Below are 122,504 nucleotides of genomic sequence, written 5' to 3'. Positions count from 1 at the left end.
TGGGAACCAACATTTAGTAGGAAATTAACAGTTGTTTTTGTCTTTCATATCCAAAAGCTTTATAAAGCTGTTATAGATACTTTAATCTCTTTTATCAACCACATGTATAATTGTATAAGTTGAAGCTCCATGACATTTCCCTTGAACATGAAGCTATTGATTGATGATAAAAAAGTGATTTGATTATTGTCACATATATTACTATACAGTGAAAAATATTGGTTCTTGTGCGCTATGCATAGAGAAGAACACCATACATAGAGAAGAAAAGGAGAGGGTGCAGAATGTAGCGTTACAGGGTGTCCAAATCTGTAAACGATTGAATTAGAGCATTGCTAGAAAGTTTATAAGAATTAGAGTAGAGTCTTAAAAGCATAGAACAAGAGTAAAAGATAGAATTAGAGGGTAGGTTGGGGACAGCTTGTAAGAAGTCACCAAGTACTTTTCACTGTATACTAATACATGTGACAATAGTAAATCAAAACAAATGTATAACTGCATAAGAAATTGACGCTCCATGAAATTTCCCCTGAACATGAGCATATTGATTGATGATAAAAGGTAAAGCACCTAGATTCAGTTTTGCTGTTCACTTCTGACAAGCAGTATTTCTCATTTATGATTTCCACAGCACAGTCCTATAACATACGTAGTCTTCACACTATTATTTAACGAGGGTGTGCATTATCACCTCTGTAAAAATAGTAGGAAGAGGAATTTCAGATGAATGTACTAAATGGTCATAGTGATATGCAGTGTAATTCCAGGACTGTGGAACTGAAACTTTAAATGGTATCAGTCAAATAGATACGTAACATTTTTATCCTTGTTCTACATGGAGAACACAGTAAGCAGATTAAATGAAATGACAAAATAAACATACTTAAATTAGATTATGTCTGGCTTGCCGAGTGTTTCCTGCATTTTGTTTCATATTATTTATATTTTAGTTATAGCGATTCAAATGTTTTTTAATGAGTGCTGTTAGTGCTGCATCACAAGATTGAGTAGAATGATGGGACTGGGAGTTCCATGTTGTGTAGCTTCCATGTTGTAAATTAAACCTAGAACAACTGTTTCTGATTAATTATTTTGCAGTGAGAGTAGCATGGTTTTACACAAAATTCTGCATTGTTGGAAAATGAAAGTCTCCCACAGCTATTCACAGGAACTAACAAGACATCTGTTTATTTTAAATTTGAACTATGGATACTGTTTATCCCCATGGTGATTTCATGGATGAGTTAGCAATCATGAGTTAGCCCCTGAATCTTTAGCCAACAACCCATACGCAGAGATATGAATATATGAGAGAGAGGAAGCTCAATGCTGAGTTTTTTTTAGATGCTGCTCTTAAGATAACATTAATAGTTGTATTACTTGAGGATTTATCAGAAGTCTGCCAGCAAAACCGATTGAAGGTTTTTAGTCTTCGAAAAACACCTAGAAGGAATGCTGAGCTGACTGTTGAAAGAGGTAAGTGTACAGGCAAAATAGATTCATATACACAGATGTGTAGTAATGTTGCTTTGATGCATGCGTGGTTACTTATAATTTTAAAAAAACTAAATCTTTTGGGGATATAGTCAACCCTATTTGGCAGCTAACATGGTGACGGCACATTGAGACTTGTATTGTTCCTGAACTCATCCAAGATTAATCCATCTCGTTCTTCCAAGTTATGATGTGATTCTGTCAATTAAAATGTATCCATTTTAAATTTACCTATTAGTATATACTCATTCATTAACATTTATCTCTGTAATCTATATTGGGTCCCCATTTGCTAAATGCATCAAAAATATCAGGCAGTGTTTAAATTTTAAGTACTGAAATTGGATGAACATTCATCATTTATGAAAGAAAGACATGTGTTGTTCACCCTGGCTGTACAGGTGTGAGTTACAATGTCAAAGGAGCAAATATTTTCATGATCGTTGACTCCATTGAGGGTGAACCTGACCATATTATCTTCCTAGGTCTGCCCTAATAGACCCACTGAACCTGTTCCTGTCCCATGGAACTTATTTCTTCCTATGTCAACTTTATTTTTTTATTCCCTTGTCTAGTCTTTCCCATCTACATCCACGACTCTTCCAACACCCTCCACCAAATTAAAAGTTCCCTGGCCCTAACTCCTTACATCATAGATGTCCAATCTCTCTCCATCCCCATCCCATTCAAATGGACGCCCAACCAATCCCATCCTCTGCCTGGTTGAAATTCTTGGTTCTTACATTTAACAACTGCTCCTTTAAATTCACCCACTTCCTCCAAATAAAGGTGTTGCAGTGGGAATCCCTATGGGCCCTAGCTGTGATTGCTTTTCTTGGGATAAGATTCTTTGTTCTAATGCTACTCAGGTCCTCTCACTCACTTCTTTATCTGGTACATTGGTTACTGTGGTACTGTTTCATGCTGTCACCAAACTGGAAAATTTCATCAACTTTGCTTCCAATTTCCATCCCTCCCCCACCTTCATGTAATCCATCTCCAACTTTTCTCTGCCCTTCCTTTACTTTTCTGTCTCCACTTCAATTTAAAATCGTTATCTTGATTACACTTCATAGAATCCCTACAGTGTAGAAAGAGGCTATTCAACCCATTGAGTCTGCACTGACTTTCCAGCAGAGCATCTTACTCAGGCCCCCAACCTATCCCTGAGACCCTGATTACCCCACTAATCCCACTAACCTACATGAAGGGGCATGGCCAATGCACCTAACCTGCACACCTCTGAGGTTTGGAAGATTTGGGCCAGCATTTCTGTATTTTGTATCCTTCTCTCCTGAGAAACATAAGAAGAATCCCATCCAACTAGCTAACTTATTGGCTTCAAGTTTGCCAACCAGTTTTTTTTTAATCTTCCCTTTATCTATTATTATCTCATCCAATATCCTGACAACCTCAAAATTGCTATGGTAAAATCCTCCTCCTTGTTAAACACTGATGGGGAAAAATACTCATTCCACACCTTAGGAACCATTTAGTTGGTTCCAATTAGGAACCTAATTGGTTCCAATTAGGAACCATTTTGGTTCCTAATTGGTCCACTGCTTCGCTCACAGCCCTTTTACTATTAAAATGCCGAAAGAAAACTTTTGGACCCCTTTTTATGTTCGTTGCCAGCCTATTGTCATACTGTCAATTTGTCTTCCTTTATTCCCTTTCTCATTTCTCTGTGTGTTTCATATTCAATCCTATTCGCCTTGCATTACCATGCTGACGTCTCTCACACACCTTACTTTTACTGCTTCCTATCTATTCTCTAACTCCTTAGTCATCCAGAGACCTGCGGCTTTCTTTTCCCTCTTGTGGAAATCTGTTTTAATTATACCCTAACCATCCTGTCTTTAAAGGAAATGTAAATGGCCCCATTAGATTTTTGCCAGTAGTTAACTCCAATTTACCCAGGGCAGAACCTTCCTTAATTCACTGAAATTGGAGTGTGAATTTTCCGATCTCGTTCGCCAACGAGCAAGGAAAATTTGGCGCTCAGCCAAAACTCCATTCACTGCAGCAGGACTGGAGAATCACAGCTACAGGCAAGGTCGGAGAATTCTAGCCTATGCCTTCTCCATGTAAGTATTTTTTATTCTAGATTACTCCTCCTTCTAAGTAACTAACCTGAAGTTAATATTACTATGATTATTGTTGCTGAGGTGCTCTCCCATTGTGACAACCCACTTGAACTACTTTATTCCTCAAAAGTAGATCTAATAGTAGTTTCAAAATGTATTATAAGTTGTTTCAATTATTTCTGTAATTTGGGCCCAGTTTTCAAGAAATGCTTCAAAAAGAAGCAATTATTGATACTTCTATTATTTAAAACTATACTCTCAAAGCGCTAACTGTTACAGTAGAAGTAGTAGTAGTAGTTTAAAAAGAGAAAATAAGGAGTGTTGGGGGGGGGAAGAAGAAATGGAATATACTTTTCTATCAGAACAGCATTGAAGAGAACATTTCCTAAATGGTGAAAAATGCCCAAGTAAACCGTGCTTTTGTCTTTCTCTTTATGCGCATTAATCACCATAGTGTTCAACAAAGATGTGCCTTGCATCAGTGACCATTTTGTAGCCAAAGCACACAGAACAAAACAACTGCTATCATGTCTCTCAGGCAATATAGTCATATTTAATCTGTGGAGGCATATAACATAGCTACATCAACACCCTTCCTAATATGGTTTCCTTCTGTGTGAAACTTGTGTATTCCCAAGGTTTTGAAAATGTTGGGTAGAATGTGTTTCGTGGAGGTCTTGTCTCTAACCTTTCCTGCTCATTGAAATTCAGGATGCACTCCACTCCTCTGGCCTTAATTCACTGTTTCTTAGCTGCGGCTTTGTTCGGGACTTGAATGGATTATACCCAAAGCTAAAGTTGATGAGCAAACTTTTCAAAGGAAGCTCACTGCACTGTAAAATCTTCTGGAGCTTTTTTTTTGCATGAGTACAGTGCCTCACTGCACAATACCAAGTCTGCCGTCGCTTGCATTTTTGCTCACCATAACTAGTAGTGAGTTTTCCTCTGAAGCAAGTGTTTATTTTTTCGAGATAAACTGTCACATACCTATTGCTAATACCTTTCCTGTTTTACTGAAGAAAGGAAAATGACCAAGGAAGATAATTACAAAGAAGAATTTAGCTACGATAAGATGTCCACACTGGAGCGGGGGAAACAGCATAATGGAAATTACACCGTGGACTTTAAATCCAGTGAACTTCAGCTAGATAGAAAATTTCATACTTGTTTCCATCACAGGGGATGGATCTACAGTCTGATGATTGGGGTAAATGTACCTTTTTTTTGTAAATGTAAACAGACCTCGAAAGGTTTGCCAACCACGAAGTAATGCCTGTCTGTGTGTTTGGCATTTTATGTATACTTTGCCAAAAAAAGTTGGGAAGTGTAATTGCGGTTTATAAGAAATGTTTGAAGGCTACGTTGCTTGGAGTTAAATGAAAGAAACAGCACATTAGGCACTAAAATTTGCCGTAAAGCAACTAACTATTCTTAATTGGGGAAATGAGTCTTAATGCAATCATAAGATTCTGTTCAGCACAATCTTTAGTAATGTGAATTTTGACAAATGGTTTTTGCTTTACTTGGGATTTGAGGGCAATGAGTTACAACATGTAGCCTTTCATATATATTTCGTTGTTCGCATCTACAATCAATGTGTTTCAGAATTATATCAGTGCTGTAATAAGGAGCTATATTTTTTTAAAATTGTGTTACAGAGTTGCCTCCTGATAGTTGTTGGCTTTTCAGTTTATCTGGGAAATGTATTTCCGGATGAAATGGACTACTTGCGTTGTGCAGCAGGTTCAGTAAGGACAATTTCAATGTGATTGTTTTTAGCTTTGTTACTTTAATCCCGTGAAGTCGATAATACAACTTGTACAGATGTTACGATTTTTTAAAAACTTTACAAGCAAAATTATTAGATAGTATTTTGTGTCAATTAGCATTTTAACTACATGACCTATATAACCATTTCATTCATTTGTGTTCTTTGAAGTTATTTATTTGTTGAAATTAAAATGCATCCGGTATTTAGCATTACTATACCAAATTACTTGTTGGGCATTGATCTTATGTTATTTTATGATATTTTTATGCTTAGCAAAATGTTGAATGCTAATTCTGGGAAATTAAAATTTTTTTCAATTTTTCTTATCCAATGTTATTGAAAAATCTTCTCTGGGTATATATGGGTGAAATTCAGATTAAGTTTACTATTTTCTGTGGCACAGCATGCCTTCTCTCCACCTCCAAAAAAAATCCGTCGTGACTTTTTTACTTTTCCTGCTCCTGCCAACCTTAAGGCACCTCTGCCAATTTCTCCTACTTTTAAGATTGCGGGTGGAATTCCCCTGCACCCCCGTTAGTGGCAGCCGGGAGGGAGAGTTTTCGGAGGAGGCCCAGAAATCGGTTTGTTGCCAGCTTGAATTTACAGTTGGGTTGATCGCTGGTGTCATTGAATTGGGAATCTTACTGGAGGCCGGTGTGAAACTCATTTGCATCCTTGTAATGGAATGCCAGTGAAGGCCTGATCACCCATGCCAAGTTCTTTGTGGCACCAGGAGGAAAACACGGCAATATGAACCGCGTTTGGAGCAACGTGGCATGCAGATGCTGGGACTCACCTGAACAATGCTTGGGGTTGGAGGCACAGCAACCCTAGAACCCAGAACACCACAACTGTGGATGTGGGAAGCATCTACAGGTGGATATTCCAGATTCAGTGTCCTGAAGGGGGCCCATTTTCCAGCTGCAGAATGTTCTTGGAGTTCCATCTTCTCCTAGTGCCAGGTATCTGGGTTCAGTTCTGGCCTCGGGTCACTGTTTGTGTAGAGTTTGCACATTCTCCCTGTGTCTGCATGGGTTTCCCCTGGGTGCTTCAGTTTCCTCACTCAGTCCAAAGATGTACAGGTTGGATGGATTAGCCATGATAAATTGTCCAAAGATATGTAGGTTGGGGGAGAATTAGTGGGGTACATACGTGGGGTTACAGGGATAGGGCTTGGGTAAGATGCTCTGTCTAAGAGTTGGTGTAGATCTGATGGGCCAATGACCTCTTTCTGCACAGTAGGGATTCTATGATTCCAATACAAATAAATGATTGGATTATTTTCCAAATACAGCATTGCAACAAAATATTGACAAAATAATTATTCTGTTTGAGTTTGTTTTTGTACAGGCATTTTTTGCAAATGTATTGCTGATGGTTGAAATGTTAACTTATTTTATCTTAAAATTAGTTTTTAAATTTTTTTTTTCCTCCCAGTGTATCCCTGCAGCGGTTGTGAGTTTTGCTGTAGCTAAAAGAAGAGTTAATGCAGTAGGTACAACATTATGAATTACGTTTCATCACTTATATTTTTGTATCGCTTAATGAGTACAATTGTAGAATCTAAAAAAGATTATTTTCTTTAGATGCCACACTTCCAGCTTCTGTTTATCTCAACGTTTGCTATCACAACAACTTGCATGATCTGGTATGGGTGCAAGCTCGTTCTCAATCCAGCTGCATTAAACGTAAGCTTATCTTTTACTTCATGTTACAGCATGTATCGTCGTTCATGTAATTTTTTATTTTTAAAAACTGGGAAAATCATTGGCATGCAGCCACGATTGGACAATAGTGTCAAATCAGAAGTTAAAGGATGTTAACTAATTAAGGTTCATAACATTCATTTTATGATTTGATGTTTTATCCTGTGTGTTTGACTATCTGTAATATTTAGCATCATAGAATCCCTACAGTACAGAAAGAGGCCATTCGGCCCATCAAACCTGCACCAGCAACAATCCCACCCAGATCCTATTCCCATAACCCCATGTATTTACCATACTATCCCCCTGACGGTAAGGGGCTAAATTGCTAAATTGCATGGCGAATCAGCCTAACCCGCACAGCTTTGGACTGTGGGAGGAAAGCAGAGCACCCAGAGGAAACCCATGTAGACACAGGGAGAACATGCAAAAACCACACACAGTTACTAGAGGTTGGAATTGATCCCTGATCCCTGGCACTGAGAGACATCAGTACTAACCACCGTGCTGTCCAAATATGCTCTTTGAATGTATCACATAGAAAAATTCATTCTGCATTTGTCCATGCTTTGTATTTATAGGGATTGTCAGTGACTGCTATTTCCTTGATGATGTCCACAAGAGAAAATTGTTGCGAAAGTCTTACTGTTAAAAGTCAGCAGCTGGAATATTCTATATTGAGTATGTGTATACTTTAATATCTAGCAAAGAAATCAATGGTAAACAATTTAATAATATGAGGCAAGGAGCAAAATAATTAATCCCCTGAATGAGATTCGCCAGCCATGTAAGATGGCCTGCGGGAATCCCAATGCCCCGCTGAATGGGACATCAGCAAAATCGGGATTTCCGCCAGGTGTGAAGCCAATTTGGATTCACCTGACCTGCCCTTCTAGACCTAATTGGCTAAAAGTTATGCAAACCCGTTATTTGTAATACAATTAGACAGCCCATTCAGTCACGTCCCGCCATGCAACCTTCTCCCCAGTGGGTGGTGCACTGAGTGGGCTTTGGTGCTGATAGTGACCAATATAGACCAGGCATACTGGACCCTGAGGGGGTCAAGGAGCTGGGCACAGTGGCCCTTTGCCCCTCTGTCACTGTCAGGCTGCAGAGGGAAGGATCCCCAATGGTCACAGGGTTTGGGTTGGCTCAGGTTGAGGGCAAGGGGTTGGTCTCAGCACTGTCTCTTGCAAAGGGGTTCCCATGGCTGGATTATCCTTTCTAATGCTGTCAGACCTGATGATCAGTTCTGGCGTGGTGATTTCAAGCTGCTCTCTGTTCAACATCTTCATTCCAGCCTGTTATCTGTGAGAGCTTTGAAGCGGTCTGGTCACTTTAATCTCCATGCCTCCTAGTAAATCGCAGCAGTACTCCATTCGGCATCAGGGATTTCCCTTTCTCAAAAGCTGCAGGTATGAGCAGATGCTTTTGAAGTCCTCTGACAGAGAAGAGATGTGACTTTCACTGGCGGAGGTTTCCTTCTCCACAGCTATTCACTCAGCAACATCTTATTCACACAGTTTTTAATCCAAAGTCTCTGAGCCTTCCTAGAAAGCATAGAGTCTTTTAAATACCTTCTAACCCACTGGAAATCTTTGTTTCCATTCAATTTCAACCCAGGCCTATTAACTCTAATTTGATTGACAGATCAATGGTTTTTACTGATCATGCAGATGTTGCCCTGGTGCTTGTGTTGTGTGGGAGGAGGGTTGCTCCAGTGCTTGTGTTGAAGGGGGGTTGCAGTTGCCACAGTGTTTGTCCTGTTGCTTGTGTTGGTGGGGGCAGGATTGCCCTGGTGCTTATGTTGCAAAGGGGGTGTTGTATTTGCCCCGATGCTTATGTTGGCGGAGTGGGTTGCCTCAGTGCTTGTGTTGGCGGGGTGGGTGGATTTACACTGGTGCTTGTGTGGGGAAGAGTGGGGGGGGTGGGGGTTGCCCGGTGCTTGTGTTGGGGGGAGGGGGGTGTTGCCCCGGTGCTTGTGTTGGGGGAAGGGGGGGTTGCCCTGGTGCTTGTTTTGGGGGGGGAGGGTTTTTTTTCCCCCAGTTCTTGTGTTGGGGGAAGGGGTGTTGCCCTGTGCTAGTGTTGGGGGAGGGGGTTTGCTCTGGCACTTGTGGGGGGAAGGTGGTTGCCCAGGGGGTTGAGGAGGGGTTCCCTGTGTCTGAGAGGTTCAGGGGAGTTTTGTTTAAATGCAGATCGGGGTGCCCTTTCAAAACAGTGCTCTGATCTCTGTGGAGCCTGTGTCGCTGTTACAAACACTGTACTACACAATAAAAGATCTAATTATTCTTTTTGTGTTGTTGGAAATTCCAGTTCCCCAACTGAACCACCTAAACTTTAAATGCTGTCACTAGAAATCAAAATGGCCGTGGTTAGCAAATGAAAATCCTGTCTGTTCAAAGTCTTTTGACTTGTGCGTTGATTGTATATTGACATCTCTGTTCAGAACAGTATTTATTATATGTTTCTTTATAAAGACAATAATCCACATTATTTCTTTGTAAAAAGTGTAATACAGACGGGATTCACCAGGCAGTAGCCCCATGGGCAGAATTCTCCTATTTTCAGGCTAAGAGGTCAAGTCGTCAGGAAAACATTGCTTCTCACTCATGTTGGCGGCGTCTGTCAAGCGGGATTTACCCGCCTGAAAGGTGCTATTGAGATCATCTCAGGGAACATGCCAGCCAGTCCTGCTGTTCAGAGAGCAGGGTGCCATTTTTAAAGAATGCCCCTGATCTGCGTTCAGAGACAAGCCCCCATGCCCCCCCAAAAATGAAATGCTGACTCACCACCGCACCACCCCACCCACCGCCAAGATCAGTGGAGCACCATTAACCCCTCACCAAAGGAAAGAGTGGTTTGCAAAGGAGAAACTTAAATCACTCATTCATTTAGAAGAAGCCACTGCCAGATAAAGCTTAGAATGTTTGCAAACGTTGCAGTTAGGATCAATGGAGGTACTTGAGATGCATTTAAGCGTGAAGGGAAATGTAAATAAACACAGCTGACTGGAGTGTGAGTAGCAAACCATCAAGTTGCCAGGGGAGGTCTCTTTCAAAACAATGCATGTTGAAATTGACAGATAGCAAACGTTTCCCATAGAATAAAGGTTTCAGCTTGCTGGGAAGCCTCAGAGACTTCAAATCAAAGCTGAGTGAATACATTGGGGTTGAGCGCACAGAGTGGACCCCCTCCCCTGGGGAAACTGACATCTTCTCTCTGTCAGAGAACTTCAAAAGGCTTTGCTTACACCTGCAGCTTCTGAAAGGAAAATCCCTGTAGCAGAATGGAGTGCTGCAATGATATTAAAGGCTGCCAGGTGACCAGGAGACATGGAACCTGAGGGGAAGGGGGACCTGCATGGGTGTTCTGAGAGAGTTTATTGGGGGGGGGGGTTGGGTTACATCACCCTCATGCCTGCGTGATGTGGGGTGTTGGTGGTGGGAGGGGGGAGGAGAAGGATGCCCCTCCATTGAGGGGTTGGTTGATGTCCCATTCTGTGGGGCATCAGGATTCCTGTGGGTCACCTGCTGAGGCTGGAGTATCCTGCCCTGTATTTCAGATCAAATTTAAACCAAACATATCCCAACTGAAAAGAAAATTTGAAAAGTGAGTGAATTAGCAGGCAGCTGAAACACGCATGACAGGGGCACCCTCAGTAAAGTGTACACATGTCAAAACTTCTTGCATTGCCTTCAAAGCTGCTCTAAAAACACTGTGCAATTGAAAGCATCTATGTAGTTTATCTCCAGTTAGTATAAATAGGGCTGTTTCAATCAAGGTTCACTGCTCAAACTGCATACATATATTGTTCGAGTTTCTTCAGTTCACACACAGCTCCTTGTGCTCAAAGGATCTATTTTCAGTTTGTAGGACTATTACTGACCGAGGTAATTTGTTCTCCCTCTATCTTCATGTGCATGCACATTCTCCCACTTGAAAACACAGACGTAACAGAACCAAGCTCAGACTATACAGCAAAGTACTGACACAAAATAGACTCCACTGGCACAGGCCACAATGAAAGTCATTCATGCAAATTTGATACAAGGTTCCTAGAATTGTCTTGACAAAAAGCAAATTGTAAATGGGGAAACTTCAGGATCGAAACAATTTCTAATCACGTAGATGACCCTATTTCATAGAAAAACTACAGCACAATACAAGCCCTTCAGCCCACAGATTGCAACAGCTCGTACACAAGCAGTGGAGAAAGCTGATGTGATGTTTGGCAGGTCAGCTCACTTTCATAATCATGGGTGGCACAGTGGTTAGCGCTGCTGCCTCACAGCACCAGGGACCTGGGTTCAATTCCTGGCTTGGGTCACTGTCTGTGTCGAGTCTGCACATTCTCCCTTTGTCTGCGTGGGTTTCCTCCGGTGCTCCGATTTCCTCCCACAGTCCAAAGATGTGCTGGTTAGATGGATTGGCCGTGCTAAATTTCCCCATAGTGTCAGGGGAATTAGCTAGGATAAATGCATGGGGTTATGGAGATGGGGTCTGGGTGGGATTGCAGTTGGTGCAGACTCGATGGGCCAAATGACCTCCTTCTGCACTGTAGGATTCTATGATTCTATACACATGCAACTTAGCCTTGGTAGTAACTGTCAAAAATGGAAACAAGGAAGGACAGAAACACGATTGACTTCCTGAATGTGCTTCCCTCGAGACTTTGTGCTTAGAGGTGCTGAGGGTTCTCCGCTGTAAAGCAGGGATGAGATCTCTATTCTGGAGTCGTGTTAAAAAATACCTGTAAGAAGTCTCACAACACCAGGTTAAAGTCCAACAGGTTTATTTGGTAGCAAATGCCACTGGCTTTTGGAGTGCTGCTCCTTCGTCAGATGAATGGGGAGTTCTGATCACAAACAGAACACATAAAGACACACTCAGTTTACAGAATACTGATTAGAATGTGAGTCTTTACAGCTAATCAAGTCTTAAAGATGCAGACAATGTGAATGGAGATAGCATTAAAAATACCCGAGCAGAGATGGTCAAGTTGGTCGATGCCAGTTTTCTGACCCAAGCATTATAGGAATGTTATATGGGTGGCACAGTGTTTAGCACTGTAGCTTCACCGTGCCAAGGACCTGGATTTGATTCCCAGCGTGGGTCACTGTCTTTGTGAGTTTGCACGTTCTCCCTGTGTCTGCATCAGTTTCCTCTGGGTGCTCCGGTTTCCTCTTACAGTCCGAAGATGTATGGGTTAGATTGATTGGCCATAATGAATTGCCCCTTGATGTCAGGGTGACTAGGAGGGTAAATATGTGGGGTTATGGGGATAGGACTTGGGTGGGATTGTTGATGGGCCAAATGGCCTCCTTCTGCATTGTAGATTCTATGATTGAAATGAGGAGGAAGTGTTCTGACTCACTGGCTCCTCCAACAGTGTGAAACTCCCTCAAGACTGTACAGATGTGCCAGACTTCTGATTGACAAGCAAGAGATGTGACATTAACTTAGTTGCACTGTCTTTATATGGATTTCCATCACTGTGTTGCGCTCAGAGCACAACTGAAATAAAGTCAATCATATCCTCCATGATACCATGGGATGTATATCATTTTTTTAAAAGTTTGACATCCATTATCCCAGTCTATCCTACTCTTGAGAGATTCCAGTGCAAGTCTTTGATTAGCTAGCACGTTGACCAGTGGGAGAAAGAAATGTGGTGGGTGGCAGATTGCCTGAGGGTGCAGTTGGTCCACCACCTCCTTGTGTTGGGCCATGAGATGTCTGTAGCTGGTAGCATAGGCTATGTAGGTCTGCTGTGTTTGTGTAATTTGGGCAGTTTTTCCAGAACTGCTTTACGTATTAGTGCACTGCTTTGTGTCTTGACATTTTTATAGCTCTTATTTCCAAGGACCCTGCAGGTCAAAGTTCTGACTGTGGCCCTCTTGCCAGTCAGTGGCAGAGCATTGTGTCATGAAATAGTAATATTGGAAGATTTGACGTGAAGCAGTGACATATTACTGCGAAACATGGATAGTGAAATTAGATCTCTGCAGACGTGCCCAGGGTAGATGCAACTTAGTGTCAAGGCAGAAAAAACTATGAGCTTCTGAGCTTAAAATGTGTCTGCTAGAAGAATGGAGTGGAAGCAGTTTTCAGGCCACAACTGACCGATTCTACCACTAATCCAGGGTGTGCTGCAGCTGTTCTTGCAGCATAAGACATCAAAATACCCAGTGACCAGTTCCATGCATATCAGGCAGAAGGTATATTAAAGGTTAGAATAGAAATTTTGGTGGACAGCTCCCGGAGCAAATATGACAGTTTATCTCTCGATATTATGTAGGTATGGGCAATCAGACAATGCTGGCTGTTGTTCACCAGGCATGTCTTTTTCCATGCATTCCCAGTGAACTCTTGGCATATTGGAAATAGGAAAGCATCCAACAATAGGCTCAGTCAGGCATTCGTGGGTCTTGTTTGTGTCACCAGGTCTTTTTGGAGGCAAGTCTTTGAAATGAACCTCCTTGTGTGTTAAAACACTTCCAAAGGGAGAAATCTGTATGTCTTTCTGTAAATGTGAGGTACAGATGTGCATTTGGTAATCATCACGCATAAAGTCCATAAGACATTGTAGCAGAATTAGGCCATTATGGCCCATCGAGTTTGCTTTGCCATTTGATCATATGATATATTTGTCAACCCCATTCTCCCACCTTTTCCTCATAACCTTTGATCCCCTTACCATTCAAGAAATGTATCTGTCTCTGTCTTAAATATACTCAATGACTTAGCCTCCACAGCCTGAAATCCATATATTCACCATCTTCCAGCTAAAGAAATTCTTCTTCATCTCAGTTCTAACGGGTTGACCCTTTATTCTGAAGCTGTTCTCTCGGATCCCAGTCTCTTCTATATTCCACATCCACTCTCTACAGGCCTTTAGGTATTCTGTGAGTTTAAGTGAGGTCCCCTCTCATCCTTCTAAACTCCATTGAGTACAGACCCCGAGTCCTCAGACACTTCTCATATCTTAAGCCTTTCATTCCGGGCATCATTCTTGTGAACCCCCTCTGCCCCCTCTCCAAAGCTAGCACATCCTTCCTTAAATACAGGGCCCAAAATTGCTCACCGTATTCCAAATGGGCTGGAGCCAGGTCAGGGGAAAGGATGGTTCATGCGCCAGGCAGCACCCTAAAAAGTGGGGTCGCAGATAAGTTCTGGTAGAGAGATCAGAAGATGGAGCGACATTCAGGAGAATACTGTTGAGGATGTACATGGAGATGCTAGATTTATTGTCTAGCCTGCCAAACAGCCTCCTGTCACTGTCATGCATCGTGGTGAATTCCAGTACCAACTTGGCAAAGGACATTGTGCAAAGATTCCCTTTTCCACAGTCTCTGCTCCATCTCCATCTGATATGGTGCATCGTCTGAGATGCTGCAATTACAGCTCCCATATCTGTGGGAGCCTTTGTACGGGCAGCTCAGCAACTCCTCTATCCTCCCTCTGAACTCACAAAGACACTCACTACCTGCTAAATTCAGCAGCTCACCACAACACCTCAAAAAAAAATTTCTGTTTTCCCAGTGACCTTAAAATAACTGATGTTAGTGGAGATTAACTCACCTTCACATTGTGTGCCTGGTCCTGCAACTAATTCTATAGAAATGGACTTTTTACGAATGTTCTTTGGTTGAGTGACAAGCAAAACTTGAATTGACTGAGCGGTATAATCTTATAAATCTTGTGTCATATCGGCCAGTACAGTTGTTTGATTTCATGATTCATCCATTTGGGAAGCTTTCAACAAAGACACGGCATGCCAGAGTGAATACCCTGCCCAGCGAGGGGCATGATGCCAGATGTGGCCAGATGCACCGGGTACCCTACTCAGCACGCAGCTTCCATAGCACTTGATCCAAATTTCACATTTTAAGTGGGAACTTACACTGGCCAGCATTAGTTTTGGCTTGCAGAAATTAGTGGACTGCAGGCTCTTATTGTAGGCTGCTTGTGGGTTAATCTGAGGTTCTGGCAAGATAGTCTTAAGGACTCATTCATGGTTTTTTTTACGCAAGGTTGCTTCTCAGTTTCACTCGAGCCAAGAAACTGTTGTTCCAAATGTTATCTGATACCATGCAAGACAGGACTGGAACAATTGCTTCTCCTGTGTGGATGTTAAGTGAGCTCTACGTTATTGTAAGATATTTCTAGTGCAGAACAATTTAGGAAATCTGCCAGTTATTAATTTACTTTGGTCTGAAGACCCAAAGCAAACCAGTGATTCAGGATTTGATAACCACATAACTGACCCAGCTTTTCAGGAACTAAAATAAGGGGACAGGTTAAAGACCATTCCCTTCCGAGGTGCAGAATGGTCTATTCTTATCCTTATTGCAGCTCCCTGAACATTTCTCAGTCAGCTTCAACTTATGATCTTACAATCCCTGCAATGCAGAAGACGACCATTCGGCCCATTGGGTCTGCACTGACTGTCTGTCAGAGCATCTTACCCAGGCCCACTCCCTGCCCTATCCCTGTAACCCCAAGTATCTACCCCTCTAATCTCCCTCACCTACACATGTTGGGACACTAGGGAGCAATTTAGCAGGGCCAGTCCACTTAATCTGCACATCTTTGGACTGTGGGAGGAAATTGGAGCACTCAGATGAAACCCATGCAAACGCGGGGAGAACGTGCAAACTCCACACAGACAGTCACTCAAAGCTGGAATTGAACCCAGGTCCCTGGCGCTGTGAGGTAGCAGTGCTAACCACTGTACCACCGTACTGCCATATTGCAATGTTGCCAGATGTAATTATATTCACATTTACTGAAGGTTATTGCTGTGATCATGAAATCCAAACCAGTATCTTTGACAGATCAATTATGGCACAATGTTGACTTGTGTTACAGCATCATTCCTCCTAATGCTCATTGGTTTGTTGAAGAATGCAAAATGAAGATGAGATTTACTTTAGAATAAAAATGGAACCCACAAAAATTTCACCCATTTATTGCAGCAGGGTTATCACTTTTGGTAATGTAAAGTCGTTTGGCTGGACTAAATTTAGCTTCAGGTATAGCGTTGAAATAGGACAGAAATGTAATTTACAATCTGTGTTATTATTGTGTGTGTACATGGCATGTGGCCCAGAATCTGTCAAACTTGGTTGTATATGGAGGATGCAAATCATAGAGTCATAGAGGTTTACAGCATAGAAAAAGGCACTTCGACCCAACCTGTCCATGCTGCCCTTTTTTTAACTATTAAGCTAGTGCCAATTGCCCGTGTTTGGCCCATATTCCTCCATACCCATCTTACCCATGCAACTGTTGGCCCAAGATTTCAAATCATTTGAAAAATGAAAGCTTTAATCAGTTACATGAGGATTCGTTGCTAAGCACTTGGGCTAAAACCCAAACAAGTCAAAGTTTAACTGAGTTAATTTATTGCATATATATTTTACAATTTATTTTCTTTCACAGATAAACTTTAACCTGGTTTTACTCGTACTCCTGGAAATACTCATGGCCAGTAAAGTCATCTTATCGGCAAGATCTGACACTGACTGCTGTAAGAGAAAGAAAGTAAGTCTTCCAGTTGCCAACTTTGAGATTACTAAAGATGGAATAGTGACTTTCAATTTAAGAATTAGAGCATAGTGAATTTTTCAGATTGTCGCAGCTAACTTAAACCATGTCTGCCGTCCTTTTATTGATAATAATATGTGAAATTGAAGCCTATTTATGTGTATTAAACTCGTAATAGATTTTAAAGATATTCATTGTTATTTAGGGTGACACAGTGGTAGTGCTGCTGCCTTACAGTGCCAGGGACCCGGGTTCAATTCCCAGCTTGGATCACTGCCTGTGTGGAGTCTGCACATTCTCCCCGTGTCTGTGTGGGTTTCCTCCAGTTGCTCTGGTTTCCTCCCACAGTCCGAATGATGTGCGGGTTAGGTGCATTGGCCATGCTAAATTCTCCTCCAGTGTACCCGAACAGGCACCAGAGTGTGGCGACTAGGGGATTTTCATATTCATTGTAGTGTTAACGTAAGCCTATTTTTGACACTATTAAATAAAATACTGCATACAGTGATATGAGGGTAAAGATGCTACTTTGCACTAGAGTAACAGTAAGAATTTTCTGAGATCTCAGTGTTTTATCTTTAGATGTAATTAACTTGTGCTTTAACTTTAGGCTGGTTTACCTTTGTCAAATTAATTTATAGGTCCTGTCATATGATGAAACGGCTTTATTGTGCCACATAAAATTTCCGTCTCGAACTCTCAAGTCCTATTCAGTAAGTAACTATTGTATAAGATCTATAATGCTCCACATTGATTGCTTATATTAATTTTAAATGGAGGGAGGTGAAGTGGTGCAGTGGTAGTGCCACACTCCCTCTACGCCTGAGATTCTGAATACAAGTCCCACTGATGGCTTAATGGCTATGGAAGAGATGTGCCTAACATGGTCGAAGAAGTTGGTTGTCAACCTGTAAATCCTTCCAAAATGCCTGATGATAAGCAGTAAAGAACAGGAGGGTTTTTCTGGTCAGCTACGTAAGGCAGTGGCACACCATTGTACAAACAATCCAATGGAAGTCTGTAACTGCCAGTAACTTCTCAGAGCATGGTGCCTGAAGGAGAGTCAGTTATTTAGAAAATCTGAATTTAGGAATAATCAATGATGAGAAATCAGTCAGTGGGTTTAAAAATATGTCGCCAACATATTTTTAAAAATCTTTTGTCTCATTGGTGATATGAGTTCTTAGCAGAACTACTTGAAACATTAAGTAACAGCAAAGTGTGCTGTCATACCTGTTCTTAGAAGATGGGAAAAGAAGACAAGATAAGCAAAGATTTGAGTTTAGATCTGAAGGTTTCTAAAGGAACCATTTACTAATATACAGCTATTATTAGTTACTATCGGTCTTAACGTTCTTAAACCATTGTATTACTTAGAATCAACATCTCAGTCCAACAGGTTTATGTTGGTGTTTATATTCCACATAAGGTTTCACCTTACAATAAGGCCATAAGCAACAAGGCCAGGAGTAGGCTATTTGGTGCATCGATCCTGTTCTACCACCATTCAATAATATAATGGCTCGAGTGCCACTATCTTTCCTGAATCCCATGATCCTTGAATTCTGTCAACCAAAAATGTGTCTTACTCAGCATTGAACATATTCAATGACTCAGCCTCCATTGCTATCCGGTGGAAGAGAATTTCAAAGCCAACAACCTGCTGCGAGAAAAATAAAATCCCCCTTGCTCTGTCTTAAATGGAAGACCCTGCCCCCATCATAATTACCCACCTGCAATTAATTCCATCCATTCCCACATTTTATATACCCCTCGTGTGTTAGGATGTGGTCTACTGTGAATCACTGCAGGGAAGCAGAATTTGAAAAATCTATGTCCTTCCCATTTTTGTCATTATTGTTCCTCGATATTCACTTTTTAAAAAGTGACATTAGAACATCTTAAGAGGTAATGTGCACCTTGAGTCCAATGCCTCATATCTTCTCAAAACCGGAAACCTCTCATACCTATTGCTATCCTTTGCATACTGCTGTCTTGATCTGAGCTATTTGTAATTGGAAAGGAACTGCCCTGTTTAAGTCATGACTATAATACCTCCATAAGGAGAAGAACTTATGTTCTTATAAGAGTCTTTAACTTCTTCAATTATCCATTTACCAGATTAATATTCTTCTCATATGCTGTGGGAATGGGGCTGGTAACCTTGTAAAGAATTTACACTTCTTTCAAATTCGTCTCAGAATGAAACTCATTTGAGCTGGTTACATTTATGCTGGATGAACTCAGCACAGGCATTGTCTGTTGGAGGGACTATTTAGGTAAAAGATTAGATAATTGTTGATTTCTGATGCTAGCTGATTAATTTGCAGAAATGCTCCAAGGTGCTACACCAGTATGTGATTGACACAAAACATGATGACAAATTCAGTTGTTAACTATTAATATCTGTGCTATGCAAATGATAATATGCAGAGATTTCAGTCTTCAGCACTATTGCTTCTATTAGAGCCAGCTTGGGGGCGGCACAGTGTCACATTGGTTAGCTCTGCTGCCTCATAGTGCCAGGGACCCAGATTCGATTCTGGCTTGGGTTACTGTTTGTGCAAAGTTTGCACGTTCTCCCCATGCCTGCGTGGGTTCCCTCAGGGTGCTTCAGTTTCCTCCCACAGTCCAAAGATGTGCTGGTTAAGTGCATTGGCCATGCTAAATTCTCTCTGTGTACCCGAATAGGCAGTGACTAGGGGATTTTCACAGTAACTTCATTGCAGTGTTAATGTAAGCGTACTTGTGATACAAATAAATAAATAGAAATTGCATGGCACTCTAAATAATGCTGGAATTGCCAATGAAATCATGCATTAACTATGAAAACTATGTCACACTTTCTTTGAATGTCTGCAGGTAGTTGAAGTGATTGTGGCAATTTGTGCAGTTTTTGGTGGAATTATTGCCCTGAATATGGGTGCTTTGGTTCCTGGACCCTACCTATCTGTGACATTCTTTTGGATTTTGGCTGCAGTAAGTTCATCTAAAATTTGATAATGGTTTGCATGAATTTTGTGTTGTCATAATTAACTGAATAGTATTGTGAAATTTGGAATTGATTTTGAACAAGCAGTTTTTTATTTTAAATCCAGCTCTTAAAGCTGTAAGATTGTAACAATTGTATCAGACTTTGTTCAATCAAGCTATTTTTCTGTTGAATAAATTAACCTAGATATTTATATTTGCTTATCTTTTCATCAGCCATTACGCTATTAACTCAATTAAGAGAAAGGACATGATTCATATGTAATTGATATTATACGATAACATCTTAAAAGGGTTGACACTACTTTCAAATTGGTTAGTGTGACATTCCTTTGAAGTGGATGCAATAATACACGATCAGCTCAGTGATTTGATTTATTATTGTCACATGTATTAGTATACAGTGAAAAGTATTGTTTCTTGTGCGCTATATAGACAAAGCATAGCATTCACAGAGGAGAGTGCAGAATGTAGTGTTACAGTTGTAGCTAGGGTGCAGGGAAAGATCAGCTCAATATATGGTAGGTCCGTTCAAAAGTCTGATGGCAGCAGGGAAGAAGCTGTTCTTGCGTTGGTTGGTACGTGACCTCAGACCTTTGTATCATTTTCCCAACGGCAGAAAGTGGAAGAGAGAATGTCCGGGGTGCGTACTCTGTTCTAGGAATTGTCTGACATATGTTTTAAATTGGAGGGGATAGTTAGGTAAAATATTGGATGAATGTAAAGATCTTCATCCCTAGGTAAAATGCATTGCTTTACAGAAGTGTTGACTGAAAACTGGTGTGATCAGATTTTATATTTGTGCACAGTCTAGGGTTTCCTCTGCATTTTCATCCAGATACATTTGTAAGCTAGCCAGTTGACTACAAGGTATTGTATTGTGTTGTTCCCCACAAAGTGGGACCTGGCATAGAATGTCCAAGTCCACTTTTGTTGTAGTCATCACTTGGGCCAAAATGTGGAGGGTTCCTTTTTAGACTCTTAGACTGGTTTTTCATGTTTTCCCAAATTATTTTGGTTTCATCTTGGCCTGGCAGCTCAGGAAGATAGCTATTTCACTCCAGCAATGCTTCAAGCTCCAACAGAGACCTGCACTATTTTCATATACTCCCATTTTATGTATTGATTGGTGCAATGAAGAAGCTTCACTTGGCTTTAAAAAAATCTGTTCAGCTCCTTCACATTATATCCATTGAAAGCAACTATCATTGATTATGTTTCTTATTTCTCAAAGGAATCAAATTCCACTTGTAAAGTTTTCCTGCTTCTCATATATCTGTGATGAAGATATATTTCTTCAAATGTTCAAAGTTTATTAAAGTCTCTTCAAAGTAAAAAGAAAGCCTTTCAGAATGAGGTTTTACGTACAACATTAAAGTGGAAGATTAGTGCCATGAAGTGAATTCCATGCAGGAATGCATGGTGTCACAGTGGTTAGCACTGCTACCTCACAGCACTGGGGACCCAAGTTCATTTTCTGGCTTGGGTCACTGTCTGTGCGGAGTCTGCTTGTTCTCCCTGTGTCTGTGTGGGTTTCCTCCGTGTGTTCCAGTTTCCTCCCACAGTCCAAAAAATGTGCTGGTTAGGTGCATTGGCCATGCTTAATTCTCCCTTACGCACTGGAGTGTGGCGACGAAGGGATTTTCACAGTGACTTCACAGCAGTGTTAATATAAGCCTATTTATGACACCAACTAATAAGTAAACTTTAAAACTTTAAACCCTGTTCAACTCCCCACTTCTCTCAATCTCAAACTTCTTTGCATGAGGAGGTTCAACTTCTTTCAATAAAAATGGTCACTTTTCTTAACTGGCCAATTTTAAAATGGGATAAAGCACTTCTGAACTTCAGTTTTTTGGTGATTTCAGTTGAGATTTAATGCAAACTTCTTTATGATTGCTTCTTCCAGTGTTTTCCTGGCGCTATCGCAAGCCATGTGGCAGCTGAATATCCCAGCAAGTTCTTGGTATGTAGTTAACTAATGCACTGAATTTCTATTATTCAGCACCCTTCAGTTTTATTATGAAAACAACTTTAGGGTCAAAGCATTTTGGTGCACTGTTGTTGTATGCTACAGCAACGTAAGTTGGGAGCCAAGGTGTGGGCCTAGAAATTTGGCAGCATTCCCTGGATCTGCATGGTGAGGCACAAGCTATTTTGGATCTTGAGCCTCATTAGCATTGAGGCAGCAAATTGCAAAGAATAACAGGCAGCTGATTGGTGAAATGTGATGTAAGCTGAAGCCTTTGCATGCCAATGGCAGCCAGCAGGTTAGTTGCTAAAGAAGACGGGTGGCATGGTGGCACAGCGGTTAACACTGCTGCCTTACAGCGCCAGGGACCCAGGTTCAATTCTGGCCTTGGGTGACTGTCAGTGTGGAGTTTGCACATTCTCCCCGTGTCTGTGTGGGTTTCCTTTGGGTGCTCCGGTTTCCTCCCACAATCCAAAGATGGGCAGATTAGGTGGATTGGCCATACTAAATTGTCCATTAGTGTACCAAGATGTTTAGGTTAGTGGAATTAGCGGGTTAAATATGTGGAATTACAGGGTCAGGGTAAGATGCTTCAGAGAGTCGGTGCAGACTAGATGGGCTGAATGGCCTCGTTCTGCATTGTAGAGATCCTTTGAAGATACTTGTGGCAGTCAGTGAGTCAAGAAAGGCCCGTGTGATTGGGAGTTGTGTTTGACCTGCTTGCAGAGCATGTTGAGCAGATCAACTAGTCCCCATAGTATCTTATTCTAAGTTAACCATGCTCTGGATAATTCCAAGAAGCAATTCCTGACACTTGTATTAGTTTGGTTCTAATATTATTTTGCCACAGTAGAGAGGAAAAGGCAGCATTGCTATCTATTTGAAGTACTGCTGTGAGTGAGAGATGGATTTATTACTTAGTAAAGAAGCAATCACCTCAGATCACCCTTAACTAAGAGGGAATTAAGCATTAGTATAATGCCTTTAAAAGTCAGATAATTGAAAATAAGTATGAACAAAGAATAAAGAAAATTAAAACACAGGAACAGGTCCTTCAGCCCTCCAAGCCTGCAATGATCATACTGCCCAACTTAACTAAAGCCCCCTACCGTTCCAGGGACCATATTCCTCTATTCCCATTCTAATCATGTACTTGTCAAGACGCCCCTTAAGAGTCACTACCGTACCGCTCTCCCCCGGCAACAAGTTCCAGGCACCTACTACTCTATGTGTAAGAAATCTGCCTCGCACATCTCCTTTAAACCTTGCCCCTCGCATCTTAAATCTATGCCCCCTAGTAATTGACTCTTCCACCCTGGGAAAAAGCTTCTGACTATCCACTCTGTCCATGCCTCTCATAATCTTGTAGACTTCTATCAGTCTCTGTTCAATCTCCGTCACTCCATTGAGAACAAACCAAGTTTCTCCAACCTCACCTCATAGCTAATGCCCTCCATACCAGGCAATATCCTGGTAAATCTTTTCTGCACCCTCTGCAAAACCTCCACATTCTTCTGGTAGTGTGGCAATCAGAATTGAAGATATATTCCAAGTGTGGCCTAACAAGCTGCAATGTGACTTGCCAATTTTTAAACTCAATACCCCGGCCGATGAAGGCAAGCATGCCATATGCCTTCTTGACTACCTTCTCCACCTGCATTGTCACTTTCAGTGACCTGTGTATCAGTACACCCAGATCCCTTTGCCTATCAATATTCTTAAGGATTCTGCCATTTACTGTATATTTCCTATCTGTATTAGATCTTCCAAAATGCATTACCTCACATTTGTCCAGATTAAACTCCATCTGCCGTCTCTCTGCCAAGTCTCCAACTGATCTATATCCTGCTGAATCTTCTGATAGTCCTCATCGCTATCCGCAAATCCACCAACCTTTGTGTCATCTGCAAATTTACTAATCAATGCAGTTACATTTTCTTCCAAATCATTTATATATATTACAAACAGCAAAGGTCCTAGCACTGATCCTGAGGAACACCACTTGTCACAGCTCTCCATTCAGAAACACACCTTTGCACTGCTACCCTCTGTCTTCTTTGATAGAGTCAGTTTTGTATCCACCTTGCCAGCTCACCTCTGATCCCATGCGACTTCATCTTCTGCACCAGTCTGCCATGATGAACCTTGTCAAAGGCCTTACTGAAGTCCTTGTAGACAACATCCACAGCCCTACCCTTATCAATCATCTTTGTCACTTCCTCGAAAAACTTGATCAAGTTTGTGAAATGCAACCTCCCCTTCACAAAATCATGTTGCCTGACACTAATACGTCCACTTATTTCCAAGTGGGAATAAATCCTGCCTCGAAGAATCCGCCCCAATAATTTCCCTACCATTGATGTAAGTCTCACCGGCCTGTAATTACCTGGATTATTCTTGCTACCCTTCTTAAAAAGGAATAACATTCGCTATTCTTCAATCCTCTGGCACCTCCCCTGTAAGAAGTCTCATGATGCCAGGGACTTCTTACTGTGTTTACCCCAGTCCAACGCCAGCATCTCCACATCATGACCTTCCCTGTATCGAGTGAAGATACAAAGGTTTCTCTTAAAGTCCCAGCAATTTCCTCCTTTGCCTCTCTCAGTATTCTGAGGTATATCCCATCAGGCCTTGGGGACTTTTCTACCTTAATGTTTCTCAAAAAGCCCAATATCTCCTCCTTTTTGATCTCAACATGATTCAAACTATCTACACATCCTTTCCCAGGCTCATCAACCATCAAATCCTTCTCTTTGGTGAATACTGACACAAAGTACTCATTTAATACCTCATCCATTTCCTCTGGCTCCAAGCATAGATTCCCTCCCTTGTCCTTGAGTGGGCTTACCCTCTCCCTGCCTATCCCTTGCTCTTTATATATGTATAAAAAGCCTTGGGATTTTCCTTAATCCTGTTAGCAAATGCTTTTTCATGACCCCTTTTAGCCCTTCTTACTCCTTGCTTAAGTTTCTTTCTACTTTCCTTGTATTCCACACTTGCTTCATGTGTTCCCAACTTCCCAGCTTTGACAAATGCTTCCTTTTTCTCTTTGACTAGGCTCACAATACGTCTCGTTATCCAATGTTCCCAAAACTTGCCAAACATATTCTTCATTCTCACAGGAATGTGCCGGTCCTGATTCCCTATCAACTTACACTTGAAAACCTCCCACATGCCAGATGTTGATTTGCCCTCAACCATCTGCCCCCAATGTACATTCTTCAATTAACATATAGAACATAGAACACTACAGCACAAACAGGCCCTTCGGCCCACGAGTTGCGCCGATCACATCAACACCTATCTATAACCCCCAATCCCATAAAACCCCATATACTCATCCAGAAGTCTTTTAAAAGACCCCAGCGAGTTCGCCTCCACCACCACTGACGGCAGCTGATTCCATTCACTCACCACCCTCTGAGTGAAAAACTTACCCCTAACATCACTTCTGAACTTCCCTCCTTGCACCTTAAACCTGTGTCCTCTCGTAGCGACCATTTCAACCCGGGGAAATAGCCTCTGAGAATCCACCCTATCTATTCCTCTCAACATTTTATAAACCTCTATCAGGTCGCCTCTCAACCTACGTCTCTCCAGGGAAAAGAGACCCAGTTCCCTCAACCTAACTTCATAAGGCATGCCTCCCAGTCCAGGCAACATCCTTGTAAATCTCCTCTGTACCCTTTCAATAGCTTCTACGTCTTTCCTATAGTGAGGCGACCAGAACTGCGCACAGTACTCCAAATGAGGCCTGACAAGGGTCTTATAAAGTTGCAGCATTACCTCCCGACTCCTAAACTCAATCCCTCGATTTATGAAGGCCAGTACACCATACGCCTTCTTGACCACCTCTTCCACCTGCGAGGCCGATTTAAGAGTCCTGTGGACCCGGACCCCAAGATCCTTCTGCTCCTCAACACTACCAAGACTCCTGCCCTTGATAGTGTACTCGTTCATCCCGTTGGTTCTGCCAAAATGGACGATGACGCATTTATCCGCGTTGAAGTCCATCTGCCACTTCTCCGCCCAGTCCTGCATCCTATTTATGTCCTGCTGCAACTTTTGCCATCCTTCCAGACCATCCACAACACCACCGACCTTCGTGTCATCAGCGAACTTACTTACCCATCCCTCCACTTCCTCATCCAGGTCATTTATGAAAATGACAAACAGCAAGGGTCCTAAAACAGATCCCTGGGGCACTCCACTGGTGACTGACCTCCATTCAGAAAAAGAATAACATTGTTGTAATTAGTCTTCCCCCAATTTAGCACTTTAACTTGAGGACTAAGCTTATCTTTATCCGTTAGTATCTTAAAGCTTACTGAATTGTGGTCAATGTGCCCGAACTGCTCTCCTACTGGCTGGGCTCATTCCCCAACACCAGATCCAGCATGACCCCTTCCCTAGTTGGACTATCTACATACTGTTTCAGGAAGCCCTCCTGGATGCTCTAATTAATGTTCATAGCCATCAAAAAAATACTGTTTTCATTGACTTTAAGAGGAATCTAATTCAACCATGAGTACCTGTCATGCAGTCAAAAAGATTGGATTGGAAGTGTAACCTAACCTCAAAGTGAGGCACAGAGTTAAAATGAGTAATTGTCTCACAGTGCACTTAAGTAATGCTTTAAGCTAGTTTATTTCAAACTGTTGACATCACTTTTGGCATCAGTGTACCTTGACAATATCATTTGCTGTTAAAAAGAATAATTGAAATAAACAAATAAAATAACTGAATAAATAACTGAAATAAAAGGAGGGGTTACAGTGTCATGGATTGAATTTTAAACAACTAATGGTTGATACCCATTGTAAAAGAACAGATCTGGCCATTTGTAGGACTATTATTATAATATTTTCCACAGTATCGACTATTGTAAGTGGGACATCGTACTAGTCTCAGCAGTTATGTTCTGTTTTGAGTATCAGAGGTTCAGAAACGTTTGATTATTGATGTACCTGTGAAAAATAAATCACAATTGCAGTCTAATGGTCTATAAGTATTTTATGTTGCACATATACTCTGTTTAACATATGGGTTGGATGTTGGATTTTTATCTTGTGAATGATTTCACATTAATAGTGTAAGAATTTTCTGACTGTTCACACCAGCGGGATTTCCCCATCCCGCTACAGTGAACGGAGTTTTGGCTTATCGTCCAAATCTCCGTCTTTGCTGCAGTGGGTTCATGGTGTGAGCGGACGATAAGATGGCACCCCATGTCTTCCTCTAATTATGTACCACATTTTTTTTTTCACCCTTATTGTTTAGATTGAGGTCCTAATTGCTATAAGCAGTGTCACAACTCCAATGCTATATACAGCCACTGGATATCTATCCTTCAGCATAATGAAATTCATTAACATCTTTCGACTAAGTTCAACAAGTTTGCGTGTAAGTGTGCCATCTAAAAAATAATATTTTTATTTTCCATCATGCAATTCATGCCAAAGCACATCTATAAATATTCAAGATAATGCTAAATATAATACAGGCAAACTGAGGGGTCAATGATAAGGGGCAGGAGATTCAGAGGGGGTTTGAGAAAACAAAATAATTCAGAAGGTGGTGAGAATCTAGAATGCACTACCTGGGAAGGTAGTCGAGGTCGGAAACTTTACAACCTTCATAAAGTATTTGGATGTGCACTTGAAACAGTATAACTTTCAAAGATATGGGACAACTGCTGGAAAATGGGATTAGCATGACTTTAATGGTAGTTATTGATGGGCCGAAGGGCCTTTCCTGCATTGTAAGACTCTATAGGACGAATCTTCCCGTCTTGTCCACCACAGGAATTGGAGCAGGCAAGGGGCAGGCCATGGAAATGTCTGTTGACCTTGAGAGGATTTTCTGGTTTCGGGACAAGTGTGGCTGGAAAATCCCACCCTATGACTCTAATACTGTACCAACTATTAGTTATTACCGTATTGATAATAGATGCAAATAAAATATTTAGATATTGCTACCTCTTTAAGTAGGAGGTCTTGTGGTGCAGTGGATAGTGTCCCTGCCTCTGAGGCAGAAGCTCTGGGTTTGAATTCCATGCTAGGAGTTGAAGGCCAAGGAAATTGCTTCCGTAATGCAGCTAACAGGTTTAGTATCAACCTGCAGAATCCTTTCAACACATGCCAGTAACAGGTGGTAAGAGCGGGAGACACTTGGTCAGCCGTGCCTGATGTGGAGAGGTGCCCCTCATGCTTAAGCCTCTGGCAACAGGCTAGTGACCTATTTCAAGAAAAACCTCACTGTGGGAACAGATGAAAATCTGTCTTATGCACCAACAGGTATGGGAAGAAAAACAACAACCTGCACTACAACCTCTTTAAGTGCACTTAAATATTGTTGCTCTTAAATAAAGTTTCTCTGGCCATTTACTATTGTATGTGCGATTAAGATTGATAATAACCACTACAGTAACAGATTTGGAAGTAAAGATAATTTTAATCTTAACACAACTAAATTTTAAAATAGCACAATATGTAATTTCCAAAGGAAAGATTCTGGACAATGTTATGTGGCTGGACTTTACTTATGGCCTCAAATTTTCAATGTAGAGGAACCATGGAATAGAATCCATACAGTGCAGAGAGAGGCCATTCAGCCCATTGAGCCTGCAAAGACAATAATCCTACCCAGGGCTTATCCCTGTAACCTGGGGATCGAGTCTACTAATCTCCTTGATGCTGACAGGGCAATTTAGCATGGCCGATCAACCTAACCCATTCATCTTTGGATATAACATAACCAACAATCATTTGTTAAAAGATTTAGTTATGGCCTGAAACTAAGTTAATTTTGGCTTTCTTAATTAAACCCTTGGTGGACATAAGATTGAAACATCGTGGCTAATTATTTGGTAACACATAGCACTCTTGTGTGGGTTATAAATGTACTTAGATGAGAAATGGAAATTAATAATTTTGTTATACTAAAATGGAGATATAAAGCATTTTGTGATTGGACTATGCCAAGTTTGTGAAAAGAATGAATCAGTGTTGCCTATATTTACGATGGGACATGGGAAGTAAAGTTTGGCTATTTAAAACAGCTTCACAGTGATGATATGAAAATTTCATTTTGCATTCCACAGACGACTTACAGGTCATCCTGTTTGGCTCTTTTCAGTCATCTCTTTCCTCCCCTACCAGTAGCTCACTAGCGATTCCCCAGTTAGAAGGATGGAAAAACAAATTGCTATCTCTAAAATTCACTGTGCCATTATTGATGGTTGAGCACATTTCTGGGGCTTAAGAGAACATTTAAAGTCTGTTTTTCTCAATAATTATCTCCCCCTTCCTTTGTTAAAGAGATTGAATCCTATCCCAGGCATTAGTCACACTTGCATTGCTTGCCCTCTGGCACCTTATCAAGGTCACCTTTCACATGGAGCATCAGTAAGTTGTTCAACCGCAGCAATTACAGACAAACCAAATGCTGTTCGCATTCAGTATTTGCAAATTTGTAGGGATCATTCAACAGTCGCTGGTCCAAGAATCCTGGCCGGTATAGATGTATATCTGTAAGCTAAAGGCACTAAAATCAGGTGTAGTATCATATGATACTGTAGTTCCCAGCTGAGACCAGTTAACTCAACGCATGGTAGATTTAATCCAGTTTCCATGGTTCAACTCTTTAGTGGAGAAACAACCAGAGTCATTCATTGTCAGAGGTCTTAGAAACATAGAAAATAGGAGCAGGAGGAGGCCATTTGGCCCTTCGAGTCTGCTCCACCATTCATCATGATCATGGCTGATCGTCCAACTCAATAGCCTAATCCTGCTTTCTCCCCATAACCTTTGATCCTGTTCAGCCCAAGTGCTATATCTAGCCACCTCTTGAATACATTCAATATTTTAGCATCTTTTTATATGGTGCCATAAGTATGCACTAAGAAGAGAGTTATTTTGAAAAAAGATAAAGCTCATCTTACACATTATTGTGAAGGGTTTAGAATTGTTTCTGTGAAGGGTTTAGAATTGTTTCTGTGCTTGGGATTCTAATAGGGAAATCACAGATATACATGGTCCGTACTTATGGGTTGAAACATTCATTTCACAGAGTTAAGTGACACTTATCATTTACATTTACCCGTTACATATCATTTCAATCTGAAAAACAATTGTTGCTGGCTTCTGAAGCATAATCCCCGTGATATCATTGCCTTGAAATGCAACTTTCTCTAATGTTATTTCAGCAGTCTTATGATATATTAGTGTTTGTCCTGATGCTTCTGCTGCTGGTCCAATCCAGTCTCTCACTTGCCACGGTCATCCACTGCATGAGCTACAAGCTTCAGATTAAATATTATGATTCAGCATGGAAAATGTCTGACCTCCAAAAGGAGAACTGCAAGACAATTGAGGCAAGTATAAAAATGCACCAACAAGAACTCAGTAAACAGAGTTTTCTGGTTAACCACTTGCCTGCCTATGACAGAAAATCATAGACTGGTAAATACTGCAGTGGAAACCATACTATGGGTGGGATTCTCTGGCCATTCATGCCAGTAGGATTTTCTAGTCCCGTCAACACTGTTTTCCTGCTGCTGGTTTCCTGGCAGTGTGGGGTAGCTTCAGTGTAAAATCCTATTGACGACAGTGGGACCAGAGAATTCCACTACCAGAGATTAGCTACAAGAAATTAGCCACCCCGTCACCGAGAAACACCCAGCTGGGAGGTCGGAGAATCCCGCTCAATAGCTTGTCTCCCTTAAATATTCCACCACGATTTCTTTTCTGAAATTTTTTAGATGATATGTTGTTATTTTCCAACATTGCTATTAATAAAAAGCATACCTTGTTTGACTTCAATGAATTATTTCCCCACATTTATTGATATTGTACATTAAGCACTTACGATCATTTTATTATTTTCTGTTTTGTTAACTAATTATTTTTACAATTGGACTGAAGTGACACTATTTCTTATCTAGATACCCAAAGCCCCAGCAAAGGACTTTGATAAAGACAAGGCATGGAAAGCTGTTATGGTGCAGATGGTGCAGTAGCAACTTCTTGGATATGCCTTCAAATAATGGCACCAGTATCTGACATGTACATTTATTTATCACTTGGTCATTTTAGAACTCTGCTTTTTAGCCAACATTAAAACTTTAGCTTAGGTAAACAATGTAAATAATGTCATTTATGTTGAATTAAAGAAGTACTTTGGAATCAAATTGACATTGGCAAATGGATCAGTAACTTTAAAAAATGTATTTCTTTTGAGTTAACCATTTAATACAATAACATTTTTCACAATATTGGCACTGAAACTTCTAATTTCTTGTAGGCTTCTTTTGGATTGTACACCAGGGAAACTGGAAATAAATAAATTATACAAATTACCGAAGTTCTAATATGCTTTGGCAAACCTTAGTTTTTGTTCATTTGCTGAGTGAAATAAAGAATAAAGTTTGATTACAGCAACCCAATTCAGAGTGTAATATTTTACATTGATTGACAATTTTCCTGTGTGTTGCAAAAATTTTATGTATGCATAAGGTGTGGGAGTTGCTGGCAAACCAGCATTTAAAAGTTGCGGTGAGCCATCTCCTTGAATCAAAGAAATCCATGTGGTTGTAAGTACTCCCACAGACCTGTTGATTAAGGAGTTCAAGGATTTTGATGTAGTGATGATGTGGGAAAAGCAATATCTCGTCCCATCAGGAAAGTGTATGGTGAATTAATTGTATGAAATGTGATTGCATCTGTCTGTTAACAGACTAGCAAAATGTTTGTTCATGAGAGGATTGGCACTGATCAAATTTCCCAGGCAATGATGGGTACAAGATGCCATTATTGTTTTAATAGTTGACCAACAACTGTTGTCTCCTCCAGCCAGTACTTGGAAGTAACATTTATAGAGCATACTAGAGCTCTTCAAAAAGTAAAAGCTTATTTATTTGTCACAAGTAGGCTTACATTAACACTGCAATGAAGTTACTGTGAAAATCCCCTAGTAGCCATGCTCTGGCTCCTCTTCGGGTACACCTGAGGGAGAATTTAGCATGGCCAATGTACCTAATCAACACGTCTTTTTGGACTGTGGGAGGAAATCGGAGCATCAGGAGGAAATCCATGTGGACATGGTGAGAATGTGCCAATTTCACACAGACAGTGACCCAAAAGCTGGGAATCAAACTTGGGTCCCTGAAGCTGTGAGGCAGCAATGCAAACCACTGTGTCACCCCCACTGACCCTCAGTTTCCCCCTTAGAACCATTTTCAAGTTTTTGCATCTTAATGGGCAGTTTTCTCCTGTAGCAGGGAGTGAAAGAAAATTTTTTGTATTTAGTGCATGTAGTTGTGTTCACATAAGTTTTTGGCATTCTGTTAGAGGGCATTCTGTTATTTTGCATTTCCAACGACTGCAACTTCCAGTAAATATTTTTAGAAAATCTGCAGGTGAGTGCAAGTGTACCGACCAGCAGGTGGCATTTACTCTTACTGCGTTTTCATTCATTGTAACCATTAAATATATACTGCTGAAATAGATCACAGAACACATCCAAGTTTCTTTTTATACCTGAATCTGTTAGTACTACAATCCTCTGCTATGTTTGGATCACAGTGATTTACTGTGGCACTGACTTGGAAGTGCTTGATGCCAACACTGAGTTACAGAACTACCAAAAATATTATGCAAAGATAGTGAGCAAAATATTCACCCAAAATAGAAAAGGGTTCTGGATCCATTTTCCAAAAAAAGCCCACATCCTTCAATTAAGAATATTGCCAGTACTGCTAAATTTGGTAATGTGACAGCAGAATTTGTGAATAAGTTGATGTCTTGTAAGTTATTCTATTATAAAGGTTTTTTTTGCCTCACTATAGCTTGAATATATTCGTTCCCACCAACAGTAAACAATTATTAATTAATTTGTTAATTATGGATTAATAAACATGTGCCTCTGTGAATGAAAATTTCAGGGTCACCCTAGCAATAACAGCGCCTGTAGAAATTTGCTTCACTCCTGTGGCATTCCAATCTTTCCTGAATTCCTCCAATCTGATCCCTAAATTAGATTTATTGAAGGGAAGTCCACTGAAATTGCAGCAAATTTCTAAGTTGTCAATTATTAAGAACAAATGCAACATTGCTCATTGTATCACTCTGAAGATGTTAGTAAAAGCTGAACAAAATGTTATTCCTTGCCTTAATTTTTTTTATTCATTTATGGGACATGGGTGTCACTGGCGGGCCAGCATTTACTGCCCAAGTCCAGTTGCCCAAGGGCAGTTGAGAATCAACCACCTTACTGTGGCTCTGTAGTCATATGTAGGCCAGACCAGGTAAGGATGGCAGATTTCCTTCCCTAAATGATATTAGCGAACCAGATGGGTTTTTCTGATAATTGACAATGGTTTCATGGTTATCAGTAGATTCTTAATTCCAGATTTTTTTTGTTGAATTAAAATTCTACCAACTGCTGTGGTGGGATTCAAACGTGGGGTCTCCAAAGAACATTAGCTGAGTTTAATAATTAATAATCTAGCAATAATACCAGTAGGCTACCACCTCCCCTGCCTCAGCAACTTGCATTTAAAACACTTTTAATGTAGCCAATTGGGGTCTTTTAGCTAAGATAAAGTGTCAGATTAAACCCAAGATAGGATGCAATGCTTCATCTTGTCAGCTTGGATCTGGTTTGTCCCTCTTGTGGGGGCCTTGAAATTGAGTCAAATTGAATTTGTTCTTTTTGGATGGAATACAAATATAAAAAAAATTAAAATCATCCCAAAGCACTTAACCAGGAGAGTTGTTGAACAAAATTGGATACCAATGTATGACTTCTGAGACAGATGAACAAAAGTTTGGTCAAAAAGCTTGCTTTTAAAGGATGAAAGAGAAGTAGAGGGAAAAGAGGCTTCAGGAATATCAGAAAGTAGTCATCAGGACCTAAAGGCACATCTACCAATGGTGGAACAGTTAAAATCGGGGATGCTCAAGAGGCCAGAATTGAGGGAGCTCAGGTATCTCAGAAGGGTCTAGGACTGGAGCAGGTTACAGAGAAAGGGAGGGTAAAGCCACAGCAGGATTTGAAAACAGCCATGACAATTTTAAAATTGAAGCGTTGATCAATTGGGAGCCAATGTAGCCCAGTGAGCATTGGCGTATCTATGCTGGGCTCAGAATCTGAATTAAATAGCTAGACTGATATAGAGAGATTAAATAAATGTTGTTCACACATCTAAGCAAGATCTTCCTGGCTTAATTAATAGCTTCCTGCGCAAAGAACATCAAAAAAGAAGAAAATCTAGAATAAATACCACTAACATTACAGCTTGTGAAGTAGTATTTGTGATTTTTTAAAATTGGGATGATGCAGGAATCTCTCTCAACTATCTGGCAACTCATTGGTTTTAGGGTTTGAGTCATTTCTTCCTGCAGCAGCTTTACTGCAGTCCCAAACACAAGCACTGTGGTTTCCTGCCCTTGCAGAGGCATTTATCCCTTAGGAGACCACTTATGACTTGGCCACTCTAGAAGATAGTATTGATAGTCAAGTCTAAACTCGTCTCAATTTCTGACTTAAATATGATACATTTTCCGCAGAGCCCAGGCAAGATCTTACTGGCTTAACTTAAAATTGTATTGAGGTTAAAGATGAAAAGAATGAAAACAAGGCATGTTTAGCCCTGTTTAGCACTTCCCTAGACATGACACTTGCCAGGACAAAAGACGGATGCCTTGCTAATTAACAGCGTTCATAGTGGCTGGGATTTTCTAGTCCAAAATTCCTGCCTGATGTCAACGGACCTTTGGTTGGTCTGTCAAATTTTCCTGACAAATCGTGCCGTGGGTGGTATCGGAAAATCCCAACCAATGACTTTTGTCTTCCAATATATAGTTGGAATTACTGCTCACCAGTATTTGATATTAGATGAGCAGTCTGTCAACTTGGAGACAACGAAGTTTCCATAAAGGTGATGTTGAGGTAGAGGATGAATGCAGCAGTAGCAATGACTGTTTACGTAATTTTAAAAAATGCAGTCACAACTCGTTAACAAGGCCTAACATTTTCAGCCTTTGGGAAAACAATGATATCACAATCTAAAGGGGGAAAGTTTAAAGTAAACTTTATTTAATTAAAGCTTACATTAACACTGCAATTAAGTTACTGTGAAATTTCCCCTAGTTGCCACACTGCAGCGCGTGTTTGGATCAATGTACCTAACCAGCACGTCCTTCGGACTGTGGGAGGAAACCGGAGCACTGGAGGAAACTCACGTAGACACAGGGAGAATGTGCAAACTTCACACAGATTAACCCAAGCTGGGAATTGAACCTGGGTCCCTGGCACTGTGAGGCACCAATGCTAAGGGCTCTCATCAGTTCAATGATTTCTAAAGATGGTCTTTGCAGGAATTTCCAACAGTTCATCCTGTAGAGGAGCAGGGAATCACCCACAGCAACTTCTGAATTTCCACCTTTATTCACAAAGTGCTGCCAGTTCTAGAGGATAATGGCAGTTTTGCTGTCTTCATAACCGTCAAAATCAGATCAGCACGAAAAATAATATCTAAAAATGAAGATTAAGTGTCACATTAACACTTACATTAACACTGCAATGAAGTTACAGTTACAGTTCCCTGGTGGTCACACTCTGCTGCCTGTTCAGGTACACAGAGGGAGGATTTAACATGGCCAATGCACTTAACCTGCACATCTTTTGGACTGTGGGAGGAAACCGGAGCACCAAGATGAAACCCATGCAGACATTGGGAAAACGTGCAGACTCAGCACAGCCGGTGACTCAAGCCAGGAATCGAGCCCGGATCCCTGACACAGTAATGCTAACCACTGTGCCACCGTAGCATATTAAAAGATACTCAAATTCCTAAAGAAACTGCAATACAAATTTTACTTTCGAAAATTACAATTGGTAGTAATAATCTGTCTCCTTCAAAGCAGCACCGCGGAAAGACTATTGATTGAAACAAAACACCTAACTGGAATTTGAATCTTGCAGGTCACATTGTGCCCATTGAAAGAAGGACATGTTGCCTGGGCAATTGACGCATAGCTATAGCTGGGAGCTCTGCCTTTTTCAGTGTCATCCTCAGGAAATTTGCACCTTAATGTGACGTTTGGTGACGTAACACTGGATTATGATGACTATTTCTTTAATAAAACCGATTGAATGCACTTGAATTATTGCTTGCTTAATGCGGCATTGTTATTGCTAGCAATTCTCCAATGTGTTCAGGTCTTTGTCAAAGGGAATGTTATAACCTGTCCCCTCATATTCGAGATGTTCTGTAAGTATTGTGATCGTTGTAGCTCAGGTTTTCTCCATTCAGAATAATCGGCGTTTCATGCCGTGGCACTGTATTTTGTAGCTGCAGGTCAGACTTCCAAAGGGCACTGAAAAATCTAACGCTTCAGACAGCGAAACGTAGCTTCCCACTGATCCATGAACAGACTTCGGGCGGAGGCAGCAGCAATGGCTGGACAAAGTAAGAGTTAGTAAGAACGAGCGCGAACCAGAAATAAGATATTCAGAAGTGTTGGGAAATGGATTGAATAACAAGGGTAGACAATTGTTAATTTCACAAAAAAGCACCATATTCAAAATAGTTTTATCTCAAGATTATTACTGTAAAACAATTTGTCTGGTTGTTTAACAAGCTCCTTAATATCCTTTCCTGATACTGTTTAAATTTGATAGTGTGGGAAATCAACAGTCCAAAGTGAAAAAAAGGCAAAATACAGTGGATGCTGCAATCTGAAACAAAATCAGAAACTGTCTGATAGCACCTGTGGAGAGAAAATAAATGGTAGTCATGATGTGGAGATGCCAACGTTGGACTGGGGTAAACAAAGTAAGAAGTCTCACAACACCAGGTTAAAGTCCAACCAGTTTATTTGATAGTAAACCCACAAGCTTTTGGGGTTTGCCCCTTTGCCAGTGATTCGAGTCTGGATGATACTTCAACTGACCTGGTATAAAATGAACGAGAACACCAAACAATACCAAAGTAGTCATCAACATAGCCGATGAAAGAGTTGTGGTAGAGGGCTGGAGTAGGACTGGGGCAAGGAATGTTACACATATTCCATAGTGGTCAGCACTGCTGCCTCACAGCACCAGGGACCTGAGTTCGATTGGGCCACTGTCTGTGTGGAGTCTGCAAGTTCTACCTCCTCCCCCCGCCCTTGTCTGCAATACTTTCCTCCAGGTGCCCTGGTTTCCTCCCACAGTCTGAGGGAGGTGCTGTTTAAATGCATTGGCCATGCTGAATCCTCCCTCAGTGTACCCAGATAGGCGCCGGAGTGTGGCGACTAGGGGATTTTTACAGTAACTACATTGCAGTGTTAATGTAAGCCTTACTTGTGATGCTAATAAATAAACTTAAAATAAAAAAAAAACTGGTAGAGCTGTTTATTTGGAGGAAGTGAGGCAAGTTAAAGGAAAAGTTGTTGAGGGAGAGAACAAGTTTAGCCAGATGGGTGAGTGTGGTCGTGGATGGGGATTGTTTACACTTCAAAGGAATCAACTCTGACAAAGAGTAACCTGAAATGGAAGTATCGGCTTTATTCTCACTCCACAAGTGCTGTCAGACCTGCTAAGATTTTCCAGCATTGTGTGTTTTTGAGTCAAAAAGTGAATCCTTGTAGTTATTGGCATAGAATTAAAACAATGCACTTCATACTTGCTGTGGAAGTACTGGGTTGCGATCAGGGACTAACAACAATAACTGTTCATTGATAATACTGAGCAGCTCTTACATGCTGTATGTCTGCCCACATGATATGGATGTGCCGGTGTTGGACTGGGATAAACACAGTAAAAAGTCTGACTGTCAGACTTTTTACTGTGTCTGCCCACACCCTGGACAGAACTCCTGAGCTCCTGACATACAACCCCTTTAGTACCCACATCATCCCAGCTTCCACCGATCGACATCTTCCCTGTTTAAGTTGGGACAACCAGTAGTACAGAGGTGTAATAGTGTAAGAAAATAGTCACAAGGTGTCAACTATTTACAACGTACAAAGTTGAGCAGGGCTAACAACGCGTAACTATTTACATTGTACAAAGGCTGATTGGGTTGCTGCAGCTAGTGCTTAGCTCACTGCATCTCTTTCCAACCTCCCTTTTAAAGTAACAAAGTCCATTTACAATAGGTACTGGCGTCAATCAGACCTGCAAATCTTGACCATTGTCATGATAAAGCTAGCAATCAGCTTCAAATTTATATCAATGTGCACTGCATCTACATATGACATAATTTAGCCGGAAAAGTTAGTGAGATTGGTTCCTATAATTATGTAGAATAATTTGGATCTGGTAATATGCAATTGACTGAGAGTGTTCTTTTTAAATAGCTAAATCTCAATGTACATGATAATTATAAATCTCGACATGCCATGTGGCATCAGATTATCTCAAGATTCATGTTATATGTTTCTGGTGCAGGCACAATGGGTCAAGTGGCCTCTTTCTTTCTGTGCCACTGATGATTCTGTGATATCATAACTTAGTGTTTAAAAAGCCATATAGCAAAATAGACAAACCTAGTCTGATTTTGACAATAGGATTGGTCCAGCATCCTTAAAAATTGGTTAAATGATTGGCTATTCTATAATAAATTATATAAAATATTAGCTAGCAAAATGCAACTGTTTTAAGCGCATTCTGTGCACCAAACCTTTTAACCAGAGGAATCCCCGCGCAAAGTTTAACTGTTGTTTAAAACAAGCAGCCAAGTTTGTCATTCATGTCAGAGACTTTTCTTTGAGTTCACCCTATTCTTTGTGACCTAATCATGAGTCCAACGGTTTTGGTAGTTTTTTTTGCATAGCTTTACATGGCCTGGAAGTCTAGGATGTTGGTGATGTGGTGGAGATAGTGTTCCTCAGGTTAGCAAGCCAAACATAAACATGGCCCATGATTTCTGGCCTCCAATGATCAGATTGTAATCGAATATTTAAAATTCTGAATGTCGCAACATGATAACTATTTTACAGTAATGATAGCAATCTCTATGTACAGAAAGGAAAGTCTTGCAAAAAACAGACAGCAATTCCCCAAGAAAGATTCAGTGATTCCTGAATGCAGCAAAAGGGAAAATACGTTTGATGAAGATTCTAAGGTAGGTTGAGAAGCTTCATCTTTGAAAAATTGTCAGCTCGCCTGCTATCCAATGATCAAGAGACAATGCTTTAATTTTACTAACCATGTAGTAATGGCTGTGCCAAGTAAAAGAAATACATAATGTATACATGGTTGGATATCCTGGTGAGCTCCTAATTGTTTTAAAACTGTAACCTGGTGTCGTGAGACTTCTTTCTGTGCCCACCCCAGTCCAATGCTGGACCACCTCATTGCTAATAGAAGTGTTTTATAGCAGTCACTAACAAGTATTTGCCAGATTTGGCATCAGACTTGAAAACAGGCACTAAGTTCCTGATTAGCATGTTCAAGGAGCACTTGAGAGGAGATCTGTCAGAAAGGGGTTCCTCCCCCACCCACCCCACCATTGGTTATTTTATTTGCCCAGAAATGAGGCAGTTATAGGGCCCAAATTTTTGTCCACGACAAAAATGTCTTTAGAGGGTAGAGTCAACCATGTTGGTCTGAGACTGGAGGTACATATAGGTCAGACTGAGTAAAATTTGCAGTTTTCCTTCTCTAAAAGATGTTAATGAACTAAGTGGGACTTTAAGTCTTAGTGATCCAGATTTTATAAGCCAAATTCTCAAACTGCAACTATTGGATTTGAATTCACATTCCATCGATTATTAGTCCAGGCATCTGGATAACTAATCCATTAACAGGAGGACTACACGACTGTATCTGTGGTCACCTACTTCATGTGTACTTCTTCCTGTTATGAAATCTCAGACATTCTGACTGCAGATATATTTCTCTACACTAGGTAATTAACAGCATCAAGAAATATAAAGTATTCACACGTCGAGGTAAGAAACTTGATTTTTGCATCGTTTATAGTGAATGTTTTGGACCAAAAATGACAAAACTTAACGTCATTTTGCAAATTTATTTCCAGATAAAGTTCATTGTTCCTGCAATTTCCTAGTTAATCCAGCTCAAGGCAGTTTCACTCCAGATGTCAAAGTGCTTGTATTGCACCACAAATTTGGACCAAATTGATGCAGTCAAATCTCATAATTATTTGCTTGAGAAATGAAAAATTAATTCTGGAGCAGCTAGATAAGGTTTATGAGTTGCATTTAAGGTCATTGCTGGGGCCAGACAAAAGGAAGAGCTTTGTGCATGTTATTCTGTAGTTTAGCTGAGTTCAGACCCTTCATGTGGATGCTGGATATTGGATTGTTAAAACAGCAGATCCCCAGGATCACAGTCTCAAAGCTTGATGCACGTAATTGAATTGGGCATAATCTCGATTACTTACTTTCCTTGCAATAAACTACAATAGAACAAAGAACAAGGAACAGCACAGCACAGGAACAGACCCTTTGGCCCATCAAGTCTGTGCTAACACACATGCCTCTCTAATCTAATATTTTCTTGCTTCTGTGTGGTCCATATCCCTCTACTCCCTGCCTATTCATGTATCTACCCAGATGCCTCTTGAACGTTGTTATAGAATCTTCTTCTACCGCCTTCTCCAAAAGCGTATTCCAAGCATTCACCACCCTCTGTGTAAAAGACTTGCTCCTTACATCTCTTTAAACTCTCACCCTCTCACTTACAACCTATGCCACCAAGTAATTGGCTCTTTGACCCTGGGAAAAAGACTCTGACTCTCCACTCTATCCAAACCTGTCATAATCTTGTAAACTTGCAGCAGGTCCCCTTCATCCTCTGATGCTCCAATGAAAACAATCCAAACTTGTTCAACCTTTCTTCATAGTCCATATCCTCCAAACCAGGCAACATCCTGGTAAACCTCTCTTTTTTTATTCATTCATGGGATGTGGGTGTCACTGGCTGGCCAGCATTATTGCCCATCCCTAGTTGCCTGACAGCAGTTGAGAGTCACTTTGCTGTGGCTCTGGAGTCACATTTAGGCCAGATCAGGTAAGGACGGCAGATTTCCTTCCCTAAAAGAGGTTAGTGAACCTGATGGGTCTTTCTGACAATCAACAATTGTTTTATGGCCATTGGTAGATTCTTAATTCCAGATATTGAGGGCAGTATGGTAGCACTGCTGTTTCACAGCTCCAGGGACCTGGGTTCGATTCTCGACTTGGGTCACTATCTGTGTGGAGTTTGCACATTCTCCTCGCGTCTGCGTGGGTTTTCTCCGGGTGCTCTGGTTTCCTCCTACAGTCCAAAGATGTGCAGGTTAGGTTGATTGGCCATGCTAAAATTGCTCCTTAGTGTCCTGAGATGCGTAGGTTAGAGGGATTAGTGGAGAAACCAGACATCTTGGATGACTATTTGCTTATTTAATAGAGAATAAGTATCTCTCTATGTTTCTGTGCTACTAAATATACATAGTGATCTGGCATATGTTTCCTTGCAGGCAATGGACAACGAAATACTTTCACTTACAGCATTTGGAGTAACGAAGGTATATTTATTTGTAACTTTAGTTTCTAAGGAGCACAGGTACATAAAATTGTCAGAATAAGAAAAGATTTTCTGCCATTCCAGTATGTTCTGTCTGGACCTGCTTCAGCTCCTGCTTTGTTCATTGTTAATTTTTTCTCAAATCCAATCTCATTCTCTTCCACGTCCTGCTGAGTTAATCCATTATTTTACCTGTTTTGTGTTAAGTGGTATTGGGCAGCATGGTGGCACAGTGGTTAGCACTGCTGCTTCACAGTGGCAGGGACCTGGGTTCAATTCCCAGCTTGGGTCACTGTCTGTGTGGAGTCTGCCCATGTCTACATGGGTTTCCTCCCACAGTCTGAAAGATGTGCTGATTAGGTGCATTGGCCATGCTAAATTCTCACTCTTTGTACCTGAACATGTGCCGGTTGGTGTGGAGACTTGGGGATTTTCACAGTAACTTCTTTGCAGTGTCAATGTAAGGCAACTTGTGACACAAATTTTAAAAAAGCTGATGTTTCACTGGAGCACAAACAGAAGCAATAACAGATTATCGGGAGAGACTTGGATGCTGCTGAATCTGAATAGAATTGCAGAGAAGAAATTGTTTCATTCATTTTGTTCATAACATGAAAAATTTGCCTCAGTAAGGAATGGGTTACTTGAAATTCTGAAAATTAGATCTTTAAAGTTAAGAATGAAGTAAAGGGGCACTGGAATTATGCTGCAACTATACAGGACCTTGGTGAGACCACATTTGGAATATTGTGTGCAGTTCTGGTCACCTCACTATAAGAAGGATGTTGAAGTATTGGAGAGAGTGCAGAGGAGATTTACCAGGATGCTGCCTGGTTTGGAGGGTAGGTCTTATGAGGAAAGGTTGAGGGAGCTGGGGCTTTTCTCTTTAGAGCGGAGGAGGATGAGAGGTGACTTAATAGAGGTTTATAAGATGATGAGAGGGATTGATAGAGTGGACAGAGACTATTTCCTTGGGTGGATGTAGCTGTTAGAGGGGGCATAACTATAAGGTTCATGGTGGGAGATATAGGGAGGATGTCCGAGGTAGATTCTTTACACAGAGAGTGGTTGGGGTGTGGAATGCACTGCCTGCTGTGATAGTGGAGTCGGACACTTTAGGAGCTTTCAAGCTGTTATTGGATAGGCACATGGAATACACCAGAATGATAGGGAGTGGAATACCTTGATCTTGGGTTCAGACATAGCTCGGCACAACATTGAGGGCTGAAGGGCCTGTACTGTGCTGTACTATGAAATGCTTTGTTCATTGTAAAATATTTCTTAAGTACTTTATGCAGTTCCAATCCAGGTCTTGGGTTGAGTCTAGTAACCTCTGGAGAATAGAGTCAGTTCAGATCCCACAACGGGGAAAGTATGATTGGTTTCAACCACAGAATTAAACCCTCACTGCTTTTACAGAGCACAGAAGGGAACTGAAGGGTTTGATCCCATAACTTTTTCTTAACCAAGCTGACACTTAAATGAATAAATTTAGAAAGAGGAAACACAAACTGCAAGATGAGAAATGACACATTTCAAACCTGAACAAAATTGGGCCATTTAATTTATTGACTTTCCAGTTTGGTCCCATCAGACATCTTGGATGACTATTTGCTTATTTAATAGAGAATAAGTATCTCTCTATGTTTCTGTGCTACTAAATATACATAGTGATCTGGCATATGTTTCCTTGCAGGCAGTGGACAACCAAATACTTTCACTTACAGCATTCGGAGTAATGAAGGTAGATTTATTTGTAACTTTAGTTTCTAAGGAGCACAGGTACATAAGATTGTCAGAATAAGAAAAGATTTTCTGCCATTCCAGTATGTTCTGCCTGGATCTGCTTCAGCTCCTGCTTTGTTCATTGTTAATTTTTTCTCAAATCCAATCTCATTCTCTTCCACATCCTGCTGAGTTAATCCATTATTTTACCTGTCTTGTATTAAGTGGTATTGGGCAGCATGGTGGCACAGTGGTTAGCACTGCTGCTTCACAGCGGCAGGGACCCGGGTTCAGGGTTTCAAAATCAGAATTCAGCTCCCTGATAGGATAGGCAATTATTACCTCAATCAGGGAGCCAATCTCATGTTCTAGGATGGCCTTCCTGCGGCCTGCCTGCCTATCTCTGACCTGTGCATTACCTTCCATGGGGTGGGTGAGACATGTGCACAGCTGATTAAACCCTGAAGTGGTTGATTCCTGCCATTTTGAGGCTAGCGAGGAGAGGGCCATGTTCAAGGCCTGATCACCCTGCTCAGACCTTGAACATGAAAGTGGGTGTGGTGGGGTTTGGGGGAGGGGGGCAGTTGGTGGGCACCACCCTCAAGTCTTTCCTTTTCAGATTGGGCGTTCACACCCAAGTTCTGCACCCTGTGGATGATGCCCCACCCCTGGACTCTCCTTCAAGAGCACTACCCCCCCCGCACTCTTTTTATATATCACCCCCCCACACACACCCCCTGAAATACCCTGCTCCTACCAGGTTCTAAACTCAGGGTCTCAGGGCTAGATTTTGCAGGTCATCATGATCCCTGCTCCCAATACCCCCCTGTCCCACCCTCTCCCCAACCCTGGCCATTGGATGGCCACCATTGATAAACAGTGGCAGCCATGTTGACCATCTACATGATGCACTGCAGGAGCTTAGGCAGCACCTTCCAAACCCAATACCACTACCATCTCGAAGGACAAGCACAGCAGATACCTGGGAATGCCGCATCCTGCAGGTCCCCCTCCAAGGCAATCACCATCCTGACTTGGAAATATATCACTGCCTTTCTTTCATTGTTGGTGGGCACTGTTGGGACTGCCAATGGAAATTGTCCCTGGAGCTGAAGAACAGGCTAAGTGGGGAGGGGAAGGATTTCACTGGGTCAGCTTGCTAGACTCTGTCGAAGGGGGAGTTTGGGGGGAGGGGTGGGTTTGATATGCCAGAGTGGGAGGGTAAAGGAGGACATGTGATATTAGAAGGGGGTGGTGCTTCCAATGAGCACAGGGGACCTGGTCCCCCTTAGCCCATCCTGCGCAGCTAAATCTGCCAGGCGACTCGCTTGGTGTAAGCCCATTCCCTGCCCTGCGCAAAAGTGTGGTGAGAATAGGATGAGGCCTAGGCATCTATTAATTGGTAACTTAAGAGCCTCAGTAGACCACAGGATGGGGAGGTTTGCTGACACCTCCAGGTTCTTCCATAAAATTTCATTCAAGTCGGGAAAGATGGAAGGCGTAGTGATTAGCACTGCTCCCTCACAGCTCCAGAGACCGGGGTTCGATTCCCAGCTTGGGTCACTGTCTGTACAGAATCTGCATGTTCTCCCTATGTCTGCATGGGTTTCCTCCGGGTGCTCGAGTTTCCTCCCGCTGTCCGAAAGATGTGCTGGTTAGGTGCATTGGCCATGTTAAATTCTCCCTCAGTGTACCCGAATAGGTGCTGGAGTGTGGCAACTAGGAGATTTTCACAGTAACTTCATTGCAGTGTTAATATGAGCCTACTGGTGACACTAATAAAAAAAAAGCCAAACATCTGAAAATCTCTGCTCCATTTCTTGCCATGCCAGCTGCAGTTCTCGCTGACCGGATGTTCTTCAGGAGTCTCGCCTGAATTATTTGATTTCTTGCAGGTTTTGTCCTACAGAAAGGACAACCTGTAGATCTTTATTTTCATAAAAAAGGAGAATAATTTTGATGCAAGCTTTTACTTATTTATGTCACCCGCGAAAATTTTTTATTACTCTCCTTTTTTATAAAAATAAAGATCTACAGGTTTGTTGTCATGACTAATCCACTTCTTATTGCTGGTCTGTGTCGATAGTAATATTTCAGCCTAGGAAGCTATATTCAGTACAATAAGTCTTTTTATCTTTGTCGACAGAAAATATCTCAAAATGTTCAGCTGAGCAGAGATTGGAACAGGTCAAATTTCTCGCAAATAAAGCAGTCCAGGTAGCGGCAAATTGCCTAAACCATAGAATTCAGTGACTTAAGTTAAACAAGAGGAGGTCTTGTGACACCGTGAGTAGTTTCCCTGCCTCTGAGCTGGGTTTGAGTCCCAGTCCCACTTGATGGTGCGTTCACAACATGCCCAGAAAGATTGAGTATTAACTTGTGAATCCTTCCAAAATATGCCATTGGCGTATTTTGGAAGGATTCACAAGTTAATACTCAATAAGAGTGGAAGCGATTTCTGGTTAGCCTTGTGATGGAACTAAATTAGAGTCTACACCACCACTAGCCATAGGTGCAGTCAACAAGACTGAGGGACCATATGCTGAATGGTGGTATTACCTCAGATGGCCCTGGCCTTTCCCTTCACTGCTCTGCACTGATCTTCTGGGGGCCCACCATCTGTCCATCCTACAGCCTTCCCCCTATTCACTGCTGGAGCACCTCCAACACTGGAATTTATAATCTAGGAACCCTGTGACCTGCCTCTTTGACATTCCCGCACTCTGAAATGTATGCCTTGTTCGCACAATAAAACCTTGTTTTCTGGTTCCTTTTCAAGCTGTAGCAGAACTCCAGCAACATGTGGCTTCCTGCCCCTATAGAGATGAGATATCAGTGAAATATCTTTACAATGCCTGCTGTCCCCCTGATAATGATATTGACTATGGAAATCAAACCAGGGTCAGCACTGGTACGGGAATCCATTTACCACATTTCAGCATTGTTCCGCACAGGAAAATCCAAGCTTCTTCTCCAAACTCCAGTTCAGTTGCGATTCAACATGTCTTATTTGCATGCACATCTCTTGCCGCATCAGTTAATGCATGTGGAGCACTTCAGATTTCTGGGAGATTTGATGAGACACTGTGCAACTAGGAGCCTTTCCTTCTTTCATTTTCACAGGAAAAGAAGATTTTCACAATCATTGGCTACTACCCAGTAATTAGAGCAAGCCTCAGAAAGAGGGGCTGGGCAGAAAAGATATTTCCACCATTAAAGAAATTGGAGCAGAGAATTGGAGGTGAGGATGGTATAGCAGACAAATCACAATTGGGCACTTGAAGGGATTGCAAGTGCAGAGTAGGGGATAGAACATTGCAACCCCCGATCCTTTAATAAGTATTCCCTTTGGACCTGGCTTCCCTCTTGTCACCAATCACTTCAATTACTTTGACCTCATTTTTATTGCAGGATCTGCTGGAAATCATGTGAAATTTCAAGATTTACTCTTAGTGTGTCGCAGAATATGCAAGAACAGCTGGAGTGTCAGACTCGCTTCAAGCGTTCAGTGGTCATCATCTTAATACACTGGCAGCTATTTTAGGATAACACAGTTTAACAATCATACTTCTCAGGTTAAAAAAAAACTAATCGATCTAAAGGCCAATATTAACACAATGCAAAATCAAAATTGGTCTGATTAACCTTTTAGTCACAATGCTGGAGGTTTCCAACAGATGACCATTCACTGCTTGAATGGAAAACGGTGGCTAGGAACAGAAAAATCAGTGTGAGGGGTGAGAGGCAGGTATCTCATTGATACATAAGGACCATTCCTATGCAATTCCAAAGTGGGTCTACAATTGGACAAGTAACCTGCCCACCTGAAACTAATGAGAAAAGAAGCTTCGCAATAAGAAGGGAGAGATACAAAAGGGTCCAGAGAGTGGTGAGTGTGTGGAACAAGCTGCCAGAGGTAGTTGTAGAGGCAGGTACAATTTTGTCTTTTAAAAAGCATTTAGACAGTTACATGGGTAAGATGGGTATAGAGGGATATGGGCAAATGCGGGCAATTGGGACTAGCTTAGAGGTTTAAAAAAAAAGGGTGACATGGACAAGTTGGACTGAAGGGTCTGTTTCCATGCTGTAAACCTCTATGATTCTATGCAAATTGGAACTTTTGGACTTCTGCAATTTTGAGCCAAACTATTGATTGTAACTTTTGCCATTTTGAAATGTCACATGATGCAGATGTGTTTGCTACTTCTGCCAACTAACTCTTAAATTAACATAATTTTTGCAGTTAATTCGCACGTCAATCGCCTGAACATTAGGAAGTGGGTTACAAAACAATTAACAAGGCATGATGAGAAACAGGATAGTCAAGCAGGTAGGAATAAGGGAAGAATCTGTAATGAATTTCATTGCAGCCTATTGCCATTTCTGTCTTGTATAAGTCGCATAACATACAAAAAAAATCAAATAGCAATGTTCTTCGTGTGAATGGACTTACAGAGCACCCCCCATCCTAACTTCCAGGCTTACCCCCTGGCCTGACTCACAGACCCAAATAAATGGCCTTAAGGAGCCTCTCTGAATGGACTTACGGACCCACAAGGCCAATCACAGACCCCCGACAGCTACCTTTTTCTTGGTTCCCCCCTAGCTCCCTAGAGCTATCGGGTATCCTTTCTCCACTTGGTGAATCGTGGTGACAAGCACAGTCACCTCCAGCCTCCCTCCTGGAGGTCAGGTTCCCATTTTGCAAAGAGTAATGTTACGCTGGGTGGTTGAAAAGGTACACTGAGGACAGAATGTGCCACATGATGCCTGCCAATGAGATGATAATGCATACAAATCAGACTCATGCCTTCCTGGACATGAACCTGATCACATCATTGGAGGGAGGCCGGGATGATCACAAACCAAAATGTTGCCATCAATAATCATGTTTTTAGCACCTTGTGAGATTTAGGGGTCATTATGGGAATTGCGTCCACTGCTAATGCGGCTGTTAAATCGTGGCCTATCAGCCTGAAACACATCATGGGGATCTGTGGAAGAGCTCTCTGAAGCACCTCTGTCTTCAGTTTTCTTCCCCCTGCTGCAGAGAAACATTTAGCCCAGCAGTGAAATATTTGTGGCTAAGATTGGAAACTCAACATATAGAAGAGTTCAGGTGTGAATCCACATGCTACCACTACGTGGCTCTAGACAACCACAGCCTTGCTTCAAGGAAGAGTCACAATTAATACTTGTAAAGATTTCTTGGAGGTGTACTGGAAATTTAACTATCTGGTGAAAGATTCTGTATTATATGCCAAAAGATTCTTATTGTTTGTTGATTTAGCCTTCATACGAAAATGCACCTGTAACAAAAAAACATAGAATTTCTGAATTTTCGCATAATGAGTTTTGCTGTATTTGTGCTGATGCAAGATGATGCACTCTTTGATGATTTGAAGAATTGTTTATATCTGAGTTTTGTGGGTCAGCAAATGTACACATGACTTGTAGGATTGGATTCCAATGACTGATCAGGACAGGTTTTTTTTATTTGTTCATGGGACATGGGCATCGCTAGCTGGCCAGCATTTATTGCCATTCCTCATTGCCCTTGGAAGGCAGTTGAGAAGGTATGGAGTCGCATGTAGGCCAGACCAGGTAAGGACGGCAGATTTCCTTCCCTAAATGAAGGGTCCTCAGAATATTAGCTGAGTTTCTGGATTAATAGTCTAGTAATAATACAACTCGCTTCCATGGTAAGATAATAAAGCTGAAGTCACCATAGTCTCAGATGATCATAGGCTGTTCCCATCTTTGACAGGGAGAGCTGACTTAACCTGAGGGTCACCACACCTCAGGTGAGGGGCGAGGTTGAGAAGGCAGGACCTGAGGGTGTAACCTCAGATGGTACAGGATTATGAACCTATGCTGTTGGTGTCATTCTGCATCACAAACCAGCTGTCCAGCCAACAGAGCTAATTGACTCACCCCTGACTAACTCTCCCTTCCTCTGGCAAGCTGAGCTCTGACACACTTTTCATCTTGTAAAATGAAAAGCGGCAAATAGAAACCTTCATAATGCATTCTGGTTAAGTGGTCAGTAATTTGGGATCATGCAACACAACACCTTCTTTCTCTTTATTCATTTGGGGGGCATGAGTGTTATTGATGAGGCCAGCATTTATTGTCCATCCCGAGTTGCCCTTGAACTGAATGGCTTGCTATGTTCGACCCTAAAGCCAATTTCTCCACTTACCAGGGAGATATCATCACTTCATTCAACCTCAGTCTTGTTGTCGGCCAAACAGGCACACAAAATTGTGAGGAGCAAGCCAGGATGGTTACCATCCTGGGAATGCCCAGCGTCAGGCCTTCCCATATCTCTCTGGATGGAAAATCCATTCACTTGACATAAGAACATAATAAGAACGTAAGAAATAGGAGCAGGAGTAGGCCATCTAGCCCTTCGAGCCTGCCCCACCATTCAATAAGATCATGGCTGATCTGTCATGGCTCAGTTCCACATTCCCGCCCTCTCCCCATAACCCATAATCCCCTCGCTTATCAAAAACCCATCAACCCGCGTCTTAAAAATATTTAGCGAGGCAGCCTCCACCACTTCAACGGGCAGAGAATTCCAGAGATTCACCACCCTTTGAGTGAAGAAGTTCCTCCTCAACTCCGTTCTAAACCACCCCCCCTTTATCTTGAGGCTGTGCCCCCTAGTCCTACTGTCCTTTCTGAGCGGGAAGAGTCTCTCCACCTCTATCCTATCCATCCCATTCATCATCTTATATGTCTCAATGAGATCTCCCCTCATTCTTCTAAACTCTAACAAGTACAAGCCTAGTTTATTCAGCCTCTCCTCATAGCTCAACCCCCTCAACTCCAGTATCAGCCTAGTAAACCTCCTCTGCACTCCCTCCAAGGCCAAAATATCCTTGCATAAGTACGGCGCCCAAAACTGCACACAGTACTCCAGCTGCGGCCTCACCAATGCCCTATACAGCTGCAGCAAGACCTCCCTACTTTTATATTCAATCCCCCTCGCTATGAAGGCCAGCATCCCATTCGCCTTCCTGACCACCTGCTGCACCTGCAGGCTGGGTTTTTGCGACTCATGCACAAGGACCCCGAGGTCCCTCTGCACCGTTGTCTGCTGCAGTTTTTCGCCACGTAAGTAATAGTCCTTCCTACCATTCTTCCTACCAAAGTGGACCACCTCACACTTGCCAACATTAAATTCCATTTGCCAGTTCCTGGCCCATTCGCCCAGCCTATCTAGATCCTTCTGCAGACTCTCCACACCCTCTGCGCAATTTGCCATTCCACCAATCTTGGTGTCATCAGCAAATTTCGACACCATACACTCGGTTTCCTCCTCCAGATCATCTATATAAATAGCTGAGGCCCCAGCACCGACCCCTGGGGCACTCCACTAGTCACCAACCGCCAATCCGAATAGCACCCATTAACCCCCACTCTCTGCCTCCTATTTGACAGCCAATCCTCTATCCACGCTAACACCCTACCCCCAACTCCATGCCCCCTTACCTTCTGCAATAACCTCTTGTGAGGTACCTTGTCAAACGCCTTCTGAAAATCAAGAAAGACCACATCCACCAGCTCTCCTCTATCCACCGCCCTAGACACATGCTCATAGAACTCCAATAGATTTGTCAGACACGACTTCCCCTTAATGAAACCATGCTGCGTCTGCTCTATCAAGCAATTCCCCTCAAGATGCCTCGCTATTTCCTCCTTGATGACGGATTCTAACATTTTACCTACAACAGACGTTAAACTAACCGGCCTATAATTCCCTGCCTTTTGCCTGCCACCCTTCTTAAACAACGGCGTAACATTAGCCGCTTTCCAATCTTCCGGCACTTCCCCGGAATCCAGCGATGTCTGGAAAATAACTACCAAGGCATCCACTATCACCTCCGCCATTTCTTTCAGAACCCTTGGATGCATTCCATCTGGTCCTGGGGACTTGTCCACAATCAGTCCCTCCAGTCTGTCGAGCACCGCCTCTCTAGTAACAATAATGTCATTGAGACCCTCCAGTCCTACCGCCTTTCCATCGCCAACACCCAGCAAATTATTCACGTCCTCCTCTGTGAAGACCGAAACAAAAAAGTTATTCAAGACCTCAGCCATTTCCCCATCCCCTACCACTAAGTCCCCCCCCCCCTCATCCTCTAAGGGTCCAACGTTCACCCTAGCCAGCTTCTTCCTTTTTATATATTTATAAAAACTCTTGCTATCCTTTTTTATATTAAGCGCTAGCCCAGCTTCATAGTTTCTCCTACCCTTCTTTATCAACTTCTTTGTCAATCTTTGTTGACATTTAAACCTCTCCAATCCTCTTCTCGCCCACTACTCTTAGCTACTCTAAACGCCTCCGCTTTTAATTTAATACTTTCCTTCACCTCCTTCGTTATCCACGGCTTATTACCTCTCCTCCTACGGTCCTTTTTAACCATCGGAATAAATTTCTGCTGAGCACCAAGAAAGATCTCCTTAAAGATCCTCCACTGTTCCTCAGCAGACCTACCTTCCAACGCGCTCCCCCAGTCAACATTCGCCAATTCTTCTCTCATCCTACTGTACTCCCCTCTGTTCAAACAAAGTACGCGTGTCCGGGAACACACTTTCCCCTCCTCCATCTGTACCAGAAACTCTACCATACAATGATCACTCTCCCCAAGAGGATCCTTCACCACAAGGTCCCTAATTCTACCCGCCTCATTACATAACACCAGATCCAAGATAGCTCGCTCCCTCGTCAGCTCCAACACACACTGTTCGAGGAAACTATCCCGGCAGCATTCCAAGAACTCCTCCTCGAGCCCACTGTGTCCAACATGGGTCGACCAATCAATATGTAGATTGAAATCCCCCGTAATTATCGCCGTTCCATTCCTGCACGCCGCACTTATTTGCGCGTTAACAGCCCGCCCCACCTCCAGATCATTAGTCGGGGGCCTATAGATGACACCCACCAGCGTCTTCCTCCCTTTGCTGTTCCTAATCTCCACCCACAACGATTCCACTTTCTGCTCTTTGGTTCCTATATCATCCCTTGCTACCACCCTGATGCTATCCTTAATCAGCAGAGCTACGCCCCCCCCCCTTTTTCCTCCCGCCTATCCTTCCTAAACACTTGATACCCCTGGACATTCAGCTCCCAGTCCCTGTCACCTTGCAGCCACGTCTCTGTAATGGCCACCAGATCATATCCATTTGTGCTGATCTGCGCCACCAGCTCATCCACTTTATTCCGAATGCATCGTGGTTCATTGGTTATTAGTAGGGGGAAGATCTTTTTCTACACCTTAGCTATAACTTTAACACTACATTCTGCACTCGCTCCTTTCTTCTTCTCTATGTACTCTATGAACAACATTGCTTTGTGTAGCAAGCACAAAACAATACTTTTCACTGTATCCCAATATGTGTGACAACAAGAAATCAAACCAAATCAAAAACAAGTGTGGAACACATTTATTGTTAGGATGTGACAAATCAGACCATTGATGGGGGATTTTCTCTGTCCCAGATTCTTTTGCAATATATTGATAATCAATAAAAACATAATGCCAACATTTTATTGTTATATTTACTTGTAATGCAGAGGTTTGCGGCAGCATACATCTCCCGTTTAGCACCATTAAAGGGATTTTATTATCCCCATAAAATGATAGGTATGTTCTTCTCCCTGGTGTTTGTAAGCAGAGATGCCTGGTGATATTGTTTCAGCAGCAAACATTCTTTCACCAAAAAAAAGCTATTAAAAGTTTTTCAAAGTCCCTTTGATACATTGGAGTGGTTTGATATATAATCCGTTTGCTACAAAGTAAAGTTCATTTATTGGTCACAAGTAGGCTTAAATTAACACTGCAATGAAGTTACTGTGAAAATCCCCTAGTCGCCGCAATCTGGCACCTGTTCGGGTACACTCAGGGATAATTAAGCACGGCCAATGCATCTAACCAGCACGTCTTTCAGTCTGTGGGACGAAACCGGAGCACCTGGAGGAAATCCACACAGACACGAGGTGAACATGTAAACTCCACACAGACAAAGCAAGCATTGCTGGTAGTAAGAATGCTTTTTATGGTGTGGGAGTTTTTGTTTATGGATGTACCATTCCTGGAAAGTGAACTGCACCAGGATGGTATCATTCCCGTATATCATTAAATGAATTTCTTTTGAGGAACTGATAGAAATCTGCAAACATTGTTGGTTCAGATACCTGTATTCTCTACTTTTTGTAAATAGTATCATAAATTTTATTTATTGGTGTCATAACTAGGCTTACGTTAACACCGTAATAAAGCGATTGTGAAAATCCCCTAGTCAGCACACTCTGGCACCTGTTCGAGTACACCGAGGGAGAATTTAGCATGGCCAATGCACCTAACCAGCATGTCTTTTGGACTTTGGGGGGGGAAACTGGAGTGCTCAGGGGAAACCCAAGCAGACATGGTGAGAACATGCAAACTCCATTCAGACAGTGACCCAAGCCAGGAATCGAACCCAGGCCCCTGGCGCTGTGAGGCAGCAGTGCTAACCATTGTGTCTCCATGCTGCCCCGTATGAACAGCAAGAAGGATTATTACTGAAATTGCAACATATCTATGGAAACAAGAACAGGCTTGCAACATAATTGAAATGTTTAATATTTAAATACTGTTGGATTGTTTGGGGAAATCCCCGGAGCACCTGGAGGAAACCCAAGGAGACATGGTGACAACGTGCAGACTCCATGCAGACAGTCCCCCAAGGCTGGAATTGAACCTGGGTCCGTGGCACTGTGAGGCAGCAGTGCTAACCCACTGTGCTGTCCAAAAAGAGAGTCTCTTAATGTTAAATAGTCTCCTAATGTTAGTGATGGAAATTCCATACATTATACTTTCAGAATTCCCTGCATGCCAGCTCAGCAGCAAAGGCAAATATAGAGTTAGGAATGGAGGAAAAATAACCAGTTAGTGAGCCATTCGCAATTAAGACAATTGTAACTCGAGATGCCTTCATGTTAAGAATTCCACTAATTTATTTCATGTTTTTATATTAGATGATGAGTCTTTGAAGCTTCAAGATGAGGAGGAATCCCATTTTAACTTCAGTTATAGAAACAACATCCATCATTTAGTGGTATGATAAAGATACGACCTGTTTAACAATATTTTATGCTGCTATCTAGATGAAACTATTAAATAAAATCTTTTCAATACTAGGAAAAGGTTTTCAAGTTTAGAAGGGATGAAAAGGTGATTTGCTCCCTGTGATGTGACAAGTTATTTATTGTAACAGCTCTCCTGTGATATAGAACATAGAACACTACAGCACAAACAGGCCCTTTGGCCCACAAGTTGCTCTGATCACATCTATACCTACCAAGCCATAGAACTATCTATAACTTGCAATGCCATTAGATCCCATATACTCATCCAGAAACCTTTTAAAAGACCCCAGCGAGTTCGCCTCTACCACCCTGATGGCAGCTGATTCCACTCACTCACCACCCTCTGAGTGAAAAACTTTCCCCTAACATCTCCTCTGTACTTGCTTCCCAGCACCTTAAACCTGTGTTGTCTCGTAGTGACCATTTCAGCCCTGGGAAATAGCCTCCGAGAATCCACCCTATCTGTTCCTCTCAACATTTTATAAACCTCTATCAGGTCACCTCTCAACCTTCGTCTCTCCAGGGAGAAGAGTCCCAGCTCCCTCAACCTATCTTCACAAGGCATGCCCCCCAGTCCAGGCAACATCCTTGTAAATCTCCTCTGCACCCTCTCAATAGCTTCCACATCCTTCCTGTAGTGAGGCGACCAGAACTGCGCACAGTACTCCAAGTGGGGTCTGACAAGGGTCTTATAAAGTTGCAGTATTGCCTCACGACTCCTAAACTCAATCCCTCGGTTAATGAAGGCCAGTACACCATACGCCGCCTTGACCACATCCTCCACCTGCGAGGCTGATTTAAGAATCCTATGGACCCGGACCCCAAGATCATTCTGCTCTTCAACGCAGCCAAGACTCCTATCTTTGATATTGTACTCCTGCATCCCGTTGCACCCTTTATACAAAAATGCCTTTCATGGACTCATATTCTAGAAACTTTTTTGACTGTGGAATAACTCTCTTCCCTCTGCTAATGAACCCAATGCTATTTTACAATGTGTGCATCATGGAAAAGCTGGTTAAATTGCACTTGTTGGCATTACAAAGTGCTTGTATTGCCTTACAAAGCTCCCACCAATTAGGAAGTACACTTTATGCAAACTTACAGACTTGGAAAGCTCCAACTTCCGTTCCTCTCGGCTCTATATCAAAGACAGAATTAATGAATTTACCTGTTTGGTGACATTACGTGTTAGGAAAGTACGGCAGGAAAATTATCCCTTGAACATTCCAATTTTCCAGAGGGGCTCTAATGCATGCATTAAGCCTTTTATTGGCATGTTGAAGACCCTGTTTTGGATGACCACCTTAAATATCGGAAAATGATTGGAGTCCAATGCACCATTGGATCTTGTTTCTCCGGTATCTTGAAGCAGACAATGTAACCCTGAAAAATTAACCATTGTTAGCGCTCTTTTCCATCCGTAAAATGGATGCATTTCAAATGGGTGCGACAACATGATAGTTTCCCACGCTGAGTGTTGTGAAACAATGACTTGCATTTTCAACCACTATTGTGTCCCAGTACAGGTGGAAAAAAATGAAGAGACTTATGATCATGTCCTTGTGTTGATTTTGCATTCTGCCACATATATTTATGTATACTTTCTCTTCTCTGTACTTGGTTCTACTTCCCACACAGACTGCCAGCTTAGGGCAGAAATGGAAGATTCCCAAAGACCGTTCTGAGGGGAGAGGACCTAAACTGGGCACCTCTCCCTCCTTTTAGGCCAGGTTCCCCTTCACCGGATTGGACGTTGGCTCAATCTAAAATAATGTATTTCAAATGCCTCTCCAATTTCCGGGGCCCAGTGCTCCTTTAGCCTGGCTTCCTCTACTTCTTTGGGTGTTGCAGGAAGGACTGTTAGAATCCCCACTGATTGTAAAGGTGGGTGCTAGATGTCAAGGGCCTTCCCAGCATACAATGTGACCACCACCACCACCACCCCCCCCCCCCCCCCCCCCTTATCTCCACCCACAACCCAGAGAAATAGACCCAGGTCAGGACAAAGTCAAAGCATTGGGAAAAGGACAATCCAGGTTAATGTATTCATAAAAGTCAGGCGAAGAGAGTCACTTTAATCTAATAAGGAAGGCTGAATGCTTTCATTTAGATATTTCAAAGGTCTAAACCACACATGCATTTACAATTCTTAGTAAATACTGCAGAATTGGAACTTGAGATTCTTGTGTTTGTAAGTCAGAAAGATGGAAGACATGATGTGGCAATTAACCTTTGCTCCCTTGGACAGATGATAAAGGCCTTCAGGTGTGCATTGCATTGGGGGTATCTGAGGCAGGACTGCAAGGACTTTTTGGTATTGATACCATCCCAACCTGCCCCATCTCTTTATCCTAACTTAGCAAGGAAGGGAATGGCTGCATGAATCAGATGGTGGAATCTACTGGTAGAATCTAGCAATTGACCAAAAAGGGCAGAGACCAATTGTATCATCATCTGGTGCACAAATTGTGTGCCTGCCAAATCGTGCCAGTCATTTATTCCCAGTGGGGGTTACATGCCAAGGCTCTGTCATCTAGTGAGTTACCATTTGAACTTAATAATAAATACTACATTAAATAATGGGCAGCACAGTGGTTAGCACTGCTGTCTCACAGCACACCAGAATCCAGGTTCAATTCTGGCCTGGGGTCTTCTGTGTGCGTTTCCTCCAGGTGCTCACGCATTCTATAGACATGTGAGGAAGGTAGATTGGCCACACTAAACTGCCCCTTAGTCTGTCTGTGTGAATGTGACTGTACTTGATGGTGGTGTAAAGCATTTCAAGCTATGAACTCCTGCCAAAAGACTAATGACCTTTACAAGGAACAATTAACTACTAAATCAGATGAAAGTCTGACCTACGCACTGTCCAGGTGTGGAAAAGTTGAAAGAGACATTAAATAATAGGAACAAAAAGAGAAAAAGCAAGAAAATCTCAGCAGGACTGACAACATCTGTGGAGAGAGAATAGAGCCAACATTTTGAGTCTGGATGACTCTTCATTGTGGCTTTGAAGAAGGGTCATCCAGACTCAGAACATTACCTCTGTTCTCTTTTCACAGTTGCTATCAGACCTGCTGAGATTTTCCAGCATTTTCTGTTTTTGTTTCAGTTTCCAGTATGCACAGTAATTTACTTTTATTTAAATAATAGGATTTGAGTCCGGGTGAGGTGGAATGTACATGGTCTGTGGAAATGTTGGGCCCTTTTATCAATCATATGTTTTTGAGATTTATTTGCAAACTAGTGCACCGTTGGACCATTGCATATTGCTGTGTTGCAAATAAGTGCAGGTTAAGCATTCTTGCTGGTATTTTTATATGTTTATTGTAGGCTAATAATTTAATGATTAGATGTATCATCTTATTCCAGTCAAACATGATAACAAAAGAAATTCCCTACTTCATCTGGACAGTGCGAAGGAATGTAATTGACTGCCGCTGTTTACACAGTGATCAAATAATAAATCATTACAGCAAGAATGCATCTTTTACGACCAAAGTAAGAGATTTTCTTTAACTAAATTTCCTGATTATTTATCTATGGTAACAGACTCACTTAGCATGAAATTTTGCTTATAGAAAGCGAGACAATCCAGATCCCCATTGTCCATTGACCGCTAATGATTCAGTTCCATGGAATCATAGAATCCCTACAGTGCAGCAGGAGACCATTCAACCCATCAAGTCTGAACCAACAACAATCCCACCCAGACCCTATCCCCGTAACCCCACATATTTACCTTGCTGGTCCCCCTAACATTAAGGGGTAATTTACCCTGGCCAATCCACCTAACCTGCACATCTTTGTTGAAGTTTTATATTTCTTTTGCCCTCCATCTCCCTTTTCCCCTTTTCTTTGCCACACACACTTGCAAGAGCTGTGGTTAGCTTGGGCCTCACGTTCCTGTTGTCAAGTGTTTGTGCTCAACCAGCTTGTGGGACAATTCTTTCTGTTCAGTCGGCAGGAAGTAAGCTCCTGTGTGGGATGATTGATTTTTCTAATTGTGTTCTAAATCTCCTGAGAGATGATTTGAACACAATTAAACAGGATGGGATATGGATTTTAATTTGAACAAATGTATGGCATGTATTTAGGGATGGGATGATGTGATTCTATTTTGTAGTAGATTAGTAGATTGTAATAAGTTGATAACCAGCCTCAGAAACACAAGGAAGTCAGTGTGGGCACAGTGATTTGCACTGCTGCCTCATAGTGTCAGGGATCCAGGTTCAATTCCAGCCTTGGGTTACAGTCTGTGTGGAATTTACACGTTCTCCCTGTGTCTACATGGGTTTCCTCCCACACTTCAAAAATGTGCAGGTTAGATGGGTTGGTCATGATAAATCACCCCTTAGTGTCCCAAAATGTGTAGGTTAGGGGGATTAGCCATGATATATGTGTGGGGTTAGGTGAGATAGGGTGGGGGAGATAGCCTGTCTAAGATACTTGGTTAGACAGTCGGTGCAGACATGATGGGCTGAATGGCCTCTTCTGCACTGTATGGATTCTATTCTATTCTATGAAAGTCATTCACTTCTGTCAGCCCAAAGAAAGTTAGAGCAGGTGTAACTAATTTTTCCTAGACAGATGTTTTCTTGACCTGTGAACTGTGGCTAGTACACACAGTTGAAGGTTCTTGCAGGAAGGTGCAAGTGGACCCACTGGACCCACAAAGGGATATTTTTTACAATTCATTTTGTAAAGGGGCCAATGGGAAATGTCACATTTCATGATGTTCAACCATGAAACCATGCAGAAGGATCTGGATATAACTTTTAATCCTATTGCTTTTAAGTGAAAGAACGAAGGTTGTGTATTCAAGCTAAGCCAAATAGGCCACTTTACGCAATGCTGCACATCTTCAATCTGATTTAAGTACTTTCCCAGGTTAAGGAGCACCAACTGCCCAGCAACCAATCCAAGCATCTTAATCTTACGGTTGATCAAAACTGCCCTGTATCTCCTTGTGCGAGCACGACTTTTATAACAATGATGTCTCTCTGTGATTTGAAGCAGATATTAATGACTTTTGCATGAGCTCTTCTTCAATCTTTCCCAGTAGAACGAGCATAGATCTTGATGAAATGAGGCCAGAATAAATCAATTACTTTTTTTTATCATAAAGTGAACATTCAGATAGCTGTTCTGATTGAACCAGTTTTCTTTTCAACCTCTATGCAGGTTATATTGCAATAATAATGCAAAACAAATAAGTACTACACAGGAGCATATCAGTAGATCACAGAATGATGCAATCACATCACTTGTAAATGTTGTAATGCAGGAACTCTTGAAGTCAATTTGCATATAGCAAACTTCCATGATCAGCAATGCAATAACGACCAGTCAATCTATTTTAGCGCTGTTGCTTGGAGAATACATTTTGGCCTGGACACTGGGGATACTCTCCCTCTTGGGAACTTTCACAGTAACTTCAATACAGTGTTAATGTAAGCCTACTTGTGACGAACAAAATAAACTTTAAATAAATGTTTTCCTCTTTTTTTGAACTGGTTTCACATAATCTTTTACAGCTTTCAAGCCAGCTGCTGGGAGCTTCAGTTTAACATCTCATCCAAAGACAGCAGCTCCAACAATGCAGCAAAGTACTTATTGCTATTATAACTAGAGAATTCACTTTATCATTCCGTAACCAGGAAATATAAGGAAATTGGACCAGCGGTAATAGTTAAATGAGCACAGCCATAATATCTGTTACCAACTGTTTCAGATTTGACTGTTTTGAACTTTTTGGCACAAGGGGACCTTTGGGCTAGATTTTCATTCCAGGATCCCCATTCCAGTGCTGGGATGAAATATTGATGGTGGGACCTTAGGAGTGATTCTGGAGGACTAACTTTGGGAGCTCCGTCCAGCCAAGGGCAGTGGGCAGACTCTTGAGGCCAGAGAGCTATTAGGAGGCTCAGCTGCACTGATAGATGAGCGGTCACACTGTCACAGGTAGCAGCTGATGATATAAGCGGGTGAAACCGAGGATGCCTCAAGATGAAGGTGTCCTCTCAAGAACATTAAATACGGAGAGGTCACAGTTGCCAGGTCATCACTGTGCAAATGTAACCCCTCCACTGGATGGCCAGTGGTCACAGCTGTGATCCCAGGGCTGTGCCAGATGAGGGGTTGGGGATTTTCCTTGCAGGCGAGACAGTGCTGCCCCTTAACTCTGCTGCCCACATCCCCTCAACCATGATCTGGCTTCAGTGGGAGCCTGCATGCCGACTGCAAAAATTGGCAGAGTGGCCTTCAATGGCTGAGTTGGCTACTCACCAATTGGAGTGGGTAGCTTCACCACCACTCTCGAGCTAGTCTATTCCAAAATGGCCCAGAGGTGAGAAAAGGTCAGCAAACCAGCATGTTGCTTGGGGGTGTGAAACTGTGGCCTCATCATCCTCCTGTCCCATCTTGGCAGCCATCTGAAAAATCAACCATTTGAGCCGAGACCGAATGCCTAATATCTAGCTTTGGTCAGTGTTGTGGTACTTTGATGTACAGAAATAACCTTAGAAGTGAATGATTATCTGAGCTTTTAGTTTCATATACGGTAAATAACCACCATTTATTCCTGCATCACTCGGATCAATGGTTTCTGACAATGGACTTTGCATAGTGTATTTATTTTAAGTTGCATGATAGTGGTTGTTGCAATTATACTGTTGGCTGGATCAATGAACTGCCGGAACATTTGGTAATAATCTTCATACACCACTGCATTAAAAAAATATATACAAAGCTTCGGCCCACGCTGATCATCACTAGGTTTAAAGGAGATGTACGAGACAGGTTTTTTACATGGAAAGGAGTGGGTGCCTGGAACTTGTTGCCGGGAGAGGTAGTGGAAGCGGATACGGTTGTGACTTTTAAGGGGTATCATGAGTAGGTTGGGAATAAAGCGTAGGGGGTTTTAGAGCAGTTGGGCAGCATGGTCGGTGCAGGCTTGGAGGGCTGAACAGCCTGTTCCTGTGCTGTAATTTTCTTTGTTCTTTGTTCTACCTTGCTTCCAACTTTTGTTTACTCTTAAACAGCTTGCGGCAGGTTATTTTGAATACTTTCTATGGAAACCAGAAGTCAACAATCTTTGTATCAATTTCTCCGAATAATCCTTTCTGCAGCTATAGCAACATTTTCATTCAAAGAGGCAGTTTGGCATTCTCATCACCTTATCTCTCTTTTGGTCTTGTTTTGCTTAAAATATTTTAAAATGGTATACCCTGGTGGCATCCCTTTGAAAAATTGCTAGCAGATGAATAACCAGCTCAATGAATCATACAAGTTATATTTTGAAGTTTGTTTATTACTGCTTAAATGAAAAGCAGATGCCTCCTGTGTGGCCTTTAATGGAAAAGATTTATCCCTTCACATAACTCATCCACTAAAGTTTGCAACTGGCTTTTGCCAGAGGAGAATTATCTTTCATTGAAAAACAGCCCCAAGCACCAAACTGAGATTTATGAGGGATTAATCTGCCTGCAGTTTTGTCAATAGCCAGGCTTGCTAATTGGAGGGAAGTTTGTTTCTGGCAATGAGTTACACCCTTCGGCACCAACCAAAAAGTCCCTAAAGCAAGACAAATGAAGGTTGTCTCTCGGTTTATCTTCCTTTCCAAGTTGCAGAACACATCACATAAAATAATTAAATAATGAGACAGACACTATTTAAAGAAAAATTCTTTACAAAAATCCCCAAAATCTACAGTGTGCAATTTAGACTGTACTACAGTATGCATGTTTATACATGTGCACAGCGATATCTTTCGGCATTTAAAGAATACTACATTAATGTTAGTTGTTTTCGAAATTATAAATGGACTTATTGTTCTAAAACAATGTATAGGTTTGTATCGCTATATTGAGTTGATTATAACCCTTTAAACCCTGTTTATTGGACACAGCAGATAGGTAGAGAGAATATCGAGAGCTGAGGGAGGGCATAAGGAGAGGGAAGGTGAGAAGGGGAGAGACAGAAAGACATGGAGAAAGGTAAGTGGGAGAGGAGAAGGGCTGAAAAGAGAAGGAAGGAGATGTTGGACAGGGGTCAGGAGCAGAACAAAAGGTGGAGTGGAGTTGTTCCTTCCTAACATTAAAGGTGCCGTGCACTCACCCAGGCAAGTGGAGGGTATTTCATCACACTCCCAACTTATGTCTTGTATTGTGGGCAGGCTTTGGGGAGTCAGGGTGAGTTACTTGCTGCAGAGTTCCCAACCTCTTATTGTGTTTTGTCAAAGGCTGCACTGATGTCTGGAGCTAAGAAATCCAGACTGAGATGATATCTTCATTTTGGCTACAGTTGGAGTGGGGCAGAAAGAGATACAGAAAGAGACAACGAGGTTAAAAAAATGGTCTAAATCTTGAGGTCTATGTTTTGTGCGAGATTCACTGCTAGCATGGTGGGAATATATTAATATGGAATTTAAAAAAAAGTTGTTTGCAATACAGGAGAGCGGGGAGATAATGTGTAAATTAAGATCAAGCACAATACCAGTTTTAAACTGACAACTATTTCTGGCCATCAACAAGCTGAGGAACGGTGGCTGGAAGCCTCAGATGGAAAGACGAAGGGTAACTAAGGAAGGATGTTCTTGCTCTTGAGGGAGTGCAGTGAAAGTTTACCAGGCTGATTCTGGGGATGGTGGGACTGATGTATGAGGAGAGATTGATTAGATTAGGATTGTTTTCGCTGGAGTTCAGATGAATGAGGGGAAATCGCATAGAAACTTATAAAATTATAACAGAACTAGACAGGGTAGATAGAGGGAGGATATTCCCGATGGTGGGGAAGTCCAGAACCAGGGGCCACAATCTGAGGATTCAGGGTAGGCCACTTTGGATGGAGGTGAGGAAACATTTGTTCACCAAGGAGTGGTGAGCCTGTGGAGTTCATTACCACAGGAAGTAGCTGATGCCAAAATGTTGAATGTATTCAAGAGGTGGCTGGATATAGCACTTGGAGTAAATGGGATCAAAGGTTATAGGAAGAAAGCAGGGTTAGGCTATTGAGTTGGATGATCAGCCATGATCGAAATGAATGGCAGAGCAGGCTTGCAAGGCCAAATGGCCTCCTTCTGCTCCCATCTCCTGTGTTTCTACGTTTCTGTTTCTATGTTTTCTATGTAACCCCAGCTGGAGCAGCTAACTTATTTTAAGTTTTCCAGGGAAGTGGGAGATTAAAAATAGCAGGAGCCTGAACATGAAGAAAAGTTATTGAAAAGTGAAAAAAAACATTTAAAGCTAAAATTAATCTAAAGTATTTAGTTGAAGAGAAAAGCAGATGGAGAGTGCAGAATGTGAATTCGTTCCAGACAGCCGGAGACTTGAAATTTTTAAATAACATGTTGAAGTGTGCAGCTGGAAACTGCACATTGCTATTGGGAAATCAAATCAAAGTGCTGCAGAGATAATAATGCCCAAATGAGGATTGCACAATAAATTTTACACATTACCAGTTAATCCACCATGACGATGCATATGGGAAGTCAAGTATTGAGCGTTTGAAGATGAAGATAATTGAACTGGACCAAGATGGAACAGTGGGGAATCATAGAAATCTATGAGGATACAAGGAGGGGCCACAGTTTTTAATTGTATTATTCCTCCTCTCATAAGAATGTCTATTGTATTATTTGATATACTGGAGAAACAACAGAAGAACTAGTCGGTTTTCACAAGCAGTGAAAGTTTATTAACTGGGTTTGTGCTTAGACATGTTCACTAGGATGTTGCAGTAAATGGTGTTATGGTTTGCTAATGATATGAGGGATGGGTAAACACATTGTGGATTCAGTTATTGAGACTAGGCACTTGAAAAGAGATCTACATGTATAGAAGCCTGAAGCAGCAGAGCTATGTGTGCTGTGTTCTGCTCAGATGCCAAAGTGAAACTAGGACTGGATCAGATGACACACTGGAGTGTTAATATTTATTGCAAAAGGACTGGCGTATGTAAGTAGAGAGGTGTTGTGGCAATTGTATAAGGTGTCAGTGAGACCACATTTGGAATACTATGTGCAGTTTTGGTCTTATTTGAGGAAGAATGTGATGGCATTGGAGGCAGTTCAAAGGAGGTTTACCAGTTTGATCCTGAGGATGAGAGAGTTGATGTATGAGGAGAGAGATTAAACAGTTTGGGCTTATATCAGCTGCAGTTTAGAAGGATGATGGGGGAATCTGATCAAGGGGTTGATAAAGTAAACACAGAACAAATGCTTCCCCTTGTAGGGCAATCTAGAACAAGAGGTCAGGCTGAGAGGCAGTAGATGTAAAATTAAGATAAGGAGCAACTACTTCTTGCAGAGGGTTGTGAATTTGTGGAACTCGCTGCCCTTTAGCATGGTGGAGTCTGAACCATTAAATGGTTTCAAGAAGGAGATCAATATATTTCTGATGAGAAAAGGAATAAGGGGTATCAGGTAGTGAGGTAAATTTGAGACCAGAGAGAGATCAACCATAATCTGACTGAATGGCGGAGCAAGCTAAAAGGGATGAATTTGCCTACTTCTGCTCCAATTCCTGTGTTCCCTTCTAGTAGTGTCATACTGCTGTCTCTTAAAGGCGTTACAATATCTCCATTTCTTTTCAAAGATGCTGGCCCCTTCCAAAGTGGTATAACTTTTTACAATTCATGCTCCTGTTTAGTCACCATTATGTAAGTGTGTAGAACTGGTAAACCTATGAGTCTGTAAATGTAGTCTGCTGGTATACCCAAATTTCGTAATGGTAATCTTGTCCAGATGTTTCTTTAATTGCTTACAGTGATCTGTGGGGTTATCATTCTTGGATGTTGTTCCTTGTTGCATGTAGGATCTTACCTGATATTAAGATCAATGCTGAATGAATTTTGCTCCTTTTCTAATTGGACTTTATGGCTGTGATTCTCCCGTCCGCGCCCAGCCACTTTTCTGGCAGGTCCGGCTGGGAGACGCGCATCGGTGGCATAGAGTGGGGATTTGCGCGTGTGCGGGGAATGCACGGGCATCTCCCAGAGCTGGCCAGCAGTTGTCTGCCAGACCGTGCTGGAAACTGACAGGAAGGCACGTAAGTAATTTAAATCTTTTTAAAATCTCTTTTAAATATGTAGATTAGTTAATTATCAGGACCTTTCAGATCCTGATTGAATCTCCTAACCCACCAGTGGGGCTCAGATTAGCTCTCCACATTCTGGGAACTACCGGGAGACCCTGCCGGAATAATGGGGGGCAATCAGAATGCCCCAGGGGGTCAGGTGGCAGGGGAGTGGTGTCCCCTGGGCATAGGCACTCTGGTCGTGTCAGCCTGTGCTCCCTGGCACTGCCTAAGGGGCAAAATGCCCAGGCCCGGGGCACCTTGGCACTGCCCATCGGGTATTGGGAAGCGCCAATGGGGTGGTGGGGCCGACTGTGGGTGGGACCTGGGTGTGATTGTTGGTGATAGGGGTTCCCGCTGCCACTCTGCAGACAGGGTTGGTCTGGGATGGAGGGAGGGCAGCAATTGCAGCGAGCTTGGGGCGGGGGGTTGGTTTGCGAGGGGGAAAGGGGGGCTGTTCCCGGGGGAGGCCTGCATCTGGGGAGGATCTGACTTAGGGGGGTCAGCGGGGGGTGGGGGGGGGGAGGTGGTGGGTTCTGATGGGGTGAGAGGGTGGGGGATTGCCACTGCTGGGGTCGGGGGGTAGCTGGACATTGGGGCGCTCTGAAGCGGAGATGTTAGTGCTGGTCCGGGAATTGTTGGGGGGGGCCACGATTGGGCCAAGGAGGTGCTGGAAGGGCAGCACTTCGGGGATCCCGGGCCAGTGATCGAGCTGGCCAGCAAACGGGGAGTCTGACAGATTGGGACCATTGCCACTGTCAGACTCCGGTGCAAATTGGCCCTCCCCGTCCTCCCCAGGTTTTTAATGAGATTTACGACTGGGACCTCTGCATTGTGGAGTGTGGAGATTCGGGTCAAAACCTGACATGTCAAAGCTAGCGCTATGTAGAACAGTTTTTCAGCCAATTCAGCACTTCTGGGAGACTCACCCCTTATGAGTGGGTTCATCAAGAGTATATCACTGTTACCTTAGGCAGTGGGTAATTAGGACATGTGGCAGAATTTGGATGAGTTATACTGACAACAATATGCAAATATTTTGTCTTTGTCCTTATTAGAATTAGGATTTAGCAGAAAACAGGATGTGGTAGTCCTGAGCATTTCTTGGTATTGATGATGAAACCAACTGTAAATGTGACTGAATTCAACTCGGTAGCCCTGTGACAGGACTTATTCTTGTAACAAGGGGACACTTCATGGAGGAAGAGGATTTGGGCAGATGCAGAGAGCCAAAATGTCCACTTGCCCACACACCTACATTGACAAGACAAAGGGAGTCAGTAACAAGATATGAAACATATAAACAATTACAACCAAAACTCTGGAACTTCATTACACTTGCACAGTATTAGTGCCACTGCCTGGATTTTCTTCTGGAAAGCCTCCAAATTCCAGAGAGAAGGATGAATAATGAAGGTAAGTGGGCTAGAGAAGCCTCCCATTGAATCTTCAGCCTTTAAAAGGACTGCTGGAGATTCCCTCTAACCTATCTCAGGATGGGTCTCACTGCCTGCCCTGCCACATACAGCAATGGGCAACATTCAGATTTCCATATTTCTCTTCATTTCTCTGTTGAAACACTACCTCCCAGCTACAGCTATTCATTATGAGACACCGTCAGCAGGCAGACCTCTGGTTGTCGACAGGCAGAGTCAGGTTAAAGATGCTCCTTTGCGGCAATCCAAGCAAAAGCGGATGAAATCTGGCAAAAAGGAGACTATGCTGCCTTTGACTCTGGACAGTTTGCCCTTTCTTGTTGCTGAAGATATTGCTTAGTGCTGTAGCACCTGATTTCCAGCCCAGTCAGAAACAAATTCCAGGGACACTAATATTTTGAGATTCAGTATATGAGGACTGTAATATGTGACAAATGGGAGGAATATGTGATATTGAGTGGTTTCCAATCATAGAATCTCTACAGTGCAGAAGAAGGCTATTTGGCCCATCGGGTTTGCACTGACAATAATCCCACCCAGGCCCTATCTCCATAACCACACATTTTTACCCCACGAATCCCTCTAACCTACCCATCCTGGGACAGTAAGAGGCAATTTAGTATGGCCAATCCACCTAACCTGCACATCATTGGACAGTGGAGCACCCCGCGGAGACCCACGCAGACATGGGGAGAATGTGCAAGCCCCACGCAGACTGTGACCCAAACCAAGAATTGAATCTAGATCCCTGGAGCTGTGAGGCAGCAATGCACCACTGTGCTGCCCATGATCTCCACCACTGGAGTATTTCCTAACATGTGAGTGGAATCTTCCATTCTGACATCTAAGATTGTCAACAGGTGTGGAAGTGCGAGTGACTCCCATTGGGTTGGGGTAGGGGTTGCGTGTGGCATGCTTGTGCTATTCAGCTCATTACTTACACATCCGTGAGGAGAACAGCAAATCTCCGAGTAGGGTAGGCAGCAAATCACCATTCCTGCTGTTACCTCATGGGCTCCAATGTCCTGGCGCCATATTTGAAGGGCATTTGGATAGCCATCTACTTGTTACAGATTTGGAGTTCTGGATTCTCAAAAGAATACAGTCATGAAGGTGATAGCCAACTGTGTATAAATGCACAGTGATATCACACAGGAGTTTGGGTTGCAGAACTCACCAGCAGTTGAGATATCTGCATTGAATGTGTGCCAGCCCCTCCACACTCTCAATCACAAACCTGTGGCAGGACAAACAGCTTCTCACTAGGGAAGACACAGCAGCTGCCATAGGCATGCATACTCCTGAACTGCTCAAGCAGTCATTGGGGTCACAAGCAGTCATTGGGGTCACAATCACTCCTTGTCTTTCTCTGCAGGAGAATAATATTTGCATCAAGTGTGTGTGGGCCAAGACCATGGGGGGATGGAAAATAAGTCCTGAGCCAGCTGAGAAAATGGCTGTCAAGCTAGCTGGAGAGGAGCTGCACCTTGCCTGTGCTGAGGGTAAGATAGGACTCCCCCAGGAAGCCAGCAGAGATGCTACCAGTCTGCAGTTGTCATCTGCATTCACTGTGAGTGTGAGGTGACTTAACAAGGTTGCATCAATCGCTAAAACATTATTTGCTCTGTTGACAAGAAACTGGGGAGGACTAGAAGCTGGACCAGCCACAGTCCCACTCCAAGCCTTCCTCTCAGAATTCTCAGAGGATGCACCATCACGATGTTCACCTGCACCCTCCACCAGCACAGATATATTTACCTTGGTGGGTCCAAGTTCCAGAGTAGCCTTCGGGTCATAATCTGGTGAACATATCACTGACACAGGTCCACAGCTGGCAGAGGCAGTGACAGCCAGAGTCTCTGACACTCAGAGACTGCTGGAGACTAAACCCCTGCAAAGCTCCAAGCTGATGACGAGGCCCTAGGGATAGAGATGCAGGGAGATGGGGAACATCAGCCAGGGTTGCTGAACGCCATAGGCAGCCTGGACCAAAGGCCAGGGAAGTTCATCCATAATCTGTCTGCTATCATGGCAGACTCCATGTAAAAGGGGCAGTTGCCTTGGAGACCCAGGTCCGGCAGAACACTCCATGGTTGCCAGATTTGCGATTTGACGCACTCCGTCACTCTAGGTATTGGTCCTTCGTTTCAAAGGGTCAGGGAGGCACCCAAATAGAGGACCCAGATAGGCCAGACACCCTGGAGGTTTCAGTGCCAGACACTCCAAAGTTGCCTTGCTCTTCCCCTTCCCAATTGGCAGTGACCCCATCTCCAGGTTGGACTGAGGAAGGTGAACCTGCAACTGAGCAGGAGACCATTAGCAGGCCAGAGCTCTCAAAGTCCAGAGGACACCCACCAAAGTGCTCATAGACAACATGATATAGCAGTCAGCAGATTGCCTCCGCCTCAGCTGCGGATATAGCACCTGTACCGAGGTATTGTGGTAGACGAAGTAAAATGATGAAGTGTTGAAGGTATACAGGTGGCATTAATTGTATATAGTTTGGATATGTAAATATAAGTTCACTTTGTGTGGAATTCGCCTGGATTCCAACTTGCTGTTAGTTTTTGCTGTTGGCACTTGGCGTGAATGAGATTCTGAGCGGTGTTCATAAAGGTGAAGGCAATATTTCCTGATCTCAAAGTTTTGATCAAAGTGAAGCTTGCTAGATGCATGACACTCTATAAACAGTTGGAAGACTGTACGTTCTAAATTCCTGTTGACAGGGAGCTTAATTTGGATGGGGAACTTAATTCCGGGGAAGTGGCCATTAAGAACACTGATGCATTTAATTAGTCTTCTTGACATTGATCCTCAGGAAGCTCGGACTCACTTTTAACCTGCCTTTAAAGTCCTGGAATCAGGTCCCTTCTGTTCATCCTGCCATTGGGAAGCTGATTTTTGGTCACTGACCAAATTAATTTCTTTTGCTCAGCATGCTTCCAGCTTCTGGCAGGACTAGAACATTCCGTTCCATGTCTGTTGTAGACTAATTGAGGGAGATTGATTGCTGAGATTAGTCAGCGACACCAATGTCTTTGTAATGTGTGATTTACAGGATAGGAGGAGGTGAACTAGATGGACTTTGGTTTTTCTTTCTCAATTGCTCAGTAGGAGGAAGTGGTGGCTTAATGGGAGTGTGATTGGACTGGTAACCCAGCAACCTAGGCTAATGGTCCATATGGTTCATTAATGTCCTTTAGAGAAGGAAAATAGAAATTAAGTGCTAACCTTTCCTGTAATGCTGTCACAGCCCATAACAGAATAAAGGCAAACAAGTCAGTATCTGTGTCCTTGAGAAGGTACTCTTCACACTGGGTGACCACTTAAATACACTATAAAGGGCTATGGGGCAGGGTCACAAAGGCCAATCATGCAAGTTTACACCATCAGATATTAAATGAAAGTACACGTCATTAAAAGGCAACAATTACTTTTAAATTTATTTATTAGTATCACAAGTCGGCTTACATTAACGCTGCAATGTGAAAATCCTCTAGCTGCCACACTCTGGCACCTGTTCAGGTACACTGAGGGAGAACTCAGCATGGCCAATGCACCTAACCAGTCTTTCAGGCTGTGGGAGGAAAATTCAGTACCCGGAGGAAACCCATGCAGACACGAGGAGAACATGCAAACTCCACACAGACAGTGACACAAGCCAAGAATTGAATCTGGATCCCTGGCGCTTTGAGGCAGCAGTGCTAACCACTGTGCCACCCAGTTACATTTGGGGATAAAGGCACCATGTGAATCCCTTCATCTGTCATTTCAACAACGGCATTCACCCATTTATTTTCATGTTAAAACAGTGATAGAGGAGTGCCCTATAAACATATTTCACATTCATCCTGTGTTGCCAAGAGTAATTTATAATCTCCATTGATATCTAAACAGTGTGAGCTACAGGAAAAAGTAAGCTTTGCAATCCAGCTTATGAAATTTTGTCAAGCACCTAGCCGAAGCTGCCTTATCTTTTTTCTTCACATCTTTGGTTTGTTTCTTTTCCTTCAGTACTTTTATTTGAATAGCAGCTCACTCGTGAAATTTATCAGCTGAAACATTTGCACAGTCAGCATCATATCTTTGACAAATGAATGATTATGGAATCCCTTATGTATAAGTATTGTTAAAAAAAAGCCTTGAAAGATACTTCATGGGCCATTAATTTACCAAATGCTGCTTTTACACTGTTCCTTAATTGACATGAAGGAAGATTTTCTGACAATATAGCAATGAATCTCTAACTGCAAATAATTTAATTCACTTATGATTGTAATTATAGTTATGATTTTTGTAGTTCCAATGTGTAAGTTAACTACTGGTTTTCATTAAAAAAATGATTAAATCTGTATGACTTAGTAATGGGATAATAAACAGAATATGATTAAAATTTTGACCTGTATTTATCCTGCAATCAACAGCATCAAAACTGATTGGTCATTTATCTCTTTGCTCTCTGGCACCTTACTGCAAATTGACAGGTGTTTTTGTTTAAATGGCAATAATAATTACAATTTCAAAACTAATTCCTTGGTTAAGAAGTGTTTTGGGAGATCTTCTAGGTTTTTTTATTACTTATTCCTGGGACATAGGGATCGCTGGCTGGGCCAGCATTTATTGCCCACCTCTAGTTGCACAAAGGCAATTGAGAATCAACCACATTGCTGTGGCCCTGGAGTCACACGTAGGCCAGACCAGGTAAGGATAGCTGATTTCCTTCCCTAAAGAACATTAGTGAATCAAATGTGAAAAGTCTTATAGAAAATGCAAGCTTCTTTTTGTAAAGAATGATAATGTATCTGTTACTCTGTCAATTTACTTCATCTAAAGATAACCATTCAAGCAGATGTTTATGTGGTCAAATATTTGTGAATGTTGTTTTGCTGAAGGCTGATCTCTGCAGGAACCTGAGGAACTTGCCTTCCTATTTGGATGAGAATGCTGATACTTTTTTTCCACGATGCTACCTGGTTTCTGATGAGAAAGAAGAACGCAGACTCTACAGTGAGTATGAGATTCTCCGACATCTAAAATAATAAAGGAAAAAGCTATAGTCAGATGAGGAATTAGAAATGTTTGAAAAGGTAAAGCTTATTTATTAGTCACAAACAGGCTTACATTAACACTGCAATAAAGTTACTGTGAAATTACCCTAGTCACCACACTCTGGCACCTGTTCGGGGCAATGCACTGAACCAGCAGACCTTTCAGACTGTGGGAGGAAACCAAAGCACCTGGAGGAAACCCACAGAGACACAGGGAGAACGTGCATACTCCGCATAGACAGTGACCCAAGGGTAGGTTGCATAGAACATGAGACAGGCTGTGAGAGACAACTGTCTCATTCCCCTTTTAACTCCAAACGTACGCGTGGTGTAGAGTTTCATAGAACTTGGACACTGAAATCATCGTACCCTGCCAGGTTATCCCTGTAAATGGCACAAAGACTTGTTGGATCTGCTGACATCTCTTTGTGAATTGTCAATAAGCCTTCCTAATGCTTTGCTTTGCATTAGGAAGGCTTATTGAATTTTTGCATCAACAGTGAAATATGGTCAAAGCGAACCTATCCACTGGAATTTTATTGCCTCGCCTGCCACAGGAATCAGAGCAGGCGAGAGGTGAACAATGGAAAGGAGCATTGTCTTTGGGCGGGATTTTACGGTTTTGGGATGAGCGAGGCTATAAAGTCCCGCCCACCATGTCATGAATGTACTGCAAGCATTTGTACGTATATCAACTACAGCCTCTGAACATGCCCACATCTGAACTATGCGCAGTTCCTGCACACCAATTTTCATTGTATGCCTTTTACCCTTGGAATATTTGATCGTTGAAAGCCACATGACTGTTCTGATTAAGTGACAAATAATGAAAAACATGTTCTTTTATCGGGTTCATTGACAGTGTTAGAATTTCAGATAGCTGTGGGGAGTGCTGTCAGAGTCATGGCATTTATGTTGGCAGGTGAGGTGGTAAAATTCCAGCAGATAGGTTCGATTTAACCAATTTTCACAGTTAATGCAAAGATTCAATAAGCCTTCCTAACGAAATTAGGAAGGCTTATTGACAATGCACGTAGCGATGTCAGCAGATCCAGCAAGCCTTTGTGCCCTTTACAGGGATAATCTGGCAGAGTACGATGATTTCAGTGTCCAAGTTCTATGAAACTGCATTGGGAAAATGGCTTTTTGTCCTTTTTGATTAGGTTTTAGTTGATTAGTAGGATGAAAGAGGTTATTATGGAAAATATTTTCACCCAGAGGATGGTAGGTGTCTAGAATTCACTGTTGGAATCCTTAGCTCATTGAAAAGGTACCCGGATCAACACCAGAAGTGGTGTAACCTGTAACGGGTGCTGGAAAGCGGAACTAGAAGGGTGGCATGGTGGTAAGTGGTGGGCCTAGGTGGAGATGCAGACACAATGGACTGAATGGCCTCTTTCTGTATCATCAACTTTTCAATGGTTTTACAATAGAGGAGAAGTTTACACCAAGTTTTTATTGTTTACTTGGAAGTTCTAGTGCAATGAGATGTTGTTGGTTACTTTGTTATATTGTCCCACGTGTGATGTGCTTGCTGTTTGTTGCGTATCCTTTGGCCTGAAAAGGCAAGTTTGCCGCACTCTTAATCTGTCAGCAAGAATGTTGAGAGCTATTGCATCTCAGCTTCCTCTAAATCACTCTGCTTCATTTACAGTAGCACAGTGGTTAGCACTGCTGCCTCGCAGCACCAGGGACCCAGGATCGATTCCGGCCTTGGGTCTCTTGGCCTTGGGAGTTTGCATGTTCTCCCCGTGTCTGCGTGGGTTTCCTCCGGGCGCTCCGGTTTCCCCCCCACGCTCCAAAGATGTTCAAAAAGTTCTTAGATTGATTGTCCAATATAAATTGCCCCTTAATGTCAGAGTCACTAGGAGGGTAAATATGTATGGTTATGGAGATAGGACCTGGGTGGGATTGTTGTCGGTGCAGACTTAATGGGCCAAATGGCCTCCTTCTGTACTCTAGATTCTATTTTGAATATTTTTCTGAATCACAGCAGAATTGCTAGAATGTACACATTTTTAAGCAGTTAGGAGTTTCACAAGGAATTTAACAAGTGACGAAGCAGCAATATTGCAGATGGGGTACTATGGAGAATCAAAGAACTGACTCCTCTGCTAATTGTGTGTGTTAAACCTCATACCATGTCATTAGAGATAGACAGCAAAAATCACATGTTCCTGTTAGTGCAATAAGAAAAATACTGCAAACCAACTGTTATGTATTTGTACTGATTCTTACTGGCTTACTGAAGCTCTGTTGTATTAATGTACTCACTGGAAGGGGCATCACACGTCCCCGGTTACATGCAGCCATGTAAGAGAACACACACCTTTAAATATAGCTCCGCGCTCTCCAGTCATTCTCCAATATACAGCAGGATTTTAAGAAAAGGAATAATTTTGACTTAAATAAATAAATGAATTTCAATTGAAGTTTTGTTGAAAATGAATATTCCCTCTGGATTGCACATCCAGTTGTTACACAGCATATTTGCGGGAATATAGTAAATCTCTAACTTTCATTGTAACCCATACATAACTCTCGTCCCCACTTCCTTCCCCACTGCACCAGTCCTCCTCACCTCCTCTCCCCTTAGTATTATAAATTTGATTTTTTTAAAAATTCTGCATATATGCTTCCTGACACAGTGGCACAGTGGTTAGCACTGCTCTTTCACAGAGCCAGGGACCTGGGTTTGATTCCCGGCTTAGGTCACTGTCTGTGTGAGTTTCCTCAGGGTGCTGCAGTTTCCTCCCACTGTCCAAAGATGTGCTGGTTAGATGCATTGACCCGAACAGGCACCGGTGTGTAGCAACTAGGGGAATTTCACAGTAACTTCATTGCAGTGTTAATGTAAGCCTTACTTGTGACTAATGAATAAACTTTTAATAAGAACCTGAGGCATGTGAAAGTGTGTTGACTTTTGATTAAAGATGGACACATTTTACAGGCAAACATCTTTATGTGAATGCACCTTTCTGTTGTTATTTCTGAATTATGCAATTCATCAAAACCTGCCTTCCTCTTTGCACAGTCATGTATTATTGGGAGGGAATTCCCTTCAGGAGTACCCAGACATTTCCAGCTGTATGAAGATCCTGAGATGAATTCCTTGGGTATCAGACATTAAGCGCCTGTGTGACTTTATAGAAATCGGGGCTACTTTTTTGTACTTGGATATCAATCCTAATCTATTAGCTACAAATTTATTTAGCGCTGTCACACAGTTAAATACAGTAAATGCTCACGGAAGACAGAAGAATAAATGGCTAGAACAAACACACTGCCATCTTCTTTGAAAACATCCAAGATAAATTTACTGGAACAGATACTTGTGTTTGAGAAGCAGAGAATACACATTTGTTTTACTGAGATTGCAAATATATAACTCCAGTCTAAAGACAAGTACTATATTCCTTTCAGATGACTTCAGGCTGACTAGTGCTATCTGCATTTTGAAATGGGTGATTTACAATTCTGCAAGTGATCTGTCAAGTCCAAGCACTGGACCAGGCCAAGTAGAGAAAGATTACACTGAAGGAACTAAAGAAGCCTTCGTGACAGGTAAAACATGCATTTTGTTTAGCTGTTGAGCAGTTCAATAAAAGATTTTACTTGGCATTGGGATTTAACAAGAATGTAAGAAATACAAGCAGGAGTAGGCCATTTGCCTTTGCAATTTGATAAGATCATGATTGTTCAGATTGTTGTCTTGGCTTCACTTTTTTATCCCTCTCCTATAATCCTTAAGTGCCTTGTCAATCAAAAACCTGTCTAACTTACCCTTGCATATATTCAATGGCCCAATCCTCACTGATCTCCATGGAAGAGAATTTGAAACTCTGAGGATCTTCTGAGAGAAGAAATTCCACCTCATTTCCATTTTAGAAGATCTCTTATTTTTAAACTGTATTCCCTAGTTCTTGATTCCTCCATGAGAGGAAATATCCTCCCCACATCACCCTGCCAAGCTCCTTCTGAGTCCTTTATATTTAAATAAGACCATCTCTAAGTCTTCTCATCGAATCCCTACAATGCAGAAGGTACAATTTGGCTCATCGAGGCCTACTCCCTGCCCTATTCCCATAACTCCACACATTTATCCTACTAATCCCCCTGGTCTGAACTCTTCTGAACTCCAATTACTTTAAGTCCATGCCGCTCAACCTTTCCCCCATCTCAAACCTTTTTCCCCGGAAATCAGCCTTGTGAGCCATCTCTAAACTGCTCGCAATGCAAGTAAGTCTATCCTTTAATAAGGAAACCAAAACTGTTCAGAGTAATCCAAATGCGATCTCAGCAATGCCCTTCACAGTTATAACAAAACTCCCTCCTTTTATACTCCAATCCCCTTGCAATAAAGTCCAACATTTAATTTCCCTTCCTAATTACATGCTGTACCTGCATATTAACTTTTTATAATTATGTACAAGGACACACAGATATTTCTAAGTTGCAGCAGTTGGCAAGGTCTCATTATTTAAATAACATTCTGTTTTTCTATTCTTCCTGCCCAAGTGGACAACCTCACATTTTCCCTCGTAATACTCCAGCTGCCAATTTTTGCCCACTCTCTTAACTTACCTATAATAGTCTGCAGACCATTTGTATCCTCCTTACAGTTGGATTTCCTATTCTCTTTGTATTATCAGCAAATTTGGCCAAAATCTATGACTTCTTTCAAGTCATAGATCATAATATTTGAGACCCCAACACTGATCCCTTTAGCATTCCACTAGTTACACTTTGCTAACCTGAAAATGATCCTTTTATCCCTCTATCCATGCTAATATATCACCTTCAATGTCATGAGCTCTTAATTTAACTTCTATGCTGCACTTTTTGGGCATCTAGTTATGCAATATTTACTGCTTCCCTTTTATCCATCCTGCTTGTTACATCCTCAAAGAGCTCTAACAAATCTTTCAAACTATTTTCCTTTCAATACCATGTTGACTTTCTGTGATCATGTTATTTCCTAAATACCCTGCGAGTACACCCTTAAGTATGGAATCTAGCCTTTTCCTAATGATAGATGTTAAATTACTTGGCTCAAGGTCAAAGTGTGGAAAAAATAGTAAAAAGACAGAATGAAAAGCTCTTTACGTGAATACACTCAACATTTGAAACAAAATGAATGAATTGGAACCACCAATATGAATAAAAAGGGATTGTTATTACAGAGACATAAGACGGGGTTTTCCAGCTGCGCTCGCCCCAAAATCGGAAAATCCTGCCAGAGGCCAACGGACCTCTGCATGGTCCACCCCGGACAAGCAAATTCTGGTCATAGTTGCAAAGTGACCAGGGCTGGGACCTGAATACTCAAGGATATTAAATGTTTTGGAAGGACAAGAGGAAAGGCAAAGGAGATAGGTTGGGTCTGTTAATAAAGGACAATGTTAGTATAATAATAAGAAGCAACCTTTGTTCACTAGATCAAAATACAGGGCAGAATTCCAACTCCCTCACCCCATCTCATACACATATATGCTTTATGGAGCTGGCCCACTGCTATCAATAGATTTTCCCATTGTTGGTGCCCTCCCACCGTTGGGGAACTTGTAGCCGGGGGGGGGGAGGTGGGGGTGGCTGGTGGTAGAGGGGAGGGGAAGATGAGATGAGGTGAGAGGCAGTCACTGTCCATAGAACTGGATGATCCTGCCAGTGGGAATGACCAGAAAAAATTTGGCCATTGAATCAATTTAGGTGGAGATAAATGGTAAAGGACAAAAGTCCCAGCTGGAAGTGATTTATAGACAACCTGACAATCATTACACCCAAGAAATAATGGGAGATTGTAAAAAAGACACTGCAATAATTGTAGGAGATTTTAATCCTTATAGATTCATTGAATTAAATTGGCAAAAATAGCCTGGAGGATGAGTTCATAGAGTGTGTTTAAAACAGATTTATTGCAACAAAACATTCTGGAACTAACCAAAACAAAAAGTAAGCTGTGTATTTAAAGTGTCAAATCAATCCTTGTTGAGTAAATACTGCAGCATGCTGGCAAGATTGTTGGCTGTAAAAATGGGTAACATCAGCCGAATAAAGTGATGGTAAACACTGGCTGGGTTTCTCATGATGGCCGCTGTGCACTCAATGGAAGAGCTTTGAAATCAGTGGAGAAAAAATATATCATCACCGTTTATGCTTACTGGGGTTTCTGCAGATTTTGCACCCAAGCCATAGTGTTAAACGTAGTACACCCTTGTGAATTCAACCCTGATACCTTTGTTTTTATTTTAAAACTTTCTAAACTGAATTGTGCTTGAATTAAGAAAGTATACAAAAGAACTACAATTTTCCTGCCACTTGGATGTACCCAGTAACGGAATAAGGTTTAAAGTTTTGAAGTTTATTTATCAGTGTCACAAGTAAGCTTACATTAACACTGCAATTAAGTTACTGTGAAAATCCCTTGGTCATCACATTCTGGCACCTGTTCAGGAACACTGAGGGACAATTTAGCATGGCCAATGCACCTAACCAGCACATCTTTCAGACTGAGGGAGAAAACCAGAGCACCCGGAGGAAGCTGAACAATGGGAATCTAAACTCTTCATATACTATACACATTGCACATTAATCAAAGTAATTGATAATGTCTCATTAAAATAAACAGCAGCTAGCTGATCTTTGAGACTTTGAGCCAGCTTTGGCTAATCAACTTTGGCGAGAGGCATAAGTGCCACGGGGAAAATGATGGAGAGAAAAGGGTGAATGTGTTCATTTATATAATATAGTCTCATGATGACTCGAATATTATTACCAGACTCTTTTATCCACTCCCTCACCCCTCCACCTACCTACAGCAGCCAAGTAATTTCCCAAAAGAGCAAAAAATAGGAAAAGATCTTGGGTCAGGAAGGGATTAAAAAGAAGTCTGCAAAATTCTTCACTAACCCTTCAGGCAATCAGAAATAGCCTGTAGGATCACTTAGCTCTCATATTATCAGTGAACATTGCGAGCACAAACATTTGCTTTATGGCTATTTTAATCTATATTCATTATGAATCACTTTTTAGAGTTTTTTTTAAGAACTTGTTGTATATTTTTAAAATTCCCCTTGTTTGTAAGGGTTCACAAAATATTCCTTTCGGTCTGGTTGTTGAGGGATTTGATTTAAAAGGTATTTTCAAAAAAAAAGGTGCACCCAATCTTTACTTGCCTAGTAGGAAAGAGGTGCATGACTAGCTCATATGGAGTGAGAGGTGATAACAGGACCATGAAAGAACTTGGCGTTAAAGGCTATCAAGTGGAAGAAAAGCAGTTGTTGTGATGGAAAATCAGTTCTCATTGAATGAATATTACAGCATGCAGACAGACTCAAATGTCCCAGCTGTAAAAAGTATCTGGAATTAAGAATCTACTGATGACCATGAAAGCATTATCGAAAAATGTCGGAAAAACCCATCTAGTTCACTAATGTCCATGAGGGAATGAAATCTGCTTTCCTACCTGGTCTGGCCTACATGTGACTCCAGAGCTACAACAATGTGGTTGACTCTCAACTGCCCTCAGGCAACTAGGGATGGGCAATAAATACTGGCCAGCCAGAAAGTGACACCCATGCCCCATGAATGAATAAAAAAAGATAGGTAATGTTAGATGAATAAAATGGTGGTAAACTCTGATTGGGTTTCTCAGGATTGTCCTCTGTACCCTCAGTAGAAGAGTTGTGTATGTGTGAACATGTGCTTATCAGGCACTTAATTGGCCAACATTCAGTCCTCCTGATTCCCCAAGGATTGATGGGATGAGGCCTTTAATTGCCCACTAAAGGACCTTGATTATGAACTGTGCAGGAAATTCATCAATGAGTATTCCCATCCTGGCCTTAATCAGTTGGAGGACAGGAAGGTGCTGCGTTCTCTCCCTGTATCCCTGCCGTTCAATTAAATGCCCCTGTTTCCAAACCAGGGGGCATTAAATTCTGCCCTAAGACTTCAGGCTCCCCTTTTCATCTCAAACCATTTTTATGCTGTGAGCCTATTATTAAGCTGTCAATGCACTTCACAATCCATTCCATCATCTTTTCCAATTACAATAAAAGTTTGAAGAGATGCATTTTATCACAGCCAACATAAACACATTAACAGAGCTGTCTTTGACTTCATCGTGTGCTGGTATCCCATAAGATCATGGGTGGGATGCTCTGGTATCATCTGTACCTGCACCACTGCCAGCAGAAATGTAGAATTTGGTGCTCAGCCAAAGCCCTATACACTGTAGCAGAACTAAAGAGTCTCAGCTGCAAACAAGGATGGAGGTTTCTGATGTATATGTTTTTTTCCTTTTAGATTTACATGGTGAGATACTGAAGCTCTCAGTTTACTTGCTTGCAGGCAGGACTGCAGTACAGGTTGTTCATTTATGAGACACTCCCTGGGCCTGGGAGGGAAAAATCAACCAGTCTTCCATCCACTAAGCTCCCTTCCTCAAAGTTTGCTTGTGTCAATGTTAGAGGACCACAGGGTCAGGTCCAGTGCATTGCCATGAGGATAATGTTGTTTCTATAATCACAGTACATAAGGAAGCGCTTTCAAATTGGCCACCGGACATGATGGCTCGTAACTGCACCCACAGTGCAAGTCAGGAGAGGCGGGCTGAAAATAAAATTATGAAGTTGTGGTTTGTCTATGCCTATTGTGTAAAATAGTTTTACAGCATTGCATGTAGTATAAAGGTGCTTGGAATAGCAAGGGGTTAATGTGGGGCTAGATTGCCTCCAGTGTGATGTAGAGAGTCACATAATAATGGACTGAGTGCAGTCTAGCAGAAATAAGCATGGAGATAGTACCTAGTTAGGGCTACAACTTGGCCAGTTACATAGTTAGGGTTGTTAATAAACACTGAGGGGGGAGGAGCAATCTTGAGCCCATGCTCAACGTCCGTGTGAATGCCGGCAGGAGCTCAAGATGCAGAAGTCGCAGTTCCCGCTGGCGAGTTTGTAATTTTGGATCTTCCCCACCCCTCTCTGGCGACATCATCAGGTTCACGCCCACGTTGGACATGAACCTGTTTTACATGAATTTGAATGTATTTAAATGTTATTAACCCCTCCCCCCCACACCGTATATTGACACTGTGTCAGCATCAGTCTCATGGCGAGGGCCATGGGGGGATTCATTTAGATGTGGCTGTAGCTGGGAGTGAATGAAGGTGTTGGGGATGCCAGTGGTGGGGATGGGTTGGGGGGGTGTGGGTGAAGGGGCCGATGAGAAGGGCAGGTGGAGTGGAACTTTGGGGTTGTGGGCCGATTATCATGGGGTGGCAGGTGGTAGTAGAGGGGTTAGAGAAGTGCCAGTTCTGATCGGGATAGGCTGGGAAGGAGGTTTACTCAGGTTTAAAGATCATGCCCTTGTCAACTGCAGCCAGGTTTTGTCAGTGTTGAGGCCCCCGCCCACCATATGATGGCATGAAGTGCACTCCTTTGATTCTTTTTAATTTATTAATCACAAGTAAGGCTTACATTAACATTGCAATGAAGTTTCTGTGAAATTCCCCAGGTTGCCACATTCTGGCGCCTATTCGGGTCAATGCACCTAATCTGCATGTCTTTCAGACTGTGGGAGGAAACCCTTGCACACACAGGGAGAACATACAAATTCCACAGAGACTGTGAGCCAAGCTGGGAATCGAACCCGGGTCCCTGACGCTGTGAAGCAGCAGTGCTGACCACTGTGCCATCCATGGCACAGTTGTAAGATCTAGATAGAAATACTGGTTTTCTCACCAGAAACAGCGCTCTGCCATTTTTTGATAAGATTTAGCCCTTAATGTTCAACCACGTAAGCCTCGGAACCGCTTATTGAGACACAGAACAGCATTGTATACTGCACATGATGTATTTTCCTACTGAGTTTGGGCCAATATAAAACAGGTTGGTGATTTGCTGTAGGCTCATAGACCAATTTCATGCCTGTATTTTTGATAGCGTTGTAAGGAATTTACTTCTTTGACAGCATGAGCAGGCAAGAAGCATTGGTAATGAGCTGCATTCGATCAAACGTTGTGGGTGGGATTCTCCGGCTGCGCTGGTCTAAAAGCCGGAAATTCCCACCTGACAGTCAATGGTGTTTCATATTGTCTGCAATCCGCCCGCTGAAATTCCAGTGGGGGGCAGGATGGGAGAATTCCGTCCAGTGTATAGGTCAATTTGCTGGAAGTGGAGCAAGCTAGTGAGGCTTGAATGTGGATTATCTGTGTGGTATGTTTAACTGCCAGTTCCTGACTTTGTTTAACAATTCATTGGAGTTTACCATTACAACTTTTAATTTACTAGCTAGAATTATAACTTTGTGTACACATAGTTGGAAAAAATCAGTTCAAAATATTCAAATTCCAGTAAAAAGCAGTAATCTAGGTATCAGTAATCTTAAGGTGTAGAAGACCAGCATGGACAAGCTTTACTCATACCCTTCATTTCCAAGTTACACTTGTTTTTTCCCTGTTGGGAGAAACTGATTATAGGTATTCGATTCATGTGCATCCATAATGTTACAATATTATTGAAGACATGGGCAGCATGATGATACAGTGGTTAGCACTGCTGCCTCACAGTTCCAGGAACAAAGGTTCGATTCTTGGCTTGAGTCACTGTGTGGAGTCTGCACGTTCTCTCCGTGTCTGCGTGAGTTTCCTCCGGGTCCTCCGGTTTCCTCCCACATTCCAAAAGTGTGCAGGTTAGATGGGTTGGCCATGCTAAATTGCCCCTTATTGTGCAGGGATGTGTAGGTTAGAGGGATTAGAGGAGTAAATTTGTGGTGTTGCAGGGATAAGGATTGTTGTCTGTGCAAACTCAATGGGCTGAATGGCCTCCTGCACTGTAGGGATTCTCTGATGACATTATAGATGGGATTTGTCTCCCTTTCCGTGGCATGTTTCATGGTGGTGGGAGGTGGCACACCACTTGCTGGCAGTGGGATCTTATGGTCCTGGCATTGTCAGCGGGGTTTCCTGTTGAACGCACCGCTTGCCATTGGAAATCCTGTGGTAGGGGTGCGCCATCTGTGGGACTGTAAAATCTCATCAGCATGAACGGCAGCAAGATTTTGGCATTTGTCACAACTCTTTATATTTGAGGAATACTGTGGCAGTTTGAGGTAGTCAACTTGCTGCATGTGTGCCAATGTGCAGCTATTTTGTTTGTTTCCATGATTGAAAGAGTTGTATTTTTTTCCCTCCTTATTACAGAACTACTTGTGGTTTTAATGCTTCGGACTCAGACCAAAGACCGGGAGAGGGGGGAGTTTTAATCACTCCAACTCAATGGAATTGGTTGCAGCTAAAATGCAGCAGTTGGGCTGGGGGCTGATGGTGGTGGGGGGAAGGGGGGCATAATTTAACTTTGTAATTTAAAACAAAACAAATTTATTTTCCCAGTGATCAAACACATCAATTATTCACTCAGCTCTGAACATTCAACATGCTGGAAGGAGAAATAGTCCTCCTATAAGCAACTTTGGGATAGAAAGAGAATGCATTGAACTCAGCCCATTTATGAAAGTGATTTGGAACGGCAAGGTTATAATTTCACAATGCTGCCCTGGAGTAATTCTGGAGGCTGAATAGATGTTTGCTAAGTATTGCACAAATGGAATGTCTTTGGCGTTTGGCTCCTGATATAGTCTTATCCTTATGTTTTGAGTTAATGAGCGCTAATACTATTTCATTTGAAACTATATTAGTATTAACCTCTGCTGGTATGGGAAATGACTTGATCTCATATGGTACATTTCCGATCCTGAAAAGGTGCCAAAAACGCTTCACCACTAAACTAATTACTTAAGAAGTGTAATTTTGTTTTGTAAGGCAAACACAGTTTTCAATTTGCATACAATAAAGCTGCAAGAATTAAATAAACAATGGTTCAGTTTTCTTACGGCAACTTCTGGAGTTCACATCTGTGCAAAAGACGTGGAAATCCAAAAGTTATCAACAATGATATTAAGCTTCTCCAGGTGTGTGCCTTCAAGATTCCCCAGCAACAATTCAATACTAAAGAACTGATGAGAACTTAACAGGCTAATGGAATTTGAAAAAGCCTTTGAAAAGGTCATACATTGTTGAATGAGAGGCAACTGGATTTTAACAGTGTGTTAACTTCATAATGACTACTGAACAGCTTTAATGGCCCTGAAAGAGTACTTTCTCCTTTGCAATTAAAAAAAAGTGTATATTTTCAAAGTAACTTTTTAGGAGTTTGTTTATAGTATTTTAGCTTAATTTGAATTTGGCAATCCAGTTATTTATTTTACCAGTTTTAAAATTGAAACACTAATAGCAAAGGGATTTAGTGCATTTTACTTCCTGGTTTACTGTCTGTGAGAATACTTCAATGTGAATCGTTGTTTGGCACACGTGATGATATCGCTTTTTGCTGGATGCCTTGCAATACCTACGGTTTGGCAGTAGATTCAAACTGTTATTGGGAAAGTGGGAGTCCAAACCGCATGATGGCCAGACATTTTGGGCAGAATTCTTTGAGAGTAGCGGTGAGTTCTGTTGCTTTACCGCTTATCACAAAATCCAGCCAATTAAATTATTGTAACAGTATTCAAATACTGGAAGCTAGCTAAGCGCATAAGGAAATGAGGAATCAAAGGACATACTGGCAGTGTGGAAGGAGTAGGGTGGGAGGAGGCTTACAGAACATAAACACTGGCATAGACAAGTTCAGGCAAATGGCCTGTTTCTGTGCTTTTACATGCTTTGGATACAGATGCAATTAAACTGCTTTTGATTGAGGAAGGGTTGTTGACTGTAAAACAGGGAGAACTTGCCTCCCATTTGAATAGTGCCATGGGATCTTTTATGTTCAGCTAATTAGATGGGACGCCAGTTTAACATCTCACAAGAAAGATGCCACCTATTAAGTCAAATGTGTTAAGTGTAACTGACTGCCAAACCATTATGCATTTCTGTTCCATATTTGAGAAGCAACTATAGGATCAGCATTGTTCAACAGTTCAATGCATCCACAAAAGCACTGGGCAAATTGCTACAAACACATTTGACCATGCCGTTACACCATTAGGGAAGTCCCTACAGAAGAAGAGCATTTTGTTCTGCACATTTTTAAGACCTCTGCATTGGTTTTCTGTTGTTTGATTACCATTTTCACATTCAGTGAAATTGTGCCATGGATTTTTGGCACAATGAAAGCAAGACTTTGAAGTCACGGAAGAGGTGATTGCATTGATTCAGCAGTGGCCTCCTTTGAGGCAACATACACCTGTGGTTACATTGGAGGGTGTCTTTCAGGATCAGATATGTGCATTCTCTTTTGATGTATTGCCTGCAGCAAGACATCCATCTGCCCAGCATGAAAAGTAGCAAACATGGTTCTCTTATCCCCTTTGTGCACATGAACAGTAGATTAATTTTATGCCATCACTATACGGCATGTTGCAGATCTTAAAAATGACTGCCTCACCAGAGTTTCCACTTTCCAGCTAAAGTTTCCCCATTGCCATTTTATCTTTCTCAGCAATTTGCAGGGAGAATATATAGCTGCGGAAACGTTCAGTAACAATTTTAAAAATAACTCCAACTCCACTCGTGAGCCCCGAGTGATATCGGAGAATTAATTTCAGCAAAGAGAAAATGCCATAAGCAAATAGCAAGAGCCACAACAACTTAGTTGACATTGTTAAGCAGTCTGTATTAACATAATGATGGAATGCAGAGATACATTTTCTTCATGGAGGAGACAGCTGACAAAGTCTGCCAACTGACTCTGCCAATATTGTGTTTCCGAATTTTTTGTCAATCCGCACGAGGATTAGCAGGAGAAAAATTGCCTGGGCCTGTTTTATGTTATCTTTTTTGAAATTAATCCAAAATTAGGAACTAACTTGGAGAGGGAGTACTATCATATTTGTTGATTCATACTCAGCATTCATGGGGCCTTGGTTTGATTCCGAGCAAGGCATGTGTTTGTGGAACAGGCTCCAGGAGTTCAATTGCTTTCTTCTGTCCCAATACTACAGAACTCAGGCCAGCCATGTGGCAAGTTTACTGCTCTCCTGTCCTCTCTTTCTCTCTTTCCTTCTCCCCCTCTCTCTCTTTCCAAATCTCCAACCCGTATGCACGATCGTCCTCTTGGCTTCACCATCTCCGGTGGTCCATTTATTCCCTTCGTTTGATTTTAAAATTACTTTCTGGCATTGATCTTCATGCGCAACCTCTGGTATCTTTCATCCCTGCTTGTGTCACAGCTTTCTAATGCCCTACCTCGCATTCACTCAAAATTGAAATGTCCTATTGACGTTAGGGGTTGTGGGTTTTAATAGAAAGAAAAGAATATGGTTTGCACAAATTGATTCACACCAACATGGAACAGGTTTTCTTGGAAAAGGTGTACTCTGCTCTGCACAGATACAAAAACTGAAAGTAAAGCGCACACCCTAATTATATCACCATCAGATCATGAGAACAACTCTTAAAGCAACCTGCAATATTTCTCAGATCCATAACAAAAATAATCAGTCGCAATACGTTCTATGTAATGGAACATTTCTTTGCCTTTGCCCAGATTCTGGAAAGCCCAGCAAAACAGATGGTCAGCTACCGACTACATTGATAGGAACTGCCATCAGAGTGTGTGAAGATTTTTTGCAAAGCCTGGAGCAGGCAGAAAATTACATGGAAGTGGACACCCCACCTACGCTTAATAAAATGGAATGGGCAGATCTAGTTAAACAGCACTATGACCTCGTTCAGTAAGTAAGAGCAAAGCCGTTTTTTTGAATGGTGTAGAAACTTTCTTGTTTGCCACAGACTCAGTGGGCTGAATGGCCTCCTCCTGCACTGTAGGAATTCTATGATTCTGTGTTGTGAATTCTTCATAATTCTATACAAGCTTTAAAAAGCCCTGAATTATGGTTTGGATTTCTCCTGACTCCTTGCATTATCTTTGCAAGATCAGCAAAACTTCTGGAGAAATTCTGAGACCACAATATAGATTGAAAATAAGCAGCTGTAATGTGTTTGTCTACTGTGTGAAAGGTAGAATACTAAAACTTTTGATTGGCATATTTAATGTACAATTGTTTAACCTGCTCACATTACATGCTATTTCTAAGCATTTAATTTCAATGTGTTCGCTGTGCATAAACTCAGCACTCACCAGGGTTTAGTATAAGTGTTTGTTTTGAGACTGAATTTTTACCATTGAACTTTTAATTCTTTAATTGCTTATTATCTTTTAATTAACTTGGACTGGATAGATACTCAGTTGGAGGAGCTGTGTAGGTTGTAGGTGTGTTTTGTGTTCTGTTCCCCTGCATGTAGTTTCTATTAACTGCACTTTTTGTACTAGTGGTGAATTTAGTGCTGAATGTTCATCTGTGACACCCTCGGTGCAGAATTTCACATACCTACTGTGCGTATCTAAAGAGATGAAATACTTTGGTTCCCAGACCCAATTGTGGGTCTGGCGCATTTTTAAAAATTTGTTTATGGGATGTGGCTGTTGCTGGCTGGACTAGCATTTATTGCCCATGCCTTGAAGGGGGCAGTTAAGAGTCAACCACAGGTTAACACTGCTGCCTCACAGCGCCAGGGACCTAGGTTCGATTCCCAGCTTGCGTCACCGTCTGTGTGGAGTTTGCTCATTCTCCCTGTGTCTGTGTGGGTTTCCTCCGGGTGCTCCGCTTTCCTCCCACATTCCAAAGGTGTGCGCATTAAGTGGATTGGCCATGATCAATTGTCCATTAGTAGCAGGGCGATTAGCAGGGTCAACATATGGGGTTACAGGGATAGGTGGATTGGCCATGCTAAATTGACCCTAGTGTTAGGGGGATTAGCAGGGTAAATGTGTGGGGTTATGGGAATAGGGCCTGCATGGGTCGCTGACGGTGCAGGCTCAATGGGCCGAATGGCACTGTAGAGATTCTATGATTGTATGATTCACATTGCTGCGAATCTGGAATCACATGTTGGCCAGACCAGGTAAGGAATGCAGACCTCCTTCTCTAAAGGATACTTATAAACCAGATGAGTTTTTACAACAAACGACAATGGTTTCATGGTCATCATTAGCTTTTAAATCCAGATTTTTACTGAATTCAAATTTCACTATCTGCAGTGGTAGGACTTGAACCTGGGTGCCCAGGGCATTGCCCTAGGTCTTTAAATTACTAGTCCAGTCACAATGCCGCAATGCTACTGCTACAGCTTTCCCCTTCTCTACTACCCAATATGTGCTCCCAATGTGCAGAAGTACCTAAGTGAGCATATGGCACAATCTCCCCATGCTGGGATTGTCTCATTGCCTTTGAAACTTGTTTTGAGTGGACACAAAGTAAGTTCCACACTTGATGGATTTTCAAAGGAGAATAGTTTTAGTATGATAGAATTATAATGTAGACGTCGCTGGATTCCGGGGAAGTGCCGGATGATTGGAAAGCAGCTAATGTTACGCCGTTGTTTAAGAAGGGTGCCAGGCAAAAGGCGGGGAATTATAGGCCGGTTAGTTTAACGTCTGTTGTAGGTAAAATGTTAGAATCCGTCATCAAGGAGGAAATAGCGAGGCATCTTGAGGGGAATTGCTTGATAGAGCAGACGCAGCATGGTTTCGTTAAAGGGAAATCATGTCTGACAAATTTACTGGAGTTCTATGAGGATGTGTCTAGGGCGGTGGATAGAGGAGAGACGGTGGATGTGGTCTTTCTTGATTTTCAGAAGGCGTTTGACAAGGTACCTCACAAGAGGTAATTGCAGAAGGTCAGGGGACAGGGAATTGGGGCTAGGGTGTTAGCGTGGATAGAGGACTGGTTGTCAAACAGGAGGCAGAGAGTGGGGGTCAATGGGTGCTATTCGGATTGGCGGTTGGTGACTAGTGGAGTGCCTCAGGGGTCGGTGCTGGGGCCTCAGCTATTTACCATTTATACAGATGATCTGGAGGAGGGAACCGAGTGTATGGTGTCGAAATTTGCTGATGACACCAAGATTGGTGGAACGGCAAATTGTGCGGAGGGTGTGGAGTCTGCAGAAGGATCTAGATAGGCTGGGCGAATGGGCCAGGAAATGGTAAATGGAATTTAATGTTGGCAAGTGCGAGGTGGTCCACTTTGGTAGGAATAATGGTAGGAAGGATTATTACTTACGTGGAGAAAAACTGCAGCAGGCGACGGTGCAGAGGGACCTTGGGATCCTTGTGCATGAGTTGCAAAAACCCAGCTTGCAGGTGCAGCAGGTGGTCAGGAAGGCGAATGGGATGCTGGCCTTCATAGCGAGGGGGATTGAATATAAAAGTAGGGAGGTCTTGCTGCGGCTGTATAGGGCATTGGTGAGGCCGCAGCTGGAGTACTGTGTGCAGTTTTGGGCGCCGTACTTACGCAAGGAAATTTTGGCCTTGGAGGGAGTGCAGAGGAGGTTTACTAAGCTGATACCGGAGTTGAGGGGGTTGAGCTATGAGGAGAGGCTGAATAAACTAGGCTTGTACTCGTTAGAGTTTAGAAGAATGAGGGGAGATCTCATTGAGATGTATAAGATGATGAATGGGATGGATAGGATAGAGGTGGAGAGACTCTTCCCGCTCAAAAAAGACAGTAGGACTAGGGGGCACAGCCTCAAGATAAAGGGGGGGCGGTTTAGAACGGAGTTGAGGAAGAACTTCTTCACTCAAAGGGTGGTGAATCTCTGGAATTCTCTGCCCATTGAAGTGGTGGAGGCTGCCTCGCTAAATATTTTTAAGACGCAGGTTGATGGGTTTTTGATAAGAGAGGGGATTAAGGGTTATGGGGAGAGGGCGGGAATGTGGAACTGAGCCACGACAGATCAGCCATGATCTTATTGAATGGCTGGGCAGGCTCGAAGGGCCAGATGGCCTACTCCTGCTCCTATTTCTTATGTTCTTATGTTCTTAATTGATTAATATTTTTCTAGCGTCATAGAATCCCTGTGGAAGGAGGCCATTTGGCCCATCAAGCCTCCACTGACAACAGTCCCACCCAGGCCGTATCCCTGTAGCTCATGTATTTACCTTGTTAATCTCCTGACAATTATGGGGCAATTTAGCATGGCAAATCAACCTAATCTGCACATTTTGGACTATGGAAGGAAGCCAGAGCACCCAGAGAAAATCCATGCAGACACATGAAGAATGTGCAAAAGTCACATAGACAGTCTTGAGGTGGGAATTGTAGCCGAGTTCCTGGTGTGTTGCAAACCAGCAGTGCTAAGCACTGTGCCACCAATCATTTTCATTAACTTGTAATAAGTTTATTTGTTACTGTCAATGTCGCTCACTGAAAATGGTCCATTATTGTCTGCTAAGACCCTAGAAAGCAAAATATTCACAAGATTTCAGTAGAACAGATTTTATTTTAAAAAGAAGGCCCATGGCAACAATGTGACATCTACTACAAGCTGTAATAATTACAAATCTGTAGAAGAGGGTTGGCTTGTTTTATATTAAGAAGTCTCACAACACCAGGTTGAAGTCCAACAGGTTTATTTGGAATCACAAGCTTTGGGAGCCATGCTCCTTCATCAGGAGGAAACCAGAGCATCCGGAGGAAACCATGGGGATAACGTGCAGTCTCTGCACAGACAGTGACTCACTTAATGAAGGAGCAGTGCTCCGAAAGCTTGTAATACTAAATAAACCTGTTGGATTTTAATCTGGTGTTATGAGACTTCTTGCTTGTGCCCACCCCAGTCCAACACCAGCATCTCCACATTTGTGTTTTACGTGATTCAAGAAGGAGTATAATGAAAGAAAAGAGGGCAAGAAAAATGGCACACGCTTGACCTGCATTGCACACATGATGTCACCAACCACACTGGCAGACCTTGGCACACCTACATTCCAGTGACGAAGCTCAGTTGTTTCTGCGGCCTTCATGTCAGCGGGAAGTTACTTGCAGATGTTTGCTCTCTATTTATTAGTAGGTGTGGTAGCCAAATCTGAAAAGGCAGTGGCTGCCCACAACTGGCACAAGTTCAATCTTTTGACGTGCATGGAGGCATTGTATTGAGTATGTGGTTATTTGAGAGGAAGTTCCCTTATTTGCACCCAAAGTGCTGAAATTCCCTACAGAGAAGCTGATTCACAATTTGCATGAGAGCGCTATTGAGGATTGTGATGGCTGACATCACGGTTTTCCCAACCCCACCAGGACTCCTATTCCTCAACTCCCCCCCATCCTCCCAATCATCTTCTCTCTTTCTGTCGCTGTCAGCTGTGTGATTTGGCAGCAGGCAGACTGGTACAAGTTTAATACAAAAGATTAACACTGCAGATGCTGGACATCTGAAATAAGAACAGAAAATACTGGAAATGCTCAGCAGGTCAGTATGCCTCTGTGGAGGGAGAAACAGGGGGCGATGTTTCAGGGCAATGGTCATTCAGCAGCACCTTTGTGATCTTGACTTTGCCTGATGGTGTGAAGTGGCTGATTGGCTTCAGTGGAAATAAAAAGCCAAAGAGGTGTAAAAGGGATGAGACTGACTGAGTCAGCGGTTGTTTTTACACCATTGGAAAACATGTACATCTACCCCAGTGAGAGTGTGAAAGTGCACTTTTGCAGTATTACCAACAACTTGGTACAATCTTTCTTGCAGGCTGAAAACTTGTGAAGAAAGTACTTCATTCATTATGTTCTCCCCTCGTCTGTGTGGGTTTCCTTTGGGTGTGCCGGTTTTCTCCCACCATCCAAAGATATGTGGGTTAGGTTGATTGGCTATGCTAAATTGTCTCTTAGTGCTGGGGAGATTGGCTGGATAAGTACATGGGGTTACAGGGATAGAGCCTGGGTGGGATTGTTGTTGGTGCAGGCTTGAAGAGCCAAATGGCCTCCTTCTGCACTGTAGGATTCTATGAAATTGTTCAACGCAGGCCTTGAGTGCTCCTTTCAATGCCTATGCCTATGTTTACACAGCAAGGGACCTCATGGCTGTTTTGATACCCACTTTAGCAAATTGTTATTCCCTTGAAAGCAGCTGGCCTGACAGTGGTTCTGCTCATAAAAAAAAGTTGTCACTGTGCAACATACCCACCAGTCCTTAAAGGGACTCCTCCAGTCTGAAATGAAACAGGTAGGTACATTAAAAAGTACTTAGCTGAATGTGACGTCAGGAATGTCGCTGCTGTTCATCACTTCCCCACTCCTTCCACCTCCCTTCTCATCCCCATTTTGACCATTCAGCTCCTTGACCATCACCCCCCCACTCCACACACACACACACACACACACACACACACACACACACACACACACACACACACACACACAGACACTCCTGACGTCAGATCAACGGACAGAGGAGTGTGAATCACTGATAATGAGGAAAGAAAGCCACCATTCTATTTGCTGTACTTTCCCAGTTTGAAAACCAGAGATAGGAACCAGTCAAGTTCAGTCAAGGCACCTTGGAACACTGTTGGAATAGTCCTCAGGATTTGATTAGGAGAGAACCTCTTGCAAGCACTATATAAGTGACCATCTACAGGTTGTTTCAACAAAGCTGAAGAATTTGTTTTTTTTTACCCTTCAGGCAGTTTGTCAGCTGCTTTTCCTCCCATTACTGCAGGAAGTCTCCAGTTTTCAGTGCAGCCAGGAATCTACCAGCCCTGAGTAAATGGCTGGAGCAAGCAGGGAAACTCACATCTCATCAGAGTTATCTCCAATTTGAAAGCTAAGAGCTCTTCCAGCCCTCAGAGGAGTTTTCCCCCCCACTTCTGTAATCAATATAACAAGATTTCTGGAACCACCTGAAGGAATCTCTGGGAGAGATGTCCATATGACTAAACTAACCTTTTTGTAGCAAAGACGCGGGACCTGAGCTTTCCTCTTTTGTTGCACGCACAGATCAAGAAAGGCTGACTTATAGCCGTGTTCAAGAACAGAGTGGTACATTTTTACAAGCTCTACACCTAGACAGAAGCAACGGTTCAAGGAAGGAATTCTCAACAGATTTGGGGTCCTCTCGATGTTCTACTCGTCCATTTTCATGAATGCCTAAAAGCGAAGGTTTTTGCGAGATAAAGTAATTTTTTTTATTCATTTGTGGGACATGGGCATCACCATCTGGCCAGCATTTATTGCCCATCTCTAGTTGCTTGAGGGCAGTAGTGAGTCAACCACAGTGCTGTGGCTCTGGAGTTGTATGTAGGTCAGACTGGGTAAGGACGGCAGATTTCCTTCCCTAAAGAACATTAGTGAATCAGATGGGTTTTTCTGACAACCGATAATGATTTCATGGTCATCAGTAGATCCTTAATTCCTGTTTTTATCCATTGAATTCAAATTCCTGCCATGGTGGGATTATCAGCTATGATTGAGTGGCGGAGCAGACTCGATGGGCTGAGTGGCCTAAATCTGCTCCTATATCTTATGGTCTTGTGGCATTTGAACCAGGGTCCCCAGAACATTTGCTGAGTTTCTGGATTAATGGCGATAATAACAACAGGCCATCACCTCCCTCATTGCACACGGACTAAGAGAAGCTGACTTAAAGCCATGTTCAAAAACAGAGTGGTACTTTTATACAAGTTCTACATCTAGACAGGAAGGAATCCTCAGCCGACTTTGGGTCCTCGTAATTTTCTACTTGTCCATTTTCACGAATTCCTAAAAAAGATTCTCGATTTTTGCTTGATAGTGGAGAACAAAGTAAACATGTAAAGTACGTGTTAATGATATCAGTGTTGAAACAGATATTCCCGCTGAGCGCTTGTTGGAGTAACCAGCACCTTTTCATTTCTCTGAAATTCAAAGTCAGCCAACCTCTGCAAAAGAGGTTGCTCTTTTGCAGAGCAACCTCTTTGTTGACTTAGTTTTCCTTGAAATGCCTTGCTGTGTATTGACAAGACCACCTGATTGTGAATCTTATCTGTAATTCAAGCCTCCAACATCTGTGTGCTAAGTGAAAAGTAAAATGTTGTGCTGAAATTGTGGTTAACCGCCGTTTCTCTTTGAAGTCAGTCACTGACATATGTCCAAAATAGGTCAAATATTTTGACGTGGGGCCTAATTCTGTTCTGAGTTATGAATGTATTAAGTTATAAGACTATTGTAGTGAGATGCATCAATTGTTTAGGTACACAGAATTCTTTTTCTTTACTTGTATTTTTCAGCAATCAAGCCACCATCCCAGATTCCCATAATTATGTAATTGTTTGCCAGGACATTCTCAATAGGCTAAAATCTGTACACCCACAGTTGGAAATAGATGGATTCAGAAACATCTGGATAGTCAAACCAGCCGCAAAGTCACGGGGTCGAGGTAACACATAATAAGCTTTAGAGTTGCCATTCAGCCTTACATTTTGTTTTCTTTATTCTTTCATGGAATGTGGGAATTGCTGGTAAAGGCCTGTGCTTGTTGCCCATCCCTATTTGTCTTTGAGCTGAGTGGATTGCCACTCCATTTCGGATGTTACAGGCAGACCAGACCAGGCACTAGATGGCAAATCTCCTTCCTAAAAGTACATCAGTGAGCCCGATGGGTTCTAATGACAATCAACAGTGGTTTCACAATCACCATCACTGAGAATAGCTTTTCAGTTCCAGATCATTAATTGAATCTGAATTCCACCAGCTACAATGGTGGGATTTGAACCCTTGCCCCCAGAGCATAAACCTGGGCCTCTGAATGACAAGCCCAGTGACATTACCACTATGCCACAGTCTTATTAGGCCTGTAGCTCCGTGTGAAGTGGGGTATATTTCAGGGACTAATGGGTTGTGTAGATAAATAATAAAACTTGCCAGTTGATTTTAACTCTCTGCAAATACAAGTCAAGACAAAATATTTGTACAGAATTAACATGCATATAGTAATAAAGAGGATGATTTTAATGCCCAGCAGTTTTCAGGCAGGCAAGGGCGCATAGCAATTGCAAAATATGTTTTGTTGTCTAAATTTGAGAATGGAAATATTTTAGTTCTGAGCCTCACCTGCGTATTGCTGCTCAGCTGCCTATCCAGAACACGCAGAAAGCAATGTGGTGTGCACCTCATGTGGCCAGAGGCTGTAAGCCAACACCAAAGATGTGCAGATTGGTTGATGGGCCATGCTAAATTTCCCTTATTGTCCCAAGGTATATAGGTTAGTGGGGTAAATATGTGGGGCTACAGGGTAAACGTGGGTAAAAGTTGGTGCAGAGTCAATGGGCCGAATGGCCTCCTTCTGCACTGTAGAGATTCCATGATTCAAAGGAACATATCTGGTAACCAAGTTGACTATGATGTGGAGATGCCAGCATTGGATTGGGGTAAACACAGTTAGAAATCTCGCAGCATCAGGTTAAAGTCTAACAGTTTTATTTGGTAGTAAACTCCACTAGCTTTTGGGGTTTGCCCCTTCATCAGGTGCACTCACCTGATGAAGGGGCAAACCCTGAAAGCTGGTGGCGTTTACTACCAAATAAACCTGTTGGACTTTAACCTGGTGTTGTGAGACTTCTTACTGTATTAACCAAGTTAAATCACAGGGAGGGGATTTTGGGAGGGTTTTATTCTAGGATGGAGGAGGGATTCTGGGTTGGGGAGGCCATGACCAGAGGCAGAGCCTTGCTTCTCCTGACCCCAAGAAAGAAAAAAGTTACATTTCCAATAGCAGAGGGCTTCTCCATTCTTTCAAAGAGTCGCCCATTGGCCTTCCTCAGCTTCTTCCCCACTCATGCTCAACTTGAAAAAAACCTCTGGATTCCTTAACATTGCAAGGGTAAGCATGAACAAAGTCTCTTGATCAGCAGCCAAAATGTTTATAAGGAACATGATATTCAGTACTATGACAGTACAAAACAATGGCAAAGAATTTAAAATTTAGAATCACTATGTGGCAATCAAGCAGACGGTTTGATTGGCACCCCTTCCATAAACATTCACGCCCTACACCATCAGTGCACAGTAACAGCAGTGTGAATAATCTATTCTGCAAGTTGCACCACAGAAAATCACCTTAGGGCGCACCTTCCAAACCTATGACCCACAATCATTAGGACAAGGACAGCAGACATATGGGAACATCACCACCTGAAAGTTCTCCTCCAAGTCAGTCACTATGTTGACTTAGAAATATGTCACTGTTCCATCACTGTCACTGGGTCAGAATCCTGGATCTCTCTCCCCAACAGCACTGTGGGTGCACCTATATCACAGGGACAGTAGCGGTTCAAGAAGGCAGCTCGCTGCCAATTTCTCAATGGCAATTAGGGATGGGCAATGAATACTGGCCTAGTCAGCAATGTCCACGACCCATAAATTATTTATTTTGTTTAAGTGAAAGGACTGTTTATCTGGGCAGAATGGCTGAGGAAAGGGTATATTAATCAAATTCGCATTGCTTTTAAGAATCTGCTTCATTGGCGTGGTTCACTTTTAAACAATCTCGTTGGTGACCTTTTGTGAACATTTTCAAAAGGGTGTTTGAACTTTATGAAGTCAAACAACTAGCATATTTGCAGACAGAGCAAATACTTAATAGTCACAATTCCAATATCAATAATTCTACTGGAAGCATAAGGTTAAATCTCATGGGATCTAGGGTGAGGTATCTAAATGGATACAAAATTGACTTCTTGACAGAAGCCAGAGGATGGTTGTAGAGAGTTGTTTTTAAAACTGGAGGCCTGTGACTAGCAGTATGCCTCAGGGATCAGTGCTAGGTCCACTGTTATTTGTCATTTATATTAATGATTTGGATGAGAATATAGGAGGCATTGCTAGTAAGATTGCAGATGACCTAAGATTTATGGCATAGTGGACAGTGAAGAAAGTTACCTCCAATTGCAACGAGATCTTGATCAATTGCGCCAGTGGTCTGACGAATGGAAGGTGGAGTTTAATTTAGACAAATGCGAGGTGATGCATTTTGGTAGATTGAACCAGGGCAGGACTTACTCAGTCAATGGTAGGGTGTTGGGGAGAGTGACAGAATGAAGGGATCTAGGAGTACATGTTCATAGCTCCTTGAAAGTAGAGTCACAGGTGGACAGAGTGGTGAAGAAGGCATACAGCATGCTTGGTTTTATCGGTCAGAACTTTGAATACAGGAGTTGGAATGTCTTGTTGGAGTTCTACAAGACACTGGTAAGGCCACACTTGGAATAATTGTGCAGTTCTGGTCACCGTATTACAGAAAGGATATTATTAAACTAGAAAGAGTGCAGAAAAGATTTATTAGGCTGCTACTGGGACATGATGGATTGAGAGATAAGGAGAGGCTGAATAGACTGGGACTTTTTTCTCTGGAGCATAGGAGGCTGAGGGGTGATCTTATAGAGATCTATAAAATAATGAGGGGCACAGATCAGCTTGATAGTCAATATCTTTTCCCAAAGGTAGGGGAGTCTAAAACTAGAGGGCATAGGTTTAAGGTGAGAGAGGAAAGATACACAAGTGTCCAGGGGGGCAGTTTTTTCACACAGGGGGTGATAAGTGTCTGGAACAAGGTAGTAGTAGAGGCAGGTACAATTTTGTCTTTTAAAAAACATTTAGATAGTTACATGGGTACGATGGGTATAGAGGGATATGGGCCAAATGCAGGCAATTGGGATTAGCTTAGGGGTTTTAAAAAATAAAGGGTGGCATGGACAATTGGACCCAAGGGCCTGTTTCCATTCTGTAGACCTATATGACTCTAGGCCTAGACTATGTACTAGTGGCTATTTTGTGACTGGAAGGAAGGTTTAGTTAAAATGGTTAAAACTCAGATGTCAGAACAGAAAATGCGTTTTATAGGTATATTAGAGCAAAAGGGTAGCTAGGGAAAGGGTCAGGTCCACTTAGGGACAAAGGAGAGAATACACATACGGAGCCAGAGAAAGTGGGTGAGGTCCTTGACAAATACTTTGTATCAGTATTCACAGAGGAGAAGGACATGGTGGATAGTGAGTCGTGAGGGGGAGGTACATTGATATTCTAGGACATGTCAATGTCAAAAAAGAAGTATCAGGTGTTTTGAAGATCATTAAGGTAGTCAAGTCCCCAGGACCTGATGGGATCCATCCCACAAACCATGAGGAAGGCGAGGAAGGAAGTTGCTGGGCTTTGTTTGAAATCTTTTTTTATCCTCTTTAGTTACAGGAGAGGTCCCAGGGGGCTGGAGAATAGCCAGTGTTGTTCTTTTGTTTAAGAAGATCAACAGGGATAATCCGGGAAATTACAGGCTGGTGAGCCTTACATTGGTGGTCGGGAAATTATTGAAGAAGATTCTTAAGGACAGGATTTCCTCATATTTGGAAAAATATGGATTTAATAGATTTGGCAGCATAGCAATGCTGCAGGGGAGATTGTGTCTCACAAATTTGATTGAGTCTTTTGAGGAAGTGACAAATATGATTGATATGGGCGGGCGGGCGATGCGTGCTGTCTCCATAGATTTACCAAGGCCTTTGACAAGGTGCTTATAGCAGACTGATACAGAAGGTGAAGTCACATGGGATCCGCGGTGAATGGTAAGATTGATGCAGAACTGACTCGGTCATAGAAGACAGAGCGTAGCAGTGGAAGGGTGCTTTTTCGACTGGAGACTTGTGATCCGTCGTGTTCCACAGGGATCAGTGCTGGAACCTCTGTTGTTTGTATATATAAACGACTTGGAGGAGAATGTTGTTGATCTGATTAGTATGTTTGCAGACGACACAAAGATTGGAAGAGCTGCAGATAGCAAGGAGGATTGCCCCAGGAAATAACAGGATATAGATAGGCAGGAGACGTGGGGAAGAAATGGCAGATGGAATTTAATCTGGACAAATGTGAGGTGATGCATTTTGTAAGGTCTAATGCAGGAAGGAAGTATACAGTAAATGACAGAACCCTTCGAAGCATTAACATACAGAGGGATCTAGCCACATGAGTCCATAGTCCCCTTAAAGAAGCAACACAAGTCGATAAGGTGATCTAGAAGGCATATGGCATGCTTGCTTTCATCAGTCAGGAAATAGAGAATAAAAGCTGGCAATGCATGTTGCAGCTGTATAGAACTTTAGTTAGGCCACGTTTGGAATATTGCGTACATGTGGAGGCTTTGGAGAGGGTACAGAAAACATTTATCAGGATGTTGCCTGGTTTGGAGGGTATTAACTATGAGGAGAGATTGGACAAACTTGATTTGGTTTCACTTGAACTTTGGAGGCTGAGGGGGCGACCTGATAGAAGTTTACAAAATTATGAGAGGCGTGGATTTTTAGTTGGAGTCTATTTCCCAGAATAGAAATGTCAATTACTAGGGGACATAGGTTTAAGATAAGAGAGGAAAAGTTTAAAAGAGATGTGAGATGTGGGTTTTTTTTACACAGAGGGTGGTAAGTGCCTGCAATGTGCTGTGAGGGTGGTAGAGACAGATACAGTTGCACCATTTAAGAGGCATCTTGACAGATACATGAATAGGGAGGGAATGGAAGGATACAGACAATATAGAGGCAAAGGGTCTTTAATTTAGAAAGGGATCACGTGTTGACATGGGCTTGATGGCCTGTACTGTTCTTTGTTCTTTGTTTTAAAAGGAAAGTGTTCACTGCTGAAATCTCTTCCCAGACAGCTCTGTTGTGAACTCCTGAGAAATAGTAATAAAATGTTAATTATTCACTTATTTTTCTCAAACTTTGTCTTTCCATATTTCTCAGGCTAGTGTCTTTAAATTTAATCAGATGCTCAATCTTCATTATCTTAGTTTCTTCCTAATAAAATTTTTTCTTAATCTTAATGTTCATGTTACAGATATAAAATGTGTAGACAGACTGGATGAGTTTCAAAAGCTGAAAGACTTTGACCTTCCTTTAGGAAACCCCAAGTGGGTTGTTCAGAAGTACATTGAGAAGCCACTTTTGATTTATGATACCAAATTCGATATCAGGTTGTGGTTTCTGGTGACAGACTGGAATCCAATAAACGTCTGGTTCTACAAGGACTGCTACTTAAGATTTTCCACACAGCCTTTCACGCTGGAAAATCTAGACAGGTAAATCTTGACATGAAAAGAATAAGATTGCTTCAACTATATTGGGCAAGATTCTCTGGCTTCCCAGGCACCTGCTTCCTACCAGTGAGAGGTAGCAGGTTGTTCACTAACAGTGGGTTTCTCTGGTCCTGCCACTGTCAATGGGAATTCCTATTGATGTTACCCCACACTGGCGGGAAACTCACGGGTGGGGTGCGCTGCTGGCGGGACTGCAGGATGCCGCTGGTGTGAATGGTTGGAGAATTCTGGCCTTTATATTTGAAGTTATTTATGGGTATGTGAAGTGAGAGATTTCTAACGAGTTAATAAAGTTTTAAGACAGTGCACATTAAGGCACTGACAGGACTACCAGTAAAGAGTTAAAAGAATCTTAAAACAAGCTAATAAGCTAACAAGAGAATAGTTTACACATATGTGAATTAAACAAGTAATTATGATTTTAAAACATGTATGCTGATATTTTAAATGTATTTTAAGTATTGTTTGCTTCAGCTAAAAGCAAGTTACTGCAAGGTGTGATGATAAAGGAGAATAGTTCAGAACCAAAGACCTGGGAGCTCTGTAGTTTACAGAATTCATATCAGAATGTTTCTTATGTGGGAAGACATATTGCAACTTCGTGAATAGATGTATTCATTGTCCAGGATGTGTGCATGGTTGGAGGCGGGATCACATATCTATTCAGTTTGGTAATGATCCGGTGTGAACATTCACTTTAAGCTTGATAGTGAGCACCTAAAGTTACCTAGCAACAGGGAAGTGACTTTAGCCAAGATGGGCGTTAACATCCTGATTGAATGGACAAATGAGATATCATTATGCTGGATAGTAAAATGCAGTTGGCTGAGGTGCTTGACAGGGATTTATATTGATGTGTGTACACTAAATGTAATTGATTTTAAACTGATGTAAGGTGGGAATGAATGATAAAATCTACAATTGATTTGTTTTTGATTGTACACGTCAGATTCATCGGAGACGTTCTCTTGCTCTATGTCAGAGCTACTTAACCTTTTGTAGTGACATTCCTTGCAGCTGCTTGCTTTCTTTAAATAGATGATTATGTCTTTATACAGCGATGTCTGCCTTATGAGTTTTGTATGATCTAAGACAGTATCGGTCATTTCGATTTATCCCACAACAGTCTTAGATTCTAGTGCTTATGTTGCTGGACAAGTAATCCAGAGACAAATACAAAGTACTGAAGATGCAAGAAATCCAAAATAAAGGCAGAAAATGTTGGAAATACTCAACAGGTCGGGCGGCATCAATGGAGAGATAACATACTGAATTTAATGGCCACAGTAGTGGTTCTGTCCAGAGGCTAGAAAGCCCTTGGTCAGCTCTGGCCATTTTCAGAAGCATTGGAGTTCAGTATCTATCAGGCAGTGAACTGCTGCTATTGAGGCTTCAGTGCTTTAAGGGAGGAAATCGCACCTCTGGGAGCAGTTGGCTCATCCAATGAACAGCTCTTCAGCATCACTGGGAGAGGAAGCCACTGCTGGTAATGCAGGTGTCTACATAGAGCAAGCCCTAGATAAGTTGGTCAGGCCCACTAGGGACAGTCTGGCAAGGAGAGTGCAGGATTTGTTGCAGAGGGAGTTCTTTCAGCTAATGAAGCCACAGGGTGCCCAATCAGGAGGGCATCCTATCCAAAGTCTGCAGGGAAGCTGTCAGGTCTTACTGGGCAACCTCCCAACATTACGTGTGGCAGTTAGCCCCACCCCACTCTCTGCGACTAGTATAATATCAATGGCAGCAGGATGAGTCCTGCAGGTGGCCAGTTATTAGCCATTTAAGAACTTCAATTTGCCTCTGGCCAGGATGTCCTTCCTTGACCTTTCCCGACCCTGATTTACTCGGCAGGGGTGGAGAAAGGTTGAGTGGAGAAGGCGATGGACTTCCTCTGCCCCTTGCCCCAGCCTTGCTTTACTTTTCCTTCCTGATTGCAATGTTCCCAATCACCTTTAAATACTCTTTTTTTGGGGGAGGGCCTGATGATGGCAAGAGGTGGGCAGAATTAAATAATTACATTTTGCTCAATGTTTAAGCTCAAACACCTCTCAATGAGCAGTCTGGACTAATAATCGAGGAAATATGAGTTTAAAATTATACTATGGCAGTTGAACTTGAACTAAAAAGTGTTATGGATCTGCTTCATAAGAGCAGGAACAAGGAGTTGACAAGGAATTACAGAAAATGATCTGCCCAGCAACACCGCCTAGCAACAGCTGTAGCTAGCATTCAAAAAGGATAATGAGATCCAACCTTTCCCAGTATGACATTAGCAGGCATCCAGACAAGATCAAGAGTAAATAGCCTTACAGATTAGGAAACAGCTTACCTAGATAACTGAGAGATCAGTGGAGGTATACAGATTCCAATTCCAAGAGTTACAGAATGTGAGAAATGTAGACATCCCAAATCTGCAGAAGGGGGAATCGGAAATGAACCAGATATAATTTCCAGCACCTGCAGAGCAAACAGGCATTGTAACATCTAAGAACTGAAAGGCCAGTTTAATCTCTCACAGCCAAGAGGCCATTTTAACATCTCAGAAGTCTTAGTGCCAAGGCAGCGCATAAACCTTCATAAAAACAGTTCAAATTTCTTCGCTGGACCAGGAAAACAAAGGTGAGAATTTTAAAATTAAGATCTTGCTTGGCCAAGAGCCAGTGTACGTCTGCGAGTATGAGGGCAATAAGGGAGTGATCTTGGTGTGAATCAAAACATGGGCAGCAGATTTTTGGATGACCACAAGTTTAGAGAGGGTAGAATGTTCCAATGCAGGAGTGCGTTGGAATAATCATGTCTGGAGATAATAAAGGTATGAATGGATGTTTCAGCAGTGGATCAGCTGAGACTGGAGTGGCGTTTGCTTATGTCAAGAGGGCAGTAATAGATATTCTTAGCGATGGTGCACATATGTGGTCAAAAGGAAAGCTTATCACGGGGTCAGATGTGACACCAAGCTCGCAAACAGACTGGTTTAATCTCAAACTGTTACCAGCTGAGAATGATGGAGTTGGTAGCTAGGAAATGCAAATTGGGGTGGGGACTGTAATTGGAGGAAAATCCTGATCATCAAGAACTGGATGTTGAATAAGCTTAAGCTGTCTGATAATTGAGCAACAGTGGCAAAGTTGAAAGTAGGTGATGTTGAGGTAGAGATGAGTGTCATCAGCATTCGTGTGAAAAGTAGACGCTCTGCTCTCTGATGTTGCCAAGGGGTAGCACGGAGATGAGAAATAGGAGGGAGCCAAAGACTGATCTCTAAGGGACACTATAGCTAATGGTGCAAAATTAGAAGTCATTGCTGGCAAATGTCTTTGCCAGATTCGAATAGCTTCAGCTGGTTTGTCAGTATTATTTCCTTCGTGATAAATGAAAAGCGCTACTGCTCCCTGATGTTTACACATTGCTAAGTTGTATTTGCAATACGTAAACAACATCCACACCCCATCTCGAGGCATGAATGATAAATCTGTTCTATCACAAACCTGTCAAAACATGAGTTAATCTGATAAAATGTGCTGATAAATTTATGTTACGAATATTGGATCATAAACAGTAACTTGTGAAGTGATTACAGCTAGTAAACTTTGTGTATTACAAAACTAGCACCTTTTCCCAAGATAACATCATGAAACTATTAAGTTATGAATCACATTAAGGGAACTCTTGTGACAGACGATGAGTTAGAGACTATGACTTAAATGTTTATTTATACGTGTCACGAGTAGGCTTACATTAACACTGCAATGCAGTTTCTGTGAAAATCCCCTAGTTGCCACACTCTAGCGCCTGTTTGGATATACAGAGGGAGAATTTAGTATGGCTCATGCACCTAACCAGCACGTTTTCTCAGATTGTGGGCGGAAACTGGAACACCCAAAGGATACTCACAAAGACATGGGGAGAATGTACTGATTCCGCACAGACAGTGACCCAAGCCAGAGGTCAAGTCTGGGACCTTGGTGCTGTGAGGCAGCAGTGTTAACCACTGTGTCACCTTGCCGCCCTGTAAGGGACACAGTGGAATACATACAGGTGGTGGGATGAAAGGGGCAAGCTAAAGATAATGCAGCTTGCAAAACAGAGGCTACAGGGAAGCTGGCAGAGGTTTGGAGAAAAGGTTGTTATCTGCAACTACCCATGTTGGGTGGGGTTTAGGTGACGGAGACTTGGGTACATTTGGTGAGGCTGGAACATAGATACATTGGAGGGCAGGGAAAGATTATCTGGAAACGACTGTTGGATGCTGACAGCTGGGAATTTGATGATAAAACAGTAGGTTATGAAGTCAGTCATTGTGGGGAAGGATCTGAGTACTGGCGAGAATATGGAATCTCTGATCATGATGTGGGATTTACCTGTATTCATGTGATCCTGAGGCTTGGGAGCACTTGTCAGTAATGCTCATGTTGGTGGCACCAGAGATTGCCACCGTAGTCGGTACAATTTGAAAGGATTGTTTTAAAGTTTCAACAGCAATGGGGAAAGGAGCGGTTGAAGAGGAGGGTGTGTAGGGACAGCACCAGAGCATCAGATAAAGGCCAGATAGCAACCACAGCTACAGCTGAAGCAGCAGCAGAGGTGGTTCCTCCAGCAAGTACATGAAAAATATCCAGGGCTGTAGCAGCAAAGTATTGAAGACTCATTCCTCTGTCTGTAATGGGGCCCCTTCAGATTCAGACAATGTGAACCTGCCTGAAACAGGACCATATGGAGCAACTTCCGCAGGAGACAATAAACTAACTGAATTACTTATTTAGTACTGAAACCCAGGTTACACGTACATAGTGAAAACCATTGCTGGGATCTTAAGTGAAGGTGGAGGTCCTGTCCCACACCATAATGTCCAAAGGTCAGCCCACCCCCATTTGGTTGTTTGCCTTGCAAATATTTCACTGGCTAAAAGTGGGGGGAAATCCCCAGATTCCCCAAGAACCGCTAGGCATTCAAATGGCTGGCATCTCTCTTGTCATCGTGACACCACTAGTAGTGGTGGCCATCTCTAATGTATCATTATAACCCTCTCTTCCCATATCTCTGAAGTGCTTGTCTAACTTCCGTTTAATGCTCATGACCTTGGCACTCGATGTCTCGCCATCCTTGCCTGGCCTGACGCACGTGTGACTCCAGAGCCGCAGCAATGTGGTTGGCTCTGAATTGGCTTTGCAAGCCACTCAGTTTAAGGGTAATTAGAGATGGGAGGTGGAAGCAGAGTAACAGAATTATAGAATCTCTGTAGTCCAGAAGGATGCCTGCACTGACAACAATCCCCCCATCCATTCCCGTAGCCCCACCTATTTACCCTGTCTTTTTGGCATGAAAATTTTTACCCTTTTATGAAGTGGGCTTTCAATGCAATTGTGGGAAAATGTGTTTTAAAATTCAGTAATGACATTTATGCAAAACTTCTTGTAAAATGAGTGCAACAATGTCTGATTTATCTGCAGTTCAGTGCATCTCTGCAACAATGCCATTCAGAAGCAATTCAAACCATCTACTAAGCGAAACCCATTGGTGCCAAAGGAGAGCATGTGGTCGAGTCGTCAGTTCCAAGACTATTTAAAACTTAAAGGCCACAGCAGCATCTGGCAAGAGCTTGTCTACCCTTCAATGAAGAAAGCTATCATTTGCTCATTGGTGACAGTTCAGGCTATCGTTAAAGCACACAAAAACAATTTTGGATTGTATGGTGCTGATTTCTTACTGGGGGAAGACTTCAAACCGTGGCTGATTGAGATCAATTTAAGTCCCAGCTTGTCACCCTCTACATCAGTTACAGCACTATTGTGTCCAAATGTGCAGGAAGACACTATCAAAGTAATCATTGACAGAAAACAGAACAGCAGGTGTAATATTGGACAATTTGAGGGCATGTCTAAACAGGTGAGAATATCTTGCCTCCATTGCAATACATGTTTGTGTGCATAGGATTGATGTTTTACAACCTCTGCCTTTGTACAACATGAATAAGTTGAAATGACTACTCACCCATAAGTGATGTGATTTATTCTTAAATGTGAGGGATGTTTTCTGTTGGAACTAAAATGCATCATCTTTATTCTGTTCTAGAGCTAAATAATTGTACAAAAGACTGCTTTCAACTATGAATAATGAAAATGAACAGATGGTAACCCTGAATAGAATGTCCGATTTAAAACTCAAAAACAACAGGGCCTGAATCTTACCACTATTCATACTGGTGGGATTTTCCCATCTCGCTGCAGTGAACTGAGATTTGGCTTGTTGCCAAATTCTCCATCTTCGCTGCAGCCAGAGTGTGATGTAAACAAGCGGTAAGATCATGCTCTGGTGTTTTTTCTATTCATGAAATGTGGGTGTTACTGACTGGACCAACACTTATTAGCCATTCTAATTGTCCTCAAACTGAGTAGCTTGCTAAGCAAATTCAGAGTCAACCACATTGCTGCACCTCTGGAGTTACATGTAGGCCAGACCAGGTAAGGTTGGCAGATTTCCTTCCCTGAAGGACGTTAGTGAACCAGATGGATTATAATGATAATTAGCAATGGGTGTCATTAGACATTTAATTTCAGACTTTTATTGAATTCAAATTTGGGATTCAAATCCAGGTCTCCAGAGTACTACTCTGGGCCTTTGGATTAACTTCCAGTGAAAATACTACTAAACCATTGCCTCCCCATTCATTTATTGACATTGGTGCTCTACATCTCTTCAAAGTTTAACTCCCTTTTTGAACAAACATTGACCAACAACAGGACATTTAGAACATATAAATTAGAGGAAGTCAACAAGGTTCGCTAGACAGATTTCTGGGATGCACTGTTATCGTATGAAGAGAGATTGGGTTAACTGGGCCTGTATTCACTGGACTTTAGAAGAAATGAGAAGGGATCTAATTGAAACGTGTAAAGTTCTGACAGGGCTGGATGCACCAACGTTGTTTCCTCTGGCTGGAAGGTCTAGAACAAAGGGATCACAGTCTCAGGATATAGGGGAGGCCATTTAGGACTGAGAGGAAAGATTTCTTGACTCAGAGGATGGTGAACCTGTGGAATTCTGTATCGTAGAAAATGGTGCAGGCGAAATCACTAAATATATTAAATAGATAGATTCTTAGACTCTAAAGTTGTTGAGAAGAATGGAGAGAACATTGGAGTACGGTGTTGGAAAAGAGGATCTGTCATGGCCATGTTGAATGGTGGAGCAGGCACGAAGGACCGAATGGCCTACTGTTCCTCCTATTTTCTATGTTAAATGATAATATTGGCAAAACCTCTCTGGTTTCTCATCCTATTGCCACTGTGATTAGTTAAAAGATTTATTTTCCCAAATATTAAATTTTCTGTCATAATTCTAAGGGCACATAAAGTTTTCACAAGGAAAGGTTGCCTTCTCTGATTCACCAGAATAATTGAACAATGGATGTCCGTGTGACAGCTGAGCTGATGTTTGATTAATTTAAATTTTCATCTATGTAGCAAATACTTGAAACATTTCAGATGATGTCCCTTTCTGTATGATATTGTGGAAAGAAAGTATCCGATCAAAGAGTTTTGCTGTGATCTTCTGACTACTTTAAAGGATGTAGAAAAAATATATTCTAAGGAGAAAAATGACGGATTAGAAATTCCTATGTTGGATCCCAAAGGAATTTTTCACATGCAGCCAGAAATGTAGGTGGGACAGTGGCACAGTGGTTAGCACTGCTGTCTCACAGCGCCAGGGACCAGGGTTCAACTGCAGCCTTGGGTGACTGTGTCTGTGTGGAGTTTGCACATTCTCCCCGTGTCTGTGTGGGTTTCCACCTGGTTCCCCTGTTTTCTCCCACAGTCCAAAGAAGTGCTGGTTAGGTTGATTGGCCATGCTAAATTGCCCCTTAGTGCCCCAAGATGTATAGGGTTAGAGGGATTTAGCAGGGAAAGTACGTGGGGTTATGGGGATAGAGTGTGGGTGGGATGCTCTATTGGAGAGTCGCTGCAGAGTTGATGGGCCAAATGACCTGCTTCTGAACTATTGTGACTCCATGCTGCAACGAAAAGTGGAATTTGGTGAATTACATTCAGTTTTCTGATACACTGCCGGTTTCAGCCCCCTTAACCATTCATGCATTCCCAAGGTTTATTTGCTATGCTGAGTTAAATATTCCCCAAAACTTCAGAACTAAAAAGAAAGAATGCCACCCAAGATATTATCAGCATCTGATGTTGTGGTCAAAAATGAAACTGTTGACATAGTTATTTAATGATTGAAAACCAACTGCGAAAACCATGTACAAACAGCAGAAAGACCTATTTTGAATAGATTCCTTGCCAGAAAAGAATAGTGAAACCATGTAGATTCACAAGTAAAAATTCATTATGTAAAAAAAAAACTGGATAAAAGCAAATTATGGCGGATACTGGAATCCAAGAGAGAAAATGCTGGAAAATTTCAGCAGGTCTGGCAGCATCTGTAAGGAGAGAAAAGAGCTGACGTTTCGAGTCCAAATGACTCTTTGTCAAAGCTAAAAGGCATAGGAAGTGAGAGATATTTATACTGTAAGATGAAGGAATAAAAGATGACTCACAGCCACAAAAACAAGGGAAAGGCTGCTAATGGCAGTCCATAGAGAGAATTAAAAGTGTGAATGGACAAACAGCAGAGAAGCTGAAATCAGAGGGTAAACTCTGACAGATGAAAATGTGGGGAGAGAGGTCCTGATTGCGCATGGACCTCTGCTTTCGTATTGCCTATAAAAATGTTGTACAATGATGATACATAACAAATAGAATATTATAGATTGTAAAGTTGATACCTAATCTCCTTTCCGGTATTATGCAAATAATGAATGTGTTCTTCTTCCTCAACTATGGTTTTCCATCTGTAGTTGAGGACCCTCAACAGCGTGTGGCTCATCTCCCCCGCCATGACCCTCAACCCCTCGTCTCCCTCCCAGGACATTCTCACATTTCACCCCACCAGCTTCCGCATGCAAAGCAAAAACCTCTGCTATTTTTGCCAACTCCAGCGTGATGCCATCACCAAACACAACTTCTCTTCACTCCCTCTGTCAGCATTCTGCAGAGACTTTTTCCTCTGGGATAACCTAGTCCATTCCTCCACTATACCCCACACCTCTCCCATCACCTCTGGCACCTTCCCGTGCAATCACATAATGTGTAACACCTGCCCCTATACCTCTTCCATGTTTACTATCCAAGGTCCAAAACATTCATTCCAGGTTAAGCAGCATTTCACTTGCTCATCTTTCAATTTGGTATATTGCATTCGCTGTTCCTGATATTGTCTCCTCTATGTCGGAGAGACCAAGTGTAGGCTGGTTGATCGTTTTGCTAAACATCTCCAGTCTGTGCACAATCAGGATCCTGAGCTTCCTGTTGCTTGCCATTTTAACATGCAATCCTGCTCATGAGCCTGTCCTTGGCTTGCTGTAATTTTTCCAATGCAAACTGGAGGAACAGCACCTCATCTTCCAGCGAGGCACTTTACAGCCTTCCAGTCTCAACATCGAATTCAACAATTCCAGGTGATTTGCTCTACCCCACCTTGGCCACCTTTGTTTCCATTTTATTTAATTTTTACCTGTTCTCTACCTTTTACTTTATTGTCTTTCTTTATTTTTCTTTCCTCCCTCCACTCTTTCCTCCTATTTTATCCCTCTTTCCTTATTTTTCCCCCCCCATTGCTTTCTCTTTCCTCTTTTTTCTTCATTTTACTTATCTCTCACCCATCCCCAGCCCCTCCCCCCACATCTTCATCTGCCACAGCTTATACTCTGATTTCAGTTTCTCTGCCGTTTGGCCATTCACACTTTTATTCTCTCCATGGACTGCCATTAGCAGCCTTTCCCCTTGTTTTTGTGGCTATGACTCATCTTTCATTCCTTCACCCTGCAGTATAAATATATCCCACTTGCTGTGCTTTTCAGCTTTGACAAAAGGTCATCAAGACTCAAAACGTCAGCTCTTTTTTCTCCTTACAGATGCTGCTAGACCTGCTGAGATTTTCCAGCATTTTCTCTTTTGGTTAAAAACTAATTTTGGTGTGTGGCTTGTGGATCTGTTCTGGTTTTGTCTTTTTTACATCCCATCAATTTTATCCAGTAATTTCCAAGAAATTTGATGGACACCCTGTTGATTTAAACTCTTTAATGCTGTAATGACACATCCGCAATGCTTGTGAAATATTGCCCTTTTGATTTTTTTTTGATGTCAATTCTTGTCATCCTCTTTTGCAGCCAACCCTTTTATGTTTGCACTTACTACCATATCTTTGCTGTCTCCATTATTTCCAGGAAAGAAAATATCTCAGCAAAAAGCACTGATTCTCTTCTAGCAACAATCCTGTTTGAAGACAAATAGGATTATTTTGTATTTCTGGTACACTCTTCATCTGTCTAAGTCTGTTGGGGGACTGTATTACTATTCAGCAGCTGAGATACTGTTTGCCTACAGATCTCAATTTACATTCCACCTGTTCCGAGGCCGTTGGAGACTCTGGATGTTTAATGCATTTTTAAAAACTTTTCAGTACATGCATGTGTGTTCTCATGAACTGAGCGCAGTTCTTGTGTTTGTTCTTTCTCAGACACTTCGCAAGTTTTGACTAGTGAGCTTCTGCTGATCATGTTTAAAGATTTGTATATTCTATGACGTAATCACTGCAACAAACTTCCTTTTCTATGTTGTGCAAATAATGAAATATTAATGCTATATTCCTAAAATGTTTCTTTGTGCATGGGGGAGGTAAATGATTTGCATTATTTGCTACTTGCATCTTTAGTGGAGGGTTTCTGCTGGTTAAATCCTTTTCACAGTAACTTCATTGCGGGGTTAATGTAAGGCTACTTGTGACCAATGAAATAAACTATAAACTTTATAACTTAAACTTTATTTAAAAGCACAAAAAAAAGGTGTGAGACAGATGGTCTCCCTGAATTGGAGTGAACTGTTCATTGCACAATCAAGATTCTTACAGTTTAACATCTTAACCAGCATACAGTGTATTTCATAAAGTAACATACTGGTCATTAATCTTATGGTATGGATTCTACCCTGAAAAAAAATCACAACACAAACCATAATCCCACAAGGTCTACTTGACACACCAGTAACCCTCACTGAAGTGCCAGTAACTTTAAAAAGTGGCAGTAACTGGATGGATTGCCAGTAATGCAATGGAATTCCAACATATGTAAACAAAAGGCAGATAACTCATGTTCAAGTTGTTTCGCAAGATAAATTACATCACAAGAAATTAATCAGTAAAAATCCTGGAACTCCCCACGTGTTAGCATTGTGCCATCATCACAGGAACTGCAATGGTTACAGAGAAAACTTTGCAACTGTCTTCCAGGATAAATAGAGATATAAAATGACCTTACTATAGACAGCCATATTCTGGGAATGAGTGCTTTTCAAAGTAAATTGCGTAAAGCACAACTCTGAAAGTTGAGGGGCTGAATTTCCACCCTCCAGTCCAATAGTGGGCGTCTGGAAAATTCCTGGCTCTGCATGCCTGCCTCAAGGGAAAAATTGGCACCAATGGCATGATCTTCATTGTAAGAAGTCTCACAACACCAGGTTAAAGTCCAACCAGTTTATTTGATAGTAATCCCACAAGCTTTCAGAAACGGTATTCCTTCATCAGGTGTGTGGAAGGTTAACAGGACCCTGCCTGCAGATCATTCATCCCCAACCACATAACGTCTGATCTGTGCCCTTTTCACATATTGGTCCCCTAGACTGCATAGCCCATAACACACTGTTCTCACAGACATGTGTGACCCTATGGAGTCTAACAGGGTGCTGTAAGCTCCAGACTACATCTTCTCACTCTGGGTTGTTCGTACGTAAGTCACAGTACACAGAAGCCACAAGTTGGAGACCCCAACAATATCAATACCTCCATCAGAAAGAACAAAGAAAATTACAGCACAGGAACAGGCCCTTCGGCACTTCAAGCTTGCATCGACCATGTTGCCCATGTGAACTAAAAACCTTATCCTTCCGGGCACCATATCCTTCTACTCCCATCCTATTTATGTATTTGTCAAGAAGCTCCTTAAAACTCATTATTGTATCTGCTTCCACTACCTTCCCTGGCAGTGAATTCCAGGTACCCACCAACTTTTGTGTAAAAAATTTGCTTTGTACATCTCCTTTAAACCTTGCCCTTCGCACTTTAAACCTATGTCCCCTAGTAATTGACTCTTCCACCCTGGAAAAAAGCTTCTGACTATCTACTCTGTCCATAACCATCATAATCTTGTAGACCTCTATTAGGCTGTCCCTCAACTTTCATCATTCCAGCAAGCACAAACCAAGTTTGTACAACCTTTCCTCTTGCTAATGCCTTCCATACCAAGCAACGCCCTGGTAACTCTTTTCAATACCCTCCCCAAAGCCTCCACTTCCTCCTGGTAGTGTGGCGACCAGAATTGAATGCTATATTCCAAGTGCGGCCTAACCAAGGTTCTATAAAGCTGCAACTTGACTTGCCAATTTTTAAACTTTGTCGTGATAGCAGGAAACTGTGACTGAATGAGAACTACCTGCAACTTTACCAGCTAACCTGGTAAGCTGTTTGAAGAAGACCAGTTTTTAAAAAAATACAAGATACGAATCAAAAATTGGCCGTCAATAGCAATCATCTGATAACTGATACGGTGTCTCTTGAAAGCCTATATGAATTGCACTGCAGATGGGTTACATGGAATTTCAAACCTGCAGGGAGGGAAGGGATGATGGCAAGGTCTACTTAAAACAGGGACACTTTTGAATTGGAGGCATTAAAGTGCTAGCCTTTGATCAGATACTCACTAAACATTCAAAACCCCCGTGGAAGATAAAATAACCCCCAAAACTGTTAACTTACAGCTTGAAATCTGTCAAAGGTTTTAAAGAGGCAAAGATCAAAAAGTGGGATTAATTGGTTTACAACAACGAATGCACAACATACTAATTTAGTTCTCTTCCGGGAATATACAAACAGAAGTTAGAAACAGGCTCTGCCACGCAGGGAAAGTGAAAAGAGGAGGAAAAAGAACATGGTAGTTATTGAAAAGATCTCTTTCACTCTCAGTGGAAGCTAAAGCAGTGTCTTCAGCAAAGTACAGACATGAACAAAGTTGACCCCTGAAAACCACAGGAAACCAACTAACTTCAAACAGCCATAACATTCAACAATTTACACCTCAAAGACAAGCAAATGGACTTAATCATATATTTCTTAAATTTTAATTGAATTCTAACTTTCTAACTTCCAATATCTATGTGCACATGTGTTGTTATTTTTCTCTGGTTTAGTAACCAATAAACTTACTCATGCTTTGATTCATGAAAACCTTGTTCGATTGGCTCCTTATTAACTAATAAATCCATTTATTCACCAGGTCTTGTGTCCCTGCCACTGTTCCTGTGGATGGCGAATGCAGGCACAAGAGTGGCCACTTAGACAGGGAGAGTAAATAATTCCTTCGAAAATAAAATAAGAGACCATAAACATGTCTTTGGAAAAGGAAAATAAATTTTAAGATCTTAATGTTAGCTGAGGAAGCTGAATAAAAACTCATTCCTCAAAATTGAGGGCTCATTTCCAAGATTTGTCTCCACAGTCGAACAAAAGAATTAGGGCCAAATTTTACCACAAAATGGTAGAAGGCGAGATTTTAGTGAGACTGGAAATTTCTACCCAAGGTCAACAGACATTTCTGTTGTCCACCTCTCACCCGCTCAGATTCCGTGGTGAGTGGGAAGGCAGAACTCTGGTGAGAGTGTTGGTCCCTGCAAGAAAAATGACATGTTCCTCTGGATCTTACCACACCCTATTAGACAAAATCAGATGGGCATATTTCATGCCTTCATGTAGGAAGGCGGGATCTCAACACCCCGGCAAAGCCCGGTTGCACTGAGATTGGGACACCATGTTTAAAGAGTGCACCAATCAGATCAAATGATAACTTCTCCCCAGCTCAGCCCCCACGGTGGTCTTACGGATTCCCCCACCCTACCACGGCAATCTCGCCAGTAAAATCTGCGACCTTCGGGTTTCACCAGATCTTGCGTCCCTGCCGCCGTTCCTGCGGATGGCCAATGCAGGCACAAGGTTGGCCACTTAGAGTGGGGAGAGTAAATAATTCCTTTGAAAACAAAATAAAAGACCGTAAACATGTTTTCTTGGGTCTGTAATACAAAAGTGAAATTTGATGCCATTTGAAGGAGGATGTGTGCCCATCCCCTTAGACTGAGTGCTTCTGAGGTGCAGCCTTATTTCAGAACTGGGGACCGTGAGGGTCACTCCCAGTTTGCCTATGGACAGGGTTGACCTGCTCCTCCACAAGGGTCCGGTGGGATTGATGGTATCTCCAGCAGTGTCAGAGGAGCTGAGTGAGGTTAGGGAAACAGAACAGTAGTAGGGGAACATGCCTGGCCTTTTCCCTTACAGTACAGTATCTGGGCCATGGCCAGAGAAGCTCTGTCAGTGGATGCTGAAGTATCACTGCAGAAAGATGACCCTGCTGTCTGACTATCTGAGACTTTTCCCAGGATTTTAGAGGGCCCAAGGAGGTACAGGTGGCCCATGCAGAGTAACAAAAAAGCTTGGGGAAGTTGACCACTCAGACTGCAAGGAAGAAGCAAAGGCTGTGCCATCTCAACAAAATGTGAAGATACCAGCGTTGGACTGGAGTAGACACAATAAGAAGTCTCACAACACCAGGTTAAAGTCCTACAGGTTTATTTGGTAGCACAAGCTTTTGGAGCATTAGGAGCAATGCTCCAAAAGCTTGTGCTACCAAATAAACCTATTGGACTTTAACCTGGTGTTTGAGACATCTTACCATCTCAACAAGGTACAACAGTACCACAACTGAGAAGGAAACAAGGAGGTAGTGGTCTGGCCCATAGCTGCCAACCTGGAGGGCAAGGGTAACAAGGATGAATTGGAGGGAGACATGGGTCAGGCTCACATTGAACCTGCCACCTTGCAGTTAACAAATGCTGAAATTTTTGGGCTCTTTATTCAGTGCAGAACAGGGAGCAGACTTGACTTGGATGTTCACTGCATTTAAAAGCCTACATTGAGACCAATCATGTTGCACCATATATTAGCTTTACGTGATGTGGATGTGGAAGAGATTCCTCCCACAAATCTCTGTTGTATAGGTCCAGAAAAACTAGACTGAGTTTGGGAAGAGATTAACTACATGCTGGAGCACCAACTAATAAGCCTAGCAGCAGTAGCTGGAGCTCTCCAATTGTGCTTCTGCCCAAGTTGTACATCTTCACATGGTGTGTGCTTACATTCTTTATTCTCTCTCAAGTGACTGATAAACTTACCCTTTCTTTGACTGAAGAAAACCTGCTTTGACTGGCTCCTTATTAACAAATAAATACATTTGAATTGGAAAAGGATTGACAGGAAAAATATATTTTTTAAAACCTTTGTTGCAACCAACTGAGAAGGCTAAATAAAGGGGGAGCCAGGTCACTTCTCCTCAGCCGGTGTTAACATACTTAAGGAGGAAGTTCCATTAGGCATTGGCCCATAGGCATTGAGTAGCACAGCATAAAGAGAAAATCATGACTTATCCATCTCTTTTATTCATTGTCATAGCTGGATGTCCCAGAGGAACAACGTGTCTGAGTCTCATGACTTACATTCTTCCAGGTTCTGTGACCAGAAGCTGGAGTTTCTGGTGCAGGAAGTAAAAGGCCAGACGTATGCCCTGTTTCAAGCAGATAGAAGAAACCTTCTTATGGTGACAAAGTAGAATAGTAAGCAATTGTGACAGCAGTGAGCGCATCAAGTGAATATGTCCAAACATAAGTTCCATGGTGCAATCTGCTATGTTCAGGCAAGCTGAGATGTTTGACTGTGGCATACATTTGTCTTTGGTTTGGGTCTTGGATGACTGAGACTTCAGATGGGACACAATCACTGCACTTATCACCATCAACATGAATAGCTGAATGTAAATGATATTCTTGTGTACATTATATGTACATCTTATCAGTGTCATGAAGGCAGCAACTGAAGACGGAAGAACCAGGAGCAGGAGTAGGCCATCTGGCCCTTCGAGCCCGCTCCGCCATTCAATAAGATCATTGCTGATCTTTTTGTGGATTCAGGTCCAGTTACTTGCCTGCTTACTATAACTCTTAAATCCTTTACTGTTCAAAAATTTATCTGTCCTTGTCTTCAAAACATTCACTGAGGTAGCCCCAACTGCTTCACTGGGCAGGGAATTCTGCAGATTCACTACTCTTTGGGTGAAGAAGCTCCTCCTCAACTCAGTCCTAAATCTGCTCCCCCTTAATTTGAAGCCATGCCCCCTCGTTCTAATTTCACCTGCCAGTGGAAACAACCTCCCTGCTTCTATCTTATCTATTCTCTTCATAATCTTATATGTTTCTATAAAATCTCCCCTCATTCTTCTGAATTCTAATAACTTTTAAGGAGCACCTTGACAAGTACATGAATGAGATGGGAATAGAGGGATATGGTCCCCGGAAGCATAGGGGGTTTTAGTTAAGACAGGCAGCATGGTCAGTGCAGGCTTGGCGGGCCGTAGGGCCTGTTCCTGTGCTGTAATTTTCTTTGTTCTTTGAGTATTATCCAAGGCATCCATCCCTCAGTCACCTGACAGTTGAAAGTGAAACCTACATGTCCGTCATAGTCCAGCTGGGTGTCATTGAAATGTCCACCGCTGATGGCAGTCAGCCCTAGGATTTGAGGGTTGATGGACAAGTCAACATTTATTGCTTAGCCCTAAGTGCCTTGAGAAGGTGCTGATGAGGCACCATCTTGAAGCATTGGTGTCTGTGTTGTGTATGCTATCACAGTGCTCTGAGGAAAGGAGTCCCAGGATTATGACCCAGCGACATTGAAGTAATGGGACAGTCTCAAGTCAGCATGGTGTGGGTATTGGATGGGAATTTGCAGTTGGAGTTCCCAGGTATCTGCTGCCCTTATCCTTGTACATGGTAGGGCTTGCAGTTTTAAAGGAACTGTGGGATTTGCTACCATATGTCTTCACACAGTCGTCACTGTGTGTCAGCATTAGAGGGAGGATGTTGATAGTGACTGCTTCAGTGAATTTGAACATCAGGGGAAGATGGTTAGGTTCTCTCATGCTGGAAAAGGCTGTTGCCTGGCACCCGTGCGGTGATAAGATTACTTCTTGTTGCTCAGCCTTGAGTCACAGCATTTTTGTTGTTGTTTCCATGTAATGATACATCCTGAGACTTAACTGTCATTGCACAGCAGCACTTCTGACAGAGGCCAGGCTTCAGTTAATGAGTAGCTTACTCCTTCACTATCTGTTTGACAGCCTCCACAAAACATTTGCATTCTCTTTTGTCATAAGGGCATTAGCTGGTCAGACCCTCAAGACAGTTGGATGCTGACTTATGAAGGTGAAGATTTTAGCCTTTGTGATGCCAGTGGACTCTTTTAGCTTTTCTCCCTTTTATGGAATGGACATCTCTGAGAAGAAATGAGGCAGTGATGGTATCAAAGTACACCAAAGATGGTATCATCTATCCAACAATTTGCTTCCAAGAATGTTCAAGAATATCCTCAATGTTGATTAGTGGAATTGTCTCTGTATTAGTTCCTCTGTTGACTGTGGTGTCATGTGCTAACCTGGCCCCAGTGCCCCAGGCATCTCCCCCCCTCACCCTCAATTTTTCCCTTGCACTCATCCTCCTCAGTTACATCTTCATTTGAGGCAGATGGCTCAGTCTCCTATACCATCTATTCCTCCAAAGAGCAGTGTCCTTTACCAGGCTCTGGATCCTGCATGTACAAGAGTTGGGAGATCTTGTGGAAGTTGTACAAGATATTGGTAAGGCCACACTTGGAATACTGTATACAGTTCTGGTCACCCTATTATAGAAAGGATATTATTAAACTAGAAAGAGTGCAGAAAAGATTTACTAGGATGCTACCAGGATTTGTTAGTTTGAGTTATAAGGGAAGGCTGGGACTTTTTTCCATGGAGCTTAGCGATGAATTTATAAAATAATGAGGGGCATAGATAAAACTAGAGGATGTAAGTTTAATGTGAGAGGGGAGAGATACAGAAGGGTCCAGAGGGGCATTTTCCATAGAGGGTGGTGAGTGTCTGGAAAGAGAGGTAGTATTAGAGGTAGATACAATTTGGTCTTTTAAAAAGCATTTAGACAGTTACATGGTTAAGATTGATATAGAAGGGTATGGGCCAAAAGCAAGCAATTGGAACTAACTTAATGGTAAAAACTGGGCTGCATGGACAAGTTGGTCAAAAGGGCCTGTTTCCAGGCTATAAACCTCTATGACTCTATGTCTACACCCTTTCACTATGCCATGTTATGCAACACGCTGTAGGTCACCATCATCCTTTACACCTTTGCAGCAGAGTATCACAGTGTTCCTCCTGAGGGCTCTAGGCATCAGAAACACATTCTTAAATGGTCAAAAGCCATTTCCTGGCTCAAAAGGGATTCACAGTAAAAAGTCTGACAACACCAGGTTTTAGTCCAACCGATTTATTTGATAATAGACTCACAAGCTTTCGAGGTTTCCCTCTTCGTCAGGTGAATGGAGAGTTCTGGCCTCAGACAGAGCATATAAAGCACAGACAGTTTAGAGTCTCTAAACTGTCTGTGCTTTATATGCTCTGTCTGAGGCCAGAACTCTCCATTCACCTGACGAAGAGGGAAACCTCGAAAGCTTGTGAGTCTATTATCAAATAAATCGGTTGGACTAAAACCTGGTGTTGTCAGACTTTTTACTGTGTTTACGCCAGTCCAACGCCGGCATACCCACATCAAAAGGGATTGCCATTATATCACTTGGCACATTAGACCCAGAAACTATCTCCTCAATGGGTAACTTTTGTCATCCAGTGGCTAGCCATGGAATTGAACTGTCAGCTTGAAAAGGTGGCATGGTGGCACAGTGGTTAGCATTACTACCTCAGAGTGACAGGGACCTGGGTTCAATTCCTGGCTTGGATCACTGTCTGTGCAGAGTTTGCACATTCTCCCCATGTCTGCATGGGTTTCCTCTAGTTTCCTCCCACAGTCTGAAAGACATGGTTAGGTGCATGGGCTATGCTAAATTCTCCCTCAAATTCTCTCCACAGGCACCAGAATGTGGCAACTAGGTGATTTTCTCAGTAACTTAATTGCAACGTTAATATAAGCCAACTTGTGACATTAATAAATAAACTTTAAACTTAGAAGATGAGGCATGTTTGACTCCTTCAGATGAGCAAGCCATAGCAGCTTCCCAGGATGTGTGTGCAGATGCAGAGGAAAATCTTATTGTAATCACACACAAGCTGCACATTGATTAAATGAGGAGAGTTCTATTCATATATCTGACAACCTCCTGTGATGGTGCTTTGATGGTGATGTGTGTGCAATCTATCACTTGTTGATTGCCAGTTATTGATACAAACCCCAGTGCTCTTTGTCTCAGAGCCTCCATAATTTGTGAAAGATTAAAGTGCACCCTTACCTTAGCACAAAGGATATCCAGTCACTCTTGTGGGTAGCTATTGGCAAGGTGCTGTGGTGGTCTACAGCAGAGCCCCTAGAAAAGTCTGGCTTCAGTAAGCTGGGAGTCACCATAATTGTCAATTAGATGGGCACATGAGATGCAAGATTTGCCTCCAACTTGGCTCAGCTTTCTCTCACCATTTCCTAAGAGGCTCTAAGCCTTTGTCAACACTGCCTTTTGAACATTGAGGAAGCTATATCTGTTGTGGCACACCCCTCACTCAGGGTAGATCTCACCTTGCCCTTCTTGCTTTTCTGACTGGGGGGGCTATGCTGCCATCTCATGACAATGGACATGGTTCTAGCTGCCTGCTGCTGTCTTCCTCTTTCCACTCCATGTCACATATGTGAGGGTCCTGTGCCCATTTCTTCAACCTTCCTATAATAAGCCTTCAGAGGCAGAAGTCACTTTACCAGAAACCTTTTATTTACAATTCCAACAGCAGTGCACAAAGTACTATCAGTCTACCTTTAGGAGTGCTAGAGGAACTGAAACTCCCCATTAAGTACAAGGAAAAGACTCCCTGATTGGCCTCTCAATTGACTCCTTAATCAGTGAGTTCATATTCCAATAGGCCAACCTCAATGGCCTGACAGAAGTCATTGCACTTCATTCTTTCATTGGATAACACCCCATATGCCCAGTGAGATTGGCAATCTGAAATGTTGCTCACTTGGTTTACAAGGCAAGAAATGTTAAAGGGAAGCCCCTGCAGATGTGCCCTTGCTCTTTTCCAACCACCTTAACCTCCTCCCCCACACTAGCCTCTGTTTCAAAGGCAAATTCAGCTTTGAATGTGATATCCCTCATTGCTCTGTGTAAAGTTTAGAATTCTTTGCCCAGGTCTCCAAAGCCATTCATATAATCCAGTACCAAGTCATAGAACACACACACAGTGATCTCAGCATCGGTTGACAGTGAAAATCATGACTTTCTGTTCTCTCTAATCTCTTCAAATGGCTTGGATGGTTGGTAAATGCTGAGTGTGGGCTTTATGACCCATTCCCCTTTTACATGTTCTTCTGTATCAGAAATGCCAAGAATGGTGGTGGCACTCCTGAATCTGGGTCTTGCCTGCCATTGTGAACCCTCCACGGAGTCTCCCTGACTCCAAGAAAATCCAGCTTGTAATGTGATACTGCTTTGTTTACCTGCAATCAGTTGCTGAGTTCATTTTTCTAAAACTCCTACCAGTTCTCTTTGAAGGGATCACCTACTGAGCATCAAAACAGGTAACAAAACTAGGCCAGAACACGAGGTGATACACATTCTTATGTAAACACCCCAATTTTGTGACCTGAATCCATAATCTGTTTTGTACTGTTTACCTAATTGTCCAATCTAATTTGGTATGTGATTATGCGTTGAGTTTGGTGACAAACAGGAGTTTTAGATGGACAAAATTAATCTGGTTCGATTGCCATTATTATGAACTATCTTCTTCTTTATGAAATAACTTTCTTGGTAGGTCACTGCATTTTCTGCAGAATTAATGCAATTTCCTGTAAATGTACTGGTTGGTGTTGCAGGACAGTGGCTTTTGTAGTGGTTTCTGTTTTGTGTCATACAATTCTGATATTTCTTTATCTGTCCCCATTTGCATCATAATTTTATTTTGTCTTGTTTCATTTTTGGTGCTTCTTCTTGGAGCTGAGCACATCAAAAAAACATTTCCAAAGCACTTCCCAGGTGACGGATTCATTTTGAAGGGTTGTCGCTATTATAATTTGGAAAAGATAATGAGGCAAATGGCTGGTTTACCTGTTCCTGGGTCAGACTGGTTGAAGGGTAAATGTCAATTGGGAAATCTCTGTACAGTTCCATGGGACCTTTTATCTGATGAGAAAATTAGAATTTTTGTTCGATATCCTATTCAAAATTTGGCAGCTTCAGCAGCAATACACTACTGCACTGAGCTGGCAACCTGTACAGTATGTTCAAGGTTGCCAATAAGTTTGAACCTGGAACTCCTGACTGAATCAATTGCATTCTACAACTGAGCCAAGGCAACATTTGCTATTATGGGCACAATCTTATCAGGCATTCACTCCCAGCTGCTGCTGTAGCAAGGACAGAGAATGTGGCACCCAGCCAAACCTATGTTCACTGGACTGGGGCCAGAAAATCCTGCCAGCATGAACAGCCATCAGATTCCACCCTATGGCTATTTTAGGAAGAAATACACCAAAACCAAAGCCCATTAGTGTTTGGTTCAAAACATGAAAGAGTATTTGCAAACAGCAGACAGATAAATCACCAATTAACCTGATTTTTAGTGATTTTGCTTTAAGGATGAATCATGGTTAAAATATTTGGACAGCTCTTCTTTGAATAGGGATGTGGCCTTTTTTACATTCACTTGGGAGGGCAAAGAAGCTTTGCTTTGATGTATCATCTGAAAGACAGGACACCCCTGACAGCATAGCACTCTGACTATACTGTATGGGAGTGTCAGCCTATTTCATGTGACGGCCAAATTTTGGAGCACATGAAAAAAAAGTAAAATGTGCACATTGTTCCTAGAAAGATATTTTTAAAAAAATAAGTACATCGCTTTTGATACTGGGCATGATGAGAAGATGCCGGCGTTGGACTGGGGTAGGCACGGTAGGTGGCCTCACAACACCAGGTTAAAGTCTAAAGTTATTTATATTATCCCTTGTGGAAACTTGAAAGAGACACTCATTCAGAACATTTACTGTCCATTGTTCATTCTGTGTTTTAAGTTCATTTGCATATTTTAATGTTTTCTCCTCTTTGCTGACAGCCATTTTACAATGGTTTTATGGTCATCGTGACATTTTTAATTCCAGAATTTTAGTGAATTCAAATTTCACCACCTGCCGTGATGGGATTTGAACCCAGATCCCCACAATGTTACCCTGGGTCTCTGGATTAATAGTCCAGGGACAATACCACTGTCTTGTTAAGGAGGATGCACCAAGTTAAGGGCAAAGTGCAAGAGGAGCAATTGCAGGTGGAAACAGAAGAACAGGACAGGGCAACCGAAGAGTCGGTTAAAGTTTCAGATGTTGAGCTCTGCAATTACTGCCATCCAGAACCTGCATACAAACAACTGACAAAGTTGTCAACTGACAAAGTTGCTTTGGAAGGACTCTGCAAGGACTTAGGGAGAGTGGAGTTCACATTTGTTCAATTGTGTCTGGACTCTTCTAAGAACTGCAGTCCACCTCCTGATTTTTAATTTAATTTGATTTGATTTGATTTATTATTAACATACAATGAGAAGTATTATTTCTTGCACGCTCTACAGACAAAGCATGCTATCCATACAGAAGGAAATGAGAGAGTGCAGAATGTAGTGTTACAGTTATATCTAGGATGTAGAGAAAGATCAACATAATGCAAAGTAGGTCCATTCAAAAGTCTGATGGCAGCAGGGAAGAAGCTGTTTTTGAGTTGGTTGGTACATGACCTCAGACTTTTGTACCTTTTTCTCAATGGAAGAAGGTGGAATAGAGAATGTCCGGGTGTGTGGGGTCCTTAATTATG

General features: G+C 42.2%; 2 protein-coding genes across 5 annotated transcripts; both read left to right on the top strand.

Moving 5' to 3' along the window:
* Nucleotides 1-1,458: 1,458 nt before the first annotated feature.
* mlc1 (modulator of VRAC current 1) lies at nucleotides 1,459-31,073 on the top strand. 4 transcript variants are annotated; one of them, XM_080207381.1, is made up of 12 exons: nucleotides 1,459-1,476; nucleotides 4,601-4,788; nucleotides 5,240-5,329; nucleotides 6,790-6,843; nucleotides 6,939-7,040; nucleotides 16,503-16,604; nucleotides 17,249-17,320; nucleotides 19,470-19,586; nucleotides 21,508-21,564; nucleotides 26,851-26,973; nucleotides 29,777-29,944; nucleotides 30,515-31,070. In XM_080207381.1, the coding sequence occupies exons 2-12, from the start codon at nucleotides 4,609-4,611 to the stop codon at nucleotides 30,587-30,589; spliced, it is 1,140 nt and encodes a 379-aa protein (XP_080063507.1). In that variant the 5' UTR covers nucleotides 1,459-1,476; nucleotides 4,601-4,608; the 3' UTR covers nucleotides 30,590-31,070. The 4 variants fall into 4 exon arrangements, with proteins under 4 accessions (XP_080063507.1, XP_080063506.1, XP_080063504.1 ...); XM_080207380.1 differs by lacking the exon at nucleotides 1,459-1,476 and adding an exon at nucleotides 3,178-3,581; XM_080207378.1 differs by lacking the exon at nucleotides 1,459-1,476 and adding an exon at nucleotides 4,170-4,514 and having other exon boundaries at nucleotides 29,780-29,944; nucleotides 30,515-31,073.
* Nucleotides 31,074-38,530: 7,457 nt separating this feature from the next.
* On the top strand, nucleotides 38,531-110,048 carry LOC145355607 (protein monoglycylase TTLL8-like). The gene is made up of 14 exons (XM_080207854.1): nucleotides 38,531-38,683; nucleotides 39,470-39,512; nucleotides 44,963-45,033; nucleotides 45,940-46,057; nucleotides 47,060-47,146; nucleotides 53,846-53,925; nucleotides 57,332-57,460; nucleotides 71,363-71,477; nucleotides 74,942-75,082; nucleotides 86,065-86,251; nucleotides 93,616-93,764; nucleotides 99,206-99,446; nucleotides 104,909-105,344; nucleotides 110,031-110,048. The coding sequence occupies exons 1-14, from the start codon at nucleotides 38,531-38,533 to the stop codon at nucleotides 110,046-110,048; spliced, it is 1,968 nt and encodes a 655-aa protein (XP_080063980.1).
* The last annotated feature ends 12,456 nt before the right edge of the window (nucleotides 110,049-122,504 follow it).

The sequence above is a fragment of the Carcharhinus amblyrhynchos genome, chromosome 19 (assembly GCF_965287045.1).
Source record: "Carcharhinus amblyrhynchos chromosome 19, sCarAmb.v2.hapA, whole genome shotgun sequence".
Classification (NCBI taxonomy): Eukaryota; Metazoa; Chordata; class Chondrichthyes; order Carcharhiniformes; family Carcharhinidae; genus Carcharhinus; species Carcharhinus amblyrhynchos.
The sequence above is the reverse complement of the archived record's forward strand: the minus strand, read 5'-3'. Positions and strand labels throughout refer to the sequence as shown.

Coding starts and splice junctions, on each gene's coding strand:
- mlc1 (XM_080207377.1), top strand. CDS start 4,445: ATGAGTACAGTGCCTCACTGCACAATACCAAGTCTGCCGTCGCTTGCA. Junction 4,789..5,239: donor TCTACAGTCTGATGATTGGG/GTAAATGTACCT, acceptor ATTGTGTTACAG/AGTTGCCTCCTGATAGTTGT. Junction 21,565..26,850: donor AATATCCCAGCAAGTTCTTG/GTATGTAGTTAA, acceptor CTTATTGTTTAG/ATTGAGGTCCTAATTGCTAT.
- LOC145355607 (XM_080207854.1), top strand. CDS start 38,531: ATGTCGCAACATGATAACTATTTTACAGTAATGATAGCAATCTCTATG. Junction 57,461..71,362: donor ATGCATCTTTTACGACCAAA/GTAAGAGATTTT, acceptor GTTTTGCTGAAG/GCTGATCTCTGCAGGAACCT. Junction 75,083..86,064: donor TAAAGAAGCCTTCGTGACAG/GTAAAACATGCA, acceptor GCCTTTGCCCAG/ATTCTGGAAAGCCCAGCAAA.